This window comes from Melanotaenia boesemani, chromosome 6 (assembly GCF_017639745.1).
Source record: "Melanotaenia boesemani isolate fMelBoe1 chromosome 6, fMelBoe1.pri, whole genome shotgun sequence".
Classification (NCBI taxonomy): domain Eukaryota; kingdom Metazoa; phylum Chordata; class Actinopteri; order Atheriniformes; family Melanotaeniidae; genus Melanotaenia; species Melanotaenia boesemani.
In genome coordinates this window covers 15,509,198-15,637,596 of record NC_055687.1, presented here as the reverse complement: position 1 = coordinate 15,637,596, position 128,399 = coordinate 15,509,198, and the positions used below count along the sequence as shown (strand labels likewise).

At 39.8% G+C, this 128,399-nt stretch overlaps 4 protein-coding genes across 7 annotated transcripts; 3 read left to right on the top strand and 1 right to left on the bottom strand.

The window, feature by feature from the left end:
* Window positions 1–15,483: 15,483 nt before the first annotated feature.
* Window positions 15,484–52,116, top strand: cicb (capicua transcriptional repressor b). The gene is given in 37 exon segments (XM_041988006.1): window positions 15,484–15,671; window positions 20,978–24,980; window positions 36,234–36,383; window positions 36,477–36,651; window positions 37,176–37,287; window positions 37,387–37,569; window positions 37,670–37,802; window positions 37,912–38,090; window positions 38,279–38,311; window positions 38,313–38,372; window positions 38,374–38,403; window positions 38,405–38,420; window positions 39,404–39,520; window positions 40,114–40,484; window positions 40,486–40,569; window positions 40,572–40,962; window positions 40,965–41,054; window positions 41,057–41,131; window positions 41,240–41,379; window positions 41,553–41,582; window positions 41,584–41,696; window positions 43,333–43,489; window positions 43,491–43,536; window positions 46,484–46,800; window positions 46,802–46,967; window positions 47,077–47,429; window positions 47,533–47,598; window positions 47,600–47,694; window positions 47,785–47,945; window positions 48,125–48,183; window positions 48,186–48,270; window positions 49,826–49,893; window positions 49,896–49,932; window positions 49,935–49,958; window positions 50,059–50,081; window positions 50,083–50,148; window positions 50,150–52,116. Coding segments are annotated over 36 exon segments (8,304 nt in total). The 5' UTR covers window positions 15,484–15,671; window positions 20,978–21,115; the 3' UTR covers window positions 50,384–52,116.
* Window positions 52,117–52,211: 95 nt separating this feature from the next.
* znf526 (zinc finger protein 526) lies at window positions 52,212–57,885 on the bottom strand. Its single transcript, XM_041988007.1, is given in 11 exon segments — window positions 52,212–52,818; window positions 53,335–54,936; window positions 55,031–55,163; window positions 55,254–56,026; window positions 56,217–56,279; window positions 56,281–56,352; window positions 56,595–56,765; window positions 56,947–57,051; window positions 57,053–57,086; window positions 57,088–57,376; window positions 57,726–57,885. Coding segments are annotated over 10 exon segments (3,288 nt in total). The 5' UTR covers window positions 57,249–57,376; window positions 57,726–57,885; the 3' UTR covers window positions 52,212–52,644.
* Window positions 57,886–58,931: 1,046 nt separating this feature from the next.
* On the top strand, window positions 58,932–76,540 carry gsk3ab (glycogen synthase kinase 3 alpha b). The gene is made up of 11 exons (XM_041988005.1): window positions 58,932–58,997; window positions 59,097–59,282; window positions 65,379–65,566; window positions 65,654–65,737; window positions 66,781–66,891; window positions 71,026–71,156; window positions 71,410–71,614; window positions 72,778–72,873; window positions 73,100–73,286; window positions 73,433–73,510; window positions 73,907–76,540. The coding sequence occupies exons 2-11, from the start codon at window positions 59,108–59,110 to the stop codon at window positions 73,972–73,974; spliced, it is 1,323 nt and encodes a 440-aa protein (XP_041843939.1). The 5' UTR covers window positions 58,932–58,997; window positions 59,097–59,107; the 3' UTR covers window positions 73,975–76,540.
* Window positions 76,541–87,118: 10,578 nt separating this feature from the next.
* znf574 (zinc finger protein 574) lies at window positions 87,119–107,839 on the top strand. Of its 4 annotated transcripts, none has more exons than XM_041987092.1 (10): window positions 87,119–87,224; window positions 89,858–90,015; window positions 96,029–97,202; window positions 97,322–97,536; window positions 97,969–98,148; window positions 98,418–98,512; window positions 101,816–101,910; window positions 104,907–105,055; window positions 105,307–105,594; window positions 106,840–107,839. In XM_041987092.1, exons 2-10 carry the CDS (start codon window positions 89,860–89,862, stop codon window positions 107,437–107,439), a joined length of 2,952 nt encoding a protein of 983 aa, XP_041843026.1. In that variant the 5' UTR covers window positions 87,119–87,224; window positions 89,858–89,859; the 3' UTR covers window positions 107,440–107,839. The 4 variants fall into 4 exon arrangements, with proteins under 4 accessions (XP_041843026.1, XP_041843022.1, XP_041843024.1 ...); XM_041987088.1 differs by having other exon boundaries at window positions 96,026–97,202; XM_041987090.1 differs by lacking the exon at window positions 87,119–87,224 and adding an exon at window positions 87,268–87,431 and having other exon boundaries at window positions 96,026–97,202.
* Window positions 107,840–128,399: the final 20,560 nt, after the last annotated feature.

Here is a 128,399-nt window from a genome sequence, read left to right as displayed (position 1 = left end):
ATATTGCATCTAACTGTGTAGTACCCCCAAATGACTGTAGTTAAGAAAAATGCAAATGGCTCTCTTGTGAGCCAGAATTTGGTTTGTCCCTTTTGACTTATTGTGGCAACATGGTGTTTCAACATGGTGAAAGGAAGCAGAGAACAACTCTTCACATCTTAATTTCCCCCTTAATTAAAATACAGCTTTAGAAGTAGTCTAATGGTAGTCACATTAAAAGGTATGAGTGAAGAAGTGGCCTTTATTCCTCATATATTTACATCACAGACTTTATTAATGGTATCTATGACACCACCAGTTTTGCTGCTCAAAGTGTCATGAATGAGATGTTGCTTAGTGAGAACCACAGAAATTTGAGGTCTCCTTAGTAACACACCTGCCAAAATAATGCCACACAGGTTATTCATGAAAACTTCACCCACACTTGAAATTAACTGAAATAAAATTTTATTTATAGAATGCTTTTTCACAAAGCAACACAAAGTGCTTTACATAATAAAAACAAATAATGCATATTATAAAAATAAATTTTAAAAGTTTTCACACACCAGAGTATATAACAGGAACTTAAAACACACCGAATAGTAGTCTCTTTCACACACAGTTGCACACACACACAAACAAAGCTCGCCTATATCTCATTCTGTACAAACATGATCTCCCATCCCTAGTTACTGTCTCTTAACTGAACGTAAGTATAAAAATATCAATAAAATGAAAACATTTGGCTTGACGCTGCTGTGAGGAGATGGTATCTTGGTAATCCAGTCACACCAGAAGCCAGCCCACCCAAGACCACAGAGGACGCCACCACAGGAACCACCAAGGTCAGGACAGGCAGGGGTCCACACCGCAGCCAAAGGGCTGCAGTGCAGGACCCCCAGCCAATATTAAGCTTCACAAACTGTGGCGAAGTTAGTTTAATCTGGCAAAAATAGTCTTTTGTACTTGAATGACACAACATATCAATCAGCATCACTAAAGTCCAAATTCTAGCTCATTATGTAAATAAAAAAAAAAAAGCAAACCAAACTGTGTGTAGTAATCTGAAATACAATCAGTATGTTACAGGTCAGTATTTGTTTTTGCTAAATTCTTCATAGAAATCACCTCCCTGCAGACTCAGTGAGGGTCCCTGGGCAGCAGTTTATTGTATAACCTCTGGAGAACCTTCCCAGAACATTCACTTTAGGGTCTGTATACATTCCTGAAAACATTCAGCTTTTCCCTAGAGTTATTAAAATATCCTACAGGGAAACTTTAGGGAATATTCTACAAACATTACCTTTAGAGGAAACTCCTTTAACATTTCCTGAAATTCTTCTTAAGGCCGTTTTTTTTTTTCATCAACTCTGATAACCTTCAGGGAACATTCCTTGTTGGTTATCCAAAGATCCCTCAAGATAACCTTTAAATGAATGTTAGCAAACATCCCTGAAAGCAGGAATCTCAGACTCTGATCCTTGAGAATCACCGCCCTGCAGGTTTTTAGATGTTTCCCTGCTTCAACACACATGAATCAAATTAAAACATAATTGTGCGAAATTTTAACAACAAGCTGTTGGATCCATATCATTTGCAGGGGAGAAACTAAAACCTGCTGGACTGTGGTCCTCAAGAGAGATCTCTGCCTTGTTTCCCTTTTTTTATGTTCCCTCTGAAAATCTTCAGAAAGAAAAAAATATTTGTTTTATGTAGGAAATGTTCTGTATAGGTTCCAATGAAAATAACTAAAATACATAACAGGAAACATTCTCCCTGAATACATTTTAAAGAGGAATTTACCAATTAGATTTTTTTATTGCCCTTGACAAAATGTTTTCTCAAGGTTCCCTCAAACTTTTATGCAGAATCTTTATAAAACCTGAAGGGAATGTTCTCAGAAGTTCTCCTTAAGGCACCGGAGCTCAGAAAATTACCATCAGGGAGCCATACTCTGGAAAGAAAAAGGTTACCCTTTGATTTTTTTTTTTTCTCGATATTACCCTAAAAGTATTAAAATGTCAACTTTTGATAACCTTCAGAAAATATTTCCTAAATGCTCTAGTTTTTAAAACATTTTTTAAAGCTGAAAGCAAGTGGAAAACCTTCGCTGATGATTTAGGTTCTTAAAGATCTTTTAAGATTTCATATCTTAACCTCCAGATAACATACTTAACATTTTCAAGTAGTTTCAAACACACACTCACAAACCCTTTAGAAAACACTCCTAGAAAGTTCTTTGTAGGTTCCAAATACCAGGACAATTTCCAAGATGTCAAGCTTTTAAAAATAATAACTTATTATCCACCATGCATTGTCTGTACCCACTTATTCCAATGCAGGGTCCAGGGAAGGGTCTGGAAACTGTCCCAGCTGCTACTACACAAGCTGTACAGTTCACCCTGGACACATCCTACTTATCCTACTATTATTATTATATAATTAATTTCTTTTGTAAAGCTTTTTTTTAAATGAATCATTCCTTGTATCTAATAGTCACGGAACAGATGTATACCATTCCTGGCCTTCACAATGAATATGTGAACGTGATACACACACACACAGAGAGAGCTGCTTTGCTGCAGAGGCCTCCAAGGTTACACGTATATCTGTCAGAAGAAAAGCACTTTGTCTGCAGTGCTACTGCCCGTTCACCTACATAATGCTCACATAAGGTTCACCCATTTAACTTTTAACATGACGTCTGTACCAGCAGCCTTGTTATAAGTGCACTTACAGGCACATGTTGTATGTGGGAGGGAGGAGGAGAAGTTGCTGGATAGAGGGTGAAAAATGCCTGCCCATAAATGGCGCTCTTCAATTATTAATGTGACACTCGGTTTTTAAAGTTCAAATAAAGGATGCAATAAAAAGAAGAAAGAGAAACAGATTTGGCTTAAAATACAGACATTTCAGTGATCACAGCCAACTATTTCTGGAGTTAATTCAACGCTAAATATTCAGGGTTTGTGTTCTTTCAAAAGCTTGACATTTTTCTGTTCTTTATCAGCAGTGTGATATCGTGTTTGTAACTTTAACTTGAAGTTAATTGTTAGATGAACCCTTAGACTAAATGTAAGCTCCAAATGAGAGCAGTGAAGTTTGTTGCCACTTTTTAGGTTAGTTGTTATGAACTATAACAGTCCAAAACGTCAAGATTTATAAAGTGATGTGAGTATTAAGACAAGCTTTTACTAGTTCCAGATTCTTTCCTTTATGATTTGAATCCTTTTTCACTAAGCAGAGACTTGTTTAGTGAGAACAGTGGCACTTTTGCTGCTGTCATTGCAGCTGCAGCGTTGGTATCCTGTGGTTTGCACCGTTTGACTCAGAGGGCTTTAGGCTAACAGTAAGGTGCTACTGAAATTGAGCTCGCCCTTGTGAATGTTCAGTGGTTAAAGTCATAGTTTCAGACCCTTCTTGGAGGTGGTAAAATAATTAGTGTGACTTAAGAAGAGGAAAAGCTGGTATTTTATGATGGTTTATTTCTTTCCAGTATAATATTAGTATTTTCTTTTTGTTTATTTATTTTCTCTTTTCTGGCTTCTAATGCAGTCTCTGAGGAATGAGTGGATCTAGGGCTAGAGGGCCCCAGGCTATTGTTTGGCTTCTGAAGTGCTTTGTTTAGTCACTGTTTACAGGTAAATAAGATTTAAACTTTAAACACTCCTTACATACTTCTGGGGTGATACTGTGCTTGTATGTTATGAATTCAGCCATCCCTTGCTCTAGCACTTTCTGTTTTTCATTTCCTGACTTGTGTAGTTTCTCAGTTTTGTAACTTTGACATTAAAAAGTTATCACAAGGAGGTAGAGTTCTATCAGATATATGTTTGCAATCTTTTTTAAGATTAATTTATCCGTTCACTTTTATAGCTGATTGAATGACAACAATAAGAGAAAAACTTCTCTTTATTAGATCTGCTGTCTACTGACGTCTTTTACAGAAAAATAGCTTACAACTTACAATTAGACGAACATATACTAATTGGATCTTATAGCTGATAACGTGTGAGCTAGACACAAAATCCACTACCCTTACATATGTAAAGTTTACATTATATGATTAGCTTGACATCCTTGTTGATGTTGATTCTCCTCTGACACAAACCAATCAGAAGCAGATCCCCACCTCATTAATAGACACAACCAACCTGTATTGCTATATTAGCTTACAAAAAGTCGTAGCCACAACATAAAGTTTTGTCCATGATTAGCAATACACGTTTTTACATATCAGTCTGAAAAACAAGATCCAGGTCTCGGATCAGATTTTAGTTTTTTACCACCTAAAAACTGCCTTCAGTAAAGAAAAGTTAAACCAGCTTGTAGCAACACTACTGTTTCCTTTTCTTCCTCTGTTGGCTCCATGGCAGATTAAACGCCATGATGACTCATTTCCCAGTTAGCAGTGCAAAGTGATATTACAGGAAAGTCCAGTCTGCCTCAAGAGTTTTTCTCAGCTGCCAAGTGCATGGAAGTTTTTTTTTTTTTAAATAACACCATAGATGTTGCTTTCTTTCAGTTCTTTTGATAGCTGCAGTGAAAATGTTTATGTTTTGAACTTTTCATTCTATAAATAAGTGCAGAAGTATCTGCTGTCAGTTGTCTGATTCATGTATTCTGCTTTAACCTTGCTGTGGGTCACTGATACTGTATGTAAAGATATTCTCACAGCATCCATCCAGGTCGTCAACATCGGAGAGCAGCAGAACGACACACTATGAACCACTGTGCTCTGTCACCTGTGCCACATCCCTCTCCCTCTGCTTCCTCCAAAGCGCCTGCTTTCGCGGAAACCAGAGCAGAACAGACTCTGTTCTCCACATTTAACCACAACCTCTGCATTATGCACACACTGCACAGCAACGAGCCTTCCTGAATGCTCACATATAAACATGTATAAGCGTTGCATCCTCTGAATAGAATTACGGTACGGTAACACACAGAGACCTGATAGTAAGTTCACCACATCCTCCACCATACAGCGAAAAGCTGCACAACACAGAAATGAGGCAGTTTCACAGTCACAGTTCTTCATCACTCTGAGCACAGACAAGTGTGTGTTCACATTGATGTGGTTTGTTTGAAACTCTGGTGCTTGTATTTCCTTTTCCTCCTTCCTTCCCACCAGTCATCCTGTTCAACTATTCTGGCCTCTGTAAAAATGTCATTTTGATGGGTTTTCTATACTAATTAATTAAAAGTAAAAGTAGTACTTGTTAAAACAAGGATAAATTGGCATTTTATGTCCCTCCAGTACATGGCTGGTGTACTTTTCTCACCTTTTGGGGTCATTTCACATTGAATGTCTCCCCCTGTTGTTGAAGTACTGCAACAGCATCACATTTCTTAACCATGGTCATCCCATGTGTGTTAATTTTAATAAACTGCTTACGAAGTGAGGACATTTCACAGGTATTTAAGTCAGTTTGGGTTGTTTAATATAATCCATAGAAATGTTCTGTTTATAAGTGACAAGTAGTGTTTGGGCTTGAAGAATGAGCTCAAAGGGGTTTAAATATGTCATTTTCTGTATTTACTGATAATTTCTTGAGGCTTTCAGAGAAGCTGCAGTTGCTTTAACATGTTTATATTTCAGTCACACTCAAAAAAAAGAAAAAACTTGTTGTAGCCTATATGAATGAACATCCTGTTAAAGATGGTGGGTGAGAGCTCGAGGGAAAGTCTTATAATGTTGTCTATCATCAGGAAAGATCATTACCATGAGCCAAAAGCTACTTTAATTTAGAATTGTAGTGCACAATAGTTTACTTCAATGCTGCTGTGATATACTTGATAATTAATGTGCATGAGTGAAATTTGTTGAAGTAGCTGTTACTGTAGTGAATGCACATAGCTGGTGTTGTTTTCTTTGTCTTTTCTTTAATACAGGGGGAGTCTGTGTGTCCAAGGACGCCTCTCCTGCTCTGGGACATGACGTGGATCCTGAGAACAGCTGAGTGGTGTAAAGTTACTGTGAACAAGAATGCGGTGAGCACAAGGGCCTACTGTTCTCCGAACTGTAGCTTGTGTGGATGCCGACCTTCTGCACCACTTCTGCCCGGTTGTAACGACACCATGGAGTGTGCTCTCTGTCTTGTCAGCCATTTATCAGGGGCATGGAGCAAGTAGACAGAGGCATTTCAGCCGTCTGAGGAAATCCATGCAAGAGAGACTCTTAAGCATTTTGACCCTGAAAACATTTCCGTTTTCAAACAGTTTTTATCTATAGGATTTATACCACTGCTCTCTGCTAGGATGTCTCATATTCCTTTACCTTGCTTGTCAAAGTGCAGCATTTATCAGATGTCATGACTCCTGTAATCTCCTGACCTGATGCATAAAGAGTTCTTTATCCTTCAGAGTTCTTCCATGTCTTCAGTAACACACTCCCTCCCTTAAAAATTTCAAGCTTTATGTAAGACATACTATAAAAACAAAGGAATTCCATTTAAGGGTCTATCTTGACCACCTCCATTATTCCAAAATGTAAATAAAATATGATTACATAAAAAAAATCTTGGAGAGAATATTATTCATAGGTTTTAAATAGTTTTTAAGTATTTGACTGTTTGTACAGCTTCACTATAGAGCTTGTCTTTTTTTTCTCCTCTTTCACTACCCTGACAGTTGTGGGGATGAAACACTAATTACCAGTCTGCTCCCTGCCCATGGATAGCCATACATGGAAATTTGTGAACATGGTGAAGACCTCTTCAAAAATACCGATAGTAAACACACAAGAAGTGGAGCAACAAGGTCTGGAATCAACACAAAACAAAAGATTTAAGCTGCTCTTTGTATATATATATATATATATACATATAGAGAGAGAGAGAGAGAGAGAGAGAGAGAGAGAGTTTCCGAATCTTTGAATTGAAAGATCAAAGTTCTTTCTAATATTTTAAAAAAAGATATTTTCTGAACATCTTAATGATTCTTAATGATACCGTTTGGCACAGTGTGGTGAGTCATGACCCAACCTTGCTTGGAAAGACTAATCCTTTAGTTGATGTCTGCCACCAGCTAATCTGCTGATTGTTTATTCTATAACCCTGTCTTTCTTTGTTTTTTTCCCAGACTTTCTCTGAGTGGGTTGCTGGCATCTGTTCTACATTAGCTTAAAATAAAGTTACTGAAACTAATTTTCTTTGTACACAAGTGAGACTTTTGAGTCTGTTAAAGGCTCAAACAAATGAATTAGACTTAATTATTAACAACTTTTTTAGGAATGGGATTTGTAGTTGAGATTTGCCAGCAGTGTGGCTGACAGAACTAAATACATCAGCTTCAATTGTTGTGCCTTCACTAAATAAAAGCAAAGCTTCCCTCTGAAGGCTCAGTTCTTGTCGGTAACAAATATCTGTTGCTCCAGGGGTTGTTGAAGGCTGGATTTCAGATGAAGCAGGGTGCATAACTCTGTGGTAGTACACAGTAAATCCACAGTGAACCCTCAGAATCTTAGTTTTATTGTTGGTTTTTTATCATTTTATTGAAGATCATCGTCCTCATGACTACAAAGCTGCTGATTCGAAAACCCCTCTGATTTCTATTTTTCTCCTGTCCTGCTTGTGTGCATGCACTACTGGGTGAGAGGTCAAGATAAGGGTCAGAGGTTACACTACCCTTATCGTCTGCTTTAAGAAACCCTGAGGTGATGAACATTCCCGATGAAGGTCTGGATTTATGTGAAGGTGGGTCAGGGATCATTTGCTGACAAGATTAGAATTTGGACTAAGAGGGCGGAGTTATCGAGAACCATTTACTGTTTACAAAAAAGATAGAAATCTGAATTATAATTAATTTATGTTGCAGCTTAAGTTTATTCAATGTCAAATTTTCCACTTTGCCCTGTCACTTCTCTCCTTTGTGTGTTTTCTGCTACCTGAGGCTAGTGTGACAGCACAGCACAGCAGGAGACGGGGGTCTCTGATGTTTGACTGACAGCCCAGCGATGATTGTGCAGAGAGCGGGTGAAGGGTGGAGGTCAGGGGGCAGGTTCCCATGGAGAAAGGGAGATCAGAGCTGGGTGGTGGTGGGTGTATATATATGTATATATATATATATATATATAGTCTTGTGAATAAATGGTTTGAAAAGTGTCTGACTTCATAATTTGTTATTTCTCAAAACTGAAAGGTTTTGTTTAGATTTACTTAGTTGATGCTCATCCTCAAAACAAAGATTCCAGAAGTTGTGTCCTCAGTGGTGATTTGTTTGGGCTCCATCGTTTTATGTGGCACATAGCCCACTTTTCAGAAAATGTAGATGCTGATTTTCTGTTTTTCTTTCCTTTTTTTAAAAAAAGAATTTTTAAAACAAACATTACAAACAACAATACTAAAACATGGGTGATGCAAGACAAAGAAGCCTCAAAACAAAGTAGAACATGAGGGAATAAAGACAAGAACCATCAGAGATGAAGTTTGAGTGTGAGGTGTAAAACATTGTTATACTCATTCATAGACTAATGTGAATAATATCAACATTCACCAAAAAAATAAACTTATTAACCTGACAAGTCAAGTCATACTAATAGTTACTTACTAATATTGATAATACTAATACTAATGAAAAATACTAATAAAATACTAATACTAATGAAGTCTCCATTTCACCCTTTCCAAGTCAAGTCTGAAAGACCAAGAAATCTCTCTAAGAGAACTGTTTGTAGTAATGATATAAAAGCAGATTAAAACTGTTGTTTGACTGCTAAAGACCTTTAGGAAGATTTATTAGACGCCGAGTGCACAGCCCCCACTTACACCCTTCACGGAAGCTATCAGAGGAAAACCTCACCTTCGTCCCCATCTATGTTTGCAGTATGTTTGCAATTAACATCTACAAAGCCTGACACGTTTTAGAAACAAGCTCTATTGACTTTAACTTATGTTAAAGTAAACTTTTATGGGTTCAGTGTGCAGGTTTGGAGGGGAAAAAAATCAATGCAAAACATGAGGAGTATTTCATTTACAGAGAAGAATGGATTCACTTAAATGTCAGAAAAGTCTTTAACCAGATAAGCTAATAATAAGATGAAGATGAAAAAAGGACGCCATCCGTAAAATAAATAAACACCTCAAAATTCACCTTAAAAGGCACAAAATGTAAGTTTTGTCTAAAGTGCAAAAACCTAAATGGTAAAAGTTCCAGCCTTAAAATAACAGAAACTCTGCAGATGGCTCTGAAGAGAAGAAGCAAGAATCTCACAGAGGCCCTCTGCAGGAAGAATGACAGTAAATCCTCCAAACAAGGAAAGGTATATACTGAGATGGCTCTAAAAGGTTTTGCAACTGTGACATTTAAGATGGTTTTATTAACTGGTTTAATTGGTCTCAAAGATAAAAGATGATAAGAAAAAGAAAGAAAAAAGATTTGTCCTCTTTGACTTAATCTGTTTTGTAAGAGCATCTTTGATATAAAGATTTTCATGAAAATTTTGAGTAATTTTAAGCATTTAGTGTGTCTGTGTTCCTGCTTACCTCTGAAAACAATGACACTAAAAACACTACCTTATTATGCAACACACAGAAAGGTGTGATGAGTTTGTTTTACCTCTACAGGGCCTGAAACTAGACACACTCAACGATTGCATTGTAATATAGATAAATAATTGCATGCAAACTAAAACTGAAAGGTTAAGAACCCCCCAGTGTTAATTCAGCACATCAAAGCCTTTTTTTTCTCTCTCTCTCTCGTTCAATTGAGGTCTAGACTCACAGCAGGTCATTCTATTCTCTCTACTCCCAAATTTTGGAAGTACTTGGTGATGATCCTGGCTCTGTGGGGGAGAGTGTTGTCATCCTGGAGGATAGAGTTAGCTCCCAGATTCTGGAGAAATGAACCCTGGCTCCAGAATCTCACTCCAATATGCTTTTCTATTAATTAAGTACCAGTCAGTTGCTGTTCACACATCCATGACTGGCACACATCTGGCAGCACATGAGTCTCAGAAGAGTGAATACCAATCGAAGAATACTGCAGGAGATTTTGGAATATTTTTGTAAGGCACTATTGAAATGTTTAGCTCTGCTGGTCATACCATAAAAGTGCAATCCTTACGAGTTACACCTCATTGTAAAGGTGACTAATCATACTTTCCTATCATGTATAACACAAAGGCAGAAATAATCCACCGAACAGATTTCCTTACTTTTTGTGCAGACTTTTAATTAGACAAAGTACTCAGATGAGAAGTGTTGGTCATTCTGTCTTTTTCTTTCTATCCATTTTTTTCTTTAATAAGTAACAGAAAGTTTGATTCTGTGTTACATTTACATTTGAAAACTATTTCAGTGAACCCATCGCCTATAGTCAAATAACATCTCCCTGCCAGTGAAACAGATCATCTTTAGACTGCAAAAACAAAACAAATCCATTAAAGAGAAGACATGAGCATTAGAAGAGGACAAAACAACAGGTTGATGCATTCTGGGGGAAAAATAACAAACTGGTAAGCTGTGTAACAAGAAAAGGCTTGAAGGCTTGATCCATAGTAGACAGCAGTGGTGGATGATCACAGCATCCTTTCCATTGCAAAGAAAAACACCTTTACATCACCGTGTTACCTGAGGAGCCCCCTTCAGGAGGTAGATGTGTCTGTCACAGAAAGAAGGCTTCACAACAGCAAATACACCGTATATTTCTTAGTCCAAGATTGCCATAAGATACAAATCATTCATGTGCTTCAAGAAAAGGCAAAAAACAAAGGCCAAAAATGGAATCATAAAATCCAGACCAGTACTGGAACAACATTGTGTGACAGATTAAACTTCGCTTAGCCACAAAAGGAGAAGAAGGCTCATGAAGTGAAACATGTACCCTGCCCAGTCTAGCCTAGTCTCGTTTGGCTGCTGCTGATATAGGCTCCAGTGACCCCCACAGCCTTGCTAAGGAATAAACTGATATAGACAATGGATGGATGAATGAGCTATTAAAAATGTTACTGTAAATTCTGAAATGTATCAGGATAAACTGTCTATTCAGATTAAACCAAATGTGGCAAAGCTGATTGGATGGCGTTTCACAGTACAGAAGGACAATGACCCAAGACTGAAGACAGAGCTGCAGTAAATACAGTGAATGAAAAATAATTTATTTATCCTAAAACTGTAGAATACCTTACCACTACATGTCCGTACCGCTCAGAGTATACAAGTGTTTAAATGTCTGTTAAAAATGCATTTGCTCTCTCTGGCATGCCACTGGCTGAATGTCTGCTCATGCTATTGTAAAGCACTTTAGCCAACTAAAAAAATTGCATTGACATTAACAGGGGGAAATTATAATGTTGTAGATTTTAATAGTAGATAAAAAAAACAATTAATTTGAAGAATATGTGCTTTGTTCTTGAGGGTGATGGCTTCTGGTAGGAATGATCTCTGGTACCTTTCTGTCTTGCATTGAACACTCTGTTGTTTCTTCACACTTTTGTGTAGAGGATGTGAAGAGTTGCCCATGATTTTCGGCAGCTTATGCAGCATTTTTTTCTCCATTATTATTATAATTATTCACAGCACAGAACCACCCTTCTTGATCAGTTTGTTCAATCTCTTTAAGTCTCTGGCTCTGATGCTGCTGCCCCAGCAGATGGCTGCAAAGCTGACTGCACTTTCCACAACAGACTTATAGAAGATATGCAACATCTTGGTGCAGAGCTTAAATTATATCAGCTTCTTTAAGAAGAGTGTGCTCTGTCCCTTTATGTCTCGGTGTTGCATTTCCAGTTTAAGCTGTTGTCCAGCTGAACTACAACTTGTACTCCTACAGCACATCCACCTCTTCTCCCAGGATGTAGACAGTGCTTTGTTTACTCTTGTTCCTCCTGAAGTCATCAGTCATCTCTTTTATTGTGTTTGTGTTCAAGATGAGGTGATTGTTACCACACCGTCTCACAAACTGGCTGACCAGTTCTCTGTACTCAGCTTCTCGTCCATCACTGATACACACCACAACTGCAGAGTCATCCGAATATTTCTGCAGATGGCAGGACTCAGAGCTGTATTTGAAGTCTGAGGTGTTCAGTGTGAAGAGAAAAGGTGAGAGTACAGTCCCTTGTGGTGCTCATGTGCTGCTGACTACCATCTCAGACACAAAATGTTTTAGTCTCAAACTGTGATCTGTTTGTTAGATAGTTATAGATCCAGGTGGTGGTGGAGGTATCCACCTGGTATTCATGGAGCTTCTCACATAACAGAGCAGCTGAATTGTATTATAACCACTTGAGAAAAAAATAAATAAATAAATAAAAACAAAAAAAAAAAAAACATGATCCTTAAAATGCTGCCTGATTGGTCAAGATGAGAGTGGGCTCTCTGAAGCAGGTAGATGATGGCATCTTCAGCCCTAAGCCCATTATGATATACAAACTGTAATGGGTCCTGATGAAAGGTGCTCACATGCTTACTGAGGTGAGCAAATAAGAGTCTCTCAAAGACTTTCATGATGCGAGACGTTAGGGCGACCGATCTGTAGTCATTTGGTTCGGATGGTTGGGATTTTTTAGCACAGCACAGGAACTTTATCTGCAGGCTGGTGTTGAAAATGTGCTGAAGAAACCAACACTGTTGTTCTATGCAGGTTTTCAGAACCCTGAAGCTGACACCATCTGGACCTGCAGCCTTGTTCTGGTTCAGTCTCTCCGGTTGCTTCTTCACCTGACTGCAGGAGACAGACAGGCTAGAGCTGGAGGCCGAGGAGGCCTCAGTAGATGTGAAGGGAGGTGAGGCTGTGTTAAGGTCCATGACTGAGCTGTTGGATGACAAGGTGGAGGTGTGACAGAAAGCTGTGGGGTCATGAAGGGTGTGTGGTCTGTTGGGCTGGAAGCAGGGGGTGAATTGAACCCACTGAAGAATATGTTCAACTCATTAACTCTGTCCAGACTTCCATCAGTCTGATCCCTCTTTAACTTGAAGCCGGTTAACTTTTTCATTTCTGACCACACACTCCTCACGTTGTGTTGCTGGAGCTGACTTTTTAACTTTTTCTTTTAGTTCTCCTTCCACTTATTTCTTTTTAAATTGTTTTGTATTGTCTTCAATAACTCCCTCCCTGAAGGCTTTCTTTTTTATGTTTAACTGCTTTTTTCGGTCACTGGTGATCCAGGGCTTGTTCATGCAGCCATGTCTCTCAGTGAAGCACATAATCCTGCAGTTCCTGTATTGTTTTTGAGACTTTGTTAGCACCTTGAGCTCATTCATTTTGTTAGCTTGTGATCTCACATTACCCATCAGAATGGTTGGAAGAAATGGTTTAAATGTCCACCATTTTTCTCTCTACCTGGCTAATGCCCTGCATCCTCTTTGCTTCCTCGTCAACTCATTTGGGATTTGGTGTGTTATTTCACTAATTATCTTGATTTTGGAGAGCTTCATTAGTTGGTCCTGCTGGTAAACAACTCTTCCATTGCCATGGAAACTCATCATAACAGTCTTGAAAGAGTCCACAAAGTAACACGAAGAAACCATTTGAGCAGAACAGCCTCTGTACCAGCGTGAAATAACCATAACAGAAAAATTAAAATTATTATTAATTAACTATCTCAAAATAAATAAATAAAAAAAATTTGGCTGTATTTTAAAAATCATGACAGTATGGTCAGACCTACTACAGTTTGCTGTGACATTCAAGAGTGAATAAAGGCCTAATAAAGCACAACAGGCCACTCTGATTATCTGCATGGGTTCCCAGCTTTATGCAGTCGTTCTCTATAAATGAATGTTGTGAATATGTTGTAAGTAACCATTTTAATTACTATTAATTTAATTTCTCCAGTTTCATTTGAGCCCTTGAAAATAGACTTCAACATACAGAAGAGACACAACTCTCTATATTGACTTATGATGCTGTAAAGAGAAGCCATGTCTCATAGGGCCACTGCTATTTAGTATTTCACAATGACATAAAAACAAGAAATAGCTTTTCTGGAGGTTGAGAATTGATTAGTGAGTGGGTTTATGAAGCTTGAGTGGGTTCCTGAGTAAAATAAATATTGGACTGTGGGAACTAATAGGTGATCACTTGCAGTACCACACAAATGCCACTAGATGTCACTCTACATCAACATTTCATGAGTTTCTAGGCTGGTTTCTGTCTGTCATCCTCTCGACACGCACATACACATACACGTGCACAAATGCATGCAAGCAGAGGCTGACATACGCTTTCAAACTATACAGCATAGATTCAGCCAATCAGAACTTTCTTCTGTTTTTAGGTCTGCTCCTCTCATTTCTTTCTTCACTGAGCTGGTGAGCAGCATGCATGCATCAGATCACGCCATCAGGGGTCGCTGATCCTGTCCGATCCCGCAAGGCTGCATGCCTCAGCATGAGTCTGGTATTCTACTACACACAGGCGATTATGTAATGTTTACTATTATGGACTGTATCTTTATCGAGGTAGTGTCATTTCCCTTTGCTTTACAAAAATAAAAAACTGAATGTGACTATGTAGTTATCATACATCAAAGTGATCACACGTGCGGAGTGTCTGTTTCACACGTGTCATTTCCTCGAAGATGCACATCTTTCAGTGAGTTCCCACCACACAGGTTCTTCATCACCGCTGCCTGCAAGTTGCAAACACGGGGTTAGCGGTTTACACCAGGCCACGCCCCCTCAGTCCAGCTGGTGGCAACACTCGTGATGACATCATCGCCGCGATCGCCCATTGGCCTCAAGACGAAGCACTCCTGTCCAATCGCCTGCCGGTAAAATGTCGTCAGCCAAGACGGGTCCCGTTCACTTTCAGTAGAGTAGGCGTGGCCAAGAGATCATCGACGTCAAATGCTTCGCCGTGATTGGCTGAGAGCTGTGAAAGTGAGCGTCTGTTGCTGAGAGAAAATGTGAGAGGGAGAATGGTTTGCAGGGGGCACCGGTACGTGTGCGGCGCCACATAAGTGTAGATTATCTCTCAAACTTAATTTCTCTCCCTGTCCGTGCTTTCACTCTGTTTGCAGAAAGGATTAAATGAAGTAAATCAATAAAGTCACTTTACTTTGCAGCAGTTTAGAGATGAGCTTCCAGAGTAACAACAATTGCATCGTGGTGGACTTATCCTGCTGCACCAAACTACTTGATAAAGCAGAGCAATTGATGCATTATCACAGTCTACTCAGGGAAGGCTCTTGCGCTGTCAATTATGGTAAACATGCTCCTTTTCAGAAAGGGAGGGGGCATTTGTGCCTTTCAATAGGCTCACAGTTATTTGCTCCCTCCTCTCGACCCGCCTTCATGCTGTTCCTATGGTTCCCAAAGCCCTTATTGGATACTGTAAAGTTTGGGACAGGACACCGGTCTGGTTCAGCATCCTCTCCGCCATTGGCTGGATCCCCCTGTCTGTCAACTGGACTTTGACAGTCCGCCACGCCCACTTATCTGTGGCACTGACGCTGATTGGCTACTGTATCTGTCAGCGACCTCTCATTGGTCGGCTCGCCCAGCTGTTAGTGGTTCATTCACCATTTTGTGACTGTAGTGGAAAAGAAGACCGATAGTTTTTTATATCCTTGTTTGAGTTTCTGCGGGGGAAAGACATGTTTTGCGGAGGAAAAGTAAAGTGTGAATCGGGTCCGCGCAATTCTCAAAGCCGACAGCTAAGGGATGTTACCAAGAGTTGTGCGAGCCTCCTCATCTGCAAAATAAAACTATAAATCTTTCTCCGGAGAGAGGAGCAGCTCTGTTTGGGTGAGTTGAAACTAACTTAGCCCAGGGTTCTAAAGCTCAACTGACAAGGATTTCCCATTTTCAGGAGCGGCGAATTAGCACGAGACAAGAACCAGTTGCCAACGGTCGTCGATTGTTCCGCTACCGTCCGAAGAAACGGAGTGACAAGGTTCGCGAGCCGAGGAAAAACATAGAGAAAGGGGAGGGGTGGGAGTGTAACAGCCTAAAAACTTTCTGAAATGTTTTACCGCAGTCCCGAAGACGACCTAGAAACATTTAAGCTTCCCTTGTTCGAGTTTTACAAAATAAAGAGGAGTATAGAGCACTTTTGTTTGACCTTAGTTTGCGAGTTTTTCGTGGTGCCGCGATAGCGTAGTAAAAAAAAAAAAACGACCTATTTGTAGCATTGCAGTTCAGATGTTTACTAACAGCCACGCAGGCTTAGTTGGTGTTTTTAAAATGGACGTGGGAGAAAATGGTCAGGAGAGCGAATAAACACCCCGTTTTCTTGTGGTCTGGTGTCATTCTGTGGGTATCTTCGCGTACTACGACTACTACACAACCACCACTACTACTAATGTTACTGAGCTGCTTACTAGAGCGAAACACGAAAAGATTCCCGGTTTTTCCAAGTTTTTTTTCTTTTATTATCACACAGTCAGTGTCCTAACTGGCAGCATAAAAGAAGATGATTCGTTGGAGTTCTTGCGTGTGTGCTTGAAGTGAGTATTTGCATGCCAAACATCGTTGAATGAGGAAGAAAAAGGGCCCGTGTAGTTTCAGCGTCACTTGAAACCCGTTGTTTGTGTTTGTCACCGAGCACCGTAAAGCACAGCAGACCGCCTGACTGCCTGGAGTCATAATACTCCTTTGACATTGTGTAGCGCCTCTTGTAGTACTCACAAAAAATCAGCGCAAAGGAGCCGGGGATGCATTCGGCGTTTTCTCGGCTTTTCCCTCGCCGACACTCCACTTTTCTGCTCTGCTATCCGTGCAATCAGTGTCGATGCACCTTTGACATCCCTGACAAGGCAGTTTTGAACATTTTTCTTATATTTCTGATTAGGTTTAAACGAAAAAGAAAACAAATTTCATGCTTGTTTTTGACATTTGGATATCAAGTGTCCCATCTGTCTTGCACATTCCCACTGTGGCATGCATTCCTCATTGTCCTCATTATTGCTCTTGTGTGGTCCTGATGGTGTCGGCATCTCTACGTGGCTTCTAAGCAGCTGGCCATTGATGTGGCATTGACAGATCTGCCATTTGGTCCCATACAGGAACAGTCACCTCTGATCCATGCTACAAACTCCAGATCAATAATGGGCAATGTGCACAAATGCCAGGCCTCAATTTTTCTTTTCTTTTTTATTCATATATCTGCAACAGTCCACAAAACAACTGCCAGTATTCTTCATACGTCACAAAAACTGTTCTCCATAACAAGCATGGTAATACACTTGTATACTATTGCACACACTTAACAGCTTGCCCTCTTGCTATGCCTAAAATACCTTAACATCATATTCTTTTATTCATGTCATGCTATCTGTGCAATCATCTCCCACTCACTCATGTGCACATAAACAAAACCCTGTGTGTGTAGCAGAAAGCATGTTCTTTTTGCTGTTTCATGTATGACTGTGTTCCCCGGTGACCCAGTTAAGGGCAAAGCCGCCCTGTCATGCCAAAGAGTGCTAGGGCCACAGCAGGCTTCACTATCGCAGCCGTCCTCCTCTTCATCTTCTTCATCTTCCTCTGTGCCACCACACTTTCTCCCTTCTCTATTGCTGTCCCCGTCACTGCAGCCCTGCGCCCATACAGACACCCATAAAACGCTTTCAGGAGAGGGATGAGCTGCAGTGTGCCTATGTACACTCTCTCACTGACATATGGTGCAAATGCAGCGTTAAACAAGGTAGACACAACCTGAGCACAGCTGTATGCACTCTTAAAACCTTTATAAGCAGTTCAAATGTTCCCACATCTCCCGCACAAACACACACACATGCATCCTTTGCTATGTTGTGGTAGGGCACAAGCTACGTTTTCTTCAACTGATTCAACTGACATTAAAGTAGAGGCATATTAAAGTGGCATAGATAAGTAATAAATACTGTGCAGCTGTGTGCGTATGTGTGTGTGTGTGTGTGCCTGGTGTCAACTCATCTACAAAAAATAAAATTACAGGTAAGCTTATCTTTAGATAAGAAATATTTTTAGTTTTAAAATTAAGGAAGAAAAATGCAAAGCATTTACTGTGATGTCCTGTAAATGTGAGCGTAGACAAGCGTTTACATGACACAATGAATGAGTGAGCGTGTGACAATATAAAAGTCCAAGGGACATTTTAGCAGCATATGCATGACTGCACTGTAAATTCCAGAGAGAGCATTAAGAGTGTGTGTAAAGTCCGGTGTTGCTGCGGAGTGGGGTTACATTACGTCCTCCTGTGTGTTTATTAGGTGAAATATCACCCTTTTGCTGTTTAAAAGGGGGAGTCCAGTCCGGCACCATGGAGATGCTGATTTTCTGTCTATTCATAATTTACAGAAGCTTCGGATCAGCCCAGCAAGTAGCTCCTTCTTGCTGCCTCTGATGATGGACGGTGTTTCAACTTTTTTATTTTTGTCCATCAATATTTTTTACACAATTAATGTGCAAAAGCAGCACTTACAAGAGAGTTCGTCTTTAGAACTGCTTCTGGCATTTTGAGCTGTTTTTTTAAAAAAAAAACAAAAAAAAACACAGAGTCAAAGGTCTGCAGTCATTTTGATTTCGGGGATGCTCGTTGAGCACACGGGGTGTGTGATGCCAGATCTTTCAGGAATGATTACAACATGTGAAATGTTTCAGTTCTATGCCATTTATTTTATTGTAACATGGGAATTTATGCATAAATTATTATTTTCTTTGTTCTGTAATTTAGTTTGAAATTGGTGTGTTTATTAGCAGTGGTGTTTTTGTCCAGGATTTCAAGTACGATTCCTCGGGTTAGAGGGTTATTTGTTTAGAAAACAATGTCTTTCAACTAGAAAAGTTACTAAAAAATAACAATTTATTTAACATTTAAATTTAAAGCCCCAAAGATTTTTTAGTCTCTCTGTGATAAATATATTGTTTTGAATTGGTTGAAAATCCATGTTCAGTTCTGAAACTGCTCTGCTATCTTCATGTTGTCCAGTAGTTCCACAGTTTGAGAATGGGAATATACCAGCATGCCTGCTACTGGCATATCACTCACAGCTAAGAGCATTTTGGGAGGCCACGAGGACAACCAAACACATTTTCCTAAGCTAAGATCAGATCCTTGCGAGTCATTTAGTCAACCAGTCAGCTAGGCATGTAGCTCTGACTCCTTCCTGGTTTTCCCAGTTTTTCTACAGTAACTTGCAGGACCTGCAGTCCCAGTCCAGGCCTCAGCGTCTGCTTTAATGAAGGGGTATTTGGTCTGGTATTGCACTCAGAGTTTTCTGTCTTCTTTTCTATGATTTCCTTGTATAAAATGATAAAACATATTTTTTTGTCTGACCTTTTTTTTCCCTTGGACACTAAAGAAAAAATTCTGCTTTTGCTGAAGAGCAGAGATCTCTGAAAACATTCTCATACACGTTAAATAAAACTTAAACCAGTTGCTTTTGGGGACAGTTTTATAAACCTACAAAGCTTAGAAATAGAGTTGTATTTTCAAATTTGTTCATCTGCAGGAAACATCACAATTTAACCTCCAGAGGGGAAAAGTACATACGTTGAACTACTGCACTGATATAATGTGTGTAAAATATTTGCTAAATTTACTGTATAAATGATCGTGTGTATGTTTCACCACAATGAATTGACAGTATCCATCAAAATAATGAAAATAGGGGTGAACTGAGCTTGTTAATGCAGTGAGGCGGCAATGGTTGTGTGAAAGACTCTGGTTGTTTATTAGTTATTCAGGTCCAAGGAGTGATGCCTTTTTGTACTACAGGAAGTGAAAATGGTTTGTTGCACGTTTATATTGTTGTCGTTAAACAGTTAATAACAAGGTCACCTAAATGTGTGTGTGTGACAAACTTTTCCAATGTCAGGATAGGAAGTGTGTTCTGCTGGAGTTTGCATGCAAGTGTTAATATCTGCATTTGTAGGAATTTAGGCATTTGCATGTGGATGAGTTTCTGAGCCTAATTGAGGGGAGCACATACGCACACGTTTGTGTGAGAGTGTGTAAGTGCTTGTGTGTGTTTGTGTGTGTCATTGCATTTAGCCTGTAATCTTGCATCACTGAGTGTGCCTGATCCTGTGCCAGCCTTTTAATTTCTCTCATTTTGGGTCTATCTTACCAAGACAGATTATTTCAATTATACTGTCTTTTTGTTGAAGTTTGTGTGTGTGCGTGTGTGAGAGTATCAGTGCAACGTTGACAAAAGGCAACTGTGAAAGACTGAGACATCGAGAAAGAGTGAGAGGGAGCCAGCGAGTGCTAGAATGACTGTGGAAATTCCCACTGACTACACAAGAACAGCCTGTTTGATCAAACATCCAAACAGCCGCGTCCTCCTCTCTTTCACCCCTTCATGTCACGGTGATGACCTCACCCAGACCACTGCCAGCTATTTTCCACTGGTGGAAGTCAAAATAAATGGTGTGTTTGCTCCCAAGTTGATCATGCAGCATCGCTGTCTTTAATGCAATGCGTGAGAAAGCTATGCTGTCACGTATTGAAGTAGCTTGAGGGAGGATAGTGGAGCGATCAGGCGACCTGTATTGTGAGACCTGCTTGTGTGTAAGTGTCTGTGTGTGTGTGTGAGTTGGATGAAAAGACACCGTTTTTATTTGTAATGTTACATGTTAACTCATATTGCTTTCTTTTTTTTTTCTTTTTTTCTCTCTTTTGATTTTTTTCCCCTTAAATTGTTTTAAATGCATGTTTCATTTTGAATGAACTTTCTCAAGGTCCAATATAACCTGGATAATAAGCTCTCAAAATAAATTTCACAATGTTAATATTTATTAGTTTAAAGTATATTTTTGAGGTGAAAATGATAAGGTCTCCAGAAGATATTGATTTAAAAAAAAGCCTTTATGACATTTTAAAATGTTGCTTTTGTAACATTTGGAGTTTATGTTTATTTGAAGACAAGCACACAATGATTTGCATGCATATACGTAGTGAATCAGTCAGGCATGGAGGGTGAATGAGACCATACTTTACACATTCAGCCAATATGACTAGTGCAGTGTAGTGCACTTCCAGGTATGACATCATTTTTGCTCTCAGCAGTTTTTGATTATGAAGACAATAAATGACCACCTGTCTTCTGCATCTTCCTCTTTCTTTCCAGACTACATTACAGAGAAACCAAGAACAGATAAGGGGACCAGGAGAAGGTGTCAGATGATAAAAAATTATAAGGAGTGCCTTAAAGTGTAAAAGAGGAGCTCCACACAGTCTGCAGCACCTTGTGAACGGTGAGGAAGAGATGAGACCATTAAAGAAAAATAGAGGACGTTCTCCCCCGTTAACCAGAGGCAGAGGGGGGAGGAGGAGAGGGGGCTCTCAGTCCCTCCAAGAGAAAGACCCCAAAAGAGTCAAGAAGGAGACGATTCTCAGAACCACACAGAACACACCCAACAATCTTTCCAAACACAAACACACCCCGCCCACAGCCACCAACTCTAGCACAGAGCCGATCACAAACAGCAATACCAAAACAAGCGAGGAGCCTACAGAGGTGAGGAAACCTGTGGAGCCACACATGAATGAAGGAATGAAAGCAGAAGAAAAGACAGAAAAGGAAACGATAGTGGGCACGAATGGAAATAGTACCATGCCAACTGACTCTGTAGCATCTCCTGCTTCTGCCCCAGCGCCGCTCTCCTTACCCGCACCCCTTCAACCAACTAACCACAGCCCCAGTTTAGGCTCAGTTTCTAGTAGAAAAACAGCCACCTTTAAGGCTCGTGTACCCAAGAAGAAATATACTTATGAGCACTTTGCTAATAATGCAAGTGTAATGACAAGTATTCCTACCTCCAACCCGGCACTCATACTTAACAGTTACTGCAATATCAACAGCAAAATCAATGACAGTGTGAATACTCCTAATAATGATTTGAAGAGTAGTAACAATATTGGTAAAAGCATTCATAAAACTATTAATTCGAGCATCAATATTAGTAATAATGGTAACATTGCAAAGGATATTAACAATATGACAAGTAGTAGTAACAGTTGTGCCGGGAGCCATAGTACTTATATAAATAGCAGTAATAGTAGAAGTAATAATTGCTCAGGTAATCAGCCATCAGTGCTAACAGTAGACAGTAAAGCTAAAGAAGTAAACCATTTTGTCTGTGTGGAGGAGAAAACCCTCAGGATAGCAGATTCCCAGGAAAATGAGTCTCAAGCTGGAGAAAATGAATCAGAGGTTGCCCCAAACTCAGTGCGCTCCTCCTCCACTGATACAGCTAGTGAGCATTCAGCTGATCTGGATGTAATGGAAACAACAGGACCACACCTTCATCATAACTCCCACAATCAAGCCTCTCTTCGTAACTCACACCTTAAAGAAGTTAGTCTGTCAGATGGACTAGCTGAAGCTCTGGCTAAAGGCATGAAGAACCAGAGAGTGCTGGCTCGCCAAGTAAAGAGTAGCATCGAGAGTGATGCTGAGGCTGCTGGCAGTGGAGACCCCTGTCTCTCATCTCCTGTGTTTAAACCAGGGGTGGTGCGAAGGGTGAGTTGTGGTACTGTTGAAGTTCAACTCCAAGGAGAGGAGACCTTTGTTAAATACCCTTTTCATAATGAACTGATGGTGACATCATCACCAGGGGCTGAGAGCACTGTGAAGTTAATTTTAGATGCCCCCCCACCTGGCATGACACCTGTGGCTGTTGGGACTCGGGTGTGTGTGCCGTTTGGTGGAGAAGAAGGAGGTCCTCTGTTGTACAGAGAGGGCATTGTTGCTCAGGTGGACCCCCATCCTGGTGTCTCATTTCCGTACCATGTTCTCTTGAATAAGGACAGAGAAATTGTGGGTGAGGGGGAGGGAGAGGAGAAAGACAAAAAGAAAGTAAATGGTCAGGCTGTGTGTGTGTCTCGACAGAGCCTGAGACTGCTCACGCCTCCTTGGGAGGTCTCACATTTAGATGGTGGAAAGGCAAAGGACAGAGAACTTGAGAGGGAAAGAGAGGAGAGGGAGAGGCGAGAGGAAATGGAGGTAGAGAGAGAAGTCTGCCAATTGAGTATTGGAATGGGGGTACTGGGAGGTGTAGCAAGATTGGGTCATGGTTTTTCATATGAAGGAGTTGCTGGAGGGCATACCTATGGAAGTGCACATCCATCAAACCATTCCTCCACTGTGACTTCAAGTGTAATGGCCATCACCGGTCATGGATGTGGAGATACCTACTTGGACAGAGAAAGACAGAAACAACCAAATACTCCAGAAGAGGATGTTGAGGTATCTCGCCTTAACATGGGCCACACCATTGGTTCAAAACCAAATCCCGGGGCTTCTCAGCACAGAAATGTGGTCTCCAAGTCCAGTGGCTACCCTATATCCTCCCCCCACCTTACTGTGGTGCGGGGTATAGCATCCCAGCATCTCTCTACCATAACCAATCCTCAGCCACCCCCATCACATGCCTCACTGGGCACTGAAATGAACAACACTCCTTCAAACCTACCACTATCCAAGACCACTCCCACCCAAACCCCTACTCCCACGTCTAGTGTGGGATCCTCCTCTACCTCCTCTCGTTCCAGGACTCCTTTGTCACTGGCTCAGCAGAAATACAAAAAGGGTGATGTGGTATGTACGCCTAATGGTATCCGTAAGAAGTTCAATGGAAAGCAGTGGAGGAGGCTGTGCTCCAGGGAGAGTTGTATGAAGGAGTCTCAGCGTCGAGGGTACTGTTCTAGACACTTATCCATGAGGACCAAAGAGATGGAGGCAGCAGGTGGAGAGAGGGGAGGAGGATGCAGCAGTTCAGGGACAGTCACACCTTCTGACCTTCGGGGAAGAGCAAGCAGTGAGTTTGAATGGGACGACACATCCAGAGAGAGCAGTGAAACCAGTAGCAGGGGAGACTCCAGACCCCGATTGGTCCTCCCTTCCCTCCTCCCTCACGAACTGACATCACGGTTTGACTCTGATGAGTGTGAAGCTGCCACCATGCTTGTTTCATTAGGGAGCTCTCGCTCTGGCACCCCCTCCTTCTCCCCCATCTCCAACCAGTCACCCTTTTCCCCTGCCCCCTCTCCCTCACCCTCTCCACTGTTTGGTTTCAGGCCGGCCAACTTCTCCCCTATTACTGCCTCCCCAGTTTTGCAACACCGAAGGCACAGGCAGCCCAGTGGCACAGGGGGTGGAGGGGTAGGGGGCAGTAAGGCAACAGCCCCAGCTGGAGGAGGTGAAAGGGAGAGACACACTTCAGGCATCCAGCCGTCCTTCCACAGTAACCTGACGTTCACAGTGCCCATGAGTCCCAGTAAGAGAAAAGCAGATGCCCCTCCTCCACCCCTTCTGCCCTCTAACCACCACGATTACACACCCAAAACAGAACTGGAACAGGGAGACCTCAATAACTCTTTCAGGGTGCTGTCTCCCCAAACACCAGCTTCACATTCCCTTACTCACACACCCACCTTTTCCCGACCCAAAGGAGTGACCACCCCCTCTTCCAGCAGGCCCCCATCCTCCACTGCTGTCTCTCCTCCTCCTTTGCTGATGTCCCCAACTCCTCCTTCTACTCTCACTACGGACGGGGGACCTCGTCGCGTGGTCCCTGTATCCCAACAGAGCTTACGGGACTCCCCTGTAATTGTGAGGAATCCCGAAGTCCCTCTGGCAAAATTCACAGAGACCCCTTTGGGAAGAGGAGGAGGAGGAGGAGGAAACAAGGGAGGGATAGATAATGCTTCATCTAAAGACATTGCCCTAAACCCCCTAACTCCTCAGCAAGTGTCTGGCCTTCAAGTTCCCGTCCCCATTAATGCTGCTGCTGCAACTGTATCCAACAGCGCCGTCCTCTTGCGAAGCCCAGCCCAAACTCTGGTGCTTGTGTCCCCAACACCTTCATCCTTGCCCCCCACTGACACCCCTGCAAACCCCCTGCAGGCCCTGTCAGTTACCGTCAGCACAAATGTCACAGCCCCTGCTCCCAGCAGCACAGAGAACTCTGGGGAACGAGAGGACAGCAGGGGCACCGGGTTTGATGGTGAGGTTCAGCAGCCAGTTCCCTGTCACCCTTCTCCTACTGCTCTGCTGCCTCTGATCCTGCCAGCGGAAAGTCTGCATCCGGTCCCTCGAAAGGAGATCATCATGGGACGTCCTGGCACAGGTGAGAGTTGGTGCATTTGTGTTGGTGTATATTGTATGTGAGGTTTGTGACTTTGATCACATCAGTGGAAAATTAGCTACAGTTATTAAACTAATGGAAAGAATGCACAAAAATGTGCATCTTGTCAGTCAGAAAATGTAGATAACTGATATTTATTCAGGTAAAATAAGTAAAAAAAAATGCATCATATTTCAAACTGAATAATAATAATAATAACATAAAAAGCTAAAAGTGGACATTTTGAAAGATCATTCAAGTCATGCTTAATTCCTGCATTATATCTAAAATTGCAGCTTTGTGTTTACAATTCAAAGATTACTAAAAAGGCTTTTTGTAACTCATTATTTTAATGAGTTACAATTTGGAAAGTAAATGTGGGAGGTATTTTTTCTGCTGGTAGTTTTTTTTCCCCCCGCCATTAAGGGGTTAAGACCTCTCGGTGTATTTCACTACGTAATTAGCACAATTTATTTGTTTGTTTGAATTTAATTGCAAATATTCAATGCAAAATATGATATATTTAGTTATTATTAGTCTTGTCATTTGGTTTGTAATTAAGTGTAATTTGAGTGACTCTTGAGTGTCAGTTACTGACACGGTCATCTCAGATTGGGCTGAGAAACTGGTTTTACATGCATTTTTTTAGCAAGATGTAAATAACTCTTTTGTTCTCACACCAAGACTCCATGTAAATGCAGCAACTGTGCAAGTAAATCAGTACAGCAGCGAGAATGATCCAGATTTTAGCTAGAGCTACTGCAAATTAAATTAAAATTTAAATACAAAACAGAACGTAGCCAAGTTAGGTTTAAAAGTAGTTTTATAAGTTTTTCTTTTTGTTTGATTTACACACACACACACACACACACACACACACACACACACACACACACACACACACACACACACACACACACACACACACATACAGATCAAGAGTTAATTTGAAGCTTAAATTTAAAAACAGCATCTCCTTTTTTAATTGCAAAGAGAATTGCTTCATAATGTTAATATGCTGTGTTGTGTCTCGTTCATCAAATACATCAGTCTCAACACACATCTCTAAAACAAAATTCTTAGTATTTAAAAAAAGAGTGTAAAAATAGATATTATTTATTTTTTAAGCTTTATATGATTACACATCCACATTGTAATAGAAGCTTAGATTTACATGAACATGCCATGACCTGTGTGTGCTGATGCCCAGTGAAAGAGGATCCTGCAAGCCACCATGTTGTTGTCCCATATGGCTACCCCTCAGTTGTCTGTACAGCATCCTCCAGTCTGCTGGTAACACTCACCAAATGTTAAAGCTGGTCACGTGACCCATGTAAGCCCTTGAAACCAGCACCTGTGATTCATCAGGTCAGTATTAGGCTTTTTAAAAATGCTACTGCAGATAACTAATATACCACTATATTCACTAAAATCACTTATCAGTAGGCTACTGAAGCACAAACGATCCATCTCAGCAATCTAAAAGATAAAGGAATTTTTTTTTTAGTGTAAAGATTTTTGGAAAAAGACCATGTCACATTTTGTGTCATACAAAATTTAAAGCTAAATATTTAATCATTTTACAATAAATATTTTAATTCAAGCAGACTTGTAAGTAATAATTCAATATTATTGTTTTCCATATTAATTGTAAATGGAAAAGGGAAAAAAATATTTATGTTTTCTGTGTGTATCTTAAAGTGTGTGAGAGGAAAAAAAAATAGCAAAAGAGAAAATATATGCATTGACATGCACGCTGTGGTGTTTTTCTGTTTTCGATAGGGATTACTCTCTATGTTATAAAGGATTAGCTTTGTCGATGTTAGAGGGTCCCTCTAATATTTCCAGTCATTACAGACAGGAATTCTGAGGATGAGTGGTAACAATCATACCTCACTGTATAGCCAAGATACAATGCAACAGCATGGGGCTGTAATTAAAAAAAATAATAAAAAGAATATAAATCTAAAGGTAGAAGTAAAAAAAAAAGTAATGTTATCGAAACTAGTAGCTTTGAATCTGTGCAATATAAGAAGTTAACATGTAAAAACAAAAGCCTAAACGGTTATGTAACATCTGGGCTACATAAACCATACGTAGGCCAGTTAAAACTTGTTTCATACATATTGTTTTAGATTTGGTATTTTACAGAAAGATAAAAAAAGGATAAATCAAACAGAGAAAAAATACTGGTGAATACAACAGCATGAATGAAAATAAATAATGTTTAAGTATTTTGTGTAATCTCACTGATTGATTTGCTCATGATGTGTGCAAGGCCGAATTCCTGACCTCACCATCTCTTTTTCTTACTCACAACAAACTATTTCCGCTGACTCTTGCTGTGTGCATGTTCAAGTGTTTGTTTGTTTAATAATGATTCATGCAGCATTATAGTGAAACACGATGTGAGGAGACTCCGCGGCCAGCTATACCGAAGTGGGTTGATTTCTAACGTGTGTCTCTGTGTGTAGGTTATATACTGAGAGTTTCAGTGTGGGCGTGTGAAGAATATTCTTTTGCAAACTCCTGTGTGGAAATATGCGGTACCATAGAGTGTGTCTTTGCAAGTGTATGAGAGAGCATTATTCATCATCAGCTGAAAATAAAGAGTTCTGTTATGTGTGGACATACAGTCTTAGTCAGAATAATTTACAACACCTTTTACCCTTGCTGTTTGTGCTCTTATCGTTTTGTGGACATTCACGAGTGTGTCATAGACGTGGGCCGGGGAGGGAAGCGAGAGCTGTCATTTTGAGTGTACGGTCCCTCCTCAAATCCCCCCCTCTTTTTTTTTTTTTGGCAACTGAAAAGACGGTGAATGAATGAATAGCACCTCTTTGTGTGAGTCCATGCACTTGGCTGTGTGCGTGTGAGGAGGACATGTAGGGCAATCACGTACAATCAGAGGCTAAGTTTGTGTGCAGCTGTAAAGTTTGTGTAGGTGTCTGTTTGATTGTTTCAGCTTATGAAAAATGGCCAACTGATAACTTGCTAGATTTTTTAAAACTTTTCATATTTTATTTGGTGCTCTAAACATTTGATCATAAAGATATACATAACAGTTCTTGGCTGATTTTATATCAGATTAAATTGAATGACACACAAAAAGGAGCTGGCAGTAAAGCTTATGCAACACTTCGTATTCTTCTTGACCTTGAAGCATATTAACATTATAAATACGTGTCTGGATTTTTGTGTTGATTGTCAGGATACATTTCTGATCTGGTTTATGCCAAAAAGGGTACGTGGAGGTGAAAATGCAGAAATGCTGAAATAAAACATCTACTATTATTAACCTATTTGCAGCAATGACTGCAAATTATTCAGGGATTGTAAATACTTGAAAATATCAGACCCTTTAATTTTTCTTTTCTTTTTTTTTAATTATTCTTTATAAGCTACAACCTAGCAATTACAGGATTATGAATGTTTCTGTGGTCAAGTAGGAACTAGAATGTAATTTGAACTCAAACGACTGCAACAAATCATCACAGTTCAGAGAGGAGCAATTAAAGATTATATGTCTGCATACTAATATTGATACAGCAACTTATCAGATAGCAAAGTGTATGATTTGAGTCTATAAAGACAGAGGTCAATACATATGAAAAAAGGAAGCAGTTTAGACCATAGGCAGTTTAAAGCAAAGTTGTTTGCGACTTCTTTTTCTTCTCTCCACTGCCTAATTTGAATCATACACTCTGATATGCCGTGGTTTTCCTTCATTTGCTCAGACATAATAACCCCCCCCCCCCAATTGAGTTAAGCTGACTGTGACGCACTTTAAAGAACAATATGAAACTGCTGAAGAAACGAGGCTGAAAACTGCTGGGGACAAGACGAGGTATGACCACCCCTCCTTATAATGTCACGTGCGTGTTGCATGAGGTGTGTGTGTATGTGTGTGAGCGTGTTTCTGTTTGTATCAGAAAACAGTAACAAAGTGTCAGTCACTGACAACCGGATATGATGTGTGAGCGCCAAACGTCTGTTGCCATGGCAACAAAGCAAACATCACACCGAAGTAGTTTGTACATAACACAGAATATTACTGATAGTAATATTAGGCCTCCATGTTGGTGTGTGTGTGTGTGTGTGTGTGAGTGTGAGTGCATGGCACATGTGCTTGTATGACTTTACACTGAGAGAAAGGAAGAACTTCAGCACGCTCACATACGTTTACACACCAACATGTTATTGATGGCTCCTTCTTACTGCATCTCAGGTGTTTTAAGTCAACATTCCCTGACAATAGACTATCCTGGATAATCAGAGGATTTCTTCTAAATTATTCAGTGTCTGAAGAATATCAGAAAAGTGTTTGTTTTGAAGGTTAAAATTTTTATCATTAGCATTTATTTATAAAATACTTGACTTTTTGTTTATTGAAAGTAATTGTAGTATCTTTGAGCTGCAGCCTAGCACTGTAGTATTGCTTTGCATTTATTCTTCTATATGGAGAACACCAGAAACGCCAGTTTTCTCTGCACAAACACGGAGGGAAACTTAACAGCAAATCACAAACTATGCTACGTGGTTATGTGTGCAGTCAGTATTATTATTATTAGAAATGGTAGTTACCTTAACAGAAGATTATTTAATGCACCTAAAACATTTGAAGTTAATATATTTATGTTTCAGTGTTGCTCATGCATTAGTATATTGTACCAGTTAGAAATGATTGAAAGAAAGATTGCCATGCATCTCTTTTTTATTATGAAGAATGCATAATTCTCTGTCTACTGTCACACACAAAACAGTTTGTGAAACACTGAGTAAACACATCATACACCCTTAAATATACGTAAATCTACTTTTTCGCGATTGCATACATTTTTGCCTCTGCTCTCTCGCCTTCTTCCATCTCATTTTTGATTTTTCTTTCTTGAGAATTGTGACACTTTGTTTTTTAACCCTTTGCTTCATCGCATTGCAGTGCCATCGCCTCTCCTCCTTTCCACTTGGCTCTTCTCATCCTGGTCTACCCGGATACGGATACCCGGGAATAACATCCCCACTCCCTCCCGCCCCTGCTTTACGTAACGCTTAAAGCCTTGCATATCCTCCCTGGCCATGGCAACAACCACATCTGGATCGTGCAGCCATCTAGAGTGGCACCAAAGCACACATGTGAAGCCCTCAAGACTTACCACAAAAGTCATGTGCAGTGATAATCCAATTTCCTATTGGGTAAAGCATACTTAGAGGAGATCCTCAAAATGCACTGCTGCAGTGGGAATTCTCAGTCTGAGGTGGCTGCAAGACTTGGAGCGCATGCATGCAAAGTTAAAGCAAATACAGATTTTTTTGCTTTCTTTTCAGGATTTATGTCCAGCTAACATTCACTCGTCTGAGGAGTTCAGAGTTTCTGTGTGTCCCTAATATCCCCAAGTTTGGAACTAGTTGGTGTTGTGCTTGTGAATCTCTTCTCCCACTCTCCTCCTTTCCTCTCCTTGCATCTGTAGTCCCAGTCTTTACGCTGGTTTTGTGGCACTGGCTTTTCATCAGCCACTTATCTGCTGGCTAGTAGTGCCCCCAGATGGTCAAAAGAACACAGTACAAATTCCTACATTCACTTGCTTGTGGGAACTGTTTCCAAACACTGGTCTGAAGTTTGGGTTTTGCATAATCCTCCCTGCTGATTGTTTGTTGATGAGTAGAACATTAATCTACCTATGCTCTATATAAGTACAAGTCCATTTACAATTTAATTGCAGATGTAGCCACAGAATATGGAAACTCTCCAGCTGACTATCAAAAGCCGTGCTTAAAGATGGAGGTTTCCTTTGTAGCACTGAGGGATTTATGAAATTATGTGTTTTCTTTTAAACAGTCAGCGAAACTAATATAAAACCAGTGTGTTTAAAAAAAACAAAAACAAAAAAAACTCCTGTTTGTGTCCCACAAAGCTGTCCCTGTCGGTGTCAATAAGCCATTTAAAAATTATTTGTTCAGTTTATTTTGAGGTGCCGTATGGTGGTCAGTGGCAGACTGACTACCACGGGCGACATCGGAACCTGTGCCCAACATAGCTGTTGCCATGGTAACTGCAAAGAACTGGTAGATCGAGTTATAATTGGACGGAGCAAATGGTGGGTTGTGGGAGGGAGAGACACAGAGCACAGGGGTGGAAGATGAATTAAGGGATGAGAGAGAAGGGATGGGAGACTGAGCGAAGGCTTCTCTCGGTCTGCATAGTGCCAGTGTAGGTAAAGGGGAGGAGGAAAAGTTTCTTGTGTGATGTCACGTGGCATTTGACAGATGTAATTGGGGGTTAGACACATGCACGCATATGCACATGAAAGCATGATATCTGTAAAAAAAGAGACAGCTAATAAAAGCTGCAGAACACCTACACAAATATTGCACTGCAAGCACAGTAGCACAGAGGACAACTTAGCATAGGAGAAATTTCTTTCTGACAGTTTTTTTTACCCCATCTCTTTTACTCTTGCCAGTCATCTATTTTTAAAGGAGTTAATGCTAGAATTCTGTGGTTTCCCACCAGTTTCTCATGTTGTCTTCACATCCCCTTTGCAACTTTATGCAGATGCAGTTATCAGTTTTTCTCATCTTATCTGCTCATTTTAGTGCTCACATCTAAATCCTCTCCTCTACTTTCTTACGTATACATATACATTATTTTGCTCTGAATCAATCTATAATTTCCCATGCAAACCAGATTAAGTTAAAGTCATTAGTCTACTCTGAATAACTGGTCAAGTGTAGTTCAGTTCTAATGGCTTGTAAATGTTTATCCAGGGTTGTAACCACTAAGCAGCCATAGTAATTCTTCATCCCGTCCCCTGCCCTCTTTCATCCTCTTTGCTTTTGACTCACTGTGTCAAGCTGTCCAAGTCCCTCTCTTTACCATGCTGTGGACTGACTTGTTGAGAGCTCAGCACAGTTGATAAGCCTTAATCTCTTGCTCTTACTGTCTCTTCTTCTAATGCTTATATGAGCATTTATACTGCACAGAAGGAGCCCTCGGTCACTCCATATTTTTTACAAGGCATGAAAAACATTATCAAATATATTTAGGAAAAAATGCTAGTGTGGAGCACTTTTTTTTCTTCTTTGTTTTGTATGGGATATTTAAAAAAATGCTCCCAGGTTAGTTGCATAGACCTGAATGAAGATCTTTGACAGTCTTTTGTTTGTGTTCTTTGTTAAAAAAAAAAAAATCCAAGTACAACCCAGGATCCAGAGAGTTAACTTTTTACTACTGACGATGGCAGCTGCCAGTGGCTCTCACAACCTTATTGGTCAAAACTCCTGATCTGCTGACTGGCTGCTAGTGGTAATCAAGACCCTCCCAATGTTGTATTTTTCTTACATGAGTCAGGCTAAGCATGACTTCTTGCCTCAGTATTGCATATCCTCTTTCCCTCTATGTACCTCATCTGTGTTATGTAGCATAGGTACCATTACTTTGATTCCCTTTGTCTTACTCCAGCCCCTATACAGCCTACCTCATTTTAAGAGAACTTCTGTTTTCACAAGTTGTTTTTTCTCTCCACCTCCCCACCCCCCACCCCTCTTCCAACCTCTCCCGATGAAAATGACTCAGTCTATTTTTACCATGTAACCCTCCTCTCCAGTCTTAGCCTGTTCCACCCTTTTTTCCTTTCTTTTCATCCATCTCTACTCTTCTGTTTTTTAATTGTACCTATGACTGTTTAATCTTAACATTTCAAATTCTTTCTAGCAGATGAACATTTCCAGGATAGAGAGATTGAAATATGAACAAAATTTGATTTGGCTTTTATTAGTAGATAATTATATAACCTGTCTCGCTAGAACAATTCTAAAAGCAAAAGCACAATAGAAAGGGTGTAGAGCTATATTTAGAACGAATGTGGCAGATTTTTAAATAGTGAGCAAGTTGGCAGTTATGTATACCAAGAAAAATGGCAGGTGTAATAGGTTTTATGCAATGCTATATTGACCCATCGCCTGCAGCCCTTGTGCAGATTGCATAGGAAGACTTAATTCACTGTGGCAGCCAAACAGTAGATGGCACACTGGCGCCTCCCTGCTAGGATGGTCTTTATGGGTATTAAAGCTGGAACAGAAGATGTGTAAAGTGGGAGGTATTTTGTTTGACTTCTGTTAAGCAATTGGTTGGCCTACATCTTAGTGTCGCAGTTTGATTGGCGCTTTTACACATCAATCAAGGTTTACTACGAATCCTACACCAATGACACGAGTCTAAGGAGGGGTTATGGATGGAAACACTAAAAATACACTCTTCAAGTGTTTTCTGAATGTCTGTTTGTGTTCCTTAATGAATATAATAGAGAAACATTACTTCTTTTAGTTGCTTTTATTGAATTAGTAAATTAGCTCATATTTTGAAGGGAGAAGAACTTACAGTTGTAAAACCGGGTGTAATTTACATATGACTGGCATTCCAGCGCACAGTCCAACCAATCAGGATTCTCGGCGGGCAGATGACAGGTTGCTACCTTGGCCAATTACGAATGGGCTCAGTTTAATGGGGCGGGACAAGGCTGGGCGAGGTTGACAGGATGAGAAGGGGGGGGACAAGCAGCCTAGTTTACAACAAGAGGAAGAGGGAGGGAAAGAGAAAGAAAGGGCTATGATTTGCAAGAGAGAGAATGAGACTAAAATAGGGGTTTAAACCCGGACTAGGAGACGCGGAGATTCTATATGAAGACTCTTCTGGGCCGAAACAACACTCGTAACTGCAATAATTAAAAGGACTGGACAGAGCGAACACCGATTTCGTCCGTACGAAGTGGCTAGCTAACCTGCTGCAGACGAAGGGATCTCTAACGGCTTTAACCAAACGTCGCTTCTTTTTAAACCCCCGTCTGTCAGGTTTGGGGCTTTATTCAGGCATCTTCAACCGGTCACTTGTTTGCGGCCTTGTAAGTTTATCCGAGGAAGACAGGACGAGGAAGAAAATTACAACAGTTGCAGCGATTCGCCCCCCTTTTCTCCTCGTTGACTAGAGCCAGGAGTGTTCATCGTGGTCGCTTTTATCGCTGTGTTGTAGTCTTATCAGTTGCTAGCTTACGTCGGGTTCGTAGCCAGATTGATCAGGTAGTACAGGAGGTGCTTTAATTGGAGTATGTAAAGAAGCTCTAAGCCCTGGCTAGTAATAGATACAGTATATTTTGGTGGCTCTCTTTGTAAATAAACTGATGTATAGCGGCCGTTTAAGCACAGGGTGATGGATGAATGCACCATATTCACGACATCTGCTCATGTGTGTTTTCTAGAGTTAAACCCATGTTGGATGGTTCGTCTTCAGAGGTAATTTTGTATTGTATCTTGATAGCTTAATTACTAGCTTAAAACAGGTGCATATCACGATTCCTTGAGCATGAAATGGCAGGAACAACTTATTCTTAAGAACTGCACTTATCAGATAACCCACCCTATTTTGGCAGTCGACAGATGTGAATATGTCTTTGTAGTTTAGAGATGAAAACAACTGCGTTTCTTTTGCCCGTGTCTGTGCGGCGGGTGCACGACCAGGGGCGTTCCCGAGAGGTTGGTTCAATTTGGAGCGGTGCACTTGAGGCTCCGGTTATTGCTAGGGGTAGCTAAAATTGCGACCCCGTGGTTTCTGAATTTAATCAGCAGTTCTTAAACTAGGTGTTAAAGTTTGCGACAAAACACCTCAAACATAAACTTAGTCAAAAAAAAAAACAAAGTAGGCAAATCACACAGTTTTGGTCGTTCTAGAGCTGTGCAGTGCAGCCTGGGCGATACGGTGCTCTCTTACATCAACCCCTCAGCTGTTTTAGTGGGGTTGTGCTTTTCAGAACTTGCCGAGCCCACCTGTCCTCAGCTGAACTGTAGCGCAGAGCACAGTTTGACATGGCCCAGAAAGACTGCGTAGTTCCCGGGCGGATGTTATAACCCGGGCCGTGGATGGGCCAGAGGCCTTGTTAACCCCTCATTGACCAAGCTGCTGTAGTAATGTAAACAAACAGGGAGAGAGGGCATCGGGGGTAATTAGACCAAAGGGAGGAGGAACCTTGCCTTCGATCATATTCATATTTTTATTGTTTCAGCTACACGTCTTTGCATTCGTACAAAATCAGCTTAAGACTATTTTTTTTATTGCAGTCGTTTATAGTACATTTTGTCCGCTGATTCCTCTTTTTTTTCTTTTTTTTTGTTGTAATGCTGCGTCTGCTCAGTATTGCGGCATTCTGCGATACGGACATATGGACTGAACTCGTTATTTAAGTAAAAAAGAATACCTCACTTCATCACATCTATAAATTCTTAATCAAACCGGGTTGTGATGCTGTGATAATTATGAATGTTGACTGCAATCTGAAGGGATGAAACTGGCACCGACATCATCGAGCACATGTCATCTGTGAGCTTCCCAGCAATATCAGCACGAGATTTTGGATTAAAGATGTTTCCCTACCTGCATTTCTGTGCATCCTAAAACAAAAGGTTTTAAAAGACCATATCGTTATTCTCTTTGGGAGACACGTCAAAGACTTCATTCAGCTATGTTCTCATCAGAGAATCCTCAGTATCTTCGCCAAGGATTAAGCATGTTTGGTTAGTACATGTGACATATCTTTCTGTTTGTATTATTAATATGTAAAATTGCAAACAAACAGCAGTACTTAGTTATTTTTTAGTTGTACTTTAACGTTTTACCTTTTCTCGAGTGGGTGGATTTGTTTCTGAATGTTTTAGTGGAGAAGCATCTATAAACTTATTTTTAAAAATGGAAATAAACACAATGACCTATGTAGTCTTTTATTCATTTCTGTTTGAGACTAAGTGTAACAGCTTCTATTCTCCATCTAGACTGTTATTGAGAACAGAGAGTCCATTTGTACATCTGCTGTTGTTGGAGCGATTTAACCAGTTAAGTGGATGGAGGTTTGCTACTGAGGCGGCACTGATATTCTCTGTAGTTCTAATAGGACTGGTACTTCTCTACCGCTCCAGATGTTAACCACCACCTGGATATATGAAATCCAGTCATGATGTTTCCAAAGTAACCACTACTGTAACCTTAATGCTGGGCCCTAGTCTGTGTCTGACCTGCTTCCATTCACAAATAATTAAACATATTATAAACTAATTTAGAGAAATTAAAAGAGGTTAGTCATTGCATTAGGAATTAGACTTTTTGATAATCAAGAGTGTGAGAAAGCCTGCTTCTACTGAATCTGGTCTCTGAGCTGGATAGTATGCAGTTATAGATATTAGATGAGAATATTGTTGTCCTCTTTTCCTTGGCAGTGTGGACCAATGTAGAGCCCCGGTCAGTTCCAGTCTTCCCTTGGCATTCACTGGTCCCTTTTCTGGCACCCACCCAACCAGATGCTTCTTCTCATCCAGGAGAGGGCCAGCACCCCGTCAACCACCCTCAAGCAGCCAATCTAAAGACAGGTAGTATACCTTTATTGGTATTATAGATGTTTTTTTTTGCAACATTTAACTTTGGCCGGTACTAATTATTATCTTCTTTGTGTGTTTGCTCAGAGTGTCAGGGTGTGGCCGTTCTTTCACAGGAACCTGCAGAGGCACCTCCCACTATAGAGAGAGGTCCCCCATCCCGGCCTCCCCCTTCCTCTGATGAGACACTTCCTGAGAAAGAAAAGGGTGAAGCAGAGAGGGAGAGACCTGACAGTGAAACTGAAAGTGATGTGGATGACCCGTAAGAGCGTGTTTGTTTGATTTCACTGGTGAACACATTTATAAAGATGCATAGAAATGTGCAGCGTATACACAAACCTCATCCTTGTCCTTCCTTTAAAACTGTTATGTACAGTATTTGTCAAAGCAAGCCTTTAGTCATTTTCTGTGTGGTGTTGTGTACCCACACAGTTGGAAAAGTGTGATATTTTCTGTATCCTTACTCTAATTTGGGCAGAAGAACTCAGTGCCAGAACAAAGCAGACAAGAACAAAAGCTTTCCATCTCTAGTCTCACAATATGAAAAGCAGCGGCCAGGCTGTGAGCCATTGAAATGGATGAATTAATCTGCTGATGTATCTCATGAGAAGCGTGCTACTTGCATGTCTATAGTAAATAATACCAAATGTAAATTACAGAACTTGCCTTTTTGTTATATATTAAAAACAGACTGAGGACAAAAGTGTTTAATCCTGCTCAGACTTCAGCCTTAAGAAAAATGTGCAGTAAAGATTTTAGTCAGTGATTTCTTTGGTGTACTTTTAGCTTCCTCCCGGGAGTCGTACCTGAGCAGCCCCTCTCTACATCACCGGTAAAGAGACGTACACAGTCCCTCAGCGCACTGCCCAAAGATGGAGACAAGAGCAGTCCAGGAAAGGTAGTTTTTCTTCCTGCATTTACAGCATTGCCACAGTCCTTTATTTGAACTGAAATTAGTAATGTAATGAGTCTTTGCTCTTTTTGCTTGCTCTTTCAGAGGGAGAAGGATCATATCCGGCGACCAATGAATGCATTTATGATTTTCAGTAAGCGTCATCGAGCATTAGTGCACCAGCGGCACCCAAACCAGGACAACAGGACAGTAAGCAAGATTCTTGGGGAGTGGTGGTACGCTCTGGGACCAAAAGAGAAACAGAAGTATCATGACTTGGCCTTCCAGGTACAAAGATAGATTTGCAGACAGAGAACTGCAATCACTTTTAAACCTGATTCATGAATTAAACCCATATGTATGTTTAAAACTACACCCTTCTTCTTAGGTGAAAGAGGCCCACTTTAAAGCTCATCCAGACTGGAAGTGGTGCAACAAAGACAGAAAGAAGTCCAGCTCTGAAGGCCGCGGGGTCCCTGGGGCCAAAGAAATCAGAGAGAGGAGCATGTCTGAATCCACAGGTTGGTCTTATGTTTTTAAGTGTGTAACATACACATAAATAGAGCATTTGTCATGTGAGTTGTTTGTATCCTACTAGTCTTTTAAAAACCCTGTTTTGCCCTGTGATAGAACCCCAGTCTGTGGATCTGAAGGGTGTAGGTCCAGGTTTGATGGGTGTGTCCGAAAGGACTACAGGAGAGGGGCATGTGAGCCAGCTTAGCCGTCCCAGAGCCTTCTCTCAAAGTGCCATGCACAGCCTGGATCGAGGCGACAGGGCTAACACACAAGCCCTGGCAGAACTGGCACAGGTAAAAGTGAAACACCTCCTGAAAGGCAGTTTTTTTTTTTTTTTTTAACTATGATTTCAAGTACAAATAAAGCTATTTCATATCTAATTCAGTCGCTGGAAAACATTATCCTCTCTGTCAGATTATTTCGTCACAAACATGTAAATATGTTAATGAATAAAAACTAACATGGGTCTTCATTATTGCAGATGTGCGGGGATGGTGGTAGTCAGTTTGCGAGCCCATGCCCCCCCAGTGTCACAGTCTCAACGGGCGGTCAGTGAAGACATGACCAGTGATGACGGAGCGGATGGTGATCTGTGAGGAGGAGGGAGGATGATGATGTCATTGGTGAGGAAATCAGCCCTACTCTACCCATTAAGCCACTATAGATTAAGAGATAGTGTTTTTACTGCTTCTTTTGTGACTGACCCATTCTGTAGAAAACAGCATTCAGCAGCACACTTTACAGTTTAATGTGGCTCAATTTATCCACTTATTGATTTCGTCAGGATTTTGGGTTTTGAAGATTGGATGAAAAGACAATGATGGAGCTGCTCCAGATATATATTGTCAGATATAACGGTCTCATCTTTTAAACAGTAATTCTGAGCATTCATGGGTCATGGGTACATGCCTCTGACTTAAGATATCAGCAACATCTGACGCTCATTGTCTTCCACATGGTGAATGAATCTACTTTAGTGACAAAACACTTTTGGCTGAATGGCTTTAAGTGCCAAAAGCACCACTGATGGCTTGGCCCTTCACGACAGCTGTTTTGTTTGGATGATGCATTCTCCAAAAGGTTTTTGTGACAAACGATATTTTCATTGTTGTCTATTCCTAAAATGTTAATGAACTAGAATGTTCTCAACTAATTCACATTATTTATCAGCCAATCCCAGGCTAGGCATGACACCAAATGACAGCAAGACATGAGAATGAATTTTAGCCTCTATTTAGCATCTCTGATCTTACTGTTATGGTGTAACTGTGTAACTCTTGTGTTAATTCACATGTTGACTAAATTATTGATGACATTAGGTGAACAAACCATACATTTTACACAGTGGCTATATTGAGATATATGAGAATTTGATAGGGTAATTATTATGACAGGTCTACTGTTGGTGTATACGGAAAAAAATCAGTCACCAATAGAGTCAGTTCAGGACAGTTTTATAGGAACTGTACACTGTTTTTATGTGGTTAGATCAATATATATATATAAATAATATTAAAAACATTGGAGGCCATTTTCTCCCAGATTGGAGTGTTATAAGTTTCAAGGAAAGTAAAGTGTAGCTGTAGTGTATTTTGCTTTTCCACAGAGGACCCCTATCCTAGCAGCTCAATAGACCTCAAGTGTAAGGAGCGGGTGACTGACAGCGACAGTGAAAATGGTTCAGGAGATGAAAGTGATCGTAAGGTAACATCATAAGTCTCCTGTTGTTGGCAAACTTTTTTATTTTGTCTTCTTCAATGTTGTTTCCTTGTTTGTTAAACTTGTTACATACTCCACGAGAAGTGAGAAACTGTATTGTTGTTTTGAAGTCGCAATAACAAGAAAAAAAGTTAGTCTCGGTGCGGTCAGTTCATACTCCATGAGAAGCTTTGTCCACAATGATAAGATATGTCTGCAATGGGTGGACAAAGCTTCTCAGTTGTGCATGCAGCGATGTCCGTGTCTTTATTTACCACGTGTTTTATTAATTTTCCTACTTACCACCTCAACCAGCTGTTAATTAAATATTCAACCTCGTATCAGTGGACAACTCGCTGCTTCACCCTTTTCTACGTTAACCACGACCACCTCAAATGTCCGACCAATGACACAATACTTCTCGGAGCCCCACGAGAAGAATGTTCTGTTCATCTGTTGCGTCGAGAACCAGCCGCTAGATGTCCCCAACCACATCCACAAGAACAAAATGACGTAATTTTGTTGTCATGGCCTTGAGAACAAAAAGTTGTCGCTTCTCTGTAACAGCTTCTCTGTCACTGTAACAGCCTTTACACCTGTCTGTTCTTGTTTTCAGAGAATTTTTTGCTCCAGTCATCTGCTCTTCTGCATCGTCCACGTCCTCACATCATACTCCCCATGGCAGGAGTGTTTCACTTTCCTCTTACCCCAGTAAGCGTTACGACGATGGAGATCAGGAGGGGGAGGGTTTTTAGACCATAAGAGGAAAGAAAAGAGGTGGGGGAGAAGGAAAGGACACTTTGGGGAGTGAAGGAAGTGGAAGTGTGCAAGGCCCTTCTCTCTTCCTCTCTTCTGGTCAGTCAGTCATGTCCATTTGTCCAGCTGGAGGACCTCCATCTTCATCAGTTGGTTCGCTGGGGACAAATTCACTACTAGGCAATTGGCCGCTGTGAGGGTGGCCCTCCACAGTGGTGACCAATGTAATGCGTCCCTGTTATCAGCACACCTCTTCCAATTGCCAGCAAACCTAAAGATGGAGGCACTTCATCTAACCCGCATCCTCCAGAGAGAAAAGTCCCCTGACTCCCCAGCAGCAGCCACAACTTCTGATTGGACCAGGAACAGGAGGGTGGGTCCACATCATGCAGGGGGTTGGGTACTACTCTTCATCATCACCAAATCCTGTAGGTGCAGGTGTGGGTCCAGGTGGTGTAGTGACTAATTTAGTGTTAGGAGGAGCTCTGTCTGCACAATCTGCTGTACAGCTCATCACCCCTTCCCCTCAACCTCAGCCACCCCATCAGCAGCCCCTTCCCTCCACAGCCATTTCAGCTCCCCACAGCCAAACTAATGGGCCCCTGCCCCTGCTTCAACCCCAATTTCTTCCTGCTTCTACTTGGCACCTCCTGGGGGTAATAAGGCTATCAACCCAGGTTCAATACATTCTTCCCACCCTACCTGCCAACACCAACCCAAGAGTCCACCTCAGCAGCTCAGCCAGCCAACCAGTATATTCAACCTACCCACAGCTCCACCAACACATGTGTCTTTGGCCAACGGAAACAGCAGGGTACAAGTTTACCAATGGGATATACATCTAGTCCAGCAGTGGGCGTGGTCAGCCCTGGATCTAGAGGTAAAACTTTTGACGGTAGTCAGGACAGTATAATACATGCACCTAGAATTTGTCGTGACTCCTGATAAAATGCTCACTCGGGTCCCCGTCTCTCTGTCTTTACATCAGTGCAAACACAGTCTCCAGTGCTCCAGGGTAAAATGCTTGTTCCCATGGCAACAGTACGGACTGCGCCAGCCCCTGCCCAGCAGTTTCCCATTGTGGCTCCACCTTTTCCTGTCCAGAATGGTGCTCAGTCTGGAAGCAAGGTCAGAGAATACTTTACTAGATCCATTGACATAAAACTTTTCTAAACTTTTTTTCCCCTTTTTCCTATTAAACATGGCATTCAAATAGATACAAGTTATCTATTCAGTTTCACTTTACAGATTTGTATTTGTTTTTTTTTTCTTTACGACTTCTTCTGTCTCTGCCTCTTCAGATAATCCAGATAGCTCCCATGCCTGTGGTCTCAGTCCCATTTGCCTCAGGGTGGAGCAGTGCATCCTGCCAGCCCCTTCCCTGTAACTGTGGGCACAGGCTGCTGTAGTAGCGCCAGGGTCAGCCCCTCCCAGGCTGTACTTCTACACAAGCTCCTACAGGTAGCAAAGTCAAATGGCATGACTCAGTGTCATATAGCAGGTTGTCTACATAGAAAATACTTCTGACACAATAGCAGCCTCAAAGAACTTTGCACTGATAGTTTGTCTGAACATTAAAAAAAATATATGAATGTGGAACTCTCCTGATAAACATTACTGAATTACTTTATTTTGTGGTATGGTCCATAGTTATTATTTGCACAGAAGACTTTACTTGTTCAATTGACCATTATCTTACAGAAATAAAAACACTGAAAAGTATGAATAATGTTTTCTTATTTTTATCAAGCAGTGCTAGGCAACAAAAGAAATAATGCATCCATTTATAATGGCTATTGATCACATTACCAGCTAACTTATTAGCTGGTATTATTAGCAAATGCAAACTTGTTGTTGTTAACCTGTGAGGTTTTGTCCTTTTGCGAAGAAAAAAGAAGTGTTTTCCAGCCAGTCCCATCCATAACAGAAAGATGAATCCCACATTATAAAAACTAAGATGTCAGGAAAAGTTATAAACAAATTTTATGCCAGTATAAGTTGACACAGCTCTGAAAAATGGGTACTCGCTGATAAGCATATGTTACTCTGCCCTCTGAGCTGCTGTACTTATCAGTAATTGCTATGCTTAATTAAAAGTGGTTAGTTATTGCCTGTATAAGATGTGATGTTTACATGTTTCCTGAACAAAACTGGACCTGTTAATTGCTTGTTTACTGTTTTGAAAGTGACATTTAATTCCAAATTTACCACTGAAGTTATTTAATAGGAAGGGGAAAAAAAATCTTCACTTAATTAAAAATTAATAGTAAACATCAACAAACCAGTTTTAATCCCACTGGAATCATTAATGCTTAAATAGATTTGAGTTAACATGCAGGGCACATTTGTTTAAGACTGTTTACATAGCGATTTTGCTCATTGGACAGATGATTAAAGGTTCGTTCAGTTGTTTTTTGCTCAATGAATTTGTATTCAAATCAGCTAATGGCAGATTTCTTAAAGTAGGTTCTTGCTGTTGTTGATATTGGAACAAAATAAGTAAACACAAAAGAAATATGTACATATATATTGACCTTCTTTTAATGATTTCTGATGTTAGAGAAAAAGTAAGATAGACATCAGAGCTGTGCTATTTTATGGAACAAAAGACCAAATTTCCTAAAACACTGTGAGCAAACAAAGCAAGAAACCAAATTCCTGTAGGGGTGCAGCTGTAATAGTCCAGCTCTATTCTGGATGTGTTAGTCATGCTGCTGGTGGCCCGAGTTGCCTCTGCCTGCCGCCCCCACACTAACTCTCAGCTCCTCACACTGCACTAGTCATCTAGTGCTACTTGGCTGTGATGTACACTCATCAACTGACCCTCACTGCAGCACTTCTCTTTTTGCCTTCCCCTTTACTTCTGATCATGTCTCTGTTCCCTAAGTTCTAGGTCTGCATTTTGTCTTATTACTGTAGCCATCTGTTGCCACTGCTGCAAAATTCTTAATTTTTTTTTCTTTTTTCTTTTGTCTATAAAAAAAAGTTAAACCACCACTGGTGTACTCTCCCTGTGACTCCCATTTTTATTTTTTTTATACTTCTTAGCATTTCTCCTGTCTAATCTCTTCTCTTTTCTTGACCTCCTGTCAAGAATCGCCTATGTTCAGTCCACTCAGGGGTCCCATCTACTCTGCCTCTTATCTCAACAACAACTGGCTCTGCCCCTACTCAGCAAGCTTTACCAGTCCCCGGATCTGCATATGTTCCATCACCCCTGACAACACTTGGGTTCACACGCCATTGCACCACCTGGACAGACGCTGGTTCAGCCACTGATTGCAGGTTCAGTACTCTAGAGAGATTAAGTCTGTTATAGACTAATTCTGAGATTTAGAAAATGGGCTGTAAGAACCGCAGCAGTGACACAAAACAACCTATGGGTAAAATATGACCCTCCAAATATTTAGCTTTTTAAATCAAAGTCTCACTTTTTTTCATGTTTAGTTGTACAATAAGTTGTTCAAGGGAGTACTTTGGATATCAAGTTATGCAGAGAATACTTTGTATCATACTTTGACTGTAACTACACTGTTATGTACAGTTATGTACAGTACACAGTATAATACTTACAGATACCACAAAATTGAAGTTACATGTTTTTTGCATATGTGGCTCCATTTTACAGTACTTCATGCTTCAACTCCATAATACCTACCTTATATGTTGTACCTGTTACACTCTCATAAGTTTGTTTGTATTTATAAGATACTTTTCAGATTATAATTTTCAATTGCAAGTATTCTTTATATAATCTGATATATTTAAGAATTAATTCCTCAGAGTTCAGTGTTCCTTCTTCTACTTCTTTAGGTATAAAAAAATTAAAACCTGTCTGATTTGCTGCAAGGTTCTATGTCATACATCTAAAAACACTTCTACTCTTAGCAGTGACAGTACACAATGTTAGCTTCCCAACAGCATTTAAAGTCATTCAGTAAATAATATGGAATCTGATTTACATCCCTAACACACACACCTATGGCTAAAGAAAAGTTGGACATTTATTTATTTATTTTTTTAATAGGACACCAAGAAGTGGTCCAATCAGTTTTGTGTTAGCTGTTAGCCTCACTGCTCTCTGACACCACAAGTTCATTGTTCACTCGTTGTCACTGTGTGGATCTCTTGAATCTCACCCTCTCCAATCTCCATCATCTGTCTTCTTCCTGGACACACTAATCCCATGACCAGACTGCTAAACTAGTCTGGATTACGGGATGCAACCAGAGTTTCTAAGCAAAACAATCGCAAAGCTGGTACAGAAATACCCTATCTGATGTATTTTACTGACCATTTCCTTCAGCAGAATCTTATACAGTCTCTACTGAGGAGAACTGTTTAGCTTAATGAGACATTTACTTTGTTGTGAAAATTACATTCTGGCTTTACACTTTAGGGCGGTGCAACTTTGTGTGTGTAAAGATATATTTGTGCATATTAGGTGCAAGTTCCTAGTTCGAGGCCCTGAAAAGTCCACAGAAATATTTCAAGGTCTTTCAAGGCAAGACAAGTTTATTTGTATGGCACAGGTCAACGACAGGGTGATTCAAAGTGCTTTACAGAAACATAGAAACATCATGAAATAAGCATAATTTAACATTTAAAACAATAGGGAAAGGAAAAAACATTTAAATAAAACAGCATTAAAACACGATCAAGTTTAAAAATTCCAGCTTAAAAGAAACCAGATGTAGATTTGGGACTTAAAAAAAAATTTCTATTTAAATGCAGCAGAGAACAGGTGGGTCTTTAACCTGGATTTAAACTGAGTCGTTCAGCTGATCTGAGGCTTTCGGGGAGTTTGTTCCAGACATGTGGAGCATAGAAGCTGAATGCAGATTCTACATGTCTGGTTCTGACTCTGGGAAGCAATAAAAGGACCGGATCCAGATGACCCGAGGGGTCTAGTAGGTTTATTACTGGATCAAGAGGTCACTGATGTATTTTTGGTCCTAAAACCATTCAGAAGCTTTATAGACCAAACTTTGAAGTTTATCCTCTGACAGACAGGCAGCCAGTGTAAAGAAACTGTTTCTAAAATTACTACTTTTATTTGGTCTCAGTTAAACTCTGACTGTCACCTTGGCTTTTCAGCTACTAGCTCATCACCACAAGATATACTAGCTATGTTACCATGTATTTTTTTTGTTTTTCAAATGCTGCTGCTAAGGGAATATGCATTGGGTATGTTTTTCTACTCTGGGGGAATAAAGTTCACAGCAATAGTTGCTAACCCGAAATAAAAACCTTGAGGAAGGACAAACAAGATAAGTCACCAAGGCCATTTGTGAAAGTTTCGGTTGCATATGTTGTTAATTAACCTATTATGTCAGCAAGTATTGGTGATGTTTCTTCTGTAAATGTTTAACATAAATGTTTGCTGCGTGTAAGTGTTCAAAATTTCTACGTGACTGTATCAGTGCATTTTAAAACAAGGAAAAGGGTGGAAAAGGGAAGGAAAATTTAATTGAAAGGCAAGAAAATGTTTGTTGACTTAAGAGTGCATAAAAATGTTAATTAAAAAGACACAATTACTCTCACTGCATAACATTATCCAAACTCATGAACTTGAGGATGAGCTATCCTTTAAAATAAACATTTTCATAACCTGAGTCATATGATTGGGTTTGTTGAAGAGGACTGCTGACATAAAGGAAACCATTACCACGTGTCACCTGTATTTAAATTATGTGAAGAATGTAAATAAAAAACACTTTTGATCTCAGAGTGAAATTACCAATGTAGTTGTAGTTTGTTTTATTACAAGTGAATAGATAGGTAACTTTGCAGTTTCTCAAAATGATGTATCATGTGGGCTGTTGGTTGATCTTAGATGCTGACCACAACGTATAGCATGGAATGGGATCTTGTTGGGATCATTCAAGCATAAAGTTTGTAAATGAAAATCTGATTAGCTTCGCTCTTATCGAGGATTTTTTTTCCCATGTTGTGCCACTCTGACGGTTCTTACAGAACTGAAAGTCTACACCATGGTCCAAATAAGGGTTTATATTTTTGTACATTATATACTTCATCTACCTCATTTCTAACTGCAATGAACACAATTCATTGCACAGTTCAACTGTAATGATAATGATATGTAATGATCGAATAGTAATAAAATGCAGACATCTGGACAGTCATTATTTCAGGAAGAGAAGTAAAATGAACAGTTTAGTCATGTGAAGAGTTTATAAATGATCTGTTTCCCCCTGTCTCCTCCTTCCAGGTCAGCCACCTCTTCTAGCCACAGCTCAGTCCCCACAGCCCTCCACTTCAGCCCCTGCCTCAGGCTCCGGGGGCCAGATAGTTACAAACCATTTACCCTCCGCCAAACTAGTGTCTCCATGACAACAGGGGTGGTCTCTATGGCAAGCAGTTCCCCCCAGTGTTGTCCACTCTGTCTCTAGCCCTTCAAAGTTCTTCTCCTCACATCCTTCCAAAACACCACAACAACCCCTACCGTCTGTCACACACCCACATCCGCAGCCACAGCTGGACAGACCTGCAGACAGGCACCTGCCTCCAGACAGATCAGCCGATCGGACAAAATGACAGGCAGACTGACAGGCAGGCAGAACTGCAGACACATTCAGAGAGACAGCTGGAGAGGCAGACTCAGATCATGAGCAGTTGTAGCTCAGCTGCACCTCCTAGTGGCTTAGCTGTGTCCATAAGACCCTGCACTCCTCCTCTTCAGATCCAGCACTCTGGTATGACTGCCTGTACTATTTTCATCAATGACAATTTTAAAATTAGTTTTGAATTTGTTTCACTACTTATTTTATTTCCTTTTTTCCTGTTTATTCTCATGTACATCAGGTACACCCAAACTAATGCAGCTTCCAGTCAGGATCCCTCAGAAAGTGAAGGCGACAGTGGCGAACATTCCCGTCGGCAATTATGATGGAGGAGGCCGAGGGAAAGACAGAGAGCGGGACAAAGATAGGGAGCGAGAGAGGGAGAAGGAGCGGGAAAAGGGAAAAGAGAGAGAGCGGGAAACTTCAGAGCCAACAGTCATTTCTCCTTTGATCCTGAGCCATCAGGTCAGACGGGGTCTCCCATCAACACATCCCACTGAGGAGCAAATGTCGGGTGACAGACCCCTGGAGGGCTCTAGTACATTCACGACTCCTCTTGACGCAAGGAACAGGGAAAGCACAATCACCAAAGAGGTGAGAGGAGCATCATGCTCTCTAGCACTGCTATGTGATTGGAGTCCACATGATACCTTTTGTCTTCTTGTATGAAATGGTCTGTATTGAACTCCCTGTGCAGGCTGCATGGAAGGAGTCTCTTCCCTCCTCTCCTCTTCCCCCTCCATCAGCCACAGAGCCTGCTCTAGCCACCTCCACAGACTGACAAAGGACTGTCCGTACACCCAAAAAAAATCAAAGCCCGCCCACCACCACTAAAGAAGACCTTTGACTCTGTGGACAAGTGAGTCATTACCTTTGAGAATATTTCATGTAGAAATTATTGATGGACAGTGTATATATACTGGTGTATTGTGTGTATGTGTGCTTGCTGGACTGGCAGGGTGCTTTCAGAAGTATATTTTGAGGAACGCTTTGCCGAGCTGCCAGAGTTTCGGCCTGAGGAGGTTTTGCCTTCACCCACCCTGCAGAGTCTGGCCACTTCACCCCGCGCCATCCTGGGCAGCTATCGCCGCAAAAGGAAGAACTCAACAGGTTTAAGAGCATTTTAGAATATAGTGGCATGCCTTTAGACTGCATCATAGTAGAAGTGACTGAAATAGACCTACTGGATTGTAGCTCTGTTTGATATTTTCTGAAATATTTTCTCAAAACAATTTGAAATGATGGGCATTTTATGGGAATCCATCATTTTGTATCCTGGGTTCCGAAAGATAATTTCAGATTTGGACCGGCCACTGACGAACAAGTCTCCCCAAAAAGGAAAAGTCGGGGCGGCGCTCCAGCTGTAGCTCTGAGCCAAACACCCCTAAAAGTGCCGCCAAGTGTGAGGGAGACATCTTCACCTTTGACAGAGCAGGTAAAACACATAAAATCAAGGGGAAGGTCCTCCAGACATTTTCAAATATATTAAATAGTTTTTCTGGTCTATTAGTTGTTAAGTGTTCTAAGTTTACATACAGTAATGATGGTAAAGAGGCTTAAGAAATAAAGGAGCATTTATGTTTGGGTTTTGTGTAGTTTTCATTTGTAATTGCTTTCCTTGCAGTGTCTTTTATTTTATGTCCAGAAACATAAATCTGTTCAACATAGCTCATTTTAAAATGTCAAAATAGAATATTTATGGTTATTAACAGTCAGAAAATACTGTATAAGATTCTTAAATTACCTGTCGACATGTAGACATCACTGGCACTCTCAAACCACTTCAGTTTGTCCTTCAAGGTTTCTGTTCATTGAATTGCCGTCAGTAACTTTGCAGCCAAAGGTCACTGTAAACTGTTCCTTCAATGCAGTGGTTCTCAAGTGTTTCCTATCATACCCCCATAAATAAATAAATAAATAACACAATTTGTGTTTTATTTATTATGCAAATAATGGGCCGATGAAACCAGTGTAAAAACAGAATGACATTAAAACAGGTTGACAGATTACATGAGTGAAAATGAAAAAGAATGGTCAAAAAAATAAAGACCTGCAGGAGATGACTGCGGCTAATGGATTGCATGGTAATTACCTTAACAGGCGTGCGTGGGTTCAGGTTGGAAAAGTTGGACCCTTGCTCTGCGAAGCTGGAGATTTAATTCATACAGCTTTCTAACTACGTGGCTGAGATTTAACATGATTTATAATCTTTTCTAGTTCCAGGTTAATACGCCTTTTTATTCAGGTGCCTTACTGATGTGAGAGGGATGCAATAAGAAAACATCTGTCAACTCATTTACTTCTAAACCAAGAGCAAAATGTCCACCTTCTTTCATCCCAGTTACCTCCTACACAGTCTTTCTCTATCTTCCTCTTTGTTTCTGTCTTTGTTGTTTGTAGCCTGAGTCAGAGCAGTGCCTTAAGCCACGTTTCCACCAGCAAGTCTGGGTTGGTACGGGACACTTTGGTCCAAAAAAACTCTGATCTCTGTTATGGTTTCCAATCTTCATGATTTGTTTTTTGGCGGTTGGTAACAACAATTGGTACATTACCGCCACTAACTGGTCTGGAGTGTAGAACGAAATGTTTCCAAGAGCCTGAGTGGAAAGAAGATCAGTTTCTCTGCTACATTTTCCCCAATCCCATGCCCCCCGCCCATGTCACTACAACCCCCAGTTTGAGAATCACGCCTTTAATAAGCTGAAATAGAGAAAATGTCTACTTTTGTAAGTACTTTACATGTCAATATATTAAACCAAAGATAGCACATTATAAATATTTACCTTTTTAGAAAGATATTAGTGTAAAGAAAGGCTGCTGTGAATAGGCTATTTTGAATTCTTCAGCCAGCCTGAGACTGTTTTAAGCAGAAAGCAGCAGCTACACAAACAAAAAAAAGAAATTCCTTGTTTGACTTTAGTAGAAATGACATGATAGCCATCTGAAATAAGCTAAAGAATAAACCACAATGTGCTCTTTGCTATCCCCAGCTACAGATGGAGAGGACATCCTGGCAGAACTGGAGTTTGAAAAGGTGCCGTATTCCTCCCTGCGACGAACACATGGGACCAGAGGAGAGCGCTTGTCATGCAGCTGTTCCAGAGCAGGGCTTCTTTCCATCAGGTACAACAGAAAAACCCTACTAACACACTCCTTGTACTTTGACACACAAGCCAGTTTCAGAAGACGTTTCCACTTACATATACTGTTTCCCTGCTTTCAGCTCAGGCCACTGCAGCGTTCCAGGACTAGATACTCCGATATATTTCCCACCAAGGTGTGTCTACAGTTAAAGATCAGGGAGGTTCGGCAGAAAGATCATGCAGACGGCAGCTCACTCTGATGCCTCAGATTCAGCTGCTATCCTCCCTGGACCTTCTGGCTCCCAGTCTGGGGATGGATCTGGGAAGGAGGTAGCAGGAGAATACTTACAGGATGAAGAACGTGTAACAGAAACAGAAGTGAGCCTGGAGGAAACCTCGCGATTCACAAGGACTCTTCTAGATGAGGGGGATGATGACGAAGTTGGAATTAGTGAAGGCCAGTGACTGCTCCACATCACCACCTTTCCCACATTATGTCTTATCCCATAATACTTCTACCCTTTACCTGGTCCATCATCACTAATTTCTACCATTGGCAGCTGCCACCGTTGAGATTGTTTATTTGCAATGTGTGACCTTTTCACAAACAAAAGCGTGACCTTTTGAAAAATGTCCGTGGCATAGAAAATACATGTACACACACACTCTCCAAACTCTTCATTCCCTTGCACTTGAAATAGCACTCTGTGATGACCACCTTTAAGAAAGAGTCCCACTGATGCCAGTGGAACTACGGACCATCGGTTCAGCTGCACTCATTTGCCTTGAAGATATAACGGTTTTCGTTTTGGAACAAACCTGCTATAAGCTGAAATGGTGAACAGCTAACGGTTTTTAAATAGTTCTACGTTTTGATATTGTTTTAACTGTTTTTGAGGAGGTATAGGCAGGTAAGTGTCCTGCTTGAGGAACAACCTGTATGTTTACTTAACTAAAAGCTTGTGCTTTTGTTTCTGCTGACCTTCGGGGCTGGGCCCTCAACAGCTGGAAACGTGAGTTGACTAAGAAAATCATTGCAGTGGACCTGGGGAGATGTATTTCCCTCTTGTAGACCTTCAGGAGAGGTCTAACCAAGAGTGACTGAAAGACTGAAATTTAAGTGGACTTCTGGCAGTGCCATTATTCCTGCAATTACCCTGACTGGCCAGGCCTCCCTTCTTGCAACTGACCCTAGCACATGCCAGTAGGTAGGACCAAGCATTCCTGTGCCTCTCATCCGCTAGCCATGAAGAAGGAGGGTTACCGAGTCACCGGGCACATCCTGCGCTCTTAGATGTAGAGGTCAGGCTGAAAAGAACCATCATCTTCTCTATTGCCAAGCAGTTTTATTAACTTTTTTTTAATACTTGATTTAGATTTAACATTGTCTGTTTGTTGTTGTACTCCTGCCTATGGTTATTATTACTCCTCATAATCATTGCAGTGAACCCTTGTTTGTAGTTTTCTGGCAAATATTTCCTTTATTTCTGCCAGCATTAGATTTGTTGTAACAGTTTTTTTTTTTTTTAAACAGTTTTGGAGGCAGGTGAGAGATGCTGCTCCACACCTGTACAGTTTTCCTCCATTGTAGTCTTCCCTTGATGGCCTCTTCACCTCAGCAAGGACCTGAGTTGCAGTTAATTGCTCATTTTAATAGGAATACAAATAAAACGTGGACCTTTATATCCTTTCAAAAGTAATAAGCCGTATAGTTTTTAGACGACTCTATATGCCTCTGTCCCTCGCTAAGTCTGATTTCTATAGCCTCAACACTTGTACATCTTCCTGCACCTCTTTCCTCCCCTACTTCCTCTTTTGTCACTTTATTGGCTCTCTCCAGGACCTTTTTAGGCAGAGAGAAAACTGGGGGAAGTGAAGGGAGGTAACAAATCAGAGGTGGTAGGTTGTAATACTGGTTGTGTCTTTGTGCAGGACTTGGTGTGTGTAAATAACTGTAGAGTCAGTAGACTCATTGATATGGAACAATCTGTCATTGAACATAAATGGACTTATAAGACACCATTACTGAAGGTTAAAACACATGAAATACAGGAAAAAAACAATAAATATGGCTATTAATGGTTCTTGTGTTTTTTTTTTTCCTTGTTTTGTTGTTCTGTATGCAAGAAAGGGATTTATATTAGTAATATAATTTTGGATCTACATCTTTCATTATGCAAATAAAAATAGGTGTTCAAGTGTTTTGTTTTTTTTTTCTGGCAATGTAAATGAAAAAAGTAGGAATACAATACAAAATGGTACAATAACATTAACACAACTTTTATCCTGACTCTTAAGCATAAAGTAAATCTGTTTTACTGTAAGTCACATGCCAATGGTGGAAAAACATTTATTTTTTTGCCCATTTACAAGAGGATGACCCAACTTTTAAACAAGAAAAAAAAATTACATCCATGTCATAAAAAGTGATTTAAAAATAATCATACAAATGTCATCTGAGGCACAAACAATGGTCATTCATATTTAACACCATATAATTTTCACAATGCAGAATTTTCATATACACTGACCCCTCGTAGCTTTGTTTATGAGGGTACCTGACATACTTTGGTCTTCTTGCTAAATAAACTTTCCAATACATAAATACATGATTCCAATAGATCCTTACTCAGCTCAATGTTAAACCTCACAGTAGTCAGTCTTGTTTCAGCCAGTACTAAGACTAGTATTGATTCACTTAGTTCTTATATGGCTTTAACTCATCCTTAGAGCAGCTGCACTCTGTCCACAGCAACTGTCTCCATGGTGAGGCCGTTCTCCAAAGCCGTGTGGTAGATCTCCAGTGCCTGCTCCAGAGGCAGCACTCCTCCCTCGCTGGTCTCAATGATGGCAATGGTCTCCCCAAACTCATTACACATAATGGTGGGAGTGCCCTGTGCCTGCCAGACATACAAGATAGGGAGACAAAATGAGCCACTGTACTTAATAGTGATTATCCCTTGTGTTTGATGACAATCCAGTTATTTGGTTTAAATTTATCCAATTTTATTTGTAGGGTACTTTAAAAACAATACTGTCGACCAAAGTGCTCAACACAGCAAAGAAAAGACCACAACAAAAGGTAAAGACCCATTATAACACCATAAGAAAAAAACATTCAAATATTAAGAGGTAACAATAAAAGCCAGCGAGAAATTTGTTTTAAAAAGAAACTTAAAAACAGGAAGTGATCGGCCTGCTTATCATTCAACGGTAGATTGTTCCACTGTTTTGAGGGTTAACTGTTTAAATTAATATTTTAAAGAATTCAGTGAATAGCAGCTTATGCAATATGCGGTTTTGTAAATGACCATTATGAACCTCTGAAGTTTCTGACTTGAGTAAAATCTTAACATTCTGAGCTATTTTAAATTGTGTTAATTATTCTATTGACAACCAGTTTTGGGAGATCTTACCTGCTGTAGATCTGAGGCCTGGATTTGGATGAGCTGAGGCTGCTTGTTAGCAAGGTCCACTGCAGAAGCATCAACCACTGCCACAGCAGAACTGGCCTCAATAGCAGCCTGGGCAGCAGCCTCCTCATCCAGCCTCTGCTGCCTCACGTGAGTCTTTTTATGGTTCCGCAGATTGGAGAAGGTTTTGAAGGCTTTGCCACACAGGGGACACACATGCGGCCTTTCACCTGTGTGTGTTCTACGGTGCTCGGCCAAGTGCATGCTCTGGATGAAACCCTTTCCGCACACTTCGCAACGAAACGGCCGTTCACCGGAGTGTGTGCGCAGGTGCTCTCGCAGGTGCGTGTTCTGGCGGAAGCGCTTTCCACACACCTGGCAGGGAAATGGCCGCTCGCCAGTGTGGACTCGCTGGTGAAGTGCAACTCCAGAGGACGACACGAACAGTTTCCCACAGATGGGACACTGGTGAGCTTTAGGCCGCTTGCCTGGAGTGCACCGTGGCCGCCCAAAGCCCAAAGCGAAGTGGCTCAGCTTATGTAGTCGTAAATTGGCAGGAGAATTTAGCTTCTTCCCACAAACATTGCATTCCAGGGCTCCTTTAGCCAGACTGGTTAAATTCCCTGATTCTGCCATTGCTTTTGAGGTGGAGGGCTCCAAGACCAAATCTTTACCCACCACTGCTACATTCTGGGCTTCTTTCGGCACCTCTATCCGCGTACTGTCCTGTATAAGTGCAGGGTGCTGCTCCAGGCAGTGGCTGTCTCGTTGCTTCCTGGTTAGGAAGCCTTCCTCACAGTGAAGACAGGGAAAAGGGGCTGGTGCTCCTGGATGTTGGGTAAAACGATGTGCTGCCAACTTCGTGGCCCAACGAAAAGTGGCAGGGCAGTCGGGGCAAGTCAGCGTTGCAGCACTCGAGTGCAGCAGGCTGTGCTGACGAAGATTGGACGACTGAGAGAAGGAGCGATGGCACACATCGCAGCGATACGGGCGCACGCCAGAATGGATGAGGGTGTGTCTCATCAGATTGCCCAGCGATGAAAACGTTTTCCCACAGTCTGAACACTGGAAAGGCTTCTCTCCGGTATGCGTTCGGATGTGGTTTCGCACATGGACATGTTTCTTAAAAGACTTCCCACAGATGCCACAGATAAACCTTCGCTCTATGATATGGGACTTGCGCCAGTGCTGCATGAGCTGCAGCTGGGAGGGAAATGTTTTAGGGCATGAACGACAAGAAAAAAGCCCTTTTTCTGATGATGAAGTTGAAGCCACCTCTGCTGAACCAGCGAGGCTAGACATGACTCCGGCACCACTGTCATCCACAGAAGGATTTGAAACCGACATAGTTATGTCTTTGAGGTCATCTGTGTTTCCTTCAGATGTGTCCGATGCTGCCATTTTGCTTCCCTCCTTCTCTTTTTCATGATCACCTGTTTCCACTTCGCTAGGAGAACCTAGGTTTGGATTCTCTAGTGTCTCCATCTCTTCCTCAGTGAGAGGAGCCATGAGGTTTGTTTTTGCATCCTTGCTGTGGGAGTTCCTCTCTCTTGCTCGCTGAAGGATTGTAAGAGCTGTGGCAGATGTTCTTTTAGGAGGTGAAGCCTAGAGAGGACAGCAAGCACATGTCAAGTTGATAAGTTAGAGCAACATGTGGGTGTAAAAGCCGTTAATAGATCAGTTATGAGAATTTTCATACCACAAAAACAGGGGTAGTACTGTATGCATCACGATTGAGGTGGGTGCGACGGTGGTAGAGGTACTTTGTCATGTTGGTGAAAGTTCTGTTGCAGAACTGACATTTGTGAAGGGGGTCTGCCATGTGTGACTTCCTGCAACAAACCAGGAGGGGAAAGATTAAAAATAGAAATCAGAACTCTAAAAACATGCCATAGGCTGCTGTGCTGTTACCAAGTGTTCACCTGTGCATGATGAGAGTCATCTCAGTGGTGAAACCAATGCCACAGTCCACACACAGATACCGTGCCACACCTGAGTGAGAGCGCATGTGCGTCTGCAGTGACGTGGCTTTCTTGAACACCTTGCCGCACTCTGGGCATTCGTGCGTGCCTTGTTCGTGCACACGTTTGTGAGCAGTTAGCCGGTTGACTGAGGTGAAGGCGCGGTTGCAGAGCTCGCACTGTAGTGGTTTGACCGAGGTCACTACTTTCTTCTCTGCTACTCTGTTCCTCGTGTCCTCCACCTTGTCTGTCGCTTCTTCCCTTCCTCGCATCTCCTCAATGCCACTCATGACCCCCGGCTCTCCGCTCTCCTTGTCCTGGCCCAGGAAATGCTCTCCCTGGTGCTGGAGGAAGTCTTCAGGGGTCTGAAAAAGAAGGGAGCATTCGGAGCACTCATAAGGGTGGATGACCACCAACTCTGTGGTCTGTTGATGACGGTTGTCATCATCCACACTGGGGGCGAGCCTCAACTCCACTCTCTGCACACCATTTTCTAAAACCTCCAGTTTTGCTGAAGAGTTCCGGCCTACATTAGGCAACAGAGAAGGCAACTTGGAGCGACGCTGACTTGGAGTGGTGGAGCTGTCCGCCAGAGCTTGAGCTGTGAGAATCTGCAGGTGCATTGTGGCAGAACCTGGAGCTGGAGTCACTGGGGGCAGCAGGTAGGAGTGGGAAGCTGCAGCAGATTTAGAGCTAGACTGGTGTTTCTTCTGTTGCTGCTGCTGGGCAAGTACCTAGAAAATACACATCAGTGTACAGAAAGCAATCTTTAGATGGAAAGCTTATATTCAGTGTGCACAAGTGGAAGCAGTTCACGTTTTCTTGAAAAAAAAATGACACATTTACAAACTATAAAGTTTCACATGTCTTCACAATCGTGCAGCTCTTCTCAAACACTTGTAAAAAAGTGAATGATGACATTACACCTTGTGGTTGAGTTTGAAGTTTGATCATAGTACCATGAGCCAAGATCTCCCCAGCCTGCTGCTTCACTCAGCACGTAGTTCTGTGGTTGTTTAGGGGAGTGGATGGAGCCATCCGGCTGCAGCACATACTCCTGCTGCAGGGACCCAGAAGATACGAGTTAATGTACTGGCACAGAAATTACACATCTGACAATTTCAGCTTCTATTGAATGTACACTCTGGTTTGTTAAGAGCTGCAGTTAATCAACAGGTTTTACCAGTCAAATAACTGTGACAATAATAGGAAAAGTTGTATCTTAGCTCCTCATAAAGTCACACTAATCAGTTGGATACTAATTAGTCTTCCAATATTGTGTAAGTGTGTTGGTCCCCTTACTGTGGTCTCTGAGTTACTGTGTGTGCTGCTCCTGTTGTGGGTCCGCCGGTGTTCCAGCCAGGTCTCCGGCGAATCAAACAAAGCCAGGCAGTCAAGACACTGGTACTTAACAGTGTCCCGACCCTGATCCTCTGAATTGACTGCCTCCGTGTGCAGAAACCTCAGAACGCTCTAAAATGCAGTCATGAGCACATGTGTTGTGTTTTCTCTTAAAGTTAACCAACTTTATTCATCCGTGTAAACCGATTTTGTGTATGTCACATAAAATGCCTCAAATGATCTTGGAATATGAGGAAAATTGTGCAAAATCATTTAAAAAAGTTTTCTGAAATCATTTTAATTTTAGTCTCACTCAACTTGTTGCTTCCACCTGCATCCCAGCTTCTCTAATATGCATCTCTTGATGCTGCAGCAGGCCTCGTCTGCGTTCACCCAGGAGGCTCCCACACTCCAGATCATTGATACTGCTGACTCTGCCCCATGTCTGAGGTGGGCAAGGGCCTCCCCTGCCTCACCTTCCACTTCCTGGCCTGTGTGGGATCTGCTGGTGATCAGCACATCCTCAGGGTGTTGGAAAAGCTGATGGCACTCACTACACATATACTGATGCTCCACATACATGCCCTCTGCCTCCTCTTGCCCCTGCTCTGCCATTATGGGAGTGTTTTTGTGTGTATTGCTGGAGGTGTGAGAGGAAATAATGAATGAAACTGAAGCATCAAAGCTGTGCCCAATGAATGAGAACAACTTGTGTCATCCAGAAAGTGAAGATGTGAACACACCTGTGGGAAGCAAAAAAAACCCAATAAATAAAATAAAATGACAATAATACAATACTAGCACATAAGTTCAGTTGAAATATGGAGCAAAACATATTAAAACCTTGGGGTGGCTCTCCCACACAAGCAAACAGTAACGTCATATTTAAATTTGATTGTACACACACAAAAAAAATAATAATAAGAAATAAAAAAACACAGAGACCATCATGAAACTAACCCGCAAGCAAAACATTCAGTTTATCAGTCCGAAAATAAATGAAGGGCCTCTCGCCTTAAATTACAATCTCAACGCAGTACAAGCTAACAAATGATCGATTTGCTCCATAATTTAATCCGTATCTTTGTTTACAGTGTGTGATGGCATATGGAGAGCTGTTGGCGGCGCTCCCTCCGATCCTGCAGACCTATTTCTCGGCACCGCAGTTTCCTGACAGCGTTCCCCCGGTTCGTCGGGCGGTCCGTCAGGCGGCGCTACCCACTTTTCCCCGAAGCTCTCCGGCCACAACAGCGGGCCCATCTTTCCCCTTACCTCTCATTTACTGTCGTTGGACAATCCCCCGTGTAGTCATTACCCGCCGTTCACACAGCCGTATGTCTGTATGTTAGTCCCTTGCCACCAGTCGTGGCAAAGAATTTTAAAAAAACGAAGAAATGTCCGTGGGGATTTCCATTACAAAGCGTGAAATAAAACGTTTACCCGCCGATCGCCTCCATTCCTGTGATCGGATGCCCCGCCCAATGCGGTAGCCAGAAAATTTCAGGTCCTGTTATTGGATAGGCTTACTGTCGATCATAAAAGGCACTGCACTGATGGGTAATGTAGTTTATAAATGCATACATGTACTATATTATGTATGTTAATATGCATTTATTTATTTTAGCACTGGTTAAAAATGCTTTGTAACACGTTTTAAAACTAAAATGAAAAATATATATGATACTACACCTTTCAAAAATAACAATAACATTGCAAATAAACATGAGTTAGCGTCCCAATTAAACATAATCCACTGTTGGCTGCAATTTGCCAATTTATTTGAAAAAAAGATTTAAGAAAACTCATTCCATAATCTTTCCATACATTTAAAAGGATTTTCCTTTTAAATAAATACTACTGTCCTAAAAGTTTGCAACTACTGTGCTGTGATATTGTGAGTTCATACTTGTAAATGTCAGTTTTGTCATCAAGTAAAGTCATACAGGCAAGTCTAATTTTATTGTGAACCTTTTCTTAACCTCTCCTCATGTCATCCCCCTCAGACCAGACCCAAACTTAAACTTAAGACATGTATGGTGATTTAAAAATCATTATTAGAAGTTAAATTATTGCATGAAAATCCTATTTAACTCATCGAAAGTCGGCCAAATTTGTCTTGGCAAGAACATTTTACCGGAGAATAGAGTAGAAAATATCCCTCTAAAATGGTTTCAATTGTAGAAAGCGAGCTACATCAAGATTGCATTGAACCCACTGTACCATGGGCTAGAAGCCACCAACAACTCATTTTACCATAAACCCTTGCGAGCTTTACGTCGTTGTGCGTCAACTCCCCCAGTCCCCCCCACCATCACCGTTACACAGAGGAAGAAAGGGGGAGACGGGAAACCTGTACTGAAAGCTGTAAGTGTGTTCTTAAATTTATATCGAATATTACAATCAATTTCTATACGAAAGACTGTCGGAGTAACTGCTAAAACCTCTAACCTTGCCCCGGCTTAGTTCACACAAATATGAGCAGCGGCGGGCGGGCCAGGGCCGGCTCATTTGCTGAGCCTCCCGGAGCTCCCGGATCTGCTGCAGCCGGTGCCGGATCGGCAGTTGCCGGCGGAAGCTCCACAGGAAAAACTGGGGCTTCACAAGCCAGTGGAAGCAGCTCGACGAGCTTTGGGAATTTGAAACTGTCTAGTAAGTATTTAAAATATATTCCATTACTAATAAGTTGCGTATAATAATAAAGACTCAGATGGTGCTTGGTTTTTTAAATAAACATTAGACGGAGTATTTAATGTCGATTGTTTTTGCAGGGCTAGCCTTAGCAAGCAAGCTGTTAGCTGGCTAGCCATATTACGATAGCTGTCTAGCTAACGCTAGCTGTTTTTTCATTACGATCAAGGGCTTTCATCTCAGAGCTAACATTAACGTTAGCTGTGATGGAAAGCTTAGAAGTGAGCTTTTTACAGAACGGCGTTTTTAAAAGTTTTTTTTTTCGGTGACATAATTGCACCATTATTACTTAAATATAATCTAAGAATATAATTTGTAATAGCTGCATTTACATTTTTTCCCATTAACATTAGATGTGGGAGCTAGCTAGTTTGCTAACATTTGTAAGCACAATTGAAAAATATCCAGTCCGTTTTAAGTAGTGTTACTCGGTCCTGTCTGACAAATTGCCTTATCAGATTAAGTGGCAAACTTATGTCGTATCATAACTTTAACACATGGATATTCAGCCAGTGACATTATCCGATATGTCCGAGTTCCAGCCAGCTTATGTTTGCTTATTAACCAGCAAATGTTGACCTTACCTGAAAGTTATCTCGCTGTTCGCCTGGATGCCTACATTTATTAGCAACATGAAAACATCTAGGCCTTAACTCAAACATAGTATACAACTTGTTCCCATCACGAGTAATCAGTATGAGTGGTAATGCACTGCTACCTGTGATGTAAAAACAGTTCTGCATTTGGCTAATGACTTGTGGAGCTGTATAGCATCCTATTTGCAGATAGCTTGAATGTAATGTATTTAAAAAAAAACTGTACTGACCGCCCTGGTCTAGCAGCAATAGACCTTTTAACAGCCACTGAAAATAAAACTTGGAGAATGCACGGTGTCACGTAGCTATACATAGCTAGCTGCTTGCTTTGTCATGTAGACTCAATTATACATAAAGGACAGGGGGAGTGGCCAAAAACTATTTGGTTAATTCTTGTTTTAAAATCTTTTAATAAGTTATAAACACGTATTGCAAAAAATGGCCAATTGTGAATAGGAATTAAGACAGAAGCTCACATAAATTATAACTAGAACTAGTAACTAGAGCTTTGCAAAATATGTAACTTTTCTCCTTGCAGTTTTCTGATCATCAGGATCTGCACACTCGCAAAGTGGTGTTCTTGACCCAGACATCCCTGCACTCTGCAGAAACCTATACAAAAGGATAGTTTTAATCTACTTTAACACTAATCTGATTAAATCAGAAAATCTCTTCGCCTTTACTGGTTGCCCTTTCATCCAGACTGACTTGGCTAATTTCATGTTTCTGTGATGTGGATGAATTAGGAAACTCATAACTCAATTTTTCAGTGCACATGGTGAAAAAAATTTTAACCTTCCTGTTAAAGATCCAGTAAAGAAGAATTCTCAACTCTCACTACTTTTTTCTGAATTTGCCAGAATTGCCTTTTACTTTGTAATAATTTTTTGCCTGTTAATAAACAGCTTGTTAACATGTAAATGCTGAATTGTTACATAACTAAATAATTATTTAGTTAATAGTGTATTTAAAGTTAATTTCAGAAATGAAATGGGTAATTTTAATGCCTCATCAATTTGTTAAAAATAATTGCATTAAGATAATTTATGTGTTAATACCTTATGGCTTCATTCAGACATGCATGTGAAGTGATAGAGGGTGCCCCTTTGCTCCAAGCCAAATTAACCCCCTGCTTCTGTGCATGCCCATCTGTTACTACTGCATTTCAGAGTTCTGCTGTGTTGAAAGTGATGCATATATGTTACTAGGCTCTACCTAGTTAGATAGCCATTGTAAAATGTTAAGGCAAAGCAACAGTGTGTTCATTCAAATATGACATCAGCATGTTTAATGGTCTCCAGCTGCATTTAACTGCACAATCATGCTATTAATCACTTGACAGTTCTAATTTTGATACAGTTGAATTAATTGTAAAGCTCATATTGCTGTTTTCAGACATTATAAGCCCTGTTTCCACTGAGCATTTTGCTACGAATTGGAAGTTTCAGAATGGTCCAGCCAATCCAGGTGAGCGTTCCCACTGCAAGTCGGACCCCAACTGGGCATGCAGTGTTTAGACCAAATGCCTAATGTGGCATTATACTAGTGCGATGACAATAAACGGGATGCTACAGACAACAAAGGAGGCCAATCAGCAGATTGTTTTTGTTCTGCCCGGTTTTTGGTTCCTTGTATGAACAATACGTTCTGCATTGTACAACTAGACCTTACTGTTGTTTGCAGGCATCCTTTTCCTATTATCTTTCCAACATCAAACTGAACCAGGAACTGAATGGCAAAAGGGCTTTAGTGAGTCTTAATTTCTGACCATATGTTAATCAGAAGTAACTTATTTCACAAACTACTGCTTTGTTTTTGGCTGCTGTTAAATGGTTTTGACAGTGATGCTTAGCACATGCAGCTATAAGCCAGCCTGCAGTTGTTCTGCAGGGCAGACAGCGGTAAAGTTAAAAAAGGTGGTGCTTGGACCCTCTGGCCTCTTCACCTGAAACTAGCCTTTTATCCAATGCATGGATACATTTAACAATAGTTCTGTTTTTTTAAGGAAGTATACAAATGTACTATGTTACCAAGTATGAGAAGTTCATAGTTTGCCTCTCATTGTCTTGCCTTGAATTGGGAGGGGAGTTTGTGAAGTAGGTCTACACCGTGACTGAGGAGAAACACATCTTTAGAGGGGAATCCGGTTCGCCAACACAGAATTTCACTTTATAGTTATTAATAATATTTTCTTATTATCTCATCAAATCTTGACCTGTTGAGCCAGTGTCCTGCCGGTTTTCAATGTGCCCCTGCTCCAACAGGCTGACTCAAATTACTGAGTCATTGTGCAGAACGCCATAGGCTGTTGGGTCCATTTAATTTGAGTCAGCTGTGTTGAAGCAGGGGCACAATGAAAGCCTGCAGCACACTGGCCCAAGAGGTCCAGATTTGGTGTCAGACATAAGGATATTATTTACAAGTGGTTACATAGCCCTAGTGGGATTTGTAACTTGTTACATGTTGTTGTAAGTGTTACATATGCTTTAAAATCCCAGCTGCTTCCTTACAGTCTTAAAATAAATCCTCTCTCTCTTTCAAATGGCCAATTCAGTGGTGTTGGCCTTTTTAAGCAGATTAGTGTCCTGAGTTATGACAAATCCAAAGTAAAAAAAAAAAAAAAACTTCATCAGCCCGGTAGTTCAGCATGATCTGACTTAAAGGTTGACGCATTACTTTCATGTTGCCTTGCATGAAACTAATCCCAATGTCCTCCACCCAATGTGGCATGTAGATGTTGTATTTAGCTGTCATTTCCCACTACCTTGGACGTGGAATTGGTGTTGACAGAAGTGTGTTGAGGTATCTGAATTAGCAATAGGATAATTCAGTAGGTATAAAAGGTATTTAAAAAAAAAAACAAAAAAAACAAAACGTCATCTCTAGTCTGCAAGGCACACCATTGGAGCATGAATGTGATATTTGTGAAGTTTATTAATGAGTGCTTGATCCAGTATTCAATATTATCCAATAATCTGAGTTTTATTATTGTTGGTCAGGTAAGGTGATCGGTACTGGGGAGGATCAGAAATTTGCAGCTGCTTCAGATGATTCGAAAGGCACCAGCATTTCTGGAATGATTTAGCTGTGTCTTAAAGGTTGAGACATTATCTTGTGTCCTGTGTTAACACCAGGACATTACCAGTCCTGGTGTTAACCCTTCATCAAACACTGTAAAAAAAAGTTGCTTAAAAAAAGAAAATACAAAGCTCTAATGAAGCGTTTGTAGTTGCAGTTTATCACAGAACTGATAAGAGTGCTTGAGTTTTAAAACTCTAGGTAATTTCTGTTTATTATGGCTGTTATGTAAGTTTCTCCGCTCATCTTTTACTCATCATGCTTGCGTTGACATGTTAAAAACCAAAGCTATTCACTGACAGCTGGGCAGAGTGTTAATCTTTGCATTCATTATTTAAAACACTATCATGCCATGGCTGCTTCATATTTAATGTGCTCTTCGCTGATTTGACTTTCTCAAAAAGATTGATGCTTAAAATAAAATAAAAAGAAGCTCATGTTGTGGCGCTTGTAATGTGCAGGAACCAAGTGGTGACTGATTTCAAAGCTGCGTATTTTTGAAACTCAGAGACATAATAGAAATCTGGAGGGGTCCTGTTGAGACAAGCAAATTGAGTAAGCCCACTGAAGGCATCACCTCTGGGTGTGTCAGTGTCCGTGCAATGCAATCACAGGCCCTGACAAGCCTCTTGGCTGTGGGCCTCTTATCTGCTACTCTTCCTCTCCCAGTGTTGTTGCTTCTGGTAACCAGTTGTCAAATCATTCTTGACCCGACACATGCACAGGGATAAAACGCCACACAGAAACTTGACCCTAACTAGAGCTGTCAGATAGTGTTAGATCTTGAGCATCTCACTTATACTTGTCCTTTTGATAAGGTCAAACATTAGGCTGTCAGCTTACACTCACCTAGTGTCCTTTGTATTAAGTCTTCTCCAAAGCTCAAATTATCCTTTTATATTTTTGGGTGTTTTAGACATTTTATTTTATGTCAAGACTATTTGTTAACCAGAACCCCTTACTTATGCTTTGAAATCATATTTGTCATTCACACCCATTTGAACCATCTTTGCTAACGTGAAACATGAGCTAGCTTTTTAATTATTTTTGTAAATTATTGTTTTTTTTTTTTTTTTTTGTTTGTTTGTTTTTTTACTTTTTGTGCAACATTGACCACCCTTCCAACCAGACTGGTAGAAAGTGTGCACCATGGTTCCTTTTCATTTCAAGTTCAGCAATACAAAATGTCTGCATACAGTTTTGATATGATCTGATAGCTTATCCTAAATCACAGTGCTTGACCAACCCTTTTCAGCAATATGTCACTATCTCACATGCTGTAACAGAAGCTTTTTATGTAAACCAGCCTTTCTTATGTTGATTCAGCATCAAATTGTTATTTAACATCTTTATATTTGTTTACTGACTGCTGTGTGTTAGTGGTGGTGATAGTGTAATAACAGAACTTCTTACATAAAAGTTGTAGTAGCATGTAGAGAGATCTGCAGGCAGAAATATAAGAATATTCATGACTCTGTGTCCTGTAGGTGTTCAAGGTGTCCCTGCTGCAACACACCTGGTTCAAATGAAATAGTTCTCCAACAGCTTGTTGTCAAGGTCTGCACCAGCCTTCTAAAGACCTTTTATTTAAGTCAGGTGTTCAGCAGCATGGACATATTGAAAACCTTCAGGACACTGGCTCAAGAGGTCCAGAGTTTGTGATCCCTGCCTTAAAATAAGTGCTTCCCATCTATATACCAGCTGTGTTTCTCTGCAGAGCTCAACAGATATGTGTCTACAGTAGGATAGAGCAGACAAATCAAATATCTGCCTATAGAAGGCATTTTTAATGACCACCATAGTTTCTCTTTCATGCTTTTGTGGTTAGGGTGATGCTGGTTGCATTGGGTTTGTTGCACTCCACAACTTTGGCCACTAAGTTCTACACAATGTTCATGAAATTGGCTTTCCACACCTGTGCTGAACTTTGCTGTAAGATATATTAAAAAAATATTATCCTTTTTAATTTCTAGTTGTTATGATTAGGAAATTATTTTTGATAGATTCTCAAATGAAGAGGGTCAAACTCGGTATGCATGTCTGCAGATTGAAAGGGGTTTAGGCTTGTTACACCCCAGGGAGCACATGGACTGTTGTGGGAAATTTCAGTAGCTCATTATCAGTCAGTTGAGTGTGTCTAGGGAGCCACCTCATAGGGTGCAACCATCTAGAGGGAAAGGGGTCTGCTTTAGGTAATGTTTAGCTTCTGCCTCTTAACAGATGCTGGCTTAAAAACTGAAAAAATTCTGAAACAGATTCTGTTACAGTATGATTGTACAATTAAATGGCAAAGTATATTTGTATATGATCTGAAGCCCAATTTTATAGGTTACTTGTATAATGTAAAGATCTTTGTGACAGTATTTTTTGCTGTTTTCTACAGGAGACAGTGGCAAAGTGACAACAGTGGTAGCCACACCTGGCCAGGGCCCAGATCGCCCACAGGAAGTGTCCTACACAGATATAAAGGTTATAGGAAATGGCTCATTCGGAGTGGTCTACCAGGCGCGCCTCATTGACACTCAGGAGATGGTGGCAATTAAGAAAGTTCTCCAAGACAAGAGGTTTAAGGTATGTGTAGACACTTGTTCAGGTCATTACAAGAAAGCATTTTACACCCTCTGTATTTACCTCATATTTTTCCTTTCTTTATTGTAGAATAGGGAGCTGCAAATTATGAGGAAATTGGACCACTGCAACATTGTGAGGCTACGTTACTTTTTCTACTCCAGTGGAGAGAAGGTGCGTGTGGACTGACATGATGTTTCATGATGTAAAAAAATGAAGCACTATCCTCCCACACCTAAGCAATTAATGGGGCATGCATTACTAATGATTCATGGGCATGTTGAAGACAAGTTGGTCTTTGCCTTAAATGTGCTGTAAATTCATTACTTGTAGTCGTTAGGATCAACGATCTTTGGCTGAATTATTATACACAAGTTGTGTCAGCAAAGTTTGACCTTTTGGTTTTTCAGACACAAACTGTTGAACCTTTCAGTTCATGACTTTAACATGTGGGCACCTAACACTGAATCTTCACGTCTCAGATCAACCTGAGTCTGTATGTTAGCATGATTCACTGGCTTGAGTTTTGTTCCCAGTCTGGAACATTAGGCAGAGAACGGTACATTTACTGGCAAATCATGACTTAATATACAATAGACTCTTTCTTTAGCCATATTTACAAAAACAGTATATTTGTATATATAGTTGTTTCAACAGAAGAAATAAATCTTTGCTTTGAGAAGAATGAACTGTGAACTGCCAAGCTAAATATGAATGATTAAAACAATCATGTAAATGAAAATTAGTAGTCTCAGATGCTGGGGGTGTGTCTATTGAAAATCCTGACTGACTAATCGCAGATCAGACAACTTAAATTCATCGATTGTCAAAATTCTCTCCAATGTCTGACAAGCAAGTAAGTGTGTACTTGTTGCCAGCATGTCAAAGCTTTAAAAGAGCAGAGATGCTCCTTTGCAAGGATGCTTTTCAGCTACTAGATTATGTTTACATGCATGGCCCTTTTTTTAAAAAAAAATGAGCTTGGCTTTTAAAATTTAACTCCATTAACAGTTCTCATACCCAGGGCTACAAACCAAACTGAAAAAATCCAATCGGAAGGAATTTCTACAAATACTTGTTTTTACATGCTGCCTTTCCAGGATATCTCTTTTTAATTTTAGGACTGTAGTACATGCATGTAAAGGGCTTTAGAGTGGCTTACATTCACTTTTCACCTGTAGCTAGAGTCCTTTTTTCCTCTTGTTTCTTTTCACCAGAAAGACGAGGTGTATTTGAATCTTGTGCTGGATTATGTCCCAGAGACAGTGTACAGAGTGGCTCGGCACTTCAACAAAGCCAAGACCACCATCCCCATCATCTATGTTAAGGTAAGTAAAAATTTGAAAACATAATGAAGAAAACAAAAGAAACTCACTATGCTGGATGTGCTCCTTTGTGCATATTGCCATGTCACTGGTGCTGTAACTAAATGCTTTGAAAGGTTAATTTATGTCAGTTATTCAAGGAAAACATGTCTAATTTTTAGATATATGTAAAAAGTCCAGTTATAAATTTAGACCCAAATGTACTGTGTGGGCTGTCTGATCACAGACAAATGTTTGGTTTTTTTTGGGGTGGGGTGGGGGGGGGGTTGTTTTTTTGCACAGCGTTGCACAGGTTGTGTTTTGTTCGCCCACATTCATTGATCTTTAAAGGGGCAAAAAGCAAAATCGTTTGCTGTTGTGCACTCCCTGTAGACAAAAACAAAGTGTGTCATGAGCCACTCCTCCCTCTACCTCTTACCCACCCCCAACTCAGCTTGTCTGCGAATGAAGTGCAAACACACTGAGCAAAACAATATCACCATTTAGGGGAACATGTCGAAGTAACTTAAAACGATTGTTGTTAGTCACTGTCCAGGAGAAGAGCTAGCTCCAGGTCAAATTGTAGCCTCTTTAGCTCTCGCTGTGCTTTCCACTTTGGAAATACCAGGCCAAAGTTAATCAGGGTTACGTCTATTTCTTTATCCAACAACTTAGCCGACAACCGTAGGTAGGTTTTTTGTTTTGTTTTGTTTTTTTTTAGGTAATGTCTAGTGCTGGTCATCTGCAGGTAAACGTTTTGTTCCGCTCTCCGCCATTTCGTTTAAAAAATATTAGCTACCATTTTTCGCTTGCTGTTGCCTTTTAAAGGGAGGGCGGGCGGGCAGAGGCGCTCCGATAGGAGAGAGGAGGCGGCGATTCACATGAACGTACATGAATGCGCAAATGGACCGATTGGTATACACGGTGCTGGAGATCAACACAGAGACAGCGTATAACGTCATGCTATACAGATCAGGGGTGCACAAGTCCAGTCCTCGAGATTTACTATCCTACAACTTATAGACGGTCCCTTCTCCGACACACCTGAATCAAATAAATGGCTAGTTACCAGGTCTCTGCAGAGCTAAATGACATACATTCATTTATTCATTCATTCATAAATCAGTGCTTTTTAGGTTTGATGTATACTATACATGTTTTAAATCCCTTGAAATGACTCTAGAAGTTATCATTTCTGATGTGGAATGTGGCTCATGGATGTGGTTGCTGTTTTGAAAAGGGGTTCTTCACTTATTGCTCATATTACAAAATAAATGTGGTGGAAAGTGAAAGGAAAAATTTCTTTGAGTAAGTGCCTGGGGATGCAATAAACAGAGTATGTTTGCTTTCACAGACAGCTCACTGTTTTGGGATTATGAAAGCAGAAAGGAAAAATGGACCCATGGGATTTAATCATTTGCAGTACCCTTGGTTCCCCATCTAAAAGGGTGCTCTTATTAGTGTTTGTGTGTTTACTGCATATGAAGCAGCAGTGAGGACATTATAGCTGTCTCATGGCCCATTTCCCTACCTCAGCCTGCTGCTCCCCTGAGGCTTTGAGATGCATGCTGATCTCTCTTGCTCTTTCTTTCTTTCTTTCTCCCCTGACATCTCGCCTTCCTCCAGCAACACACTTTCATCATGGCATGCTTGGGGTCTTGTCACCCAGCTTTCGTGTTTCCTGTTGTCTTGCTCTCCTTCAATCCTCACCTCCTTTTCACATCTTTGACCTCTTTAACAACAGTCGTCTTCCATCACTCCATCATCTTGTCTGTAATCATTTAATAATCTGGCCAGCCTGCTGTTACAGCTTCATGTGGGCAGTAATGATGATAATGGTGATGATGATGACAGTCATCATTCGTCCTATTAAGATGCTTACCATCTGCATTTCTCAGACTCATTGAAATGGTGAGGACTTCATTGTGTGGGCAAATCTTGGATGAGACTGACATCACTGACCTAGATGTGAGGACAAACGTCAAACAATTTAGATGAAGATGGTTACACATCTTCAGGGAGATTTTCTCACACTTGTGCTATTTTGGTGTAGAAACCAACCACTGCAGGCTGAATCAGACACCACACAGCTGCTTCTTTGCCTGTTACATTCTCCGTGAGAAGTGAGAACTTTTTTCTTGTTCTCAAGACCACATCATCTTGTTCTTGTGGAGGTGGTTGCGGCTTGTTCTCAACGCATCAGCCGAGCAGAACTTTCTTCCCATGGGGCTCCGAGAGTATTGTGTGACAGACATTTAAGGTGGTTGTGGTTAACATGGAAAAGTGTGAGGCAGAAATTTGTCACTTCCGTCTTTCCGTTGAGGTGAAGTTGAACAGAAAGTTTTAATGAACAGCTGATCGAGGTGGTGAGACAGAATGAAAAGTGAATACAACACGTGGTATATAAAGCCACAGACACCGCTGCATGCACAACCCTGCCCTTCCACAGACAAAGTCTAAGTATGAAATAACCAGGTCAATTGTTCATTGCACATAAAAACACAGACCCCCCCCCCAAGTGCAAAGGCTGAAAAGATGCATCCACTTGGTAGCAACCTTTTAAAATGGGAAAGCAGGCAAACCTGTACTTTAACAGGATGGATTCCTCCTTCCATGTCCTTCTCACAACAGGAAGAGAGACTTAGGGGACTTGGGGGAAAATGGCCCACTGTGACATCAGAGTGAGCACTGAGACAGCTGCTTCATTTCTCACAGTCATGGGCACAAATTCAGTTTGCTAGTATTGCAAGAAAATATTAAAATTAGAAGCTTTATTGTCATTGTACAGCGGGGTACAGCAAATTTTGTGTAGCAGCAATTTGCAGCAGCCATATATCAAATGGATGTATGTACATATATACAAACAGTCACATGTATATAAATTAGGGATAGACATTTTAGGTGATTTTTGAAGTCTACTAGTCAGGCCTACGTCAGCATTTCTGAAGGTTTAGTAACCATTCTGCTATGGTCTGCTGCATCCACTGTTGGTGAAAACTCTGACAGAAGCAGCTGCTAGACTTTCCACATCCACACTGAGGATGGGAGTCGGAGGAGAGATGATTACTTCTGGGTGAAACTGCAGCTAGCTTTAGCGTAGCTTCCTTCACTTTACCCAGCAGTGGTGAAGCAGAAACAGGACTCTGCTGGAACTAGAAAAGCTGTGTGGTGTTTGTTGCTAAAGCTTGTAGCAAAACATTTGCTGCTAAACAGGCAGTTTCTCACTGCAACTGAAGTTGCAGACAACTACCGGCAGCAAGGTCCGTGACACCGTTTTCAAAACTATGCGTCATTGTGTTTACCTGGGACCTGTCATGTTCATGCTCTTGTTCACAGGAGCGCCTTTAGTGTTCAAGTTAATATTGCAACTCACACATGCAACAAGTTACCTTGCATTGCAGATAAAAGTTGCATCTTTGAGATAAGTTTTTCTTACTTCAAAGAAACTGCAGTGTGATTATTTCACAAATAAATATCAGTGCTTGACAGCAGTGTTGTTCAGTCCCAGCTAAACAAGTTACATGGATCCCAACTGAGTATTTCTCAGACTTTTGGGCTCGTGAAACCTTTGCATCAGTGTTTACTTCTCACGTGTATGCTTATTAATTTAAATAAATCAAATTCTTAGTAATAAATTTCTCTCCAGTTCTTTTCGTTATAAAATCTTATGTCCTTTTTCTAGGATGAGATTACAGATCTATGTATTAAAGGGGAATTGTGATGACCTTTTGTTGTGCACACAGGGAAAAGTTAATCCTTTTCTCTTGTTGGCAGCAGCAGCAAATATGGTTTTAACTTGATGAGCTTTTAAGAATTAATCACTTTTATTGATTAATCCATTCATCCATTTTCTTCCTGTTTAATTTAATTGTACAGCTGTGACATAATGGGGGAGGGATAAAATAAAGGCATAATTCCCAGTAGTTCTGTCATATTTAGCCACTGTGAATGTGAAACTGATATTAAATGATCCCTTATGTGGGATTAAAAAGTTATACCAGGTAGATTTGATGTCTAGGACTTCTTATAGATGTATGAATAATGTAACCTGACTCATGTCTTCAAATGATCTTTTGTTCTTCTTGGAATATGTGTGATTCTGTCCAAGTTATTAAAACACCACATGACATTATGCAATTCCTCTCTGCCTGCCCTCAGGTGTACATGTACCAGCTGTTCCGCAGTCTGGCTTATATCCATTCCCAGGGTGTCTGTCACAGAGACATCAAGCCTCAGAACCTCTTGGTAGACCCAGAGACGGCCATCCTCAAACTTTGTGACTTTGGCAGGTCAGTGACAGATCCTGCCTTCAGACACTTTCTTCATCATTCTTTCTGTTGTGGCGGCTTTTTGTGCTTAACCATGCATGTTTATTTTGTTTGTGTAATCATGACTTTGATTCCCTTTGTGGATCATGTATTGGCTTTCCTGTTTAGGTACTGTAAATTTGTGAAAACAAATCAAGTTAACACTTATTTGCATTCTCCTGATTATTTATTTATTCTTTTTCTTCCTCTTCATCATCCCCCCCAAACTTTCTAGTGCAAAGCAGCTAGTTCGAGGGGAACCAAATGTGTCCTATATTTGCTCACGGTACTATCGTGCCCCAGAGCTCATATTTGGTGCCACTGACTACACATCCAACATTGACATCTGGTCAGCGGGCTGTGTGTTAGCTGAGCTGCTGCTGGGACAGCCCATCTTCCCTGGGGACAGTGGTGTGGACCAGCTAGTAGAGATCATTAAGGTACAGTATAATTGCTGCAAACAATACAAAACTGTCAACAAATCTGTACAAGTGAGCTGCATTTTCCACAACTGCAAATGTAACACTAGCTTCTACATGAACCACTGTCAGAATTGTCAGAAGGCAGATTATAGATGCCTTTTATAAGTACTTTTGTTCACTACAAACTGATCCAATCAGAATGAAAGTCTTTAAAGGGAACTCCGGCTAGTAGCAACAATAAACCTAGTTTGACAAACATTTGCTTAAGCTGTAACAGGGTTTCCTCCAGGATTTCATGAAACTGTGGGGGAGGGCTTCCATCTATATTTTTATATTTAGATGTATAAATACATATGCGCGCGTGTGTGTGTGTCTATATTAATCCTAGCTTGTTGGGTATGATTGTGATTCATGTGAAGAGCTCTTGTAGTCAGCTTATCTGAGACCAGATACCTTTTCATTAATGTACATATTTTGCTTGTTGCTTTCAGTCCCATAATCCAAATCCATCAAGCACAACTCTCCCACCTGCCTCTGCCTCACAGTTTTAGCCACACTGTTTCAGTCTTAAGTAGTGAATGGTTACCTAATCGGAAAATGGAAAGTCCTTTCAAAACTACGTAGTGGATGATCGGATTAATTGTGTCTTGCAAAGTCATAGATTGCAACAAATCAGAGAGACCAAGCGGATCGAGTCAGCCAGTGTTGTTTGTTATCAAACCTAAAACCTGCCCTTGGCTACCAGTAGAGGATGCTGATTGGTCTGGACTTTTATGTTTCAGCTACAAGCTGATGTCTTGACGCAGATAAGATGGATTCTTTCATGATCCTGCAAGAATCCCATCTTTAGTATGAGGGGGAAGGCGCACGGCAAACTGAGTCGAAGTTGACTTGTGTACCATTGAATTTTCTACTTAATTTAAATAAGCAGCAGGAACTGGAACATTGTTTACAGGATACGACATGGTTTAAAAATATTTGTCTGTGTTAGCCTAGCTAAGAACATAAATTAAGAACTGTGACACATGCTTTTAAAGTCATACTTGGGACAGTACCTGCAAGTCGGCACATTTAATTTAGAAAAATGTGTCCTGAAGGACAAGCGGTAAACTGTACAGTGAGAAATATTTGTATTTTAACCACAAAAAAAATTACTATTAATGGATTTTCCTCTCTGTCAGGTTTTGGGGACACCAACGAGGGAGCAGATCCGGGAGATGAACCCTAACTACACAGAGTTTAAATTCCCACAGATCAAAGCACACCCTTGGACAAAGGTTTGTTCTCATTAGGCTGGATAGTAATTTACCAGGCTGTCAGAGAGAAGTTTTAGTGTTTCCTCTGAGCCTTTTTCTGCCAAGATTTGAGTAGATACTGACCAGGTTTATTGTATGTTATGTTTATCTTTTTTTGTTTGTTTGTTTTTCTTTAATGCTGTCTAACCTTTAGGTACCTATAAATCATAGTCATCCAAATTTAAATGCATACTGTTTTTCTTATCAGGTCTTTAAGCCTCGTACCCCACCAGAGGCTATTGCCCTTTGCTCTCGACTGCTGGAATACACACCCGTGACCAGACTGTCTCCGCTGGAAGCGTGTGCGCACGCCTTCTTCGACGAGCTGCGCCAGCCCAACACCCGCCTGCCCAGTGGACGAGAACTGCCACTCCTCTTCAACTTCAGTCCTGTTGGTCAGTCTACTCCTCCATCCTCCTTTTCTATTCAGATTAATATTTATTTCTTGAATTTCCAGTGGATACTGAAAAGTTTGCTGCCTTCAGCTGTACCGTTCGTTTTTGTGCTAATGTTGTTTATGTTGTCTTTTCTGCACTCTCAGAGCTGTCTATCCAGCCACAGTTGAACTCCACACTCATTCCTCCTCACGCTCGTGCACAGACATCGCCTGCCTCACATGGTACATATCACAGCTTAAGTGGTACTGTTTTCCTGTGTAGTTAATCACTTATGAAACCTTGTTGACTTTTGCATAAGCGAAATAAACAATCACAGTAAACATGGAAAATAACGTTGAAGATTGTTCAGGTGTGATATTTTTCTGCATGTTTTCAACTCATGAGCCAAAAACTTAACTATGCTTAACCTAAACCTCTGCCTGCTCTTTACCTATGATACATTTTTGTACAGTCTGAACCTGAGATTAGCTTCAACTGAAAAGCTGAATGGTAGACTTTACATGACTGAATATTGCTTCATAGACATTTTTCTGGATAAGCTATAATATAGAGTGCTTTCTGTCTATGGCATGAAGTATTGACTGGTAAAAATGTGCGTTTCCTCTCTTCCCCTGCAGAGGGCAGTGTGTCAGACAGTACCGCCCAGCCCAGCTCAGCACCTGGATCCATTAACAACAGCACCTGAGCATCCATCCCTCTGTTATGTTTTTTGTTTTCCCTATTTTCCTTTTCTTTCTTCTGCTTCTACCCCTCTCAACTTTTCTCTTGGCTCCAAACTAAACACAACCACATGAACGCTCGGCATTGTTATTTTCCCTGAATGTAAACTTTTTCCAGTAGAAAGCAGAGCCTGCAGCTGCTCGCCTCAGGAAGCTGTGGGTTGTTTTTATTACATGCTGGTAGCTGCGGTTGGACTTAATATGTGCTGCAGTTTTAAGTCCAGGTTGGCCTTTGGTGTGGCCCACTAGAAGAACAAAAGCTAATGTTGTTTGGGTAGGATGTTGAGAAGTTGAAGAGGACGTCTTTACATACTTTGTGGATTTTTTTGTATTAAAAGTTGACTTTTATCCCTTTTTAAGTTAATTTTATTTGCATTAACTACTTTTACATGTGGCCGTGTTGCCATTGATTTGAATGGCAATTGACTGTGGAGTTGGAATAAGGGTAGCGTGCAAGGCCCAATGAATATTGACAATCATACTTGGTAGGGTAAAAAACAAAATTGCACACTTGCGGTGTTTGTAATGTTTAATTGTAGCTTAACAGTCCAGTGTGTAGCCTAGAGGCTCTACCATTTCTCTCTGCCCTGAACTCTATTTAAAGTGTCAATTCTCCAAGCCTGCTGGTGAACAGATGCTAAAAATGATTTTGGTCCCCCTGTCTGATACCAGACAGGGCGTGTCATTTTAGATAAGAAGTTCTTTTAAATGTTTTGCTTTTCAGTATTAGCTCTCTAACTTCCTTTTTATGTAATCGACAGGAAGATTTATGCGAGCAGAGTGCACACACGTTTGATTTTCTCGTTATAAGCTTTCGTTGGTTAAGCTGGAAACCCAGTGTTTCCTATTAATTCTCCTGTGAGTATTGCACATCTCCAAATGGAGTGGAAGGAAGCGGGCCAGTTATGTGTCCAGCTGATAACTTCACACAGAGGGAGCTGCTGATGTGGGACTCCAGATTCATCTAGTACAGAAACCTCAATGTCTCAGAAGTGTCTCAACACACTTGTCTAGCATTTCAGAATGACTAATCACCTCATTAATTATGTTACTGTAGAGCAGTGTTTCTCAATCCTGGTCCTCAGGGACCGCCGCCTTATATGTTTTAGTTCTTACCAGCTTCAGCACAACTGATGCAGATTATTTGAACTGGTCATCAAGTTTTTTTGCAAGAATTTTGCTAGACATTCATTTGAGTCAGGTGTGTTAAATGGTAGACACCTCTAAAACATGTGGCCGTCCCCGAGATCCAGGATTGAGAAACTCTCCTGTGAAGTCACGTTTCATATCAGGTTGATTATGTTAAGGAATGGCATCAGTGTGCAGAGGTACTGAGAAACTACTGCACGCTTTACTCGTCATTTCAGCTGTTCGTTTAGTGAGAGTGAGTTGCTGAAGCCCTCTTTGCTTCTTTCAGAGCATCCTGCTTGTGACACTTTTATCATGTTCCTCTATGTCTGAAATGGTGGTCAGAACTTGTCTTGTTTGATTTACGCAGCTAAAAGTCCGCTGTCGGCATGAGCTAGTTTACTTTCTTTCACCACGCAAAGGTGCATGTTCAGTTCAAGCAGAACCCACTAATGTCAGTAATAATCCAACCAGACATTAGCCTCAAACCCTTAAAACCCAACAGCTTTTTGGAGCCTCCCCTTCCATTCGTCTTCATCTTCATCCCTCTGCCTTCCTCTTCCCTCTCCTCCTTTTTTTTCACTGCTATACTGTAAATATCGAGTACCTTTTATTTTATTTTGTTATTTTTGTTGTTATTGTTATTATATTGTTCTTGTAATTTTCTTTTCTGTAGTAGACCGGTGCAGCAGCAGCCGGGCTGTTTATCTTCAGTCGCAGTCTGTAAATACAATTTCATTTCGGTCCCTGATTCAGGAGGGGATAAAACAGAACAAAATGTCTAATTTTTATTCTCTCTCCCTCCATTTCTCTCATCACAATTTTCCCTTGTCCCCTACTAATGTTGTCATGGCTGTTTTTATTTATTGTGTTGCGTTTTTTGAGGCGGTGTTGGGGGATCTTTTTCATTGGATAAAATTTAGGGTTTTTACTTATATTCTGTAAGTCCAGGTTTTAGTCCAGTGTTCTTGCATACAAAACAATTTCACATCCAAGATACTGTACTCGAATCCAAATGTTTGAGTGTGCTTTTCAATCAGTGGTCTTGTATGGATGCAGGTGAATGTGCTAGCCAACTGGTGGGACTCCAGTTTTCCATTAAACTTCAATGTGAAGGGAATGTTACAAACCCCTTGATCTATGGGGTTGTCGTGTTTGGGCTGGGGAGCACAGATCACCTTGTGTGTGTGTGTTTGAAGGAAAGGGGGTAAATGAATAAATTTTATCAAAAAAAAAGTATCATCTCCTTTGTCTGACAGGTTCATTTTTATTTTATTTTATTTTATTTTATTTTTGCTAAACTGTGTTGTATGAGTGTAACAGGTTCAGCCTGTCCATATAGTGTGTGTGTGTGTGTGTGTGTGTTACAGATGGCACGATTAATTTTTGTTTTTTTTTTTTTTTTGTTTTTTTTTTTTAAAAAAAAAAGCTCAGCTGCAGGGAATGTATATATGTTCGTATTTTCTGGCTGACCATGAACATTCGCCTAGATCAGGGGTGCCTAAGTCAAGTCCTCAATATCTACTATCCTGCAACTTTTAGATGCAACCCTTCCCCAACACACCTGAATCAAATGAATGGCTCGTTACCAGGCGTCTGCGGCGCTGAATGACATGTGGATGAGGGAATTGAGCCATTTGATTCAGGCATAATGGAGACGGGCTGCATCTAAAAGTTCCAGGATAGATCTCTAGGACTGGATTTGAGCACCCCTGTCTTAGATGAAGAGCTGGCTAAATGAATTATTTTAATGTTTCTTTTATATATTTTTTTTTTTTGTTTTTCAAAATATGATCTGTCACACTTTTGTTTTTAATTTGTGGTGACCCTTTTATCATCCTTGTTGGAGGGTAAAATGCCATTGCTGGGAACAGAAGATTTTGATAAAGGAGATTATGATGAAGAGGAGGGATAGAGGGAGAGAGACTGTTTTTGTTTGTTGGTATAAATGATTAAACTCATTAATAAAGTGATGAAACTGTCTGTATTTTATTCACACCCAAGCAACGCCTGAAGTATCAAACAACATAGATAAGTTGGATAATTTTTTTTTTTTTTATGCCAAAGCTGGGAAATTAGGGGTTGCAGCAGCACGCATTGGTGCAAAATACTCTGGTAACAAGCAAATATAAAGTATATACCAGATAAAATATAAAAATCTATGTACAACATACAGTATACAGAGCAAGAGAGAATAAGTAACAATAGGCTATAGAAATATACAAATAAGGATGTGCAAAATCAAATGTGAGAAAAACGGAGCAGTTAAAGTACAATAAAACTGCAGGTGGATTAAAGCAGCAGGTAAAGCCTGGTTTCTGCCAGAGGTGACTTGCTGAACAGAGTGATGGGAAGTGGCAGGAAAGATTTCCTGTAGCTTTCCGTACAACAGCAGAGGTTCTCTGTTAGAGAAGGAGCTCTGCTGTTTGTGGTGAAGCTGGTTGGGGTTATCCATGATGGAAACCAGTTTGTTCAGTGGCCTCGTCTCCACCACAGTTTTAAAATTGTCCAGTTTTTACCAAATGATGGAGCCAGCTTTCTTGATAAGTTTGTTGGTGTTGCTGGCTCTCGTGCTGCTTCCCCAGCACACAGCAGCAAAGAAAAGCACACTGGAGACGACAGTCTGATAAAAGACCTCCAACATTTTGCTGCAGATGTTGAAGTATCTGAGCCGTCTCAAGAAGTAGAGCCTGCTCATCCCTTTCTTGTACACAGCACCTGTGTTAGATTTCAAGTCGAGTCTGTGTGTGATGGTCATTCCCAGATATTTATAGGTCTCAACAATCTCCACCTGACCCATGATCTTCAGTGGAGTTAGAGGAGTCCTCTTCCTCCTGAAGTCTGTCACCATCTTCCTGGATTCCTGCCAGTCCACTCTACAAACCCGTCCACCAGAGCTCTACTCCTGCCCTCCCTCTCCCATGCACCCAACAACAGCTGAGTCATCAGAGAATTTCTGGTGGTGGCAGAACTTAGTGTTGTACACATCATTGGATACAAGGTTTAAGGATATTACATGTTTACTGTTTGAACATACAGGACAAATGAGAGAAGTACATAAATACATTGCAGCAACTGAAAAACTGAGGGGCCATACTAGGCATAAGATTAACTGGTACTACAGTCTGTGGTGAGGTTATTTTAGATTTGGGTCTTCGGGTTTATTTTGCATTAATTTGATTTCCTTTTATAAGAGCATTGTAACTGTCACCAATTCACTGATGATAGTGTTTGTATCAGTCTACATTTGTTAAATATTTATAGACATTTCTAGTTAACAGGTGCAAATGGATGTTAATTTTGTTGAGTGTGAAGTGTATGAACGGTTTATTTTGTGTCTATGATTCCCTTATATAAGGGGGAAATTAATATCAGCTAAATTATTTTCTCAAACAGTACATCCATCCTTAATAACCATCTGCAAATAAAACAGCAGGTGCTTTTGTACTGTACATCTTTCTCTTTTAGGTGTGACAAAAGTGAACAATCACACTGCTGTCTTTTTTTTTTTTCTTTTTCTTTGTCTTTTAAGGAAGGGCTGAGAAAAGTATGGCCAAGAACACGAGGTGTACAGCTCACCTCCAAACTCCCGAGATATCAATGGATCTGATGACATCTCTGGTGAGGAAGCCCAAGCTACATTGACCCCACCTCAAGAGCAACAGGGTCTAAAGGATCTGTTGTTAAGATCCTGGCACAAATATATACTTTTTTACACCTGCCATTTTTTTACCTTAAATTCTTCATGTAAAAAAACATCAAAGAAAGCAAAAAGAATGTGAGACAGGAGGATCAAATTATGAAAAGAAAAGACATACAAAAGTTAGAAAATGTGATATCCAGCTTGCATCATCACAAAATGGACATAAAATGAACCGTGAGCACTAGAACTATCTGTCTTGAATCATAAGGATGAACTTGCAAGTCATCATGACTCATCATAGATTCCTAGAGGATCTGGGAAAAAGATTTTTAAAAAGGGAAAACAAATCCTGGTAGGTTGCAATCAACTGAAAATCGTCAGACATCAGCAGTAATCATTGCCTGCCACAAAAGGATGTGTTCCTAAAATTATGACACTGACAGGAATACATACACAATTTGTCTCTGGAAAAATAACAGCCATTTTCTTTAGATGTGAGGTTATGAATCGGGTAAAAGATGTGATGGCTCAGACAACATGAAGAAAGTTGCATTGCATAATGTCAACTGTTATTTATCAGAAGGCCCCCAAGGATAGCTGCCTTTGGATGAAACTTGAAAAGAGTTTAATGAATGCTAGGTTGGCTTTTTTTTTTTTTTTTTTTTATGAAACAAGATAAAGCAGCTGGCAAGTAATCCTCATGTTTGCCATGAACCTGAGCAGGAAAATCCCAGTGAATGTGTAATTCTGACAAAGAGCAGAGACATGAGTGGAAGAAGAAGCCAACACATATACCAGCATACTGACTGGCAAGATAATAATAATGTTTGATGTTGTAAACCTTACCTTTGGGATATTCATTTGACATGAACAAGTACCCGACAGATCTACTTAAAAGTCATTTAATCACTGTTATTCAGAAAGAGATATAGTTTCTATCTACAATTATATATTTAGGTACAATTAATCTTTACAGTAAAATTAGAGTCTAATAGACCATAGAGCAGCTGGTAATATAGATGTTTTCTCCCATATATGTGTAAATGAATGGAAAATGAGCTGCCTTTAAATAACTCATTGTAATCCTTAACTAAGGTCCAAAAATCCCTTGTATATTCTGTTGTTCCCACACACCCATCACTCATCCATGGTGACTGATCTGCCATTCAAAGGGCTTGTTCACAAATGTGACAAGCTGTTCTATCCTTCAAGCGTTGGACACATCAGAGTGTTGAATATGGAGCATGAGCCCCTCAAGTCAATGTCCACAAATGACTGATTTCTTCATTAAAGAAAAAGAAAAAAAAAACATTATTGCTCAGACACTAAACAGGCCAGTCAGTAGTTTGGCTTATAGACTTATTGCCAAATAGCATCTGGACAAGATTGTAATTCCTCCAGTAGTCTGGACTCAAGATGCTAATCATAAAAAGAGCCGCTAAAAAAAGGTAAACAATCCATACAGACTGAGAGGAAAGGCTGCACAGGTTTGTGCTCAGAATCTCGTCAGAAGTGCAAGCTGAGTGAATGTGACGGTGTGCTGGGAAAAAAGGGAAAGATATTTTGCTTTTGTAGAATGCAGACATTTACTAAACATTATAAAAAATACATCAGGTATGACTCATATGATTTCAGTTGACTTTGTATGAAAACTTAATGAAATAATCATGAAAATCAGCTGTCATGCTCTGCAGCAGAGTAAGGTGGCTCACTGAAAGGATCAGCTGGGTAATGATGAAACCAGAGCAGTTGTTATGGGAACCATGCTGCTGCTTTTGACCTTGACTGATGAAATATGGTGCTTCCACAGTTTTATTATATCTGACGTGAGCAATGAGTGAGGTTTTGGGGATGGTTCATGGATGATTAACGTGTTCATGCTGCTTTGCCTTGCTGTTTCTTATTCAGCAAGATTATATTTCAGTTGATGGTTCCTTTATCAAAACACGCTCACGTCTCGCATTGAGATGACCAAGCATCACAGTGAATTCAAGGGTTATTTGGTGCCATGACAGCATGCATCTCAAACATGGCGGAATTTCTTCAAGTCTCTCCCACACTTCAATCATGGAGAAACTCAGATTTCTTATTCAGGCAGGAATCTGCTGTAAAAGAAGAGCAGGATTTTAATGAAGTCTCTGGGTGTCCCTGAACTTTCTTCTTTCGTTTTCAGCAGAAAATATATATAGCTCTTGTGGAACCTTTGCTGCCCGGGGCTTGACTAAAATCTCTTGCTTACCTTTAAGCCTGGCCCTCAGGTTCAACTCAGATAAATGAATATCTTGTCCTTGTACCTCCTGGCCCAGCTCTCAGTCCAGTCCTGAATATGAATATACTCACTGTGGTTTAAAAGTTTTTGTAATTGCAAAGGCAATAAAACCTACAAGTTTTCTACATCAGTCTGTTTCGAGCATCTCTGAGTATGATTTATTTTAATGCTGTTGTATTCATTATACCTTTATTAATATATTTTTTTTATTCTCTTTCAATCTTTGAATTTGTTTTCGTGTCAACTTTGAACAAATATTTGCGATTTCTGTATTTTTGAGCCAAAAATAAAAAAAAATGCCTATAACTAAAACAATTAAATCCCAGTAATTTCTGCTTTTGCTTCAACTTTTGGTTCATTACAAACAGTATGAACCCTATTGTTTACCATTTCATGTCTATCTCTTCAGCTTTTTTTTTTTTTTTTAAATCCATTTTTGCACTTTAGGCCTGCAAAAACATGCATTGACATTTTAGAGCAATGTATGCTACCTTCAAGATTACATCTTAATGGACGTCCGTGCATTTTTCCACATGCCAGTGCAAAACCAAACTCAAATTGGCAGCTGTCAACAGTATGGCTGCAGAAAGAAGAAGGCATAGGTGCTTACCTTCCTGAGTCTTGACTTGTCTCCAACAGAGAATGTGTTGAGAAATAAAAATACAGCAATGACCCTGTACTGCTGCACACATGTTTCCATGCATGTTTGCAGGACGTATAACACCTGAAATTTTTCATCACTAACATAATGCCTTCAAGGTCTTGTTAGAAAGGACGGTAGTGTTACAAGAGGCCTTTGTCCCAGTTTTTCTTTTAGAATTTGTTACCAGCCTGAAATGCAGAGATTGATGTATTTAAAAAAATATATATTTACCTAGACTACAGTGTGATAAAAGTCAATTTAAAAAGAGGAATTTTTGGGGGGGGGGGTTTCTATACTTTTTTCTGGTTTGGAGTTGTACAATATACACCTGGTTGCTGATAGCCACACATGTGCCTTGTTTAGTTATTAACTCCCTCATTATATATACAGTACACCTTGGTTTCTTCTGCTTGATCCCTGTCATTATTTGTCTAATTTTTCTTTTTTTGCCAGGTTGGACCCACTTTTGCTTCCAAAACTGCCTTAATTGTTTGTGTCATAGATTCAGCAAAGTGTTGAAAACATTCCTCAGAGATCTGGTGCATATTGACATGATAGCATCACACAGTTACTGCAGATTTGTTGGTTGCACATCCATGATGAGAATCTCCCATCCCAGCACATTCCAAAGGTGCTTGATTGAGATCTGGCGAATGTGGAGGCCCTTGGAGTACAGTGAACTTATTGTCATGTTCAACAAAGCAGTTGGAGATGATTTAAGATTTGTAACATGGTGCATTAGCCTGCTGGAAGTAGATATCAGAAGACAGTACACTGTGGTCATAATGGGATGGACATGGTCACCAACAATACTCAGACACGCTGTGGTGCAACTCGTACTAAGGGGTCCAAAGTATGCCAAGAATATGTCCCCCACACCATTACACCACCAGCAGACTGAACCGTTGATACAAGGCAGAAGAGATGCATGCTTTCACGTTATTTGCAGAAACATCGGACCCTGCCATCACAATGTTGTACAAAACAGAGGCTCGGACCAGACAATATGTTCCAAATCTTTTATTTTGGTGAGCCTGTGTGAATTGTAGCTCCAGTTTCCTGTTCTTAGCCAAGAGGAGTGGCACCAGGTGTGGTCTTCTGCTGCTGTAGCCCATCTGCTTCAAAGTTGGATGTGCTGTGTGTCCAGAGATGATATTCTGCATACTTTTGTTACTGTGGGTTACTGTTATCTTTCTATCATCTCCAACCAGTCTACCCATTCTCTAATGACCTCTGACATCAACAATGATCCAACAGCTTGTTGTTAAGTTCTGCATAAGAACTCATTATTTTGAATTAGGTGTGTTGAGGCAGGGATACATCTAAATCCTGCAGGACAGTGGCCCTGGAGGACAGGAGTTGCCATGTGATCGGCTGATTAGCTGTTAGTGTTAACAAGCAATTAAACAAGTGTACCTAAAAAAGGGGCCAGTATTTTTCTGTCTGTGCTTATTTTGATTTAACTGCTCTTATATTGTGTTAACATCGTGTGCAGCACTTTAACTGTGGTTTTAAACTCGCTTTTATACATAAATCTGATTTGATATTTCATGAAATGTGTGGTTTTAAACCTGGTAAAATTCAAGGTTTGTGTCTTTAAATAATTTGTCAAATACTGCCATAGCACCCTGCCTCAAATGATTTTTCTTTAAATTTGATGTTCAAAATACCTTATAATTATTAACAAAAAAGCCTGTTTTGGTTGCTGAAAAGAGGTCGGCGAGATGGACATATCAAAGTTTTCTTTAATCCATATCTTAATTTCAATGTCTTTTTATTTTATTTTCATATAATTTTTATCACCCTTCAGTGATATGTATTTATTTTTTCTCAGCAACTGTTTTAAAGGTTAAGAAAGTACATCAGATCTTGTAAATATGAACTAAAAAGTGCTCACTTGCTTTAAAAAATGGATAAAAACTCCAAATGTGACTAGCTTAATTACATGGGCAAACTCAGTCTGACTGTGATCTAATAAAAAAAAATCTGTTGTCAAAAACTTGGGAACAGCTTCTACATAAACCTTTTACTACCTTAATATTTACATCATTTTACTTGAGCACCTCAGAAGCTTCTATTGAAAGAAGGGAAATGCTGAGCGAATAACACAAGTGGAGAGGGGAACAATCGATGCCGTGTGACAACACATCCCCTCCTCCCGGGACCTGCAGTCTCTGAACCATAACCTTCAATGAAAAGCATGTCTGCTAAGCTGTCATCACGGTGATATGATATGTCAAGGTTGAATAATATTATTCTGCAGTGCATTGCACAGATTGGACAGTTTCTGTGGACCTGAAGAAGCTCCTCTGGCTAGGTGCCCGGCAGGCTCTTTAATACCATTTGGAGTCAGGTTAAGCAGTCTGAAGGAGCTGCTCATCTTCTCAATCAGCCAGAGGGGTATACAGGGGCACTGTGTAATTCTGGGAAATTAGTGAAGTGGACTAGTCTATACTTGCACTGACCTTGATTTATAATACTTGATGCATCAGAATTGAAATACATCATTGAGCTGGATGCCCTCATTCTGAGGAGGGATAATCTGATAAGTGTTCAGGCATAAAGATAGATAATGTAGATATAATGAGCCTCAGAAGGTATTTAAGCGTGGTTTCCATCACGAGAGACAGTTATTGTTGTTACTTTTTCCTTCACAAACCACAACACAAAGCTGTACTGTACAGGTTGAACACGTCCGTATAAAGATGATCCACTTATTGCACTCCCTACATTTTGCTGCCAGCTATCCACATGCAGCATTGGGTAAAATATGACAGCACTTGTGGTGCATTAGACAAGTGTCAGTTCTTTTCAGAAGAACTACCCATTGGTTTTTTTCTAAGAACTTGGCAGATAAGCTGTTGAAGCATCTTGGAAAAAATGTCCACAATTCTCTGAATTTATTGAGTTTGTGTATCCTCCCTCTAAATATTCTCTGACTCCATGAACTGAGATCAGTGCTCTGAGGGGGCCAGGCCATCTGATGCCATGTTTTTCTTATGGCACAACTTGACTGTACATTGTGTCTTTGTGTTTCATGGTTTTGAATGAATTTTGGGTCATCAGATGCTCACACACAGTTTGTTAACAGTGATGCTGAAGCTTTTAGTACTGCATGCGTGGAATAAATTAAAATCATGGTTAGTTGTAAAGTGGATTCAGACAATATTTCGTGGACACGAGTTATGCAAATAAGTAAGAAAATAATATTTATTTATTTAATAGTTCCAGCAAAGGATTTTCTTTTATAACTAGAACAATTACTCTTTGCATCCTTTCAAAATCATCACCGACTTAGTGACTTTGCCCCAACATATCAAAATGTAAATAAATAATGTTGGTTGTTTGGCAAAGTCAATGAGACACAGACAGGAAACACCAGATAATATGACCATTGTAATGTGTTGATGTTGTCATGTTTGTTGGTAGGTCGGTAGTTGTCAACAAATATATTATTGCCAGATGACAGGACCATATAATTGTGCAATCCTATCCTATTTTTTATTAATACAGTGTCATAACTTTTCACCTCCTTTAGTCATTTTGTGTCCCTTTGTAGTTTCTATTATTAATCATTTTTGCTTTTTTTTTTGTCATTTTGCATTTCTTTGTAGTCATTCTGTCATTTATATTTGCTTTTGTCATTGTTTTGGGTGCATTTGAATCTATATTTCATCTATGAGATATCCCTTTGCATTTTTGTAGTTATGTTTCTAATTTTCTTCTTTCTTTTGTTGGTGTAATATCATGTCTCTGAAGAAACTCTGTTACTGAGGTTCTTTTACATAATCATTTAAATCCTGTCTGAAAGCTCTTTTTAATTCTAGTTCAGTTTGAGTGTCATCAAGTTTTTCTATTTGTATTTTAATGTTTTTATTATAGTGCCTCTGTGTATTAACTTGTTTTAGTCATTTGATTTAACTTGTTTGCTTTAATATTTCATTTTGTTGTGACTTGTTATCACATCTACTTGTGAAGCACTTTGATCAACTTGCTGTTTTAAATGTGCTATAGAAATAAAATAGTCTGATATTTTTTTCTTCTTGTAATGATTTTGTATTTTTGTCATTCAACATCTGACTACGGACATTATGTGCCTCAATGTAGTCATAATAGTTGCACTATACACTTCCTCCATCTGTAGTTGCAGGGAACTTCGGGGTAGGTCGTTTGCATATTTCCCATCTTGCTTTGCGGGGCCTCTGTTCTCTCTGCACCATGATTTACCTGCATGGGATGTGCCACCGACAGATAGCTGAAATGGCAGATATGAACAAGTCCTACCAATGATTAAAGAGGATTGGACTGGAGGACAGCACATGGGCGATAATCATGGCAGCACAGGAGCAGATCTTGAGTACCAGGGCAATCAAGACCCAGATCCACCACACCAGGCATGACCCCAGGTGCAGGCTATGCAAACAGGTCCCTGAAACAACCCAGCACCTCACAGCAGGGTGCAAGATACTGGCAAGCAAAGAATACATGGAACGCCATAACCAAGTAGCTGGCATAGTGTACAGAAACATCTGTGCAAAATATGGACAGGAGACCTCTAGTTCACAATGGGAAACACCTCCCAATATGGTGGAGAATGAGAGGGCTAAGATCCTGTGGAACTTCAGATACAAGCTGACAAAATGACAGTGGCCAACTAACCGGACATTGTGATCATGGATAAGCAGCAAAGGAAAGCTGTATTGACTGATGAAGCCATCCCCAACATTGGTAATATCAGGAAATGTAAACATGAGAAACTGGAGAAATACCAAGGACCAAAGGAAGAGCTGGAGAAAGCCTGGAAGGTGAAGGCAACAGTAGTACCAATGGTCATGGGAGCACTGGGGGCCGAGTCCCCCACACTGGAGAAGTGGCCCTAACAGATAGCTGGAAAAACTTCAGACATCTCCATCCAGAAGAGCGCAGTCCTCGGAATATCTAAGGTACTGCATAGAACCCTTAAGCTCCCAGGACTCTGGTAGAGGACCTGAGTTTGAGATGAACAGCCACCCAACCTACCCAGGGGAGATGGGAGGTTGGGTGCAATGTACATTTTATTTTAGATGTGTACTTTTTAAAATACCTTTATACTTTATGCCCTGTAAATACTGTTTATGTTCTGTCTGTTTCTGCATTCTTCTTGTTCTGTTTTTTTTTTAAACCACCACCCAAGACAAATTCCTTGTATGGGTAAAATCACTTGGCAATAAATTCCAATTATGATTCTGGTCCTAATGTCAGTATGATTGTTCAAATTAAGTTCAGTTTATTCCTGACTTGGCCTATGAGTTGTTAGACTAGTGTACAGGTATCTCAAAACCGCACTTAAATTCATTCCTAAACGGAACTACTACCCTTCAGTATTTTCCACTTGCTGCTGGCGCGCTTTTGGACTACAAATTCCCAGTATTTTGTGTAGTTAAACTCTATTGGTGTACGAAGTGACAGATTCAGCCAATCAGATCGAGCCTTCTAACATGCAAAAAAACCGAAGTTGTCCTATATCCCCCTCGACCAGTAACGTATGATTACGGTGAGTTTTGTTGAATTAATTTAACTAATTCTGCATAAGTCCTACTAAATTCGTAAAATATTATTCCCCGACATTTACCTATGGAGGATTTCAACGGGGGGGAGACAGCTAATGTTAACTTTTAGTCTGTAGCCGCCATTATACCACCGAAGAAGCGCATCCCGCCCTCCTTGAGTCTTTTCTTCTTCTTCTCCTTGCTATCGGAAAGTAAGCACCACTGGTCCAAGTGGTTAAACGGGTGTAGTATTTAGCTAACATTGCTTCGACTCCTGCAAATAGGGAATAAATATATTTGGTCTTACTAGCACCCAAGCTAGCAAAGAAACTAGCTGCCACGCTGTGGATGCGTTAGCCATTTTAAAAAGATGGCCATGATTGCATGTTAGCAACGCTGCCCAACACATATAACCGCTGTCTTGTTAGCGGCTATCCGCTAGTTTTGACTAGCTCCTATTTAGCTCTCGTGCTTTCTGGTTGTCGGACATAACCAGCAAACATATTCACATAAGCCTTTTGGTTTGCCTTTACTAGCACGTAATGGAACGGATATGTATTTATTTAAACATTTTACATGTGACGCAACAGCAGATTGCCCCTACAGGAAACACTGTTAGCTATCCTTGGATCATCCTCCATTAAGTAACAGTGTTTTGAGCAACGCGAAAGTCCTCATAGCTCAATATGATCTTGTTATAAAGTGCAGTAGCTGTTTGTGTCTGCTGGTAAAAAAAGATAAACATAATGTCTTGTTATTTTGTTACCGGATGAAAGTGTAGTACTCCTTTACAAATTAGCATGATGGTGGTATAGTTTATTTTTTAAACTCTATGTTACAATTATCCGGGCTAATTTGACACATACACAAAAACAAATTAAACATTGCCTACAATTACAGTTAACACATAAGGCCTATTCTTTACATTTAGGATCGTTGAAAAAGGAAAATAAAAACACATCCATGAACCTCACATTTGCACTAGGTAAAATGTTTCCTGAGGCCGGTCAGTAATTACACCAAAGCCTGATAGAAATGAATAATTTCTATCCAAACATTCATTATCTGTACCGCGTCGTCCGTTAAGGGTCACGGGAAGCTGCCGCCTAACCCAGCATTTCGCAGGTGAGAGGCAGGTACACCCTGGACAGATCACCAGTCCACAGCAGGGCCAACACCGAGAGACAATCAATTATTCACGCTCACACTCACTTCTAGGGAGAATTTAGAGTGACCAGTTAACCAAGCATGTATGTATTGCAAAGACATTAATGATTTCATTTTTATTAATAACTTAATTTGTCTGTGATTATTATGTATTTGCAGACAGATAACATCTCCCTCACTATTTTTTTCATTTTATTTTTTCAATTGCAATGTTATTTTCCACATTCTCCCTCCTGCTATGGTTTCATGTCTGGTTTAATGGTACAAACAGTTTACCAAGGGACCCATAACATTCAACCAACTGCATTATAGTAAGCATCAGCTGGCATTTAGGTCATGGGTTTAGTTTCAAAGCCAAGTAAAACTTCATTACTGGAGGCACATTTTTGTTTTATGGCAAAAATCAAGACCCAAGCGGTTTTCTTCAATTTGTAGGAAAAAGTTAAACAAATGTCAGTTCAACTAATACCAAAGAAAGAAAGAAAACAAACAAACAACAAAAACAAGATGGTGGTCGTTGCGGCTGCAACAGATGTAGTGGGTCTAATCTTCATAAACTGATCTCACAACTTTGTTTCTTTGCAAGTACTTACCAAATCACCAAATTGCAGCTGCAAGGTATTTCCAACAATTGCACTATTTATTAATGTTTTGGAAAACCTGGCTAATATTCTACAATGCAAAAACCTTTGACAAGTGACCTGTACTAAAACAAAAGCGATAAATTTTTTATCCATTTCCAAAGATTTTAATGTGCATTTGGAACAAACTTTGGGCCAGCTCCAGGCTAAGCTGGATAGTTGCAGGTAATGAGAGAATATTTCCAACTTTGTCACATGTTTAACATTTATTTACCCATTAAGATTACAAGCTAGAAGACGAGCCACAATTGGTTTTACAGTTAAAGAAGTCTTTGTAGGTTATTTTTTTTGTTTTGCTTTGAGGAGTATGTCTGACTGATATCCAGTGAGTGGGAAGGATTGCAAAAATTGCGTTTTAACTTTTGTTGCACTCAGCAGCAGCAGTATGTGCCAGACCTGCACCTCTGATGTGTCCAATTACAATACATACCTAATTGATGCTGTAGCTAAACATCAGCTCAGGTCTTGAAATGGCAGAGAGAGAGAGACAGACTGAGATCTTTACCTGAGCAGCAACCTGCATGGTGAAAATAACAATTAGCGCAAGCTCAGCTCATGATGAGTCATCTTGGCAGCCTCAGGGAATCCTGGTTCTGTGTCCAGACTGCCTCCTTAATATATGCAGACACTTCTTTTCATCAGGAGAGGGCAATGTTCACAACTTAACTTTAAACATATTGCATTAGTGATTTGTATAAGGCTCACGTCGTGATCTTACTCACATATTCAAAGCATGTATTAATTTTGTGAACTGTTGCACCTTTTATCTAAATCAGTTTTGCATTGCTGCTTTTCTCATGAAATGTTTCTAACATCTAATCTCCTGGCAGTCATGGAGACTTCGTCGGTGTACATGTGCTTCCCCTGCTACCAGGAGTTTAATACCCTGGAAGAAGTCCTCAAGCACCAGTTGACATGCACTGCTGAAGAGGAACAATCCGGCACATCTGGAACCACCCCTGTGACAGTTCCAGTGCTGCAGGCACAGGTAAACACTGGTACATACAACACTTTCCTCTTTTTGTGACCTTTGATGTGGATTTTAGCTCTGAAACATGGAGCAGAAGAAAAAAAATGTAAGTGTTGTGGCACTGCACCATAAATGACCAACTTCATGATTTCATAAAAGCTTTTGATTCAGTGACATTGAGTTGACAAATTCATCTTTAGCCATAAAGTAACAGTGTTTTGCTACTCATTATAGTGATAGCGCCTTTGATATTTTGATTACTTAAACACTTACGTTGCTTTGAAATATTTAGTAGTTCAAGTCAAAGTGTTGCTGCGTATTAATATATTAATATATTATATGTACCTTACACATAATTTAATGAGATCGTTAAAGCGATTACTAGGAAATAAAAAAAAAAAAACGATACATGCCAATAATGATTCATTCCTGTGTAATTTTTCCTTGACATGATAGTTTATTTATCCATTTATTCAATTGCGTAAACATTGCTGAGACTAAAATATGTTTTGAAGAAAAGCCTAAAGAAAAATGTATGTCAAGCAGAGAAACCTAACATTTAAATTTGTCAGTTTGCTGGTCACAGATGCTGGACAGAAAAGCTGTTACTCCGTTTCCTGGTCATGTACTTTATTTGTATTATTATGGTAAGTTTTAAGTCTGTCACTTAAAATTTTGGGGACCAAGGCGGAATTATATGAGACAAGTCTTTTATTGGCCCGTTTTGACAGATTAGTTACATTATGCAGTTATTAATCAAGAGAGTTTTACTCTTAACCTGCTTCTTTTTCCTCCCATTTTGACAACAAAACCTTTTTCATAGGTTACAGTTGATTAAAACTTTTACGTATTGACATTTGATACCCTCATAAGCATTTTGATGCTGAGTTGGATGTCATTAAATTTTATTATTATTATTTTGACATAAAATCATTCTCTAAAATGACCAGAGCGGTTCTCAATATTTATTTGTACCACAACATGTACCTTTGCATACAATTTACTGGAAATCATTTTCCAGTCAAAAATCTGTAAGTGAGTCATTGCACATATTTAGGAGCCTGGTGTCCACCGTAATAAGCTGACAATGGCTGTGTATTAAGGCCAGCAGGTAATTTAAATATCTGTTTATTTTGTCCTCCTCTCTGCCTAAAATAATGACAGAATACCACATTATCACATTGTTCATCAGAGTAATGAGTCACTAATGAGGCAAACAGGTGTAACATGCATTTCTGTGCTGAAAACAAATCGTCTTTGGTTTTATATTTTAGAATATTTTGTAACAAATTTGTAATATTCGAAAAAGCTTTGAAATGTTTAGACATATCAGCCGCTGGTTGAGATTGTTTTTCAAGCCAGGAGCTAAAAGACATCTGAATAGAAACATGAAATATGAGAAAGAACAGCTTTCTGTTTTTAGGCTTTAATTGGTTGAGTCACAGAAAGAGAAGGCAAAAAAGATTAGGAGCAGAAGAGAAGGATGTGACTAGAGTCCAGGCCAGATTGAGGTCTACGATGGCACATTTACATGATATCTGTCGAGGTCAGATGAATCACAGGCATGTTCCTCATGCCTCAGTTATAATGAACAATCTGTTGTTTTGTCATGTGGTGACGATCATATTATTTTGCTTCTGTGAGGGAGATTGTACTTTGAGTGTGAGTTTGTTTTTCTCCCATCACTGTTTCTTCAGGTATAGAAATACACTGTTTGACTGAATTTGCATATGTGTGCTGCAGATTTTTACATAATTCATTTATTCAGCATTTTTGTCTGATGTGCTCCATTTAGAAAATCCTCCTGTGGAGTGCATTTATTACCATGAAAACACCGTCTTTACTGCAGAGTCTCAAAGTTGTAAAATTAATTTGTTTTTGTTTAACTCTGTCATATTAAGCTATGTTTCACGGTGTAGCGAGAACTTTATTTTTTTTCCGTTATAACAGCTTCAGAAAGCCCTCGAGGTTAAAAGCAGTCATTGGCCGTCATTTAGCAGTAGGGCTTGGCTTTCTAAGCTTGTGCCTGGACTTCCATCCTTTACAGTCTTCAACACACGTCTGTAAAGCACTGTGACACTCTTGACAGATTGCATTCTGAGTCGCCAGCAGGAAGAGGGGCATGAGAAATGCTTCAGTCAGTGCCACTCTTTCCCCTGATGGATCACTCATTGGCTTTTTCATAGATGAATCAGCTGGACAAATACTATAAAAACCACGTACCTTATGGCTTCTTGGCTCATGCTTTGCCGTAAGTGGGATTATGACATGCAAGCCCTGCATTAGCTATCATAACTTCTGTCTAAATAATGTCACATCGATGTAAAACAGTAGCTGTTAATTGCTCAAATCAGTGCAGCGCTGCAAAGGAGTGTCGTAAAGATGTCTTCTTAAAATTGTTCTCTCAACAAGTCGGAAATGAAATTTTATGGTAATTTATTTTTTATAAAAAACCATTCTGAGCTGACTGAACAATCCCCCACCCCCTTCTAACTTTCTTTGCTTCTCATATAATTTTACCTATGATTAGAGATTCACACATTGCAATTTTCTTGGGTAATGTTGATTTTGTTTAATCAGCTGATCAGACAACAGTTTTGTTTTGCTGTCTAACATGAAGCTTCTGATTTTGTCAAACCTTCCGAGAGCTGTGATTTACTACCTATACAAACATTTTCTTTAGTAATTGGTTTCTTATGCTGTATATGCTCTGTCATGCACACAAATTATATTTGGGCTTGTGGTCTGCAATTAACGCTTTGGCTCATTTGCCTGTAGCAGATTAGCTGAGAAAACTTATCAGCGACAGATATGTTTTATCAGCCTTTAAATGGCACCATGCATTATTTGTTCAAAGAGTACTTTTCTTCTTTTTTTTTTTTTTTTTTTGGACACAAAAAAACCATTAGTGATGACATTGATGCATTTAATCTCCAATTTTTCTATTTTACCTGTGACAGAGATTATGTAGTGTAAGGGTGCATTCACACCAGATTCATTCACACCTGTTCAGTTGGTGGCGGTGGTGGTGGGGTGTTCTTTCCCAGGGGAAAATTTCTGTGTTCACGCTGCACTACTCAAATGAATTGGACCTTTTAAATAACGTATTCTACTTACTGCCAGAGACGGCACACAGATGTGACACACAGCGGAGAAGAAAACTCGTTCATCTATCTGTTAATGTGGAACAACTTCGGTTTCTACTACATAACAGCTATATATGGAGCTGAGTCAGATCCTAGCGGTACTGAGTTATTGGTATTGAGCTCAGATTTCAATCAGAACTTTTACCGACTTCTTCCGCGTCTCACTGTGAGTCATTCGTCCCATCCAGAGCTGCCTAACGCCCCACACACACTTAAGGTTTGGTTGTGTTTACCCACAATGCTTTCTTTTTTGGAATCTGCTTCTTGTATTTGGTCTACTTCAAGCAGTAGTCGGTCCACCTACAAAGATCTGTGTTTGTGGGCGGCCTGAGTCCGCTCTGATTCTTTGATTTCGAATTAGAATTTGTTTGCACAGTACGAAGCAGACTTTCTGAGCAAACAGACCAGGATTCAGATCAAAAAGGCCGATGTCAATATGCGCTCAGTAGCAAATAGTACGCCAGTCTAATTTCATTTGTTGACTGTATTGATGTTGGTATCTGCCAGTACACACTAACAGTGTTGTAATTCTAAATAACAGTGACTTCTTGAGTGTGTGGGTTTAATGTTACTGTGTTTGTATGACAGTAATGTGAACCATCCTGTGGCTCATTTCTGTACAGAATGAAATAGGTGATTGGGTGATCACTGGTTATAGCCAGTCAGGTTGAAAACCATTCAGTTACAAACGACCATTGCAGACATAAGTTGTAATTTGTCCCCTGCATTGCAGACAGTTAATAAATCTTTCTTAGAGGGGTGCAGCTGTTCATCCTACATTGTAAGACTCACAGTTCTGTTTCTGGCCAATGATGCCGTTCTGTTTTAAGCAAGAGCTCAGTGAGTGACATGCTTGCCTTTGTTAAATTTGTATCAGGCAGTAAAAGAGCTCCATAACCTTTTCTGTAACAAACTGAACTTGAACATTGTCTGATGTGCCAGTAAATAATTTCAAGGTGTTTGTTTTGCATTAAATCAGCAAATGGAAATATTTAGTGAGGCTGTTTGCTTAATGGACAATTTCAAGCTTGGGTCATTTTACACCCACTCATACATGTTGTTAATCTTAGGTAAATGGGCTTTTTGTTTCCAGTATTTGTTCTACCAAAGCTTTAGCATAATAGAACACTTAGTCATGACATTACACTTTTAGGTCCAGATTTAGTTGTACATTGACTAAAACTAAACAGATTAAGTCATTTATTATTGATTGCAATATGAAACAAAAGTAAAGACAATCTGATTTATTCAATTCAATCAAAGTCAATGTTTTTTAATGCATTTGTGGCTTGAGCTTTTCTGATATATGTCTGATAATGAGAACCAAAGTCCTGTAAAATTAAGACAAAAAAGAAACTATAATTTATATAAGACTGAAGATTAACATCAGATATTTTTTTCTAAAAGGGTTAAAGGAGGATGAGGTCAATTTTTCTAGTTATTAAAAAAATGTTTGAGGAAAGTGGCCACATTTATCTGAAGGCAAAGTGACAAATCTGCTAAAAATTTAGAGTTGTACGGTAACGTAGCTTCTGGATCTCTCATGCACGGTGTGAAAAGCTTTATTTAGTGATAATAGACGGGTCTGGCTCACATGTAAGCCTTTATACGCTTATTGAAAAACAAATGTACCGAATTTCACTTATTTTTTGTAAAAATAAATGAGACTTTGAACAAGAAATATTTCTCCCCATCTGTATCATAATCAAAGAAAATGGGAGTTTGATTTGTTTTGTTAACCAAATCTTTTGTTTTAACAAAAATGTCTTAAGTTTCCTTTATAATTATTGTAATTATAAATTTTATGTACCAAGAGAAAATGCAAAAACAAACCACCGGATCTTAAAAATGAAAAAAATTTAGTTTACATGAGTGTGCAAATCGCCAGTAAAAGCCACAACATACGATTAATCTTTAGATATGAATATTTTAAAAAAAATCTGTATTTGAGCTTGTATTATTTACTTGTATGTATTTTTTTCAGGTTTGGTGATATGCACATAAAAACAAATAAGGCGTGTAGGATGACATATCGCTGCTGTCAGATGGCTCAGCAGGCAGTTTGAAATTTACATTTGCATTTTTTTTTTGCTTGTGTGACTTGCCCTTTAATTATTTGTTTTGCAGTAATTAAAAGAGGCTCTAATAGCAACAGTGTTCACTTTACATCAGTAACAACAGCTCTGTGGAACGGAGCTACACAAAGCAACCAAACACACATCATTTTGGTTTATCAACTAATGAACGTTTGTCAGGGCTCTTTTTGGCATGCACTGTTTTAAGGGAAACACAACTGCATGTGAGCTGTTGAAGATAAACAGTAATTGTATTGGTACAGCTTAGTTTATTTGTTTTCATGCAGTTTATATTTATGTAAACATAAAATTTATGTTAATGCTATATTTAGCCAACCACACACCTACAGTATGCGAGTCATGTTGAGTTGCTGCGGTTGAGCTTGCTCCAGATTCCTTTAACATCGACCTTGATGGTTTTTTTTTATCATCCAAATGGACAGAGGGAGCAAATTTAAAACCCTGTGGAGTGACCCATTTAACCCTGATGGGCCTTTTGATAGTTATCAGCCAGGCTGAGGCCTTATCTTGGCCGGCTGGAGCTCTCAGAGGAACCCTGGCGCTTAACTCATGCTGCTCTAATTGACCTGAGTTTCCCGACACTGAACTCCCATCCCTCATCTGCCAGAAAAAAAAAAAAAGGAATAAAAAAGATCAACAAGAACAACAAAAAGCATCAAAGGTTGAATTGCCTTAAAACTGCTTTTGAATTGAATTTACAAGCAACAGTTAGATTTATTTACATATAAAACAGGAAAAGGCAGGTGAGTGATTGAAATGTTTTTTTTTTTTCTCTTTTCTTTGCAGCAACAAGTAATAAATATATCCAGGACAGTTTCAGTCCCACAGATTGAAGTCCTCGCAGGACATTCCTCTGAGCAGCAGGTTAGCAGCGAACTCAGTCAGATTCAAGAAATTGAAACGCAAGCATCAGATCAGCCCAGAATCCTCTACCAGTGTGGGGATTGTGATGAACTTTTCAAGAGCCTCGACCTATGGCAGCAACACCGTAAAGAAGAGACATGCCAGCAAGCTGCTTCTGAAAACAAGTCAAACCCAGATTCACAGGTTGAGCCAGAGATCTCGTCAGCTGAGAGCTTTGCTGCACCCTTAAATCCAGATGAGCCTTCTCCTTCTCAGATTGAAAGTAGCAAACATCTAAAACCAGAGCCAGAGGATGAACATACAGAAGAGGAAGAGACGCAGGAGTGTGTACAGACCTCTTCGTCCCAAAGCCCTGATGCTCATGTTGCTGAAGTGGCTGTTTCAGTTTCTAATCAAGATGATTCATCTCCCAGGAGGAGAGGGGCAAACAAAAAGCCTAAGCCTGAGCCAGTGCTGTTATGTGTGGACTGTGGCTCATGTTTCGGCCTGGTGTCTGAGCTGGTGGCCCATCGCAAGACCCAACATGGCTTTGAGGAAGCTCTGCACCGCTGCTCCGTGTGTGGAGAAAGCTTTCTCAATACCACCCTCTTCCTTTATCATCGCAAGCAACACAGGCAGAAGGGCGAAGAAAAGGTCGTAGTTGTTCCTGAAGTGACACCAGAGGAAGTTAATAACCAGAGCAATGGGACGGATGGAAATGACGCCACACCTTCCACCACCAGTTTTACCTCCACGTTCACCCAGCCTGAATTGTTCTTCTGCAGCAAGTGTGGACAGAGCTTTGGTGACGAGGGAGGGTTGGTTACACATCGGAAGAAGCAGCATGACCTCAGTGAGCCCCTGCACTGTTGTTCCTACTGTGGGGAGAGTTTCATGAACACAACCCAGTACCTTTACCACTGGCGTCTGCACCGCTTCACGATAGTCACGGAGTTGGAAGATGGGACTGAAATTGGTGATGAAACAGCCGCCTCTAAATTTGAAGATGGTGCACAGGGTACAAAGCGGGTGCAGTCCCCTTCTGCTGGTGAATCTGGTTCCCCCCTTCATAAGAGAAGCAGGCCTTCTTTTAGGGTCGTGAGTGCTAATGCACTAAAAGGTAAGTGGAATTCAATATTTTAAAAAATAGAGCGTCTGGGGATGGGTCCATTAGGACGCTTTGGTCTCATAGATCTATCTTTCTTTCTTTCTTTCTTTATTATTTTTTTTTAATGTCAGGAAACAAAGGTTCAGGCACTAAAGAAGATTTAGAGGGAAGCACTGCAGCAGAGTCGGACAACACCAATCACCCTCCACCTGCCAAGCTGTTACAGGACTGGGCCCGAACGCCACTGCCCCATGTTTGCCCTTACTGTGGCAAAACCTTCACCCGACGTGTTTTCCTTCGCACTCATGTCTACAGCCACACCGGAGAAAAGCTCTTCACATGCAAGGTGCGCATCAGAAAGTGAATCTTTTCTTTTGGATTTTGAATGATTAACTGTAAGATTAGTCATGTCCTACAGATAACTTTAACCACATAATGTAATTCTATGAAGTGATGGCTAACAAAATGTAACTTTTCAGCTGTATTATATTTAACAAGTTCCCTGGTGTCTTCATATAATGGTAATTGTTTTAAAAAGTTTGAATTGGAACAAATGTACCCACAGTTTGGGTTTTAAAAGGCTGTTTTTTGTTGTAAGAGAAAATGCAGGAAAATGTTATGCTGGTTTGTGTTTAAAAAAACAAAAAGTAATTTGTCCAGAGGACCCTTAAGCTTTTGCACTCAGTTTCCTTTTACAAATGTAACTATTCTCTTGTTGGAAGGACTTGAAACTGCTGTAATTATAGCTATGGCACTAATCCTGATGGTTGTTTTGAAGGTGTGCACAAAGTCATTCACCAATTCCCAGAGCCTACTGCGCCACAGCATGAGCCACACAGGCAACAAGCCCTATTGCTGCGATGTTTGCGGCAAAAACTTCTCCCAGGCAGCTACGCTGAAGAGACACCAGCTCATTCACACATCAGTGCATCCTCAGCGCAAACGGGGACGCAAACCAGTAAAGTGTCCGCCATTTTCTCGTTGATATAATTTTTAAATTAAATACTAAGCTCCAAAATCTCAGCTAAAGATTTAAGGAATAAAAATGCCCACCTTACATAAAAGTACATTCAGTTCTGAATTTATTGGTAGTGAATTTTGTTTGTAGGATTCTCACTTTAAGAATCGTATGTATCTCATGTTAACAGTAGGAAACTTGGAGTAATATCACTTTTTTTTTTTTTTTAATTTTTAAATTGATCTTGACTATTGTGTCCCACATTGCAGATGTGTGCTCTGGACAGTGAGGGAGCAGCTCATCTCTTCGCCTGTCCTAACTGTCCTTCACGGTTTAACACTGAGGATCAGCTGAACCATCACAAGTAATATTACTCTACTAATATTATTTTAGCCTTTTTTTTCCTTTCTTTTTGTCTTTTTTTGGGGGGGGGGTAATATTTTGTATTCCTAGATATTGATGGAAATAACCACATGTCAGGTGGTTGTCAGTATTCAGTCATTTTCTATCTCCGATTACCACATATTGCATTGGAATTACAGAACCAGGAACGGATTTAGATAACCTCCCTCCCTCTTGCCAGCAGCTGTAGGAGCTGAGCCGTAACCAACTACTGAGCAAGACCCTTAAGCTGTTTAGCAAATGTACAGAGATGTCTGGGTGCCCTTGAGACTCAGCCACATATGATTGACAGACAGAGAGCGAGCAAATTAAGATGGCGATGATAACTTGAAAGGTGGACGAGCCTGGTCCTGTCCTTCCTGACTGAGCAAGGGGACAAGATGTAAACTATTGTGTAAACATGTGAAATAATAATTTAGGATGAACTGATGCATTTACAGATTTCATACCTTTTATAGGAGCAAGACAATACACTTGAGATTTTGAATGCTGTGGAATAGCACTGACTATTAAATAGTTTATCTTAAAATAAGCGTTCTGGAGGGTTAAAATCAGAAAAACACTTGTTGTATTGTACAAATGACTTGAGGCTTCCGCTTTTTCTTTATACATTACAAGGGAAACAGAAAATAGATGCATATAATACTATGTATTAAAGCGTACAATCAAAAATAGAAACATAAACAAAGAAACAAGCTGTTTGTATGATTGAATTTGGTCTTGTGTCCAGTTGTCTCTGTGTTGAGATGTTTTTTTGTATCTCTATAATGGGCCCTTAGGCCCAGGGTGGAGATGCATTTTTTTTATCCTCTCCAGCTGCATCTTATCCCCCCAATGTTATCTTTTCCTTCTTATCTAATACACAGGCGCGCCGTCAGTGGCTGCGGCCTCAGTATGCCTGATCCTGTTTGTGCCTACATGTTGTTGCTGTCTAGTCTTGGACGGGTTGTACTGGAACAATTTTCGTTGTACCTGTGTTCTGTACTGTGTATAATGACAAATAAATCTCTTGAATCTTGAATCTTGAGATGTCAAACTTTCAGCTAATCAAACTTTGGTAATCACCTAGTCTATGCAAATTTTTCTCTGTCAAACTGTTAGCTTTCACATTTTAGCATTGATGCAACTAAAAAGGGAACAAATGTGTTTTTGAAGCAATAAAAAGGCTTAAAGATGTTACGTTGAGTTAGGTAGCTCTAGGTAGATGCTTGGTTATGCTTGAATGATTCATAGATCAGTGTTAATTGGCTTAACAATCATGAAAACATATTCTCCTAAAAGTTGTAAGGTTCAAGGACGGAACTGGAAATGAGTGAAAAAGCATTCAAAGAAAAACCTGAGAAACTTTTTAGGAACCCTGTAAAAGTAGATCATTATAAAATAATAAAACAAAGTCTGGGCCGATGGAAGCTAAATAAGAATAAATGAAGAGTGGATCAAAACTTGCACAGTGTGTTTCTTGATATTAAGTCCTAAAACCAGCCACGATCCACAGAGCACTGTGTTTATGATCCCTCAGCTTAAGGACATAGTTGATTTTGTTGACCAGAGGCTCTCTTTCCCTTACGTTGGCATAAATTAAAAAATGTTTGGCTGTGGTTTGACCTTTTTAGGAAGTGTAAAAGTACCTTCCAAGCTAGCAACAGTCGCACAAGATTACGAGAGAATAGATCTTTCCTGACTACAAACTTTGTTTGAAACTGTGGGTGGCAGAGATAGAGTTGCTTTGGACCGTTTGCTCTCCTCTAACAGCAGCTATAGCCTGGTTCTAATCAATAAGATAGCTTCTAATAAGGTTAGCATTGATATTTCTACTATCAGGTACATTATAAAAACACTGGAGGATATTCTCAGTGTAACAGACTTTTTCCAATGTCCTCCGGAAATCTGATTTGCTTCTACTTTAGCAGGTATCAGATTTTACCAACTGGATTCTCTGTTGATTTGATTAGTTGAAGCAAGTCTGTGATGAACAGCAACAAACAGAGGGTTCATCCAATCACCTCCTTAATAATTATTTAAAGTGCTTGTCCCCTTTCAGTTGCCTTTTTTTCAGTTGATTGTTCCCAGACTGTTTCCCAGATTGTGTTCAGAGCCCTCTGTCAGGTTAAGGGGTAAAAGTTTGCAGGTCTAAATAAATGAATTAGCAAGATTTGCCCATCAAAATAATTATATTGTGAAACAAAATGCTGCACAATTGTGTTTTCATGATTGTTTAAAGCCCCCAAAAATGGTATAAAATGAAATGTGTTGATTGCCTTGCCCAGTATAGTGTCTTGTTTTCAAAGATGTATGGAGCATCACAAATTTTGTAGCCTGCAAATGATTTGAATGATTTATTGATTATAAAAATTACAAATCATGTAATTAGAATACCACTTAAGCTCTAGATTGTAAATACTCGACTTACTTCTATGTCATCCGTACTTATGAAAGAACACCTGGCATGAAGCAGAGTTGGCCCTGACAGCAGTTTTACTCTGCCAGCTGCAGCTCAGCCGTCCCTGCTATTGATTTCTGTTGTGTTTTTAATGAGTGACAGATATCATATGGCCTCTTACCTTGAGGGGTCCTTGTACATCACCTCTTGTATCCTGCTTTAAGTCACTTGTCTTCTTGAGTACATTTATAGTGACATTAGCTACAGTGGTATGACGGCATATAGTATGGTCTAATACTTGTTCTTGTATGTATGAAATATTTACTCATACATTTTTTAATTCAAACATCATCCATGTTTGTTCTGATTTATGAGAAACTCCTGGAGTAGCTGCATTTTTTTCTTATTCTCTATACTGTGAAAGCAGGTTTGATGCAGCATTAGGTGAATACAACCAAACACTTTTCTCCTCCCCTAAGGCTATACACGGTACAATGTTATGCAATGGATAAATATAGTCTTTCATGTCCTAACTGTCTCCTCCCAGTTTACTGCTGTTCTTTTATCTTCAGCTGCTATACACTCCGCTAATACCGCTTATTTCAGATGGAGTACAGCTAAGTACATACTTGTTAGTAATCCTCCTACGAGTGTTGTGGTTGGAAAAACCAAAACGTGACTTTTATTACAGCTTTTGCGAGTCTGTGAATAAGCACTGTTTACAGCTTCAAAATTGGACTAATCATTAGCTTCAGTTTTTGCCTCGACCTGTGAGGTGTACACTTTGCCTTTTGTTAGTTTTGCTAGGTTTAAAATGTGACTTATCTGTGACATAATTCATGGCTCACTTTATGACTGTCCCTTTAAATTTCTATGTTTGACTAGATTGCTCCACACCAGCCACCCGTTTCCATGCCCTGAGTGTGGAGAGGCCTTCAAACGCAGGAAAGACCTGGATCTACACTCCCTTACACATCAAGGTGAGAGTTCAGTCTTACAGCCTGACTGGTGTCAGCTAGTTCATACATTTTGGTTAACTGAAATGGTGTAAGTGATCTTCTTTTCTTGGGCAGGGGGGGCATCTTCCTTTACGGGACCTTATTTGTCTTTGTCTTGGATAAGTGTTTTCATGCAGGTGTGAAAAGACGACATTGTGATGAACAAAACAAAAAACCAAACGAAAGCTGAAGGGAAACTAATTGCAGATGCTACTTGTTATTGATTAATGTGAAGTTAGTGATAAATTACCAGATTTTGATACGCCTGGTTGGCCTCTGTTTATTTACATGTATGCATCCATGGTGTATGTACATTTTTCCTCTGATGCTTTAGGTCACTGACTTTGAATTGATTTTTTGTGCCATGGGGAATAGAGAGGGAAGGTGAAGGTAAATGAACTGGGTCAACATGTTGACACTTCATCTTTCTCAGGCGGTTGTTGGCACAGTAACCTCATTAGTTAGGCTTGAAAAGTCAGTGTGCAGCAGAGGTCAGAGGTGCATGTGTGGCGACTGAGAAAGATGATAGAAGAGATTGATCTATTGATCAGTCCATTGCTGTAGGCTGACCCTGCCATTATTAAAGCTTTAATTAAAGGGTCCCAGTAGGGAACAAGGGTTATTGCCCCAATGGAATATGATGTACAGATGGTTAGCAGATTGCAAAGTATTGCCATGATGGCCTTTGGAGATGCTGATGAATTTCAATGTCAGCTTTTTCTATGCCAGGTTCTCTAGAGTGAGCGTTTGGTTTGCATTGCCAAAATCTAACTAGGGCACCAGCTGTATAGAGATAAATCAATCTGGTAATGAATTGTCATTATTAAAATTTTCTTCAAACAAGAGCTTGTTCTTCTCCTTTCTGTTGTTGCATCACCAAAACAATTGTTTGGTTAACCTGGTGAACAAGTAACTCACTAATCAATTATCAAAATCTAAAATGTAAGAATGATTAAAAAATAAATGCTTAGTAAACCCAACTACTGAACTTTGGGAAGATTTTCTCGTTGAGGTACTTCCTAATGACGACTAAATTTAGCATCCATCTTGCATCCTGTCTCTTCTCTGAGCTCTCTGCAGTATTACTCTAATGCTGACTCATGTGTTATTGCTTGCTCTGTCCCTTTCTTTTTCTTTTTCTTGCTTCCTTTGATAATATTCTCTTGGGTTTCTCTTCTCAATCAGCAACGATACAGTGTGTTGATATCCAGTTACCGGCTTGTGATGTGGTGCCATAAAGCGAAGGGCTGCTATGAAGCGATGAGCCAAGTGATGCGGTTTCTCAGACTTGGGATTCTGTTTCAGGAATGTACATGATAAATGTCACTGTGCCATCAAAATGAGCCAGAAGCAGAGTTTTGAAGTTGGAAAGTTATGTAGTGCTCATTTAAGCTATTCAACCATAAAACAGCCTTCTCAAGCTTCTCACTGTAACTCACTAATAATATTAATCTTTCAGACTTGATGAATCAGCATATGTAAGATAAAAACTATTCTACTACTCACATTTATCAGTATATAAACCAAAAGGACTTAATTCATATGAAACCAGTTCATGACAAGGCCTTCATTAATGTACTCGACCATTTCTTGTCATCATTTTGATTGGGTTAAAGGCTCTATAAGCCCGGATGCAAATTACTACATAACTTGTCTAAGCAAAGAACATTTAAAAAACCTAAATGTAACTGCATTTTCTGGACAATGGTCATATACAAGTCTGAAATTTTCTTTATTCAACCTCTATACTTTCAGCATGATCAGTGACCAGGTAGTTTGTGAACAAAGAGAGGGATTAATTTGGTGTGATGTGTTTTTGCACATACGTGTGATGGGCTGAAACGATTAACTTTGTGAAGCTTCATTTAATTTATTTACAAAACGTATTATATTCTGTGTAAGATAATTCAGTCACAGTTAAGCTTTGTAAAATGGGTCACCCCAAAAGCCATAAAAGACTTATAAATGGACCCCAAACAAAGTACATACATAAAATCCATTTATCCTATCTGTTTTATTCAAATCAAGCCACCTTAAAACTACCTAAATAATCAATAACCTATATCTTTTTAAATATTAAGTTTTAAAGTTTTACACATCAGGTATCCCGCACATTGAATACAATCATAAGGGCAATATTTTAAATAAAAACTTATTGTAATTTATTTTATTTTTACATTTTCTATTTAAAAACCTCCACGTAATAAAAGATTTTCCATTAATCTATCAATTTTTTTTATGCCGCTTATTCCAGTTCAGGGTTGCAGGGAAGCTGGAGCCTATCTCAGCAGTAACTAGGCGACAGGTTGCCAGTCAAACTAAGACAAACAACCACTCGCTCTCACATCTGGTCCGAGGGAGAAATTAGATAGACCAGTTAACCTAAAAGATTTCCCGATTTTGAATTTTAGACGTGTGACTGGATTACTTGATGTTTTTGTTCAATGAACCTGATGTGTGAGGGAAAACCTGAACTAATAGTTAAAGCACTGAGTTTTGTAATGACAGTGACCAAGTAACTATTTAGTATGGTTCAATCACAGCGTCATCCACAGGGAAATGCAGCACATCATTACTGCTAGTTTCAGTACATGTTGTATAGCTTTTTTCATTGTGAATCCAATATAAAAAATATAGTCTTTTATCTATGAATTAATTGATAAAACAGCCAGATGTTTCTTCCCTTAATTTATGGTCCACATATACTGTTCCACTGAACTGTCTCTGTATTTTCATATTGTAAATAACCATTACACACAGGCAGATAGTTTGATACAGGAAAGAAATGGCTGCATGACTGTGTGTCGCCCTTCACCAGTCATTTCTCCATTAACCATCTGTCACTACACGATTGTTGGCGCGACATCTAGCATTCACCAAACTTCAATGAGCCATTAGCCATTAACACGGCACAGCAGCTTTTAGTATGAGGAGAGAGAATGACCACCTGTTTAAAACTTGACTCTTTTCCCATACAGACAAGCATCCAGCGACATGTCCTCACTGTTCGTCTCAGTTTGTCAACCAGTCTGTGCTGGAAATCCACTTGCAGCGTTGTCCATCTACAGAGGAGGAGAAGAATACAGGCCGTGGTCGTGGCCAGGGCCGTGGACGCTGCACTGGACAGGTTGGAAGATAGAAAATCACCCAGTGTTATTTTTGTTATATTTTTCTCTTAGAGCATGATTTTATATGCTGGTGGTGCAAAGCTGAGAGTCTGGAAAGAAAAGAAATGTGTGGTTAGTGATAGTGATGACATCTAACAAAGGCTTCCAGTAGAGGATTAGGATGATGTCTGTCTCATTACCCTCTAATGTTTCTTCGTCATGTCTTTTTTTTCCCCCTTTTTTTCCTGTCTTGTCTTTATTTCACCTGCAGATCGAGTGTGACCTTTGTGGCCACCGCTGCATGACTCAAGAGGGCCTCGACCTCCATCGATTATCCCACACAGGCCAGACACCTCTGAAATGCCCGGTGAGACCATGCCGCCGCCGATTTACCTCCAACTCAGCCCTGGAGGAGCATGTGCTGGCGCATTTCCAAGGAACGCTCGGCAAGTCCAAAAATCGACCTCGCTTCCGCTGTGACATTTGCCTCAAAGAATTTGCCTACAACTCCACCTTCAGTGTTCACATGAGGACACACACCAATGAGAGGCCCTTTGAGGTAAAATGTGTGAGATTATTGGTCTGCTTGCATTAAAAGTCAGCTTCTCTCAGTCTTTTTATACTGGGCTTGAAAACCTGTATGTCGGACTGAAATCCAGTGCTGTCTAGAGAGGCCCATAAGTGTGACCATCTTTCAGGTTCCGCACTATGGCCATTTGTGCAGTTTGTGTCCTAAGGGTAATTCCTCCCTCCCATGTACCTGTGATTAATGGCAGGGCTGACTTAGGGCCTGTCAGCTCCCCTCTGTGCCTGTTACTATTCTGGGATTCGTTCTTTCTCTCTCTGCTGATCTTTTGACGGGGCAGGACATCAACTACAGACCCACCAGAGCCCTTCTCAGCACAGCGAGCTTATAGGAAATGATTTGATCTTTGTGGCTTTGCTTCAGGCTACATCTATCAGGTAGGCTAAGGACAGAGACTTGTGGAGCACACAGTCAGTTTTGTGGATGAATTTTAATTCTTATCAAATAATCCATGAACTCCTGGAGAAACACACGTATTTGCTTTGCAAATGAAGAACAAACTCAAAGGAGAAGTAATTCTATCAGAACATATTGCGAAAATCCTGCAAATGTGTCCACAGATATTAGAGTTTCAATTTGAGTGTCCCCAGTGAGAATCAATGTAAAGCTCTGTGTCATCCTTTTCTTGTGCTTTGGGCGTTATCAGGTATCTGGCTGTAGCTGGATGACTGTACTGAGTTGTGAGATATCAGAATCAGAATCAGAAAGGTTTTTTATTGCCATATGAGTGAACAGGTTCACATCATTAGGAAAATGCTGCGGTACTTGGTGCAGACATAAAAACAATATAAGTTATAAGTTTAAGCATGCAATAAATATAAAATAAAAATTTTAAAACAAAATAAAGTCTCTACACTTTAACACAAAATTACAAAATATACAGGATGGGTATGGAATTAGAGCATAATCCAGAAAGTATGCTAAAGTGACAGTAAAGTAGCTTTGGTATGTTTGTCTCTTTTTGCATGAAGCACAGGTCCTGTGACTGAGACAGAGCGTTTATGGCCTAGAGTTCTAGTGGAGTAAAGGATTGTTTGGCAGAAATGGTTCAACTACTGAACATTTAATTTCTGCTGTGATCTGTTTAACTTTTAGCACATTGGTGGCATTTCTTTTGTATAACTAATCATACAGTGTAACTGAGTATGCCACCCTTCCTCTTTTTTTTAAACAACATTAAGCCCTCTTTTCCCCCTCTCCACTCTGTCCTCTCAACAGTGCACCACATGTGGGAAGCGCTTCCGCCAGCTGCCACATCTGCAGGACCACGAGCGAATCCACTCTGGCCTGCGACCTTTCTGCTGCTGGATCTGTGGAAAGAGTTTCAGTGTTGCCGCTCGTCTCACCGAGCACGCTCGCACACACAGCGGTGAGAAGCCATACCCCTGTCCTCACTGCTCCGCTGCCTTTCGCTCGCGCCCCAACCTGGACAAGCACATCCGGCTACATGGAGACCTGCCCCAGGAAGCCACTGAGCAGGTGGTACAGGCAGCTGAGGCCGCCCAGGTCCAGAAGGTGCTGGAGGGGGCTAAAGTACTGTCATCTTTGGCCAGCACAACAGAAATTGATGCTGGGGCTGTACAGACCATCTACGTGCTGCAGGGAGCTGAAGGAACCACTGAGACAGTCATGATCCCGTCGGATCAACTCACTGGCATAGAGGGAACGTCCCAGGTTGTCATCCTACCTTCTTCTGTTCTGGGAACTCAGGCTATCTCTGTTCCAACCATCACCATGGATGAGAGTGAAATCACTATGGTGGAGACGGGCCAGTCACCTCAACATGCCATTGAGTTCATTGTGGAGGAGACTGTCTGAAGCATGTTAGAAACAACGGCTGCACTGTGGAATAAGAAAGAAATGCAGAGAGCAGAAAATAGAGACAAATCAAAAAGTTTCACAGTTGAAATGATTATCTTATACTGTATGTATATAGTTTAATAGATTGCTAATCTACTTTAAACAAATATTCCAACCTGAGTAATAATTTTACAGTCTAAGTGGGGGAAAATACTTTTGAAGCAGCATTAATGACATAAAAATTGACGTGTTCATGAGATTATATTAGAGCAGTCATTTGAAGTAATTTAAAAATAAGTTGTGAAATTAGATTTTGGTTATTTGCTAGCGTGTATGTACAGCTCCTGTTTATTAGGGGAACACTTGGGCACCAATGAAAAATTATCTGCTTTCTTAATAATAAAACACTTTAGCTTTTTACACTTGTGAGCATCCATCATTTTATTAGCTGGTTGACACAAGGGCAGTGCCCCCATCCCATCAAATAGGATGGACTTATAGGTCCTGCAGTAAATTGCCACCTCTGTCATTTGACAAACTGCAGAAAAACACGAAGACGCCCTCAGTAACAGCCATTGCACAGCTTCTCAAACCACTATTCTCTCTTTCTCAGCAGTCAGTAGAAGGGAGAATGAATTAAGAGTTGTGTGTGTATAGATTAGTCTTAATGTTCTGATAATCTGTCGCACATTAGGTTATTATTTGGGTTTGGGCTGTAATTAAATACAGTAATAATAGGGATATGGTGAGATTTATGATGATTTAACTCAAACACAGCATTATGCTGTGGCAAGTAATGTAATGAAATTATCCAGCTCTTGCTGTATAGTTATCAAAAATAATGACCCTATTTGTGACTGAATGTGAAAAAGCATAATGTGATATAAGTTTTGCCAGCGCTGCAGTGGGCCATTATAGGCTTCTAAAACTCAGTTTATGACTGTCTCCCACCCAGTGATTGCTGACAGGGGGGTTTGAAAACACACGCACACACATGCCGAGGCACTCAGTCTTCGTTTGTTTTCATGTCATGGAAGCAAAAATGCTGATGATTCTGCGGGTAACTGAAATGAGGAAATGGTAGCATTTCTGCAGAGTGAGAAGCACATCAGGAAATAGAGGGCTCTTGAGGCGCATTGAAGCTCATGCCAAGAATTCATCTTCTCTTCGTTGCTTTTCAAAAAAGGGTCAACAAGCAACCAGTCAATACATGTTTTTTTTTTTCCTGTCAAGCAAAACATGCAAGATGATATTCTGGTTGATTGCTTTTCATGATATCTGCTGCTTAACACGAGCAGAAAAAAAATGTAATGAAATAGTTTAGACTGGCAGTAAAATCATGAGACTTTCATGCTCTGGTGATGCAGTTTACCTGCAATATTAATGTCTTTTTGATGCCCAGAAGTCATAATGTCTGTATTTAATACAGACCTCAGAGTGAATAAAGATGAAATGTAATGTAATTTGTCTGTAGTGTGAAGGCAGAGGGTTGGAGATGCCAAAGCTTTTCTTTGCAGCAAGTAGCGATTGCTGAACAGTTAGTTCAATTTCTGGTCATCAGCAAGCCTAAAAGTGCTTTTTGTAATGGTAAAATAAGGGATAAAGTATAACATATTAACAAGTTATGCTTGTATCATGGCAGCACAATCTAATAAATTTAATTGGGATCTACTGCAAAGCAGAATATAAATTGAACATTTTGTGTCATGACATAAAAACATGGGACAACTGGTAGGAGTTAAGTTAGAAACCAGTGCTTTTTTCACCTTAGCTTTACTTTACCTACTTATGTTATTGTTAGCTATGAATGAATGTGTTTTGAAGATATTCTCATCCAGATCAAGTTCATTTTTAGGTGCTCATTTGACATTGTTGGATGTAGAATTGTTGGCTGCTCCTGCTTTATTTCTGCATCACACAGGAAAAGCTCCGGAGTTTATCCCAAGTTTAGCATTTGCATTTGGAAGCTGCTGTGAATTCACAAGAAGGAAAAGAAAGAAAAAGTCACTGTGCTTCACGATTTCAGGATTTTCTCCATGGTAAAAAAAAAAAAAAAAAAGTTATTTTTACCACCTAGTAAAAAAAAAAACAATAAAAAAAAAACACACACTCCATTACAAAGCCATATTATCTCACAATTCCATATAGAGAAGTGGGGCTCATGAGAGCAAACTTTAAGAAAAGAAGATTTTTAAAAAGAATTATACTTTGCTTAAAGAAAATGCAGACCAGTTCAGGATCAGATCACCCTAAGATCAACCTGAACGTGAACATATGGAGAGAACCTTGTGGATGTGGTGTGATAGCATGGGCGTGCATGTCTTCTAGTGGCACTGGGTCACTAGTTTTTTATTGATGATGTGACAAGAAACAAGCAGCTGGATGAACGTGTAGTGTTCAGGGTTTCCTGACTGCTCAGATTCAGCCAAGTCCCCAAAGTTACTTGGGCGGCACTTCACAGTTGCAGATGCATGGCAGTCCAATACACACAGCAAAAACAACCCAGGTGTGTTTTAAAGTCAAGATGTAGATTTTCTGCAATGCCAGACCTGGATTGATTTTACTTTTTGTGGATAAGCTAAAGGCAGAAAGACTTAAAAACATAAACCAACCAAAGACAGCTGATGTAAAAGACTGACAAAGCTCCAGAAAGACAAGGATGGCAGGTTTATCTGTACAGCACATTTCATGTAGCAGACAACTCAGTGCTTTACATGAAACATTAAAAAAGGTGCAAAAGAAGCATTAAAAAGTACATTAAAAGCAGACGAATTAAACCAAACCAACAAGAATAAATTAAATAACAGGACAAGCTAAAATAGAGAACAAAGAACAGTAAATACGATGGGTTACATATGATAGACATAAATGGAAAATGCATAAACAGTCACAAAGAAGAAAACATTTTCTTTAATCAAACCCATTCAGACTTCAGGCAGTCGTGATCTGCAAGAAATTCTCAACAAAGCATTAAAACTTACCATTTAACTTAAAGTTATTTTAATTAGTCTAAGTGCATTTGAGCCATTAAAGTGGATTCTACAAATTAAATAGCTATAATTTCTAATTTTTTCCACTAAATTGGACTTGAATACACTCAAAGCAGAGTCTGCAATCTAAGCCCTCATTCATTATATAACTGAAACTTGGCAAACTGCTAAAATTGCAAAAAAAAAAAGTGCCGGAGTTAAAATATTCCCAGGCCTAAATTTGTCGCTCTTTTTTTGTGAATGCATGCAGAAAGGTGAAAATGTAACACAGTTTTAATAAATTACCATAATTGGATATATTACACCTGATTTTACAGTGAGTGATTTACAGCCATGCACGTACATATCTGAGAGGAAAACACTCATACATGTGCTGTATGTTTTGCAATTACATCCATTTTTTATTCATGGCATGTACAGACTGTTAAAACGAATAGAGACAAGATGGTTTTTATCTTTTAATGAGGTCAAATGAAGTGGACAATTATGCACTTACACGTACCTTAAAATAACCATTAGATTCCTTGTTAGAGGCGAATCATAGGTACAAAGTAAGTGGCTTCTATCACTTTAGGCATCTCTTTGATTCTTGCTTCCTTTTATACCAAAAACACTAAAAATATCTAAGTGACCCTCTGAAGCGGATGTGCATATTCAGCTTTCAGCTCTCACAGCAGTAAACTCCAAACTCGCTGACATTACAGAGTCCTGAGCAGGTGGAGGACACCAGGAGTTCTGTGTTTGGCTTTTCTCACGGGGTAAGATGGAGCAGACAGGATGTGTACGTTTTTCTTTGTAATCAGTTGCTCTAAGTTTTAAGTGCAAATTTAAAAACAAATTACTTGTATATGGAGCACTGCATCTGGTAGGAGATGAATTTTGACAAATGTTTTCATAACATCACCTGTTTCTAATTTTTTAAATATATATTTCTTAGCTATGAGCAGCAGATCCACTTATTTTACATTTATGTTTGGATTTTTGACTATTTAATCTGTTCCTCTACTGTTGACTCAGATGACATTTAGCTCATTACTTGTGTATTTTTTATGTAAGTTGGCTGCCCCCCCCCCACCCAATAAATAAATAAATAAATGAAATAATGATATGGATTTCCACATTTTCTGGCTCATCTTAAAATCTATCTATCTATCTATCTATCTATCTATCTATCTATCTATCTATCTATCTATCTATCTATCTATCTATCTATCTATCTATCTATCTATCTATCTATCTATCTATCTGGGCTGTCAAACAATTTAAATTGTAAAATCAGATTAATCGCAGCTTACAAATGAATCGTGATTAATCACTGAAATCTGTCCATTTTGTATTATATCAACAGAAAGAGCAAGTAAATACTTGCTCGGGTTTTTCTCTGTATTTTTACATTAGATGAGCACTTTAGTTGTAATAATCAGTTTCCTGGTTAGTGTCCCTGCCTGGCCCCCCATCAAAACATTTCTAGACCCGCCCCTGCTTAGCTGAAGTATAAACCCTGTCTACCACCTGCCAACAACTGTGATAGTGAAGGGTAATGTACGATTTGTAAATTTTCTTTCTAGATACTAGAACCTGATCTATCGTCATAGACAGACCCAGACTGGCTGACGGGAGGATTGGGACAATTCCCGGTGGCCAGGCCTTTAACCTGACTGGCCTGCTTTTAAATAAATAAATTCACAATGTTCTACAACGGTGCGTCTGATTGGCATGCCTGCTACTGGCATCCACCCCCAGACTTAACGACTTGATCTTGTCAGCTGTCACTAAAAAGCTACTGCTGATTGGTTGTTAGCTTAATCAAGATTTTTTTTTTTTTTTTTAAGATTAATCAAGACGAGCAAAGCGCGCGGAGGCGGAGCAGCTGAGAGAACGAGGAAATGGACTTGGAAAAATGAGGAAAGGAGGAGCAGAGAGGGGGCTTATTAAAAAAATAAAAGCACTTCAGGATGAAGGAAAGTTCTGATATTTTCAGTCCCCACCGGCAGCATCAACAGACTGATTAATAAATGTGATACAGGTGAGACAGCTGGTGAGGAGCTGCAGATTTATAACTGAACATCACGATCATTAGTTGAAACTCTTCATGACCCTTTTTATGTAGCTGTAATAATGACCCTGACCCTATTTACTGTCAAAGCTTTATTCTACTGTTGCTGTGGTTTGTTGCAGTCCTGTTTATATCTCTTATTAGCTGAAACATAAAGATACTGGTTATTCCAACTTTGGTTAAAAAGTAGGTCCTAAATTTTATTTCCTGGTATCAAATATAACACATTAATTAATATAATATGCTATGTTAAACTGACATGTGGATATTTTGATACTTTGGCTGCTTGGTCTGTACACAGGTCCACATCTGTCCTCACATGTTCTTGTTCAACACAGAAACAGCTGGAAAAGGGTCCAATGAGGAGATTTTATTGGTCTAGGTTAAATGCTAATGAGGGAACCTTTTAACGTAATCAGTGTGTCGGTGTGTTTATCTGGTTGTAATGATGTGATTGCAGCTTTTTATGCTTGTTGGTTAAATGTTGACGTCTGAGGTTATAGATAACTCCATATGGAGTGTGTGCATGTGGATGTGTTTTTGTTCCCATGGTAACGGGATGGGATATTTTACTGCATAAAATATTTGGTGGGTCCTGCTGGATCAAAACTACCTTCACAGGTGATAAAGTTGGGAACCCCTTCTAAAGTTGGACTGTCACTTATGTTTCTAAGTTGACATGACTTTGTAATTTTCTAGTATCACATAAATCACATCAGGTGAAGTTGTAATTCTTTTTACTTCAGTAGAATATACTGGTGTTGGTGCATTATATGTATTATAGTAAACTGTCATCTAAATGATTTTCTGACAAAATGATACAATATGTTGTTTATCTCAATATACAGTAACACTGTTGCTAATATAGGAGTCCTGTTATGACTGTTGTATTGCACCTTTTGATGTGGAGAGAGAGGAGAAAAACACTGGACTGTGGGTTTGCAGTTTTTTGTGAATGTTGGTCTAAAATAATTACATGATTACACAATAAGTACATACCTGTGTGTATGTACACTTGTGTGAGTGTCAGCATATGCATGCAGCGTATGAGTTGGGGTGGCCTGAGTGAGTCCATGACACCTGGCCCGACTTTGTGTTCCAGTCCAGCCCTGGTTGGAAATATGCACATCCAGAGAAATTATGTGGTTTAACTGAACACAGAACAAAGGAAAACAAACATACAAACAGTAAGAAGAAAGAAAAAAAAATATTAAATGAACTGAACTCAGGTTGCAGTTAGAAATCTAACAAAAAGTGACTAAAGTCAAGGAGAAAAAGAAAACCAAGGCCAGAAAATAATAAATAAATAAGTCATCTTAAAAAAAAAAGAAATTAAAACAAGCAGAACAACAAACACGGGAACAGCCAAAGATCACAGATGTACTGACAAGAACCGGAGGCAGAGTCAAAATTATAAATACACCCAGGACTAATTAGCAAACAAGGCACAGGTGAAACTAATGAGATAATTAAAAAAGGAGGATGAAAAAAACTGATTGAGAGTACCACAACACAAGAAAGAGCTCTATAATGGCAAGTAGCAGAGACACAGAACACAGATGTAAACAAACAGAGAAAGAAGAGGCAACATAAAAAACAAGGGAAAATCAGAGGCATAAACCCTGCTGCTGCTGCATCTTCCTACGATGAACTGTACACCTCTCAGTGCTTCAAGAAAGCGTGAGACATAATTAAGGACAAAACTCATCCAGGACAGAAGATCAAAACAAACAGCTTCTTTGCTAAAGCTACCAACTTACTGAATGTAAGTAAGAGAGTAAAACTAAGAGTGCAATAACAACCATGTCATTATGAATGTGGGCTGTATGTGTGATTTTATGTATCCTTTATCATTTACTTGTATGTATATATATATACATACAAGTAAATATGTATATATATATATATATATATATATATATATATATATATATATATATATATATATATATATATATATTTTTTTTTTTTTTTTTTTTTTTTTTCTTAATTTTTCTACTGTTCTTATTTATTTCTTTCATAGCACTGGAAAGGCTTGCACTTTCGATTTCGTAGTACTACGTATAATGACAATAAAGGTCTATTCTGTTCTATTCTATTCTATCTCCTTTGTTCAAATGTTTTCATTGTGATGCTATTGATTTATGAATGGACCTTTCTAGGTGTGAGGAGAAACTTGGATGTTGGGGTACAGTATATATTGAGCTTTCAACTTTATCTGTAATGACTGTTTAATACTGCATAGATGTAGACATCGCAATATAAATGTAAGCTAAAAAAAAGTATGATGCAGCAAAAGTTACCAACAAATGCACTCACCAGTATTGTTATAAAAATTTCACCAAAGAATAACAGAAAAAAGTAGCTGAAAACCTTGATCATACTCCTAATATCCCCAGTAGGTTCGTGATAGTCCCAGCTGGTTAAGCAGGATGACACAGCAGTTTCAGATAATGTTGGTTTAAATTACCCTGAAAAAAGCTCAAATTAGACACAAAACTACACAACTCCAAACTAACTGCTCAATGAAATCAAAAGTGACCAAAATTACAAGAAACAAAGGGGACTTAAATAATGGCTAAATGCACTAGTTGTACACACAAGAGGAAACACATATCAACAAATAATCTAACAGCAAGGCAAGGTGTTTAGCACATTTCATTTACAGCGTAACTCAAAGTGCTTTACATAAAACATTAAAGGAATACAGAGGGACACAGAGGAAGTATTTAAAAGCAGATTAATAACAAACTTCAAAAAGAAATAAAAGACAAACATAAAATGCAAGAAATAAAGTTCCAGTGTGAGGAAATTACAGTTGTTTTGATAAAAGACAGCAAATAGAAAAGTGTTTAACCCTGATTTAAAACATAAAAGCTGAACGCTGCCTCCATGTTTAGTTCTGACTCTGGGGACCTGACCCTGATGACCTGAGGCATCTACAGTGCATCCGGAAAGTATTCACAGCGCTTCACTTTTTCCACATTTTATTATGTTACAGCTTCATTCCAAATTATATTAAATTAAGCTCTTACCTCAAAATTCTACACACAATACCCCATTATGACAAGGTGAAAAAAGTTTTTTTTTTTTTAATTTTGAATTTATAAAAAATGGAAAACAAAGAAATCACATTTACATAAGTATTCACAGCCTTTGCTTAATACTTTGTTGATCCACCTTTGGCAGCAATTACAGCCTCAAGTCTTTTTGGATATGATGCTACAAGCTTAGCACACCTATCTTTAGGCAGTTTAGCCCATTCTTCTTTGCAGTACTTCTCAAGCTCCTTCAGGTTGGATGGGAGACGTCTATGCACAGCCATTTTCAGATCTCTCCAGAGATGTTCAATCGGATTCAAGTCTGGACTCTGGCTGGGCCACTCCAGGACATTCACAGAGTGGTTCTGAAGCCACTCCTTTGAGATCTTGGCTGTGTGCTTTGGGTCATTGTCCTGCTGAAAAATAAACCGTCGCCCCAGTCTGAGATCTCGAGCGCTCTGGAACAGGTTTTCTATGGAAAGCCGTTTTATTCAAAATTAAATAAATAGAAAAATAACTAAATTATTGAATATATATATATATAAATAAGTAAATATATATATAAATAAATATATATATAAATATATATATAAATATATATAAATATATATATATATATATATATATATAAAAATAAATATATATATATATATATATATATATATATATATATATATATATATATATATATATATATATATATATATATATATATATATATATATAAATATATATATATATATATATATATATAATTTATTTAATTGGGATCATGAGGACACTTTTATTTTGGAGTAATTTTTGGGAGCAACATATAGTGCAGCACCACATTGTGCTGCGCCTATTTCGTGCTTCTGTTTTATTTCGGATCCTTATATTCAAATTAAGGGGCGGGGCTTCTAGACGTGGGCTGAATGTAGTAGGGGCAGAGCAGAGTGCCTCTAGAGAGAGAGTGGCGCCATCTCCGTTCACTGCAATGGTTCAGTTTTTTCATAGCAATGGCGGCGTATGGAGCCCCTCAAAAGTTCCCGGTAGTTAGCAAAAGCTAAGCGACGGTCAATGTATTTCAATGGAGCAGATTGTCGGAGCTACACTTCTTCAAGGTAAGGTGTTTTAACAGTCATATTTCCATATCAGTTGTGCATCGAAATCAACTTGACAGGAGTAATTAAATATGTCGACGGATTGTCCCCGTCTAGATTAATATATTTAGAGATTATAAACCGATAAAAGTTTATGCTAGCACACTGATAGCAACAGATGCCACAGGCTGATGAATGTAAATTCTGTTCGTCAATATAAATTGATCCAACGCCGTTGATTGCGAGGTTAATGTGTAGGGAGAGCGATTGTAGTTACATTTTTATTTAATTTTAATGTATTTATAAGGCTGTGGAATAATGGACAAAGATATGAAAATGAATACACAGTATTAGATAGCACAATACTCTTAGTATATATGTTTACAATCTTTGCAACTATAAAACCTAACCTGTTAAATGTAACAAACATGTTAACCTTAAGAACTTAACAAAATATACATATACAAAATAAGTGGCTGATTGTACTTGAGTGCATTTGCTGCACTAGACAGCACTCAGCACTCTCCCAGTGTGCAGGATGAGAGCAGAGAAGCAGAGAGATGCTTAAGGGAAGTATATCACTCTTCCCTCGTGCAGCATTGTCCTGAAGAACTTTCAGCAGTTCTGGGGTTGCCTGACGTTAATTGGGATACTGTTCTTCTTCACCTTCCTGGTTTGGCCACTTTTAAGTGTTGTTTCCTGTCTTTTTTTCTACATTCTGCAACCTCAACCATATAAATCTCCCTGTGATGTGTTCTCTGTGTTTAATTTAAAAATATTAAACTTCCCAATGATATGGTCTTTGAAAATGTGTAAATGCATTGTTTTAATATGATTACCTCACATATTTTTTTGTTTTTACAGTCCCTGATGGTGGTCAAATGTATCCTGCTGACTTTGGCCATCCATATTTTCCTTCTGTCCCTGTCTTTGGGGAAGCCATACATATGCACGCCTTTCTCTGAGCGAGTGGAGCATCCCCATGCAGCACAGCATACCATGGTTAAGACTGTACCATGGTTAAGGATAGCAGAGAAAAGAAATGGCTAGATATGCTGATCTAGTCGAGTTTTATTGTAAAGGAATTCTTTTAGGTATTAAATGCATTTGGAAAACAAAGGGTGTTTGTCTGATTTATTATGTATATGTATATTTATTTTTATATATTTATTTATATATATATATTTACTTATTTATATATATATATATATATATATATATATATATATTCAATAATTTAGTTATTTTTCTATTTATTTAATTTTGAATAAAACGGCTTTCCATAGTTTTCATCCAGGATGTCTCTGTATATTTCTGCAGTCATCTTTCCTTCTATCCTGACTAGTCTGCCAGTTCCTGCTGCTGAAAAACATCCCCATAGCATGATGCTGCCACCACCATGCTTCACTGTAGGGATGGTATTGGCCTGGTGATGAGCGGTGCCTGGTTTCCTCCAAACATGACGCCTGGCATTCACACCAAACAGTTCAAGCTTTGTCTCATCAGACCAGAGAATTTTGTTTCTCATGGTCTGAGAGTCATTCAGGTGCCTTTTGGCAAACTCAAGACGGGCAGCCATGTGCCTTTTACTAAGGAGTGGCTTTCGTCTTGCCACTCTACCATACAGTCCTGATTGGTGGATTGCTGCAGAGATGGTGGTCCTTCTGGAAGGTTCTCCTCTCTCCACAGAGGAACGCTGGAGCTCTGCCAGAGTGACCATCGGGTTCTTGGTCACCCCCCTGACTAAGGCCCTTCTCCCCCGATTGCTCAGTGTAGACGGCCGGCCAGCTCTAGGAAGAGTCCTGGTGGTTCCAAACGTCTTCCATTTACGAATGATGGAGGCCACTGTGCTCATTGGGACCTTCAAAGCAGCAGAAATTTTTCTGTATCCGTCCCCAGATTTGTGCCTCAAGACAATCCTGTCTCGGAGGTCTACAGACAATTCCTTCGACTTCATGCTTGGTGTTTGTGCTCTGACATGCATGGTCAACTGTGGGACCTTATATAGACAGGTGTGTGCCTTTCCAAATCATGTCCAATCAACTGAATTTACCACAGGTGGACTCCAATTAAGCTGTAGAAACATCTCAAGGCTTATCAGTGGGAACAGGATGCACCTGAGCTCAATTTTGAGCTCCATGGCAAAGGTTGTGAATACTTATGTAAATGTGATTTCTTCGTTTTCCATTTTTAATAAATTCAAAAGATCTCAAAAAAACCCTTTTTCACCTTGTCATAATGAGGTATTGTGTGTAGAATTTTGAGGTAAGAGCTTAATTTAATATAATTTGGAATGAAGCTGTAACATAATAAAATGTGGAAAAAGTGAAGCGCTGTGAATACTTTCCGGATGCACTGTAGTTGGTTCATAACAAACCAGAAGATCCTGAATGTATTCTGATCCTAAACCATTCAGTGCTTTGTAAACTAACAGCCGGATTTTGAAGTCAGGAAGCCAGTGTAAAGATCTGAGGACTGGAGTTATATGATCCACTTTCTTGGTCTTAGTGAGAACTCGAGCAACGGAGACTAACTGTAGCTGTCTGATGGACTTTTTAGGCAAAACTACTGTAAGGAAGTGTTACAGTAGTCCAGTCTACTAAAGATGAATGCATAAAATTTTTCTAAATCCTGCTGAGTCATCAGTCCTTTAATCTTGTGTTCTTTAAGTGATAAAAGGCTGACTCACAACTGTCTCAATATAACTACTAAAATTCAGATCTGAGTCCATGACTACTCCCAGATTTCTGGCTTTGCTGTCAGTTTTTTACTTAGCTGTTTGAAGCTGACTTTTAATCTTTCTTGGCTCCAGAAACTATTATTTCAGTTTGGTCTCCATTTAACTGAAGAAACTTTTGGCACATCCAATCTTTTATTTGATCAGTGTTTGTGTCAGACTCTAGTCTCCTGGTGAGATGGTTATGTAAATTTGTGTGTCATCAGCATAGTTATGGTAACATATTTAATTGTTTTTTTTTATAATTTTGGTGAGCATGCAGATATTAAACAGCAGTGGCCCCAACAGCATAGAATTAATGCGTGGGGGTTACCGACATAGGTTTTGTGGCTGTAGGTGCGGCCATCACGAGGATGTGTTCTGAGCCTGCTTTTTAACAGATTTATCTGTTAAAAACAGAAGTCAGTCCTGTCTCTTTTTGATTGGTCAGTTAAAGTGGCCTGATCAGACATCGCCCATCATTCTGTAATAGCCCTTCTTAAATGTTTAATAAGAATAAAGAATTCATTTTAATATAAAATCAAAAAATGCGCCAATTGCAGGATGTGTCTAACATTTTCTGTTGTTTTTATTTTAAGGAAATTATAAGCTCAAATAGTATCATTGACAGCACTTACAAAATATGTTGTGTTGGGCAAAATTTGGCTTGATAGACACTTTGATAATATTTTTGGGTTTATATTGTAAAACACAACCCTGAATTTAATTTGTTTCCAGTTATTATAAACATCTAAATACAGAGTTTTTGGAGAAGAAGTTTTGTTGATGGCATATTTATGAACTTCTTGGTGAGTTACAGATTGCCTGCTTCCCTGCTATGATAATGAGAAAGTCTGTTCACTGAAAGAAATTAACACCCTGTGACAAAAAGACATGTAATTTATGCATGGAACAATTTTATTTCTGTTATATTTTCACTATTAATATGGAATCATCTTATTGACATGTCCTCTGAAGTCCTTTATGAGCATTTAATAGATTAACTGCCGCATTTCCAGTATAGACTCCACCAATAAAGCTTGCCTGAAGCATTTCATGCAAATCATATCTCAGCTAGATGTTATAGCCTGACTCCATTCAGCCCTTAAACTAAGAAGTGAAGACACTAGAATACAGTATATGTATGACACATGAAATATAACTCAATGTGGCCATTAAAGGTCAAACAATTTACCAGTGAGTATAACATGCACAAGTAGTTTTATAGGAGAAGGAAATATCATAAATCATGTTAAGGTCACAATTATGTATATGCAGTGCTACACAATATGTCCCTACAAGAACAGTTGTGCAGTTTTTTGTGTGTAGGTAGACAGACATGTTTTATTAAGACAATTATATTTATAAGACCATGAAATGCAGATTTTCAAATGACACTGGTGACCTCTGCCTGAGGTTTGTTTTATATTTGTTAGTCAAAATTATGCATCCCTTGATATTTGCTCTAGCTGCTTTACTATACTAATATTCCTTTCTGTTTTGCACATGCAGCCCAGGAGATGTTTGAGTAATTATGTTACTACAGCTGCAACATGAAACTGTAGCTGCACTAGGGTTAAGAGTATATGCTGGAGACAAGCAAATCTTGTTTGCTGTTAGAAATCAAAGGAGTTTTTATCCATGACATTAAATTGTGATATCTTATGCATTAACTGTAATCCCCCCCCCCCCCTCCCTTAAGTCTGAGTTAGAGGGTGTAAAAACAGCATGTAGGTCTTTGTGTAAAAACCAGCAGACTTATCTAAACTTACTCAGCTGGCTGCAACTGACTTCCTGGCCTTATTATCATATCATACTTATAAATGCATGATTGACCTATTTAAGTAATAGTGTTCATTTATCATTCTCTATGCCTTATGATTATTTATTTATTGCTTACAAATGCTTGCTCTCCACATTCTGTCCTTCTTTTACATACTTTTTTTCCCCTTTCTCACTTTTTTCATCACTGCTCCCCATGTTCTGCCTCTTCCTCTTCCTCTCCTTCCCCCTGCGACGCAGCCCATGTCTCTCTTTGCTGAGGTGGCTGTACCTGCTGTGACTTTGACAAAGTAGTCTCCATGCGTGTAGCTTTGTATTCATGTGTGCGTGGAGGCAAGGGTGCACAAGACTGTTTGTGCGCATGCACCACTTTGTACTAGCTTTGTTTTTTTAGTTAATAAATTTCTGTTACTGTTGCACTTGTCTAACTGACATATCTCGGTGTGTGAGAACACACTGCAGCAGCTGCATCTGCTTGTTATGTCCCGCTGTACACCACTCCGGTCTGTCCTCTATTACCTCTCACTTTTCTCATCCGTTGCTCTCTTGTTCACCTTGTTTCTAACCCCCTCGTCATCCCTCCCTCATCTCCCCCTCCCACCTTGCTCTGCTTGTCTCCTCCCCCTCTGTCCCCTCCCTCATGGTTGCTTCTTCCTCCTTCTTCTCATTGATAGTGAAGAATATGTGAGTAGAATACTGAAGAGCTAATCATTATTCTACGAGCAGAGCGCAGTGCTCGGGCAGAATGTCAATTCTCCCCCCTCCCTCAGTCTTCTTCTCCCTCTTCTCCCCTTGCCCCCCCACCTCCTTCTTTTTTCACTTGCTTTCCAATAGTTATAGGGGAGCCACATTTGTTTTCTTGCAGTTGTTTTCTGCAAAGAGAAAAAATTAAGGAAATACAAATAAACACACAGAAGCTGCAGACACAGGGCTTTTAACACCTGAACTAAGGTGTATGTGCAGTGGTTGAATAGCATTTACATTTTCTGCTGTGGACGGTATTTTGAGTATGCATATGTGTGTGTGTGTGTGTGTGTGTGTGTGTGTGTGTGTGTGTGTGTGTGTGTGTGTGTGTGTGTGTGTGTGTGAGTTACACAGTTATGTAAAAGTGCTTCACATCAAATTGTCAAGAGCAAAGTGTTGTGGGATGGAGATGAGAAAGACAGCTGTTGAATGCATATTTAGAGAGCGGAGAGAAGCTGAAACAGAGTGACAGCAGCACACTTTCAGCGGACGCAGTGAGGCCTAAATCTCCATTAATATTAAGGTTAATGCCCTTATTGCATTTATGTATGTTGGATTATTTAATATTAAGCAGTGTACTGTTAAAACTCTTAGAGAGGACATGCAGACCATTACTTTCACATATTGGATTCCTTATCACCCAGGAATACTATAAAAGCAGGAGTGGGGTAAAATAGACTGCCATCAAACACACACTTGGACTTGGGGGTGAGGGGGTGGGGGTGGGGGGTCAGTGTGTGTGATGTAATGGGAGAGACAGCACACTGAGACTTGTCCTGACTTCTAGAAAACTGCAGCTGTGGGTCACAGCCAGGGGTGGTGCTGTGTACGCAGCGCTCCAAACCCCTCAACATACACACCCACCCACACACATACACACACACATACCTTTCACATGCACAGTCTAAAAAAGAATTTTAAATTTGCAAGTTGGCTAGATGCACAACACTCAAATGTTCACATAGACACATGCATATTAAAAAAAAAAAAAAAAAAAAAAAAAAAAAACAAAACAAAAAAAAAACAACACCCCGTGACCCTAGGGAACTATTTGCATGACATGTCTGTAGTCTAATAGGCTCAAGCATGAGTGAGTAATAGGTGTTTCAGCACTGTCCGCCCACTGGACAAAGACATCTTGAGATGCACATTATTTTATGAGATGCAAAGTGAATAGGTGAAAACATGATGATGAATAGTGTGGGGGTGGGGTTTGGAGGCTGTTTGAAAGCAAAGTAGAGGAGACAGCTCAGCTTTGTCACATACTATATTTGTTTTCTTGTTTGATTAGGGGACAGCTTAGTGGACAAACCAGAGCTGATCTATGCAAAGGCTCACATCTCAGGCTAGTAGTTAAAATGAGGAACACAAATAAGTTCCAACTTATTAGTTCACTACTACTGCTGACACTCACACTACTGCGTTCAGATTATAAATTGAATTAAATATTTTTTCTTATTGGACTCAGGCAGTTTAGGTTAATTAATATTACACTTCCTGGCCCCCCAAAAAGTTGCAGCTGAAAAAAGGTCACACACTCCAGTATTGCCTTTAGCTTTGATTATTGCATGCATTTGCTGTCGCATTGTTTTGCTTCTGCAATGTCACAAGATTTATGTCCATCCAGTGTTGCATTAAATTTTCACCAAGATCTTGCACTGATGATGGGAGAGTTCTCCAGCACATTCTAAAGATTCTCAGTGGGATTCATGTCTGGACTCTGTTGTGGCCAATACCTGTGTAAAAATGATGTCTCGGGTTCCTTGAACTGCTCTTTCACAATTTGAGCCCCATGAATCCTGGCGTTGTTTTCTTGAAACATGCCCTTGTTATCGGTGATGAATAAATCCATTGATGAAATAACCTGCTCATTCAGTATATTCAGGTAGTCAGCTGACCTCTTTCTTTGGGTGCTGAATGTTGTTTAGACCTGACCAACTACAGCAACCCCAGATCACAGACTGCCCCCTCAGGCTTGTGCTGTAGGCGCTAATGATGGCTGCATCACTTCATCTGCTTCTCTTCTTACCCTGATGCTCCCATCACTCTGACACCACATGACCTTCTTCTGTTGCTCCAGAGTCCAATCTTTATGCTCCCCAGCAAATTGAAGCCTTATTCTCTGGTTATTTTCACTGATAAGTGGTTTTTCTATGTCTACACAGCTGTTCAGTCTCAATCCCTTGAGTTCCCTTTGCATTGTTCATGTGGAAATCTTTTTACTTTCACTATTAAACCTAATTCTGAGTTCTACTGGTGTTTTTTACCCTCTGATTTCACTAAATATTTAAGTAATCACCAGTCACCATTATTCAAGATGTTTTTCCGACCACATTTCTTCCTGAAAGATAATAATTCCACACCATCCTTGCAGTTTTTAATAATGTGTTGGAAGGTTCTTAACCCAGTTTTAGTAGTTTCTACAATCTCCTTAGATGTTTTCTCTATTGGATGCATCCCAATGATTTGACCCTTTATTCTGCACAACCACAGGATGTGTCTTTCCACATGATGGTTTCAGAAATGAGAAGCTACTCATTGCATCAGTTGGGAATAAATAACTTGTTACCAGCTGAAAGATGCCATGCAGTAATGATCCAACAGGAGGCTTGCACCTTTTTGCTTAGTTAAATCCAAGTGGCGATTTTATTTGGCAAGGCAGTGTATTATACAGCTGATTTGATGTAATTTTGATAATTCAAATATAAACAACCAAATTAAAACTGAAAAGCTCATCTTTGAAAGCATGATTCAGACATATCACTGTAAGGTAGCACAGTGTTGACACTAGCAATTAAAGAGCCACCTCATGCACTGAGTGACAAAATCAATGATTCAACACTGTGTGGTGAGTTTAATAGCTTTAGAGGACATGAGATGCTTAGAGAGCACGGGGGCTGCAAGGTTAAAGAAAAGATCTATATCAAGAATGTTACTTGGACTGAACAGAGAGGAGCAGAGGCACCATAGGCTTGTGTCCCAGTCTTGTTAGGGGGTTTTCAGAAGACAGTGTGATAGAGGCAGGATATCAAAAGTGGGCAGTGACATCATATAGTGGGAGATGTTTCTCTGGAGACCGCTGTCTGCTCGCTGTGGGCTCTTGCTGTTGTAGAGCTGCGCCTTATATGACTGAACATTATAAATAGTGTGAAGGGTGTCGGCTCCATTCAAGGATGTCCTACATGAAGTGTCAGGATGGTGTTGGTGGGAGGAGAAATGATTTCCAGCAATATATGTGTTATATGTTTTCATATTTACTCTCAGTTGTGGAAGTGTTCCAATCTCTTCTGTGGGAGCTGAAATGCCATAATTAAAAATTCATTATGAGTATGTTTATTTTAATTAATACATAATTGAAATTATTTGAGGTGACCATACAATCAATTTCTTTCCAAATGGCTTCCATTCACCACTATAAAAACAATCACGTGTAAACAATTACGTCTTCTCTGTCATTATGCACTGTTTGCAGGTCTTCAGCTATGATGTCATTTCACCAACTGTTTCTTTTGAGGAGCTTAACCGCTTATATTCAACTGACTGCACTTCAGTGAACTTCTATTTACATTAACATCATGGATTAGGTTGCAAAGCCAAACAATAGCGTCACTGTGAGCACATTTTGGTTTTGAGTAAAGTGAAAAGGAGAGCCTATAAACTTAGAGGAGGCTACTTTTCTTTTTCAATTTCCATTGCAATGGAAATAAATGTACAGAGGAAAATTATATAAGCAGTTATTTATATGCAGCGGATCATCAACTAAAATTTCGTCAGTTATTTAAAACAACATTTTTTGGTAATAGCAGCAAGAATGACTTAAAACATGTGCATTGGCTTTATTTATTCTCTACAAGCAAAAAGAGCTGACGTTTCATGTGATCAGTCATGTGAGAAAAATTCACCATGTCAGACCACATTCGTTTATGGTTTTCATCAATCTTTTAAAATGTGTAACTTAAAAATGTGCATAAAAAAGTGAAGGAAAAACAATAACTGTGCTAAAAGGTGTACTGAGAGCTTGGCACTGCTGTTATATCTGAATTAATTTCCAAACAGCTTTTTATTGTGCAGCAGGTTGAAGTGGACATGATTTCATCCACTTTTCATAATATTAAACACTGCAATCTATTAAATGAAAGCCTCATAGTTTTAAACTCATTGCTGTTTTATGAGAAGATTGTAAGCTTAATAATAAAACCGTTTACTATATTGAGCTTATAAGTTATTAGGTCCTTGTGTTTGATTGGTGCAAGTGACTTTTTCATTATGATAAATGATAATTATTTCTATTAAAACAAATAAATTCAACTTTGGACTTTGGACAGTCCACATTTGCAGACAGTAATACTATATGAGCACATTTTACTGGAACTTATTTATACTTAGACCTTGCTTCATTTCAAGAAACATCTCCTATTTCTATGGCCTACAGTAAACATGCATCCTGTCACACCAACATCATTGCCAGTGGATAAGGGTTTTTCTTCTTTGTACACACCGCTGCCACTTACAGCTGTTCTTATTTTAGAGAAATAAGATTGTGCATTTGTTATGACTAAACGCTCCAGGCTTGCGCACAGATGCACACGAACACAAGGCTGTGAGCTGCAGTCAGATTTGGTCCGCTCTTGGCATCATATGTATAATGTGAACCACACTAGTATGTAAAACTACAGGGAATCTGATGCCTTATACATTAACCATGCAACAAATTGTTCCTGTTTTAGCATGTTAAACCACCTCATGAGGAGAAAAACTTCTACAACACTTAATGATCCTTCTTTTTTCAGCCATGTACCTTAAAAGAAGAAGAAGAAGAAGAAGAAGAAAAAAAAAAACAACTCACAAAACAGTATCTACAGCAACTAAGCCCTCCACCTTCTCTATTTTATCGACGCTCTGAGCAGCACCCTTCTGCTATATGCGTTTAATGACTTTAATGCGGTCGTTCTCTTGTGTAGAAGGATCTACTGTGCAAATTGATATAAATTGCTCATTTTGAGGTAATAAAAAGATAATTCATTTAGCCAAGTGATTGGATCATAGGGGCTGCACGGTGGTGTGGCGATTAGCACCGCAGCCTCACAGCAAGAAGGTTGCCAGTTCGAGCCTCGGCTGGGGGGAGGTTCGAACCTGGGGGGTGGTGGCCTTTCTGTGTGGAGTTTGCATGTTCTCCCCGTGTATGCATGGGTTCTCTCTGGGTTCTCTGGCTTCCTCCCACCGTCCAAAGACATGCATGATAGGTTAATTGGTTATTCTAAATTCTCCCTAGGATAGAGTGTGCGTGTGAATGGTTGTTTGTCCATCTGTGTTGGCCCTGTGACAGACTGGTGACCTGTCCATGGTGTACCCTGCCTCTCACCTGTTAAAATGCTGGGATAGGCTCCAGCTCACCCGTGACCCGTAATGGATTAAGCGGTCAAGATAATGAATGAATGAATGAAAAAAGGATTGGATTATAATTGAAACATAGTTTGGTGATATACTCTTTTTCCCCCAATAGATCTTTGTTATTATTCCACACTGAAACTTTAAGATGATGGCCAGAAGGTTTCTGGTTGACATTCGTTCTTTATGCTCCGATAAAATTTAATTGTGTGTGTTTACCTCTTCTTGTAAGTATACATTGCTGACATTATATCAATTTGTGCGTTGATGTATGTGAGAAAGCATCGATTCTGTGGTGTGTGTGTGTGTACACATGCAGATATGGATATGTGTGTGTGTGTTAGTGTGTATCATAGGGTGTGATAGGAGTTGTGTGTTGGTGTGATAGTGTTTGTCATCATGAGCATGTAGCCATGTCAAACTCTGTCAGGTTGGTTTACACTAGATAGGGATGTAACACATCCACATGTTTTTCTTTCACTCTATCACTCCCCCTCTCCGTGTTTATGTGTGAATCTGTGCTGGTTTCAGATGTGTGTTTTCATGGACAGTTTTTCGTCTTTCCTCTCATTTCAGACACACGCAGAAAAACTGACAGAGAAAAGAGAGGAAGGGGGGAAACTGATATTCATCTTTGAGAAAAATACCTTGGAGGGAGAGAGAGAGAGTGTGTAAAGGAGTGGGTGTTGGAGGAGAGAGGGAGGGAGGAGAGAGAGTGGGAGGGTGCGGGGAGAGTGAGCGAGTGAGTGAGGGAGAGCTGATTAGATTGGAGAGAGCCAAGGAGGTACGGCTATACTATTGAGCATGGGGAGAGGCAGAGGGGAGGGTGACTAAGTGAATGCAGTTGGCCGTCGCGTGTCGCCGAATCGCAGTTAAGTCCACAGGCAGGCGGATGAATTGGACCTGAATCAACAAACGGAGACAGAAAAACTGGATATATGCTGCAAATGAGGGGGAAAAATGAGAGAATGAAGAGTCCACCTTAATGTTCTTTTATCTCTGCATCAAATACTGCTGTGAGGAACCCACAGGGAGGCAAAAGAAAGAAAAGTAGACAACTCATTTTCTCTCTCTTGGAAGTAGAAGAGATATGAGCCAGAACAGAGTCAGCTGTGGGACTTGCTGGGATTTTGAATATAAGCTCTGTAAGTATTTGTATGGGCTGTGTATGAGAGTGCT

What these genes read in the sequence shown, in the direction of transcription:
- gsk3ab (XM_041988005.1), top strand. Translation starts at nt 59,108, where the DNA reads ATGAGCAGCGGCGGGCGGGCCAGGGCCGGCTCATTTGCTGAGCCTCCC. An exon ending in TGGGAATTTGAAACTGTCTA is followed by an intron (nt 59,283 to 65,378) that starts GTAAGTATTTAA and finishes TGTTTTCTACAG; the next exon opens with GAGACAGTGGCAAAGTGACA. An exon ending in AAGCACACCCTTGGACAAAG is followed by an intron (nt 72,874 to 73,099) that starts GTTTGTTCTCAT and finishes TTTTCTTATCAG; the next exon opens with GTCTTTAAGCCTCGTACCCC.
- znf574 (XM_041987088.1), top strand. Translation starts at nt 89,860, where the DNA reads ATGGAGACTTCGTCGGTGTACATGTGCTTCCCCTGCTACCAGGAGTTT. An exon ending in GCAAACGGGGACGCAAACCA is followed by an intron (nt 98,149 to 98,417) that starts GTAAAGTGTCCG and finishes CCCACATTGCAG; the next exon opens with ATGTGTGCTCTGGACAGTGA. An exon ending in GTGGACGCTGCACTGGACAG is followed by an intron (nt 105,056 to 105,306) that starts GTTGGAAGATAG and finishes TTTCACCTGCAG; the next exon opens with ATCGAGTGTGACCTTTGTGG.